The sequence below is a fragment of the Diadema antillarum genome, unplaced genomic scaffold (genome assembly GCF_040938485.1).
Source record: "Diadema antillarum isolate AM-2024a unplaced genomic scaffold, OU_Dant_1.0 seq00001104_RagTag, whole genome shotgun sequence".
Taxonomy (NCBI): domain Eukaryota; kingdom Metazoa; phylum Echinodermata; class Echinoidea; order Diadematoida; family Diadematidae; genus Diadema; species Diadema antillarum.
Window position 1 is genome coordinate 8,859 of NW_027271920.1, and position 144,179 is coordinate 153,037.

The following is a 144,179-nucleotide window of genomic DNA, read 5'->3' on the forward strand; positions in this document are numbered from 1 at the left end:
ATCTTGATGTATCATTTGAAAGCTGAAAGGCTGGAAAACAAAATCAAATCGTGATGTTGATGTCTATATCAGCTCTATCAAGCCATTGTGGTAATGTGTCATGGTCACCAAGTCTGGAGTTTTTATGATTTCATCTGGTGTAAGATCAAATGAGATTTTCTGTGAATAGGTGAGGGATGTTTGGAGAAGATGGGTATAATTTGTGAAAGGTGAATTGATTTTTATGTAGCAAATATCACCAAGTTTACAAATCAAGGAAAAAAAGAAAACTCAAATATGACTACAGGATTTGTATTCTTGATTTTTAGGCAAATTAACACCATAATATATCAATACTATTTTGGTAGTTGGAGTGACATAATTGATATTATTGGATGGTTTATTTTGGGAAATTTTTTAAAGAAATGAGTGCTTCATGTAAAGACCTCTTTGTAAATTGTGTTCCATGAAGCCATTCTTTAAAAAGGAAGCATGTGAAAGTCCCATGTATACTGTATGTAAACTGGATGTTATAAGGGAGAGAAGTAGAAGAACTTTCTCCATTTTTAATTTTTTTTTTTTGTCAGAGTGGTTTTAGACATTGGAGGATATTCCTTTGAAATCGGTGCGAGTACCAGGGTACATAATGTCTTAGTTTTGAGATTGAAAATTGAACACAGAGAGACCAGGAATGACATAGCGAAGTTAAATCAGGATTGACACCTGAGAACAGAAAAAAAAAGAAAGGAAAGATTCACATCTGTCAATGATTAACTGCTGAGATTTATTATTGAAATGCACAGAGCAAGAGCAAAACAATATTTGAGACACTGCATGTGATAAAATTATAGTTTCATTGTGACATTAAAGGGATAGTACAGTATTGGTGGAGATGAGAATTGGGCTTTTAACATTTTGCGAGATACAGTACCAAGAAAACACTTATTACATAGTACAGAGCATACCATTTTATGAGGAATTCAAAGTTTATTTGATGAAAATCGGGTTTGGAATGACTGAAATGTCCAAAAACAATGTAAAACAAAGTGATCATGATAAAGTGGGGGTCCCACACTTTAGTAGAATCGCTCTTTTTTTTGATATCTCAGCCATTTCAAAACCAATTTTCATCAAATAAACGTTGAATTCCTCATAGAATTACATGCTCTTTCATATTTCAGAAGAGGTTTCTGATTATTTCACCAAAAAATGTTAGAAACCTGAAATTAGGTCTCGACCAAAACTATACAATCCCTTTAATGATGCACTGTATGGTACATGCTCTATGATACTGATTTTAAAGGTAGTTATAGGGGTTCAGATTAAATGTTTTAATACCACTTAATCATTTATAATATACTGTTTTTCCAGACTGCATCAGTCTGGTTTCATATCACTTCTTCTCATATTCTCTTTTATAGGAATTTTGATATGTATGAACCATCTCGCACATCTCAAGTGAATGATAATTTCATTAAAAGCATTTAGTTGTGTAAGTAAATGGAAAACACAATGTTATGTGCCATTTGTTCAGAGGAAAGGAGTTATCCCTATTAAAAGAAGAGCATAATGATGAACTGCATTTCTAAAGGCAAGGACTTATGACTTAACAAAAAAAGGATTTGAAATAATTTTGAAATTTGCATCTGATTTTGTTGTTGTTGCAGTAATAGAATAATTCATATGCTCTGCAATATGTGTGGAGTCATGCAATGGATATTATCTGAGCAATTATATCCTTACTGGTGAGGTGTTGGAATATTAAAGTACCTTTAACCTTTTCTCTCTGTTTAGCAAATATAAATATGGTTTTTGTTTCGACCATTTCAAACATCATTAATGTAATTAACGCTGTGTGTCTCTGTTTAAAAGTAATATGGTTGCTGCAAGAATGAATATAAGACATTCTATACATATATTCATATTACAATGTATATTCTCTATATAGAGTGTTAACTTCATTTTTGTAATTTATGGGTCTTTTATCTAACTAGAGAAAATATGAAAGTGAAGTAATGAATATGAGGCTGCATTATATACAAAGTTGATGACTTCTCTCATGCAATTAAGCAGATTTAGAGATATTTTCCTGCTATAATTAGCATAGAATAATCTCGTTGAGTTCAGCTATGTGTACAGATCTCTTTTTATTAAAAGATATTAAAAGATATTTATTTTTTATTAAAAGAAAATGAAAAATGCTGAAAGGTGTTGCACAATACACTTTAGTTTGGTTGTAAAAAATGTGGTCTTGGGTTTTGTTTTGATGAAAAATGTAGTTAGATTTAATAATACATTTGTTGGACCAACACCTCTTTAGGTAGAACCAGAAAACTCACAGTCAAAGAGATAAATCTCCTTTTTCACAATGTGTGCTCAATCCCGCATGGCTCATCATCACACTGCGTTTTGGCCTCCTTTCTTTAGCAATTAATTACACCTTCAGAAGCAACAAGGGACTGTACAGTACTGGTTGAGGTGGGGATTTATGTTTTGAACATTCCTAAGTGAGATAATGAGAAACCTCTTATGAAATATGTAAGAGCTCAGTAATTTTAAGAAGGATTCAATGTTTATTTGATGAAAATTGGTTTTCAAATGGCTGAGATATCCAAAAAAGTGATAATAATAAAAGGCAACAGGCCACGCCTTTTATTAGGATCTCTTTGTTTCACCTTGTTTTAGGATATCTCATCCATTTCAAAACCGATTTTCATCAAACAAACTTTTGATACCCCTTAGAATTGCATGTTCTTTGACATCTTGTAGAGTGGTTTCTGAATATCTCGCAAAACGTTTATAGTTCAAGCTAAATCCACACCTCAACCAGAACTGTACACACCTTTTTAGTATTACACACAGTGTTTGCAAGTTGTGATTTTGTGGATCATTAAATTGTTGCATCATGATTGCAAAATAATGTATGTGTAGGCAGGAAATACATGTATCTACATTTTCTGATATGTAGGCCTACGCCATGAAACTGGTATACTGCTCTGCAGTATGTCCCATCACTTGCTTGTAGATGACGTGGGTTTTAATTCATCTTTGTGTAACATAAAGTGTAATATTAGCAATTGGAATGATGTTTGCATGCATTGGTTGTTAATATGTCAGCCAAACCTCTGGTAAGCTCTCTAGCTGTCATGGACAACCTTTACTTGTCATGAACAAATACGCCAAATTTGAAATGTACAAGCCACCAAACCAGTTGATGGCAGCCGGAGTGGTAGCTATAGGCTATGTTAAGAATTTACATATTGATGACATCTGCATGTGATACCTTGTTGGGAGAATGTGCAGAGACTTTTGAACAAAGTTTGTTTGCCTGTATTAATGGAACATTTTCCCTCAAGGCTGTACGGTACCAATGATCAGTACAATTGCATTTACAGCACTCAAAATCTCTGAACCATCACATTCTGTATGTAAGGCTCTGTGAAGTGTGTTGTCCATGTTCCTCTCCCAACGCAGCACAAAGCCAGCCAAAGTTCTGCTTGGATTCAATTTTGTGATGCATTGATAATGTTCAGGCATTGTGTATGGGATATAATGAAAGCGATTCAAGTGAAAGAGATCAGTACGGCAATTTCATAAATCTATGTGTGTGTGTGTGTGTGTGTACATGCATGCAAGAACTTATCGCTCCCCTTCTGAATGGCTGGGTTTCCATTAATAGTGAATTCTTCATTAGATTTTGTTAAGGAGTTTGTATGAGGTCCAGTTTGAAGAGAGTTGGATTTTATAGTTTGGCGTCAGGCAATACATTTGATTAATCATCATCATGATAACTATCATCATTATTATCATTTTTAGTTATTTATTTATCCATTTATCATCATTATTATCATTATTATTATTATCATCATCATCATTATCTCTATCATCATAATATATCTTTTGGGGATCAATATCATGTCAAGTTCTATCCTGGGACCTTAGACTTCTACTACTTTCCTGAGGATTTTTGGAGTATTACTTGGTTGGGCACACCCACATTGTCCAAGTAATGTTGTAGCTGCTTTGATTCCACAATTAGCAAAGTTTTCTGGCCAGGCCCTAGTACTTTTCTGTCTGTTCCTTCTCCTTTTTGGCTTCCATGCTGTCTCCCGGTATCGTGGCATCAACGATAGTGCACTTCTGTCTAGCCCTTTTCTTCTTCTATTATTATCTATTATTATGTATCTTAATTGTGTTGGGTATATACAATACATTACACAAGTACATCATCATAATTAGTTTCAGCTCAATCTGATAATCCCTTTTTTGTTGTTACTATATATATGGTGTTTTACATCCTGTTTTATCCCATTCACTGCACAACTAGCACGACTTGGTAAGATTAAGTGCTTGATAGACTCTATACTTGAACTTGGAGCATCTTTTCTCAGTTCACACTTTTCTAGAGCGAGTGCTTTCTTTCAAATATTTAGATAGTTAGGAGAGTTCATTTGAATCGAGTTGTATATCATTTTAAAGCTTAAAGTCTGCTCTTTTAGAATTTTTCCTCTATCAAAAAAAAATCCATATCTGGTGACTTTTTGCTGGTTTTGTGATGCAGGGTCACATTTATCTGTGCAATCAGGGACAATACAAAGCATCTATACTCTATTTTTTTCATATTTTAGTGACAGTTTTTGAAACTATTTTTGAAATTTGTATGTTTTTTTTTTTGTGTTTTGTTTCTTGTCCACAGAATCCTCCCATCAGAAACTACAGCTACACAGTCAGGAAATTAAATGGCTGCAAAGGTAATTATGTTTCAGCTTCTTCTTCGTGATGGAAGCAAAACACTCTCCCCTTGAGTGTATGGTATTCCAGCAATACATCATCAACAAAATATGCGATCATACAGTGTATATCATCGGCGGTCATCCAAACCGTTGTATATCCCAATTTTCTTCAGTCATTTCCATAGTGGACATTCCGTTTACATATTGTGAAATTGTCAGTTACTAACTTGATATAATTTTTGTGTAATTATCACTTTTGTAGAGTCATGTAATTTACATTTTGTTAATTTCTCCACATATGCGTGCATGTTTGTTCGATGATACTCTCCAATATACAACGGTTCGGATGACCGCAAACAGTGCACGCAGTCAACAAACCATTGTATATGAGGTGTGTTGACTTTGCGCATAATCTTATAGTGATATACAACGGTTCATTGACTACAAGTACAGTGCGCACGGTCAACAAAACTACCGTATATATTATGGCAAACAACAACGGTCTTTGCCTATAGAAAAAACACACATGTAGATCTCTTACGATTTCTTGAATATTTCAATTTCCACAATACAATTTGACGAGTACATCAAGTGTTAAGGTAAGAATTAAACTCTTCAGCATTACAAAAATTATTGCAAATGCCAGAACATGTAAGTGTATAGCAATCATGATCGAAAAAATGGATAAACTTCAGACATGATTATCTTGAAATGTCATGCTTACAGGAAAATTACATCTATAAGACAGTTCAGATGACCGCCAACGATATTGCAATAGCGAAGACACAAAACAACAATGCGCAATGGTTATGACAGCAGGGAAACACGTAAAGTTTACAATCACAATACAATGATTGATGTTTGTCTGAGCACTTTATGTACATGTGAAAGCATTGTTACATTGTATATGTGGAGCATAGTTTCTGTTTGTTTCTTTTGTGTCGTACAGAAAAGTGAATAATCATTAAAGCTATTGAATTTACTAAAAAATGGTATACTATGCTGGTAAATGCTGACAGGTTAAGGTTGTCAATGAGGCTAATACATAACACTAGCCTATGGAACCAGCCTACATATATAGGATCTCAATGAGTGCTAATATACGATATGTAAATCACATGTGTTTCGTTCAACCTTGGGGGCATCCACCCTCTATCCAAAGTGGAGGTATCTCATGGATTGAATACTGTATACACCATATACCTACACTGTAAAAAAATTTGTTTAGTTTCTAAACACCTAACTAAACACTTTTCTGTGACAGTTTAAAAACACTGCGACGCGTTTATATATTAAACATGTTTAGGAACTAAACACATGCTGTGTTTATTTTCAGCACACCCTAGGTGTTTATCACACACACATGTTTATGTTTTGAACGGTTCTGATGTTTAAAAACTAAACACCTGCTCTGTTTATAGCCTAAACACCAAACGTTTACTCCATAATCACTCACAGTGTTTAAATACTAAACACCGCTCAGTCACATAATCACCCACAATGTTTAAGATCTAAACACTGAACCAAAAAATAAACATGACGCACTGTTTACGATGTAAACACTGCGACATGTTTATTCGCTGTGACAGATTAAAAACACTGTGACATGTTTATTTGCCATTTTACACATGTCTGATTTTTAGATCGATCACAAACTTGCATACACTAAACATGTGACATGTTTACATATTAAACATTGCAATTTCTCAGTATTTATATGATACATGTTTACACCTTATACATGCTGAGTGTTTATATGAGACATGTTTACACATCATAGATGGTAATTTCCACGTGTTTATATGAGACATGTTTCCACATCATACATTCATACATGCTAATTTCTACGTGTCAAATGAGACATATCATCATGCATGTTAATTCCCATGTATTTATCAATGTAAAGTGGATTGTTTCCACTTTCTTTTTTGCATGGAATGAGATAAATGCATAACATTATATAGAATTTACCCAGTATGTACCAAATCATCAGCACACTTACATCGCATAATACCAGGGAAGACCTGGGTTAGCTTTCACAAACATTTTGGCTACAAGAGTCAAAGGCAATTCTCTGAATGCAAGTTATCAAAACATCAGTCAAAGCTTGGGCAATATCTGATGAATAATAAGTTAAAATCCTTTAAAGGGGAAATCGAGTCCAATAAATAAGATACCATGGTAGTCTGATAAAAAAGAGTAAAATCTTACAAGTTTAACAGTAAAAATTTGAATGAAATCGGATGAAAAATAAGGAAGTTATAAAATTGTGAAGTTTTGCTAATTTCTGCAAAGCAGTTAAAAGTGGATATGAATATGCAAATGAGTGAGTTGACCATGCCATAACCTCACAATTTTCCATTGATCGTGTACACAAAAAAAAATGATGAAATTCAATGTTTATGTTAATGAAATGTGAAACATTATGGTATTGCTGGTTGAATAACTTCAGAAAAGTGATCAGTTAGATATATCAGGACTTGAGCCTCGGGAATAATTGCGTTTGAATGAAAAACTTGAAATTAAGTAAGTTGTGAGGGAATGACATGCCCACGTTGCCATTTGCATATTTATATCAACCATTCAAGAACTGTTTCCTAAAAAATTAGCGAAACTTCAAAATGTCATAACTTCCTTATTCTACATCCGATTTCGATCAAAATTTTACCGATGAACTCTTAATATTTTACTCTTTCTTATCAGACTAACTTGTATTTGGACTGGATTTCCCCTTTAAATATTGCCATGTTTTGCTATATGACACAATACTGAGTTATTCCAATGCAAGATACCTGGGAGTCACTTGCCTGTACACGAAGACGTAAATGAAATTCTCTCCCTATACACACAGTAAAGTTTGCATGCAAGAAATGGCACACAACTCATTTTGGAGAAAAAAAAATATTGCATTAACAATTACTTTTCAGTCACATGTAATTCTTGGCCTACTTTCAAGAATTGCCGTCTTTCTACTGTATTCAGAACTAATTCTTAGTATTGTAAAACAAACTAATAAACTTGTTGATTGTGAATTGCAACTCAACGCTTTGGAAGCTTGACATGTATGTTACACCTCCAGGAACATAACTGCAGTCTGTAAACAAATCCATGCCGACCTTGAAGATTGCATCAATTATTGGCAAAGTGCTTTGGGGTGTACCCGAACCAGATTAGGCTCACGGTAAATTATACCATCCACAACACTATGGTCGTATTGGTACTGATCAGGGAATGTAGATGATGCACTCCAGCATAAAGAGACCAAAAAAAAAAAAAAAAAAAATGTTTTCACTGTATTTAGCCTGTGGCGAACATCTGCACTCCCTGATCAGTACCAATAATGGAACTTAAATACATACATGATATTGTTCTTTTCACTGCGATCACTGAAACTACATGTAGGCTAACAGTACTGTATGGATTTTTCACTTTTGCTATTTTGAGAGAAATATTAGAATGTTAGTGGATTTCAAGGGGTGAGTGAGAAAAAACTTCTACCTTGCTAGAACCTTGGAGAAAGAAGTCAAACTCAATGGGTATACATGGATAGTCGATCAGAGTCTAATCAGTCTCATCATACTCCACATAATCATGGTATGGAGGGCTACTTTCAATCTCGACACAGCAGAATTTTTGGTAAAGACAAGAGGATATGAACAAAGAAAAAATAATGCATTGCAACTGGAGGCGGGAGGGTATGCAAGGCTGTCATGAACACGCGATGTGGTCAGCAGACTCCTCCCTTGTCAATTTGTCAGTCAATTGCAAGACTCCTCCCTATTCTCCATACATGTTGTACTACATTTCTAATACCTCTCTCCATGTGACCGATTTCAAGAATATCTCAGAAAGAAAATATTCACTACCAAATACTGCATTTCCTATCAGGTCTGCAAGAAAATTGCAAAGATTTCCAAACAAATGCAACTCCTGGTCTCTTTGCATCCAATATCTCCTGATTGTATTGGAAGCACCTGAGGAAAAAAATGAAATGGCTGATATTTTGATTTGATTTGTTTTGATTTCTATATTTCTTTTTGCACAAGAATATAACAGAAAGCCAATCGAACAAAGTTCTTGAGTAATATCTTAACAGTGAATTACAAGGACATTGGTTGATGAATAAAATAAAGTGAATAAAACTGTTTTTCTTAATAGTGCAAAACGATTTTGAGCAAGTGTCTTTACATTTAAATAAAATTACAGTTTTACGTACCAGCTGTTAAACAAAGACAATTACACATATCTTTGAGCAATAAGAATGCAGGTGACCATTATCGTAAGCACAGAGGACAATAGAATTGCTTTGTTTTGGATATCCCTGCAATTTCAAAACCAATTTTCATCAATTAAGCATTGAATTTCTTTTCGAATTATATAGGCCCCCTACCTTCATATTTCTTTAGAGGTTCGTCATTATGTAATACACACACGCATTCAATTCATTCAATTCATTTATATTTCATTCTTCTTTTTCCAACAAAACATAACGCATAATATATTTGGAATTACATCATAAACATAAACATTCGACTTTGTAAAAGATAAAAGCATACACACACACGGAGAACTGAAGCCCCATCGCATACAAAACCCTATCATCCCCCATACGATTTACTTTATTCTAGTATACAGGTTTAGATGCACACTGTCAGTGAAGAAAAAAAAAACAATAGAAAGGTTGCTCTAACAGGTGGGATATATGCCTCCTAATATAGGTCTGTAGTGCATCATGACGATGTGAGACATCACATGGCTAGCGGGAAAAAGATTATTAGCATTCAAAATTATTATCCATGGTTCATTTCCTTCATATGGCATGTAGGCCTATAGATATACTGTATGCCAGTATATCTTGCGATGTCCTTGTAATCCTCAGATGTTTGCACTTTTTACGGGGTGTATAGAAGTAAGCGCATGCATCATTCATTCTAATCCAGACAGGTTTGGCGTGATCCCTGATCAATTCTTCCATGACGTACTGGTGCTGGTAAAAAGAAATGATTACACAAGGAAAACAAATCAGTTGGCTTTGCAATACAATGGACTTAACTGCTCCCATAGATTCTGAAAATGAATGGATAGCAAAGAAGTTGACTGAATCCATAAGCAAGTTCAAATTAAAAGGAATGGCAGAATCCCTTCATCACATGAGCACTTAGTGTCTTGCGTCAGTTTTTACTTACTTTGCTGAATTTTCTGGAAATAATTCAAGTCTTTTTGTTGAACATTGTTGTTGCTTCTTTCTTATTCATCATAATTATCAAGCAGAGTTACGACCATTACTGTATCCTTTGTCTCTTGGGTGAAGATTTTCACATCGGTAATTTACACTTTCAACAATATTTGCAATAAATCAATTTTCCATATTTATTTTAGCTAATGGATTGGATTCGGAAGTCGGGAGTAGGTAATCCCCCCCCCCAAAAAAAAAAAACAACAACAACAAACAAACAAACAAACAAACAGAACTTAAAGCATCTAAAATCTGCATTTTATAGAAACTCGTTTACATCCCCTTTAAGTACATAATATTCATTGATTTGGCTCTGCAATTTTGAGTACTTACTTGATTTCCACTTTCCACATGGGTAGTATACAGTGATGTACTATCCCCAGTTGATTTACTCTGCGCTGACTGCACCATGCCTCGTTCTGTGCCAGCAGAGGTAATGTCTTGCAGAATTTATACAGTCGTCAGGACATCATCGTCACCCACTTTGGTGCCATCGGCATCCCTTTCCAAGACATCCTAATGGGCTTTACATTCACTTTTCACCACCTGTTGAGTTATGAAGAATTTACAGGGAATGAAACTGAATTTCACTCAAAATATAGTCACTAACCCATCGTCATTCACATGAAAGATACTTCATAACTTCGTAAAATTAAAGATACAGTGAGTTTGCCCGCTAGGCCGAGTTTACCCATAACTACGGTACTGGTAATCTGTAGAGTGTAGGCCTACAGTATTATATCGTTAACAACCCTAACACGTTACAGTTAGAGCGTTCCCCGTTCTAACGTTAGATTTAGAAATAGAAAACTAAAACAAACGAGCAAAATCTTTAAGGGCGTAGCCTATTTCTACGCCTATTACAGTTTTACATTAAACGAGGGCAATTTTGCAATAAATCTTGTTATTCACCGACTTGGCAGACTTAGCAGACTTACCGCTTTCATGCAGGCCGGCCAGGCTAGAACTTTATCGCTTCGATGCCATCTTAGCTAGATCCGCTATGCAGTACAACAGTCAGTGCAGTCGATCGAGTCGTAAGTACAGTGTAGTGGACGATATCAAGCCTAGAACGAATGCGCACGTAGTGTAGGCCTACGCACATCACGCTGCTAGGGCAGCACCAGCCAGCCAATCAGACAGATCCATCCGTACAGGTACGTACGCGCACATCTCCTTTCCCGCCAATTGTCCATTGATTATGGTCACAATTATGCACAGCACGAGTGTGCGCTAGAAGTGCACGCACAGGGCACCACTGCGTGCGTTGTGGCCGCGGCCTGGCCGTCATGTCACATGCGCTGCTGACTTGTAGAGTACGAGTATCACAGTGTTTATGTTAAACATGTGCGGTGTTTAGAACGTGTTTACGAGGCGTTCTAAATGTAAACGCGTCTGTTTACCCTGACAGTAGAAGTGTTTAGGCCTAACCAACAAACATTTAGGTAATGCCCTAAACCATGAGCGAAATCATTAACGAAGACAACTCCCATTTTTTTCTAGCAGTTAAAATATAGGACTGTACATGCGAAACCAAAATATAAATTTATTACAATTGTATTACATATTTTTAGGTTATCCTTTTTCCTTATTGATAAGGCATTTCCATGAAAGGCCTTAAACATGAATTATTTCATAGTGCATCTTGATGTTGTAACAGTTTCCACTTTCTCGTGATAAAAGGAAACTAGAAATTGCAATTTACACACCATTTCCAACACTTCTCCATATATATATGGACATATTGAGATTAACATAGCGTGACCAGAATAAACACTCCAACTAAACGCACCAAGCTAAACACTTTAACTCTCAATACTTTACACGTGCTATACACACCGGGTGTTTAGACGTTAAACAAAGTGTTTAGATTTTTAACACTGTGTTTAGTTCATAAACATGTCACATTTTTTACAGTGTAGCAAATCTAATTTTTCACTGATTTTGGACTTTCCGGACAATTTAACAAGTGGCTAAATTCGTGATCACATCATCGAATACAGCAATGGAGAAATGTTGTATGCATTTCGTATTCATGCCGGGATCAGAATTGATATTTTCATAGTGGGTTTCAAATATGAGAAAGTTGATTAATGAAGCCCAAATGTGAAAATTTCAAGTGTTGATATTACTTGCCTGGCAGGATAGAATTGAATCATTAAGATGGAGTGTAAGGGGTTGAATATTGAAGTTAAATGTCACTCTAGTTTGGTCAGGGGTTTTGTTATAAATCCAGACATCATGACTCTAGCAGAGGAAAGTTTGATGAGAGTATAGTTTAGTGAGAAGATACGTTTGCGGAAATATATATTTCTGTGATGCAAAAAGGTGTTAAGTCAATCTTTATGGTAAACCATCAAAGTCAGTGAACTTCATCCTAGTGTGAATAAAGGGTCAATGCCTGTGGCAGAAAGTAATGATTGCAAAAGAAGGTGGGGGCATTTAGGTCAATAGCATACTGCAGTTCAATACTCTAGTTTCTATGTTGAAAGTTTGGAGTAACTGTCAAACAGGCAATCAACCGTTGGACCTGTTCTGTAAAATGAGTATTCTGCCTTTTATTGCTCTTATGTCACACCTTGGAAGCTAATCATCCATCCATGCCTTTAGGTCAGTGAGAACTGTCCATTAAATCATCTTCTAGCTCCATTTATTTGCTGGTTGGTGACATAAAGATGGAAATCAAATAAAGAGGTCTTATTACTGCTTGATGATTTCTGCCGACACTTTGCTCCAGTTATTATGTTTTGTCATTACAGCTGTGCTTGGAGTATGGAGAAAGAAAAATGATGATGACAGGTATACTCTCAGTAATATGTCACTGCGATATGTGAGTGAAGAAACGATGAGTGAAGAATACAGGAGGCAGAACTGTTGATTGGGGTCCTATGTGATTCATGACAGCTAACATGTAGCAGGAAATATAAAATGGGCTTGAGAATCTCTGCAATCTGATTGGTCAATCATCATGCATTGATTTTTATTGATCCACACTGAGCCATGTGCCCAGTAAAATCTGAACGCACGGCCATGCATTCGGTAAATCCATCTGCTGTTCTTGTGGGTTTAAATTTAACTCATGCATCCAATTTTCACTGATCTATTCTGTCTTCTGCATCATTTGTATTTTGACAGCCAGAGGTGGATCCAGGCGGGGGCACACCAGGCGCGCCCCCTTTTTGTTAAAACAAAAACTAAAAAGAAAAAATGGAGGGGGGCGTGTGTGCCCCCCTCTAATTATATCCCCGCCAAACGAAGTTTGAAGGGGGTATATAGGAATCAGCGGACGGTCGGGCGGTCGGGCGGTCGGGCGGTCGGGCGGGCGGTCGGGCGGTCGGTCGGGCGGTCGGTCGGGCGGTCGGTCCGATGCAAATCTTGCGTCGCGAACTACTTCCTCAGTTTTCAACCGATTCCCATAAAACGTGGCACAGATGTGTGCCTTGGGTTGTAGATGTGCAAGACGTATTTTTTTACTGTACCCAAAAGTACGTTGCCATGGTAACGGCATATTATTGGCAAAAATGGGTACAAATCTTGCGTCGCGAACTCCTCCCACAGTTTTTGATCAATTTTTATGAAATTAGGTACAGATGTTCATCTGAATATGTTAATGTGCAAGACACATATTTCCGCAGTGGCAAAAAGTGCGTTGCCATGGTAACGGCATGTTATTGGTAAAATATAGGGCAAAATGCTTCATGGCAAAACTGCTTCATCAGTGTTCTTCCAATTCTCATGGAATTCATATTGAATGTTTGTCTTAGGATATAGGTCAGCATGACACATTTCTTGACAGTGACAAAAAGTATGTTGCCATGGTAACAGCTCACATATTATGAACCAAAATGATGGAAAATTTTGTGTTGCAAACTACTTCCTCAGTTTTTGCCCAATTTCCATGAACTTGGTACAGATGTGTGCCTTTGGTTGTAGATGTCCAAGACGCATTTTTCGACAGTACCCGAAAGTACGTTGCCATGGTAACGGCATATTAATGGCAGAAGATCAAGGAAAGATCTTGCGGATTTAACTACTTCCTCAGTTTTTTGACCAAAGCTTATGAAATGTTGTTTTGACCAAAGCTTATGAAATGTTGTTTGGCGGGGGTATAACCAGTCGCTGTAGCGACATTTCTAGTTTTGTAATGGTGCCCCACCCCCTCCCCCCTTTCCAGAATTCCAGGATCCACCCCTGACAGTATCTGAAATACTGTGGACCAGAGGCTTTGCAGAAAAGGAGGTGGAGTTGGGTGTGAGGAGTGTGATAAAGAAGGTGGGGTGGAGTAGGTGCTTTGTATGAGTGACAAATACAAAGTGGGGGTCATTATTTGGAGGCTTCGATGGCTGGGGTTGGCAGTTGGGGTAGCCCTTGCTGAAAGTCCCTCATGTTGTAGAGATTTTGTGAGAGGCTAGCAGGGAGTTATCTTGTGAATCATGTTATATGAAGAGTTTGATTGCAAAAGGTGTTAACTCCATTCATGTTAATTTTAGATATTTTTGATTAAAGCTGCTAAAAGACAGAGAAAATAATAAGATATGGGATATTTTAAATCATAACTTCAAGAATATTCCTTTTTATATGTCACAAGTGAGATATTTAATTTCACTTCATTTCATTCATTTCATTTCCAAATATCATTGTAACATTTGAATACACATAATAATATAACAATGTAATGAAAAACAAACTGACCACTGAGATACACTGTTGTAGATTTCACAACAAATACTAAAAGGAAATTGTTGGAAATAGAGGGGACTGTTAAACAGCAGGTCTTTTAGTTTGCAGTCTTGCTCTAATTGATGATCGACTTTTAAATGTGTAGAAATGGTGCTTAACCAGCTCTGCGATCAATCTTTCATATTGTCAAGCCACCAGCAGAGCACCATAGCTGTAAAAGGGCCTTTGGAGGCATGTCCATATTTCTGAACTTACATCTACTAATCACTGAACTTCATTACTTAAGCATTTAATATAAAAAGTCACATCGTATCAGTGGAGCCTTGTTTAAAGAAGCTAATTTCCTGACCCATGGGCAAATCAATACATCCATTCCATTGGTTGAAGCAACTATTTTTATAATTGCTGAATTTAGCAGGAGTGGTGCTATGTGTTGACTTTGTACTGGCTAATGAACACAGTCACACTTGCCAATCTCAAAAGCACCTTGCGTTGACACCCTCGGACTTAATTTGCTGTCTTCGCTCACAACTCTCAATCATGCTGCAAGCAGTGATGGCCTCAATGAAAATAAAAAGGCTACTGCTAGATTGGCTGCCATTTGGGGGAGCTTCATTTAAAGGTGCTACAATAGCAAAAAGCCCATCAGTAAAAGATCAGAGATTTTTTTATGCTAGTAGAGTCAATAGAATAAAAAAAAAAATGTTTCTTAATGTAATGGGTTTCATACTTCATGGGTACAGACTTTGATTTATGAAAAAAAAAAGAAGGAGGAGCATAAGCAGTTCTTTATGATTTTGAGAAGCAAGAGTCAGTTATTCAATGGCAAACTAAAACTTTGAACTCAATTGCATTGCTGTGTTCTGGTGATAACACATTTTGTGAGAAAAGAGGGAGTTCAAAAGTTCGGGCTTCATTCTCCCAGACAGCGGAGACACTGACCTTGACTGACTCAGAAATTTTGGATCTGTGCAAGATATCAGCTCATCATAAACACACAGGTCTGCTAATGACTTTTGAAGATGCTATTTGTATGAAGAGTGTAGGCCACATGCATTAAACATTATGACACTCTTAGTTAGAAAAAAAAAAATAATTTCTGTTGTATGGTACTGTTTGTTGACTGATTTGTTTTGATTTCACTTCTCTCTGTAAGATGTTACGTTCCTCCCACATCAAAGTGATGGCATTTTGATGTGAATGGCAGTTTGTATAAAAACAACAACTACAACTTTACGAGAACTGGGGACTGGGAAGTGAGGTTGACATTTTGTCATTAATTTGTAAGATGCAAGAAAGATAAGATGAAGATGCACTGTACGTGGGATATTAACCCATCGAAGACGAGTCCCGAGAATACTTGGGCAGGTGTCTATGGGAAATTTGTGTTACAGCAAAATCAGTCCATCCTCAAGGGGTTAATGGAAGAGGGAGAAGGGAGAATTTCACCAGCAAATTCAAATTTTAATTGACATGATTGAAAAAGCTCCCATCCTGGCCTCTCAAGAAGAAACAAAAAAATAAATGTCACATTTACTATATATCTGTAAGTTTACCCTTACAACAAGCAAATTCTTTACATTGAACCTTATTAAAGGGACACAGTCCTCACGAAATTTAAAAAAATATGTTGTTGTTGGTACCTCCAATGAACTACTTTCACCAAAAACAAACTTTAAAATCACCAAATAAGCTCGTACATTTTGGTTGAAAAAGTGTGACTCTGCATGGTGAATATGCTAATGAGCAAGTCTTGGCGGAGAGTCATACATCGTCGATGCACAACTCTTCCCAGCCGTGTTCTGCTCGTTATCCGTACGCTCCCTAGTGTACCCGGATGCATGAAGACGTCGGTGGCTACTCCGACTCGTATTTGACATTGTTTCTACGTTGTGTGTGTGTGTGTGTGTGTGTGTGTGTGTTTGTGTGTGTGTGTATGTATTGTGTATTATATTCGCACGTGTGGACGGTACAACTAGATGATAGATCTACGGTAGATACGCGTACGCGCCCCGTACGCGGTTTGCCCTTCGCACTTTTCCAGTCTCAAGCGCAGCTGCAGCCCTACCTGTCGCCGCTCATGCATGTTCTACAGTACGTACAGAGTGTACATATTTGTAGGTAGAAACGATTCTACACAGGCCTGCTAGTACACTACAGGGGCGACCGCATTCAGTGTCGTCTGGTCAGGCTATCTTACATCAGTAGTTTTGCTCGAATCGTGCAGAAAATTTCCCAGGAAAATCCTTTTTTCCGTCCCAGACCAACAAAAGTATCGTGAAAGGTGAGCTGTATGGCTGGGAAATATCGGTACAACGATGCCGAACATAAGAAACTTAGGGCCTACAAAATCTCGAAATCGTGTTGTGACCTACCTGTGCGTGGACAATTTGTGAAGCGATGTTTTTACGTGGACCGGCAGGCTGTGGCCCTCGGTTATAAACCGAGAAAACTCCTGAAACCAGATGCAATCCTGACCATTTGCTCACATGAGTTATAAAACAGAAACACCTCGAGCATCGACTTCAAAGAGAACCGAGGGAAAAAAGCGTAGAGAGGTAAGGAAAGTGGCTAGCTATGTTTAATTTACCGTGGGCCTGCAGCCGGGGTTGGACTGCAGTACAGTGCCACTGAGCTAGCTGCTGCCAGTGCCGACTGGACATGCACGGCAAAGTGGAGCGAAATCATATCCCTACGACCCCCTGTGTTTATCCTTCCCGGCTCACGTCATATTTTTTTTTTCGAGGAAAGGTGATTATCTGACTACTTACAGAAATATTGAGATACAAACAATATTTTCTTAAGAATTCGACTCTCTCATGCACAGGTTATCTTCAGTTTGAATGCCAAAATTGACTGGACGGAGTAGAGTGTACTGTGTATGTATACATTGGTATGGTAAGGATTTGCGCGCGAGAGTGGTTTCTACGCTAAGAAGTATGCAACACGGACGGAAGCTAGAAAACGACCGTGCCTATTTGATGTCAAGTTCATGGTATATTTGGTTTAAAAATACATATAAATTTATGTTTACAATATTAATTTTTCGTAAATCATATATATCTAAGCTTGAAATATTTTGTTTGAAATTATAAAACCACAAACTTTCACATTATATGATAAAATTGCAACTAATCATTTGAACACTTAAATTGGTTTTTAGAGGCACGGCTGTCAACTTGGTGAGTAGGTCATGCACTACATAGCATCTTTTTGCCGGCTCTTTCACGATCGCTTCCAGGAATTATTTTTCAAAAATCGCGTACGGAGACAATTTTTGATGTCCAAGCGTATAAATTGGTGAAAGTTTATATTTTTTACTCTTCTTAATTATCAGTACAGTGAAAATCTCAGGACTGCTTCCCTTTAAGTTTGATTGGAATTATAATTACAGGTAAGGGTCTGACTCTATAAATAAAACAGTATTTAGAGAGACAAGTACAATATAATACTTCTGCTCTGCTCTGTGCACATGGGTTTTTAACTCAAATTTCTGTTTTTGCTGTTGAAGGCATTATGCTGACTGCCACAAACAAACAAACAAACAAACAAACAAACAAATAAAGAACAGTTATGAATTAATTCAAATTCAAGGCATATTCATACTACAAACTACTACATGCAGGAACACACACAAACCATAATCCTGGGGTATGCCCTCTGTATACCTGACTGTACAACAGTTTGTTTTGATCAAACAGCATCCAAAAGTGACAGAATTCAACTTTATCAGTCCTAGCTGTTTGCAAAATGTTTTACATACATATTACATTGCAATAAGATGACAGTCCTTGTAGGGTCAAAAATGATGTGACAGCATTTATCAGTGCATTTGTAAGGACCAAAGCTACTATGAACTGGAATCTAACTGGCAGACAGACAGGAGATATACATTTACCCGTCAAAGACATACAACCGAATAAAGCGTAGGCATTACAGGACGTTTTGGGCATGTTGAATCCACACATGACTGTAACCATGCAACCTTTACGCACACATTAATCTGCAGAATCTTTTGTGTGCCTTGTTTGTACACCAACAAGGGGCATTTCTTATATTTACACTTATGCCAAAATAAGTCTTTAAAACACTCCCACCTGACACATTTTCAGAACCTCACATTACAAAGATTTTTATCACATCATTGAACTTGAAACAATTACTCTTGGAAGATTTTCAAATATGCAAATGAGAATGTAAACATTGCAACCCTAAGAAACAAATGAAGATATATGTAATACAGGGAGCCAGTGTGCCTCATTGACAGTGTTTGAGTAGTAGTTTATGAAAGAAAGCTTTTCAACAAAAAGTATTGTTATTTATTCTTCATTTCCTTTTAATTCTTTTTTTTTGTGTGGCTTTCTTCCCGAGAACAAATTGACTCATTAAGGGTCATTGTCAGTGACCGATTTGACATGATTATAATTGTGATACATTAATAGGCTTGTTTCATACGTGCGGTTCTACTCCGAAGAGTGCACGTCGAAAACGTTCAGTAGCAGTATGTATTTGTTTAACGCAATTAATAGGCCAGTTAAGTTGGAGACTGAGAATCTTTGAAGATGACAGCACAGTTTTGAAGTGGGAAGATCAAGAACTCTGCGTGTCATGTCATCCACACCGAGGACTATACATGTCACTCCATCGTAGAGAAACTGAGAGAGATCATTGATACGATATGCGTATAGAGTGATGTGAGTGTTCAAAGCTAAAAAGACTTTGATTGCATGCACTTTATCATGGCAAGATACAAATATGCAGGGCTCGACACTAACGGTGGCCTGGTGGCCCGGGGCCACCAAAAACGCACGTCAGGCCACCAAAATTTCAAAATGAAGAAGTTGGTGGCCTGATCGGGCCACCAAAAAAGGTCGGATGTTTGCCTTTGGGCCACCAAAAATAAAAGTTAGTGTGGAGCCCTGATTTATGTATTTTTACGTAGTGAACTCATCAGACAAGCGTTAAAGTTAATCTAGAGGCTGTGAAACATAAAATATTAAGGTAGTGTCATTCTGATTATTGGCTTTAAGAGGGGTGTGTACAAAGATGGTATTCATAGACAGGGCAATGTGTAGCTACACTCTGTGGATTCTTTTTCTTCTTTTTTAATCTGCCTCTTTCAATTCAGAAGATTATTGCAGATTGTGTATGAGTATTTAAGGGACTGGACATCACATTATAGAAGTGTCATAATGTAGAGTGCTCATATACATGTACATGTGTTTATATACTGCTATCCCTCAAAGTTGGTAAATTCTAAGCATATCAAGTGTAAGACCTTATCTTGGTTAGATTCTATAGTTTAGCAACTTGAGATCTATCACAACCACTGGAACTAGAGCCCCTTTCAAGATGTCCTGTGAAGGGACCTTATTTTAGTGTTATAAATTACATTTTATTTTTCCAGTGTGACATGTCTGTGTGTTTTTTTGAGTGTACATGTATCTAGCACACTACTGTGACACCAGGGCCCCATTTCATAAAAAGTGAATATGATAGCAACTCTTGCTGGAATAACAATTGTCATAGTAATGACAAAAATCCAGTCTCCTGATTGGCTGTTGCTATTGGAAGTTGCCATTCCAGCAAGAGTTTCGTAGTACTAAACATCTTTTTATGAAATGGGACAGCTAGAGGTTTTCACTATTAGTAGTCAATTTTAAAAAGAAAGTAGAGAATGTTACCATGCATTGATAGTTTGTTGTCCTGCTTGGAATACCTCATGTTGTAGATAACAAAGAGCTGTGAAGACTAACAGATTTTATTCATATATTCCTCACAAACCTGAACTAAAGACTTGGCATGCCATAATCTAACACTATTCTTTGAGTCAACTCAACACCTCTTGCATGTTAGCTAGCTATTACAGAGCAAAATGCTTTACACAGGTTGTCTGTTTTTTTGTTTTGTTTTTTTTTAATTTGCATGTATCTTTACTCACATGGGTTGTGAATACAGGAAAAAAGGAATTACTGTTGATCATCCACCCTGCAATAGTTGGATTGGGTTAGAACCTCTTTCTTATTTAGAGGATCTTTTCATTTTGATCAGTGATTGTGATAATGTGGAGCATTATAGATACCAACACCTGCCTATTATGCATGACTGGGACCTAGGTAGCTTGACTCTATAGAAACCACCGCTAGGATACACAGTACAATGTACTACTGTACAAGTATCTTGTCTACACTTGTCTGATTTACTGAGCTATAATAGTGTTTTTCTCTTGCGGAAGCCTCATTGGAAACTGACCTTGAATGTCAGCCGAGCTGTTCTTGATTCTGAATGCTGTGTCTCAGATATCACTGGATGCATTTCATGACACACTGCATTAACTGTTCTGATACTCAGTATGACATAACAACCTGGTGTCTGACCATCCAGTCGTCTGTAGAAACTTGGTATGCACTTTACAAAGCCTATTAATATTTCAGATTCTTTCATGAATATTGGAAGTAGGTTAATATATTCATAAAAATGGATTATGTCCACCATTATAGACTTCTTTTGCAAAGTTTATATGCCACTGAAAGATTTTGGATATGTAATGACACTCCGAGTTGCTTATAAATGACCTGTAGTATCCCATCAACTCGTTAGGAAACTGGTATGTGCTACTGTGTATACAAAGTCTGGCGGTACTTTGGTTCTTGATATAGGGTTTGTATTCATACAATATGGTGTGTGTCCCCCATTTACATGACCAGTTCAATGCATATGCTATCAAAAGACTATGATACCATAATCACACATAGCTCATATGTGAATGACCTAGTATCCCATGAAACTAATTGCATGTGGGAAAATGGTCAGCATTTTACAAAGGTTATGGGTATATAGGCCCTATATCACATTCTCAAAGAGTATTGATTAATGCATTCATAAGATAATATGGAGAATGCCCGCCAATTTAAGGTGCCTGAACAAGACTGGGAAAATTTCGATGCTACAGATTATTATTACATTCTCAGGTAAATTACATGGTATTTAATCAATACATTGTCTATGGGAATACATCAAGTCTTGTAAATGTACAACTTTTGTCTTGATGTTTAGAACCTCTCTGGATATGGGTGTTCCCAGATTCCAGGCTCTATCAATTGACAAAAATGTTGAGAGATTCACAACCATGCCATTCAATAGCTTAAAAAGAGATAGTAGAGTTTCGGTTAAGATGTGGCTTCAGGTTTCCAAAGTTTTTTATGATGATTTTTTTTTTGAGATAATGAGAAACCTCTAACAAAATATGAAAGAGCATGTCATTCTAAGAGGAATTCAAAGTTTTTATTTGATGAAAATTGGTTTTGAAATTCCTGAGATACTTCCAAAACAAAGCGATCCTAATTTAAGGTGGGACCCTCCTTTTAGTAGGATCGCTTTCTTTTACCTTGTTTTTTGGATATCTCAGTCATTTTAAATCCGATTTTCATCAAATAAACTTTGCATTCCTCTCAGAATTGTATGCGCTGTAGCATTTCATAAAGTGATCTCTAAGTATCTCGCAAAGATTTAAAAGCTGATTCCTCACCTCAGCCAATACTATACCATCCTTTTCAATCTTTTGTGAATACGTGCCAAATGTCAACCGATTGTCTTGATTTTGTCATAGGTCATACATAGAACAGGGGCGGATTAAGAAATTCCATAAAGGGGAGGCGCCTTTACAAAATTAAAGGGGGCGCATGGACCTCTATTCTCAAATGTCTTTTTAGTTCTTTTGTTTTAACTAAAAATAAAGAGGTGGCATGTGCCTGGTGCGCCCCCCCCCCCCCCCTGGATCCGCTACTGATAGAACATAGCATAATGATTCAAACCACCATCTTCTTTGGGGGCAACTGGATGATAACATACATGCCTCATTGTGTAGCACTCATGCCCATGTGTCATGCATAGTTTTCTTTTGAGGCAGCTCCTTTGTTATATCAACCCCCAAAGAGACGAGAAATGACAGACATGAATGTGTTCTTTTTTATGTAAATTGTGCCCACGTGTGGCTTGTGTGCACCATAATTTATAACTGAGTAGAAAAGGATTGGGCTTCAAGAGTAAGAATATGATGTGTTACAGACCACAGAGCATGAAATATGTTTTTTTTTTTTTTTTTTTTTTTTCATGAACCTTGCTATCACTGTCTTATTTTGTCTCACAAATCTTTGCTGTTGTGAAATCTTTTGTCAAAAGTTTCTTGGGCTAAAAGATCTATTTTTTGTTGAACCAGTAGGTGTATGTATATCGCATCTTCATTTGTTATTTATGTGATTATGTATGTTACACATGCTAATGGAACTATGTTGTAAAGAGGTCTGATATAGCAAAATCCTTTTATGATAATAGGATTTTGCAGCTGCGATCTCTTCAATATTTCTTTGTTTTTTATATAAAAAGATAAAATTTGCCATTTGTTAGGTCCTTGTTATCACAAGGTTCCCCTGTATTAATGATGTATAAGTAAATATAATATGCATAAATGTAAAATGTATAGAATATCATTTCAAGTTCATGACTTTCTGGTGAATTACTTTCTTTTGTATATTTGCATTTCTGGTGTCCCTGATTTATCAATGTAAATGTCTACTTTTATCTTTCAGTTCATATCTTCTTGTGATTTCAAAATCAAGTGGGAACAGCCTGTGATAAATAATTGATGGGACATGATGGTATTATTGAGTAACCTTACATGTATAAACATCTTAATATTCTAGGGCATAGTGGAAACCCACACAGAAGCTGTGTGTGTGTGTGTGTGTGTGTGTGTGTGTGTGTGTGTGTGTGTGTGGGCATGCATGTGACTTTTTTTTGTGACTATAAAGTAGCCAACCACGGGTGTACATGATAAAGCTGAATAAGTACTGTGTTAATCCACTGAATATACAAGGTATGAGGTGCATTTATGTTACATGAACTAATGTACCAGTAGTTGGTTCTGAGCTATACGTGGTGTGCTGTTTTCATTTCATCCTTAGATTGGTCACTTTCAGAAATTTGAAATATCTCTTGGATTCAAGACTGCCTATGTATCAGGGCCGGCGGAACGGGGGTGGGGGCACTTTCAGATAGTAAATATTTTCTTTTCTTCGTAACGAATGCCACCATTTCAGTGGTCCGGCTGACCGTTTATTCAGTTAAGTACGAAATGATCCATTCCTGATCTTTCTTTGCCAGTAGGTTGTTATCATTTAAGAACCTTCGCAGATGATTTGCATGAATCTGACTTCAAGGGGTCACAAAATTGTCCTCATGGCACTGCTAATGCACTGTAATGGTCTTTGTGTGGATATCTGTTGCATTGCGACATCTGCATGGTTTAGGGAATTCATTTGACATTTATCTGAGTGCCAGTTTAACAGCATGGCAAATTAGCATACAAGGATGAATGCATTCTATATGAAGGATTAATGAAATAAGTGCTCATTATTGTAACACTTGTAGAGTTGATCATACTGTGATCAATCATTATGCAAGGGTATGTTTGAATTAAGACCATGTACATCACAGTACATACACAATAGTCAGTGTGGGTTCGTTACAGGTGTCATTTTTTTTTTCACTTACACTAGTGTACTTACTTTGTGTGTGTGTGTGGGGGGGGGGGGGGGGACTCTGGAATAGGGTAAGGTGTAAACGCTCATACAGTAGCTGGTTTGTTCACAAGGTCTGAACCTCATTCCTACTCCAACCCCAACCCCCCAACCCCCAAGTGTCTGCAGTGCCTGCAATATCCAGTAGTCCGGAATGTATGTGATCTAGGTTTGAGTAATAGCAAGTTGATTCTTCATTTTCTTTTTTTTTTCTCACTTAATTTGCTTCATAATATTGAGTGTGTGAAAAAAAAAACACTTATAAACTTTCTATCAAAGACAGTGATCAGTAGTATTGCATATATTTGAAACCGTAATAGCAGATGTACTTGGGAATATAATATTTGCATGATGAATTTCCCAAATTTTATGCTAAGTTTATGATCCTTTCATAGACATAATAGACATGGATTCTTCCTTTTTCCCAACAATCATTGCAATGTGAATTCATAGACTTTTACAACTTTTTAAAACTTCACAGTACTTCATAGTATAACCAAGGAGGTATGAGACCGCCTTGGTGTAACTGTCTTAGGGTGGGATTTCACGGAGCATGCGAACGATATGCGAAGGACGCGAATGGCAAAATCTAGCTTTCGTATTTTAGTCTGCAAAAGATCGCAAAATGAACGTGAGGGTTCGGAAGCGTCGTCAATTGTTCGCAAATGTCGTTTTTACTTCGGCGAGAATTTCAAAAAAGTTTGAAATTTTTTGCGAACCTTTTCCGCACACTTGGTCGTGATTTGTTCGTGAATTGTTCTCGAAAGTGTCTTTAAAGCCTCGTAATATGCGCAAGTCCTTCGCAAGACACGCGCGATGTTCGCAAAATGTGCGTGAAACCCCAAACAGACTCCGAAACTTCGGAGAATGTCTCGCGTATGTTACGCGAAATCTGCGAAGTTTTTCCGATCATTTTACGACGTAATCGCAAACTGTTCGCGTACCTTTTGAGACATTCTCGCGAACGTTTAGCGCACGTTTGGGGGATGTATGCCCTATACGTTTTCTACAAATAAAAATCGTAGCATACATCTAAACATCAAACAATTACTAACAACTGTAGTAACAAAAGAAATTAAAGACTAGCAAAGAGAATGAAATGTTTGATATACAAAAAAAAAATCGCAGAATACACTTAGAATTAATCTTAAATATGTACATTTCATTTGAACTATAGAGATTATGTGTTGATGGAACTGCAAAAAAAAAGATCAAATGCTTTATTAGTGGAGATACGTCGTAGGGGGAAAAAATGTAGGCAAACACACGATAGAGAAATGAGAGGAAAAGAAAGGAGAAATACAGGAAAGAAAACAAAAATCAACTCAAGAAAGCTGTTTTGAGTTGATTTTTTTTTCTTGCTTCCACCTCTCCTTGGTACATTTTCTCCCATGATTATTGAAAATTTTTCATTGTTCGCATTTCCGTCGCGTGTTCTTCGTGTACGTAACATGCTGTACTTAAGCAATGATGCACACGACAATCACACGTACGTCGTGGGAACTTCGCACAAATTGCGCAAGAATAGTTTTCGGCTTCATTGTCGGAACACATTCGGAGAAAAACTTTTCCGAATGTTGGATTTTGTCATTCGCGTCCTTCGCAAATCGTTCGCGTGCTCCGTGAAATCCCACCCTTATGAAAACAGATTATTTTGAAGATATTGTATGGTGATTTTTCCCATCAGCCCATTCCCATGGTGGGGGGGGGGGGGGATGGGGGTAAATACTGAAAGCAGAAATATTTCTTGTTTTTTTATTGTCCATCAGGAAAATTGGCAAATTTCTGACATGGTTCATCACCACTTGTACTCACGATTTAATCTTGAGCAGTCAAGTGGAAGCACTGCAGGCAGCAAGTTGGCTAAACTAGTGGGCTTATATTTTCTACATTCACATGGAATGCTGCGGTTGATTAAAACTGGAAATAAAGCGTATCCCTTTTGAAATGTCCGCAAACTTGCTCTGTTATGTTGTGGGAGAACTGGGCATCAAAAGCGGACTGTATCACAAGTTGATTGAGCAGGAAACAAAAGCCAATGAATTCGATTTGATACATGTTCGTTCATCTGTGGAAACAATACAGTAGTGGGTGATTTCTCAAATATCAATGGACTCTGTTCCTGGCCGCAAACTCCACATGCCATTCGGAATGTCCCGCATCAATGGAATCCTGTTCAGTGATCGGTCTACATATATCAGGCCTCGAAATAGGATTTTGGAGGGGCACGGCCATTTAGAAAAGGGCACTTTTTCCAAGAGGCCAGGGCACTTAAGTCAGTCAGAGGGGCACCAAGGCCACTTTGGAAAGGGCATGTTTTGTGTTTATGAAAAAAGAAAGAAGAAAAACAAACCGAGAAAAACAAACAAACACACACACACACACACACACACACAAAGTGCAAAACACAACAAAAGCCTCTTCCCTACAGCTGTAACACATTCCCGATCTCCGCGTTTCTATCAGTGAAACAACATTTTTTTTAAACAGGAATAAAACAACAGCAGGTATTGATTGAAACTCGACACCCTTTCAGGCCAGCCAGGCTGCCATGAAACTTCAAAGCACATTCCGACAGCTGGCTGGCAAAACCACAAGGCAAAGGAATTGGCGTGCGCGTGTAGATTGCTATGATTAGTCTGTGACAGACAGTTCATGACCTCCAAGAATGCGCCAGTACGCCCGGTTTCTTCTGTTGATTGGTCTCTCTCTCTCTCCACCCCTCCCCATTCCCCACTCTGGCACACCTTGGCATCGTGGGATTTTTCTTCTTTTCTTGGTGAACTTGGGAGTTCACTCTTCACTACTCTATCTGAATATGCGCTGCCTAGCTAGTACATACTCGCCGCCGCTGCACTGCGGAGGCAGTCGGGACGGTAAAAGCCGGTCGGGCGTACATGTAGGTACATGCTTTGTACGTACATGTCGTCTCGCATCTCGGAAAGATACTTTGACTGAGTTTGAATCAGATATATCGGGACGCAAGTGAACTGAAGGTATGATATTTGAGATCGGGAAAGTTGTTCAAGCTTATTAAAGAGACTTTGAGAAAGGGCATATCATACGTCATAGATAATAACTTTCATTCTAAAAGGGCACCACGGCCCCAAGAAAAAGGGCACATTTTTTTTTGGCCGTAACTTTGATCAAAAAACAAAAGGCATTGCGGCCAACGAGAGGGGCACCGACGGCCATGGCCGTCGGTGGCCGTCGGTTAATTCGAGGCCTGATATATTGTAGCATCATGTGACCAAATTAAACATTGCTATTGTAGTGGGGGAGGTGGTGTGTCCTCTCGGGGGATTATTGGGTGGTGTGGGTGTATGTGTGTTGAACTGGATGATTTACTAGAAGTGTGATGGGGTGCTAGGTGTGTGAGTACGCCCTACTGGTTCTGTTGCGGGGTTCTTATGGCAATCCAGTGGGTAAGGGGCGAACACGAGGCACCATGAAAGATGACCGAGTGGGAGACGGATCTGCCTGTATAAAACAATGGGAGAGGTCTTTATTAATACGATTGTACGTATGTAATGATAATATCATTACGAACAAACATCTTTGTCCAACACAAATACATGCCTTGAAATGCACTTGAAACACACTAACTCTCGAAACACTGTAGTGTACGATATCATGAAATCCGTACATGCTTAACGCCAAAACCATCTTAGTCATAATAACAACTTATTCATAGTATACACACAGATACGAAGTGAGTTATCATCCTTTAAGCCATGTAAATCCACAGGAGAGTATCAATAATAGTATCATAACTAGTGAAAGCATCTGCCGTCATCAGCTGTATGTGTCATAAAGTTAACTCTCTCTTTCTCTCTGTTGTTTCACTAATCATGACTTTTCAAAACCATTTATAATGCATTAAACAGACTGTAAAGGGCTGAATACAAATACAAGTGTTTTGTGGAACCATCTGATACATTGTAAATGTGTTGCAACAATATCTGCTTTTTGAGACTTGTACATTTTGTATGTTACAACACTGTAATGCCTATTCACATAGAAGGCTCACTCTACGAAATAAAATCATACTCTCCACTCTTCATGACAAGCAGCCAGCGTCATGTCCACTCTGTTAATGTAATGTCAGACTCCATATAACAAGATAAAGGCTTTCTACATATGTGACTACCAGTCCTTGCATATATGATATACAACACATATCTCATTCATCATTATTTGTGAAAAGAATAATACCTGTTTTGTTTCAGAGTCCAACAGAGATCTGACTCAAACTATGCTGTTTTGTTTGAATGATAATAAAAACAAATGAGACAGCAGTTCTCTCTTCACTGATTTAAATCACTGAACAGTTTTGCCCAAACGTAAATGCGTCTATTATTAGCACCTTCACATAACCTTTCTTTAATCACATTTGCTCTTGAATAAAAGTCACGTGATATCATGGATAAATCCTCTCTTCCACCAACCATTCCTAACACATAAAGGTCACTTCGTCACAATCAGATCAACTATTACTTAAAACAATTACAATCACACATCTGATCCATATAAGTCCTACTAGTACTACATCAAATCTGGAATGTCAGCAAGGTAGGATGGGGATATAATAATGCTGAAAAATTACATTATACCAAACTACTGCGGATCATACAACTTTAGATCACAGGGTACACCAACTATGAAAAACACATACAAATCTACACAATGTCTAGCATAACAAACCTTAAATGATGGTAACGGCAGTGCAATACACCTGTATTCTTAACTCCACCATTGTGTGTGTCAAAACTGTTGTGATCAATACTCAGGTAGCTTCTTTAAATCTCTTGCTAGACAACACAATTACAAGATATCCTAATCCCTAGCTCCTATCAATACATAATCTTACTCTATTAGGGGAAGCAAAAGGAATACTATTCCCTCTTACAACTTCAGTGGTATTACATCATAAACCCACAACATTGTACCTACACTGCACCATACATCTCTGACTCTTCCACGTTACCAAGATCATATTACATAGTTGCATTAATTAAGTAACAATAGTCAATAAACACCATCCATTCTTCCTATCACACTATGTTAGGCATTCTTTCTTTTTACTCATAACACACTGACTCACTACGCTCATCCAACGTTTCTTGAATTGATCGTGTACTCCAACCCCACTTAGGCCTACAGTCTTTACGTACTGCAGTATATCATACGTACAAGCCTACGACCGCAGTGACTCAATGCGCCTATACACAACACACATATCCGCAGACTAATTCACACACATTACGACTGTAATATCGACGTGCATACTATACATACTAGGTGTTGCATCAAGCCAAGTGTAAACCATACTCCTAACACCAAATTATCCATCTTTAGAATAACATTATACAATCTAACAATAACACTTCCAAACCTGAAATATGTATGTATAATATGACATAATGGATACTGCATGACATTGTGCCATAAACTGGTATTTCATGAAAAATGACGGAGTTCCACATAACGGACGCACTCACCTGTATAAAACAATGGGAGAGGTGCCCCAACAAAATTATACTAATGATGCACAGGATAGAGTGTGTTAGTGAAGGTGCGGCTCACTCTCGAGTATTGACAACGGTTGCAAACATGCACTCGGCGCGGAACGCCACGAAATAATCCTGTGCATCATTAGTTTTATAAATGGGTCGAAAACTAACAGCATTATTCACGTACCTTTGTGGGTCAATAGCAGTCAGCTACATGTAGCACTCGCTCAAAAGTCAAGATGTCCGAAGATGTTCGTCCCAAACATTTACGCACGTCGCACTCGGAAATCCCGCACACTCACCTAGGTATACTGTACGTACGTATAAGAGTATACGTACGCCACGTACTGTTATGCACAAGAAAGGCCGCCGGCCGGCTGTTGTGGCAGCCCGCGGCCCGAACTAGAAGTTGTTTACAGGATTGACAGCGCGTATAGTAGCGCGTGACGCACTTGTAACAACTGATTGAGTGCGCACTGCTAGTGTAAAACATTGTGACGTACGTCAGGCCAGGGAGGTGGAAGAGAGACTCTTCTTAGTGCTTACCTGAAGAAAATAATGCACGCACACGTGACTCATTTCAGCGCTTCCAATTGGCTACATTCTTGAACCCATTTTACAAAGTTCAATGACAGCATACTGTGATCCATCACACTATGAAGTTGATAATTTCGGAAACATAATGCCAATGGATAAGAATGTGCTTATATGCACCATGAAGATGTTCATTAACAAGTGCACCAATGTACTCTGAATGTCGTCATTATTTTATACATCGCTTATTTGGAGCTGCTAGTAGAATTATTGCTCGCTTAGGAACAAACATTATTCTTGCTATGATATGAGCTAGAACCTCTCATAAGTGGATGATATACTTGTTTGTTATGAGCAAATGGATGCTGTAAATTGAGGAATGTTCGTTTGCATTTAAATTTCGCGAACTTTGCATGAGCCAAGATACACAAAATTAAATGCACACAGAGGCTCTTAACCGCTACTAGTATATGCACTGAATGCCAGAGACACTTCGTGAAAATTTTATGCTGTAAAAAAGGCCATCAGCTCCAATTCGTGAAAATTTCATGCTACGAAAACATCATGTTTTACAGTATATAGCTGCCAATGAGAGAGGTTGATAGGACATCTATTCATATGTCATTGATTATTCATAGAGCATGGGTTGACGGCAATATATTGTCGAGCTTTTTTCGAGAGAGATAAATGATGTCTGTAAACTCTGTTGAGTGAAATCTAATTGATCAACAAGGCGTCTAATACATGAGATACATGCCCCCATACAATGTGTAGATCAATTAATTTGTAAAATACAATATTTCTTAGTCTTGAGAGAGAGAACAAGGTGGGGATGGAAATGATTCTATTTGATAAGAGAAGAAAATGTACAAGACCTCCATCTTGTAAGCCAGCTACTGCTTGATCTTTAAGGAAGTTTCATAGACACGGATGACATACAGTGTGAGGATGTAAACTTCAGAAGAAGAGAAGGAAGAATAGAAAGTAACTCGAGAGTGCATATTGATCGAGTGTTCAGTAAATGTTTTATATCTATGCATCATACAATACTAATACGATACTCAAACAATTTTCATGCACTTTTTTTAGTGTAACACAATCATATATATATATATGGATGTAATTGTTTTTGTATGCATACTCAATTTGTTTGTATACATGCATAGTACAATAAGAATACATGTAGAGGACTGGTAATTTCATTGTAAAGCTACAAGTACGCATCTATGCATTGTAAAATGAGCATCATTTTCCCCATGGTCATTATTTTTAATCTGTCCCAGATTTATGTGAGAGACGCGGAACTCTACAAGATGATCAGCAGCCGGCAGAAAAGCTGCAGGCAGTTAATGTTGGCTACTATGGCATGGTGGCCGCCAATGGTCGCATCATCACCTGCCTCAACATCACCTTTGAAATTAATCGCCGGAGTAAGTTCGACATCCGCCTTTCATCTTGACATCTGATATAGAGTATTAAAAGAGATGAGCTACTCAGTTTCTACACTTTGTTGTTCATTCTCTGTCACAATGTGTTCACTGTTTGTCAGATATTTGTTCCTTTTTGGTTCGGAGACAGCAATGTGGTCAAGCTTTGAAAGGACACTTTGTTTTTTAAATCTATGCAGTGCCTATAACTTTTACTGATTTTAGTTACCATGGGTATGTAATGAACATTATAATTGTAGCAGAGAAAATGCCAAGCTTGCTTTAATAAAAATTAAATGAAAATCTGTGATTGTTTTTCTGTCAAATACCAGTAGCTATGCATTATTGTAGAGATGTAGAGACATGACTTTTGTGCACAAAACAATGATGGAAAATTCACTCCCAAATCCAGTTGGAACAGAACTTGTCGTATAGTCAGTCACCTCATAAAATGTGAGCTATGCGTAGCAGGATTGGAATCGGAAGAAATGCCGACAATGCACTGACATTTGGCAACTTATTGGTCAGTTTGGGAAGGTTTGTGCAATCGAGTAGAATATGCAACTTTGGCACACCATTAAAACTGAGTCGGGCGTGCCAACTTGGCACATAAAAAGTTAATAACAATATTATTAATGCTCCATTCAGGTGGAACGCTACCAACAAGAATAGAATTTTGGCTGCAGCGGACTGGGACACACGAATGTCAGTTCTACTCAATGGAATTCATCACGGATTTAACGTATACAGCTCTTCGTGCCAGAAGTACAAATGTAAGTCATTCTATTATATCAAATGGGTTAGTCAAATACCGGTTAGTGATTGGCTAAACACAGTCACGTGATGGAGGAACATTGATTATGTTCGCCCATGGGAGAACATTTTATAATGTTTTCCCATTGGAAAACATTTTCACATAACAAATGACAGAATTAGAAGGACCCGTGCACAGTGAATTTGGCTGTGGCCGAGCGATCGAGTGAGTTGCATGTGCTGGTTGTTGACACTGACGTATTTGACTAACCCATACACAGTTGAACCTCTCGTATCCGGACAAGTCGGGACCGGGGCTCATCCGGATAAGGGATTTGGCCGGATACGGGAGACTCAATGCTTTATACATGTACATATACATACACATGTACTGATGTAGCCCATTGTAGTACCACATGTAGTAATGTGTATACTGCAACCTTTTCATTGTTACACTCAGTAACAGACCCCAAAATAGAGGTTCGTGTTTGCAAGAATGAAATCATTTTCTTTTATAAATTCTTGGGATGATTTACCTAAATAATTATTAAGAAATGTATCAAGTATATGTAATTCATGTGTGTTTGTGTAGGAGTTCTCAAGGAGTTGGGAATCCCCCTTTCCTCCCGTAATTATTAAAAAAAAGATAAAAAAATCACGGCGAGATTGCGTCCGGATAATAGAGAGATCCGGATAAAGGGAGGCCGGATAATAGAGGTTCAACTGTACATGTAATATAACAGATGATGACTTTTGTTGTCGGGAACATGTACCAAACGTTCCACCCTCAGGGTTTGAAATGCTATTTCGGGAGGCTATAAGTCCCTCGACTTTGTCTCGGGACTTACAACCTCCCCCAATAGCATTTCAAACCCTTCGGGTGGAACATTCGGTATGTTCCCTCCCGCGCCAGTCATCATCTACAGTGTGTCTCTAAAAAAAGTAAACCCAACTTCAACGGCAAATTTTCAGAAAACTATACATGTATATAATGCCGCACTGCTGTAAACTCTCATCACACTTACATGTACGATGCAGGAAAAATCATTTTGACTTCTAGTAAGGCCAAAATGCTGGGGAAAACGATACGCTCAAGTAGGTATGCAAAGTTAATATCCAAAAAATATTGCTGTTTGAATTCTTAAGGGCAGCACTGCTAGAAATCTTTCTTAATTCAACTTTGTATTTCGTATAGATATAAAAATGTGGGCTCTCTCTCTGTACATAATTATATAAAGATTTTATCAAAATAAACCAGTTGCATTTTCAGGTACAGTATTAGTCAGGTCATAGCAAGATGAAGGAAAATTGACAATTGTTAATCACTGTAGCTGTCTTTTAGATGTAAAGTGAAGAATTGTAAGTGACAGTCAAAATGACGCGAATATTGTTTTCATCATTTGCAAGTCTTAAAAAAATTGCTGTTTTCATTGCCTTGTTTTCAATTACTTGAAATAGGCTACATTCTGATTGACATGTGTCTGTTATGTTTGATTCCACAGAAAAGATTTCACTTTGACTGTTTCTGCGATGTGAAACCTCATTTACAATACCTATTGAAAATACGACCATTTCCAGTTCGCATGACAGAGAATTGTGTTTATGATGACGACCAGCTGATGGAAAAGCGAGTACAAACTCCTGGTATGTTTAACATCCTTTGCTGTGTCTTTATTGCCATATTATTTTATTGTCATGAGATCAATGTAAAATGCTATCATTGTTTTATTTTCATCACATACTCTTACAGTATTTATTTGTCCCTTTGCATTGTATTGATTACTTTTTTATTTATCAAATAACCAAAGTTGATATTATTATGATATTGGATCCATGTTTCGTTAAAATTTATGTGATTCAAAGTTCCTTATAATATTATGTACTCATGTAAACATCATGTATATTGCTTTGTATTACTCCATATGGAAATAAAATCATTTGATTTGTATTGAACTGAATTAAATTAAATTGATAAACATCGCAAAAGCCATGTTACTTTACTAAGGGATCAGGCAATTAAATCTCCATGCATTCACAAACTATTCCCAGGGTAAAATACATCATATTTGGTAATCAGCTGTGCAAGGTCTAAGGATCTTAGTCATTTAAGGGCAGGAACCTTGCAAGTTCTCTGAATGAATTTTAGATGTTATGTGAAACAGGTTGATTTACATAGCATATTAAAAGTTGGCTGAAACTCAGGAGAAAATAAAGGAATGAAGCTCCAACCAAAAACATTAGCAGTTTGTGGATTATTGATTATTGATTTTAACCCATTGAGGACGAGTCCCAAGTATACTTGGGCAGGTGTCTATGGGAAATGTGTATTGTATCAAAATCAGCCCGTCCTCAATGAGTTAATATACCAGTTTATCAGTGTATTCAATTTGATGAGAGTTAATAGTTAAATAGTTCAATGACCTTATTTTCACATCTTTATTTATAATTTGTAAATCAAGTTAGACCAGCCACTTGTTCAAGCTATTAAAGTCAATCCATTAAAGACTAGCCCCAAGTGATCTCGGGCTAGGGTAAATGAGAAATGTGTGTAATAGGAAAAGCAGTCCATCTTCAATGAGTGAATGTGGCAGCCTCTGCACTTTCTATTGCTCTTTCTACCAATATACAGTGCACTCGCGTTACAACGAACACGGTTATAACGAAATTTCGTTATAACGAAGTAAATCTTCTGGTCCCAAAATTATCACCATTAAAGTCTATAGTACAAAATTCGCTTATAACGAACACGGTTATAGCGAAATTTCCATTATAACGAAGTCTTTTCTGAGTGCCACAGACAAAGAAAAACAAAAGAAATGTGCTCCGTCATAACGAAATGCAAATGCTTTCGAAAACACGTAGCGGAACAAGCGTATATAGCGTTTCTGCATGGGTAAACGCTTCTCACCACTGTGTGTTCGCTCCTTGTGTCACACACAGTTTCTGAGGGGAACTTGTAATACAGCTATCCCATCACATTTCACATAGCTTTCCAGTGTATGATGAGTTTTCAGCAAACAGAATATGATATATATATATGTGGTTTCCTTGCTTTTGTTATATATTGTATTTGTTCGGTTATAACGAAATTTCGTTATAACGAAAGAAAACTGCCGGTCCCGAGCATTTCGTTATAACGGGAGTGCACTGTATTCCATTATGATGCAAGATGAGTTTTAACCTTTTTAATTGTTCACGTTTTGAGGTACAGTTTATCATTTCTGAACCTCAATACTTTTATTCCTTTTTGTACCTAATGGACTTTATATACCGTATGCATGTTATGAAACTGTAGTTATGAAATATCAACTTACTGTTTTATTTACTGAAATTCCTTCCTGAAATGTGTACATCAGGAAGTCATTCTTTATCCGATGATTATTTTATGACAATAAATGAATAGACACAAAAATTGTCCTAAAATGTATAATATTTGCTTGTCTCTAGATTGTAAAAACAAGAACAGGACCTGGATTGATCACTTTTGCAAACTAGGTAAGAAGGTGTAAGGATCCTTTTAATGTAAACTTTTCTGACTGGAAATATGGTTTTGAAACTAAACCATGTTTTATAGATGGTTTGCAGTTTACTATGAAGTGATTACAAATACAATTTGTAATTTATTGCAAATGAATTTTTATTTCTTTTGTTTTGACAAAAAAAAAAATAAGTGGGTGTTCCCTACTCTGGATCCACCTCTGGGAATGCATTGTGATGTAAATTAGTGATTTGATCAAAACTGTGTTTCACATAGAAAGAAGTTTTGAAAGTCGACAGAAATGCTACTTCAATTTCAAACACAGTTTGAATGAAGTCACATTCGAGTGCCCCATGTTGCCAAATTTGCTGAAGGGACAATTGTGGACAAATTTTGGTATAAACAACAAATTCTACAGAATGACTGAGAAACAAAATCTTCTCATTTTTTGTGTAGTCCATCAAAAAAATCTCATAATAATCTATACAGCTCTCACATTTACAGTCCTTGAAGTAATCAGGAATCAGGAAAAATTTCTAGCTTTGTAGATTTAATTCATGCAGGAGCTGTTTGAACAATGAAGCTTTTTCTGGCTTTGAGTGCTTCTTATTCATTCAAAAAATGCTATCCCCTTCCCCCCCCCCCCCACCCGAAAAGAAGAAAAATCCCCTCTGAAACGTTTTCATATTCCCTTCAATACCTCACTGCATCTTCGCAATCGTAATTGCATTTTCCAGCTGTAGCACACACACACACGCACACAAAAGATGTTTGTTAGTACAGCTATTTTGCAGAGTTAATCACTGTGCAATATTGTGGCACTAAAACCCTATGCCAGTTTGCATGCTGTGAAGTATGTGGAAATCCCCAGGTCGCTAGACCATTTAATGTTCATGAAACACAAGTACCATACCTGGAGATATTGCCTGTAATGAGATGATTGATGTGTTAATAAGTTCTGAGGATCTCCAGCTTCCTTTCCTCCTCTTGATATATCATAAATGTAATTAATTATTCACTTTCATTCAGACAGCAATCAAAGCTCTCATTGGTGTGATGATCAATCACACTTCAAGTTCACTGTGAGAGATACTTACAATGTATGCACTGAATGTGTCATGATAGTTATGCATGCTAATATTGTTGGTTGAGAACCAGAAAGGCATTATTGCAATTTTGAAAGTATTGAATTATTGATATCACACTGTAGAGCTTGATCTCCTCGTCAAGTCTGTATATCATAGTGTTAATTTTAAATCATTTTCATTTTTAGGAAAATATTGAAAAGCAAATCCACAAGGGTACTATTTTAATCAATGTTTGGGAAAATGCTTATATGTCTGCCAACTTTTGATGGAGCTAACTTTTTATCTCATAAAAATTTATTGTTTGTTGTTGTAGATATTAGGATACAATAGCGCCATTCTGATTTTCAGCAGATGATTGTAATTTGTGATGACCAATGCACAAGGATATATGCAACAGGGGCGAAACTAGCTTTTTGTGCATGTGGGGGAAGGGGTGGGCAGTTGACCCAAATGGACAAGCAAAAAAAGAAGAAAAAGTGGTCTGCACATTTTTTGCTGCCTATTCTGGAATCGCCCCAAATCTGCTGACAAGACAGTTTATTAGATGACAGCTTGATGGTGATTTGATGATGACGGTGACAGCTTGAGGAATATATCGGTTCTAAAGTTACAAATGTATCAAGTTGTGGTTGATTCCTTATAGGCAACCAACTATTCTTTCTATTTGGAGATTCTTCAGCAGTTTAGGATGTGATAACTATACCATGATATAAAGAAAATCGAAAGAGAAATTTAAAGGGCTTCATCTTTCATATTTTTCCTTGGCCTTTTACTGAGGTATCAGTTATTATTTTCTTTGCCCTCTGGATGAAATACAATTGTATGTCTAGTTCTGAAATTGTCATCCTACAAATTTGAATATTTAAGCATATCCTTCGTGCATGGGTATTTGGTTATACAAATATTTGTGAACTGTAAGTGTCTTTCATGATGGTTCAAATTAGAAAAAAAAAGGCTGTCCCCATGGCAGTGCTCCACAACCCCATTCATCCCCCTGACTTCTTGTCTTTTCTGTTTGAATTCGCACCCCTGCACAGAACTATGGGAGCCGAGCACAATCACCCTTACTCAGGAATTCCCAGGATTTGATAAACTGCATGTTACCTTCGACATTGCTCCTGTGACTTTCAACTTTGAATTGTACAATGTTTTGCTTTTGTGCAATGGAGAGGATTGTGACTTTAAATCAATTCCTTCACCGGTAAGCAATATTTCACTCACAATTATAAGTAAATGATTTTGAATTGTAATTCTATACTATGTTCCCGTTGTGATTTTGATAAAATGGGCAGATTCAAATTAATAAGTTGGGAGAAGTTTTCATCAAAGTGCATGGACATGGAATCGGAATGTTGTGGAATTATCATTTTCCCACATATTCACCAAATAGAAGTGTCATTTACACACACTTATTGCAAATTAGTTGATGTGATATCATGACCTAACATCTTTCCCATTGGTTGTAAAAAAAAATGTATATATATATATATATTTATATATGTATACAGATTATTTTTTTCTCATCTTGCTGTGATTTAGATTTTTCTTGAACTTGAGGGAATAATTGGTGAAGATTTAGATAACCTGTGTGACCATAGCAAAATTACCTCAACTAATACACAAGACGAGGCTGCGAGAAAAGCATTACTTTTAGGTGAAAATATGTTGATTAAAAATTCTGTGCTTTTCAAATTTTGAATAAGAGTTTAAAAGAAGGCAAAGCCCAAGTGTAAATGGGATTGAGTGAAAGCAGCAATATCAATAAAATACATCAGTGAAAGTTTGAAGAATATTGGAGGATTGATTCAAAATTTTTGAAGTTTTTGAAGTTTTGGTGCTGTCATCGGGAGACTAGTACACTTCAGAATGCCATTATGGACAATAATATTGAAAATTGATATAAAGAGAATTCCACAAAATTCCATTTTTCATGAAAGTACACATTCCGTCGACTTGTTAGTGACAAATGTCAGGGGTATTGCTATTTCCCCTGCTTTCTGAAAGAGGTGAGTCAAGGGCTCTTTTATTATGCTATTTTGAAATGTTCTTTATATTTCCTTTATATTGTTGTTCATAATGATGTCATGAAGTGTAATAGTCTCCTTATCCAGCTATGGTAGCACCAAAAGTTTATAATGTTTGAATCAATTGTCTGATTTTCCTCAAACTTTCACTGATGTGTTATATTAATGTTACTGCATCCACTCAATCCACATTATATTTGGCCTTTGGTTTTCTTTAATGAAACCTCTACCATTCTGTGTTATATGCTTTTACTCAATTTTACAAAATCATCTTGAACATAGTGTAGAATTGCTCTTGAAAGAAATTTAAGTATAGTTCCACAAGTTGCTAAAACACTAGGAAGGAGCCTTCCTCACCCTCACTTTCCTCTTGTGAATTACAGACACTCCAATTATGGTCCCCTATGTAGCAACTTATACCCATGCAACTTTTCCCTGCAGTACTATGTGTGATATTTCAGAAATATATACTCAGAATATGCCCAAGAATAATCTCTTTTTTTTGTCAGGCTGAAGGAAGTTAAGGAGATTGGTGCATAACAGTTTATTATCATGTTGGTCACTCACCATTACAGAAACAAACACAAAAGAGTCGTAAATAGACCTTTCTTTGTATTCAAAGTCTGTGCATTATGCTTTGTTCACAACAGATTGCCTTTAACCTGTTGAGGACAAGCTGATTTTGCTAAAGCATACATTTTCCATGGACGCCTGCCCCCGAGTACTAATATCTGGGACTAATTTTCAACCTGTTAACCATGGCAAAAGCTTGGCAGAAGTTGCCCTACCTATAGTAACAACTGCGTGATGAATCCTATGTGAATTCTTGTCTATTGAAAAGAAAACTTTAAGATAGACAGGAGCAGGTAAACAGAATGGTTTGTTACTGTAACTAGGCTGCAATATAAGAACATCCATGAATCATGATACATTAATACAGAAATGGAGTATGAAATAAATGAACAGAGTATATACTGCAGGTTCAGAGTGCATTTTTTTGATCTTTCTGTAATTTATTGTGAAAACATGGCTTTGATTTTTGTAGATCATACTTTAGAGGCATAACAGCTAGTTGGCTATATAGATAATGTAGAGGCCTATTAAGTGTTAACTCAAAATTTTTGTATAAATTTCCAGGAGAGACAAGACAACACATCTGGAATACTGGCAGCTGACTTTGATCTGAACAATATGATGATAGAAAAGCCACGTCCTGGGAGCAACATTACAGTCCTCGTAAGCTTCTGGTCTCAATTCCGACAATTAACTCTCTATGTGCCTCGCACCGTGTAAACCTCCTTCATTTCAAATTATTCTGAAACTGTAATGCATGAACATTTTTGAAACACATTTGGTTTTTCCAAGTTATGTAACTTTTTTTTATAGAAGTGTTCACATATGCTAAAAACACATTACATCGGAGTCGTAGAGAGAATTGCAAGCTTTGTTGTAATATAAATCTTATGACAGATTTGAGCTATTAGATGCCAATTTTTCTGGCAAATGGTTAGAATTCAAACATAACTGCAAAACAGACTGAAAGATTTTGTTCTTGGTTATGAATATGACACAGGCCCCTATAGTTCTGTGGAGTATGACTTTGTAAAAATGAAACCCCGAAAGAAAATCAGAATTCCTGTGGAACACCACAGTTCTGCTCTAGGTATTGTTGGAGAAATGGAATCATATGTGATGCTTTCTTTGCACTGTGACTTACTGTAAAACCAGATATATTTGTGGCGTGAAATTTTTGCGAAGGCTACTGGCATTCCATACACATACACTGTAGTGTAGACAAAAACTTTCGCCTGCATTTTAACTTTGCTAATCTTGGCTCCTTGTGAAATTCACAAAAATTTCATGCACACGAAAATTTAGGGTTTTACAGTTTTGCGATTTAATGATTGGTTTGTGCATGGTTTAGTGATTGAGTAAAATACAGTGTGTGAATGTGGTATCCTGTCAACTTAGTGGGATGAGTGAAAGTGGTATACAAAATTCATTCTCATCCAGGCAACACTGATTCTTGTTTTTATGGTTCCTTATTTAAAAGTTAAATTTATTGCATTTTGGTCTATAATGCCGAAGCTGATATGACTTGACACATATCTTGAAAACCTACTGCTATCAGTCTATTGTTCTCGCTTGTTTGGGGTTTTTTTTTGCATCAAATCTTGTTAGACTCTTTGTGGGCAAAATAGACCAAAAAACTAAAAAAGGGGAAAAGAGAAGAAAAAAAAAACTTGTTTGCCATGCTATAAATCATTTCCCTCACTGTCAAGACTCCATTAAAGTCAAGATGCATAGATTTGACACGACAATCCATTTTCAAGTTTTCTTTCATGAATAGGGCATAATCAAAGGGATAAACTTGCACAAAATTCATCAAAATCAGACTTCAAGTGTTAAAAAAAATGTTTGGGGCCTTTCTCATGTTTTCATGAATCAGTGATGTTAGTCGCAACAACATGGTGCTGCTTGTTTGATGAAATGATGATGTCATTGCCTTCAAATCTTTGTGAAATTATTATTTTTTTTCTTCAGATTTTCTTAAACATTAGCTGAGATAGAAACACAATGATTTCTTCCATTATTTTGTTTTTGTTTTACAGAAATCTGACAATGCTGGGGGGGGGGGGTAGGAAGGGGTTGTAAATTATCACTTTGCATCTACGCAATAATTATTATTTTTTTCTCCCCAAACTTGTTTCACATCAGTAGCAAAATCATGTCATTGTTTGGTGAAACTAGCATCGTAATATTTTCTTTCTTTTCCTCCTTTACTTTAAGGTTTGAGAGCTCAATGTTTTGAATCAAGGATACAACCTCATAAATCCTTCTGGTCAGTTATACTCATAAACTGCTCCATCAATGAGCTTGTTATCGCTCATAAATGCTGCCAGTCATCCACTTACTACTACTATAGTTTCGTTCAGACGACAAGCCTTATCCTGGAGGTTAAGCTAGTTAGGGACTGTGTAGATGCACTCGTAGTTAGCTAATCTCCAGGTTAGCTCGATGTTAAGAGCCATGGAGATATCTCAGGGTTAGCACTCTAACCACGAGCCGCGGGGGTCCCCACAAAAATTAATGAACTCAAAGGGGCAGGAGCTTAACCTCAAGGTTTCCTAACCTCAAGGTTAGGGCTTGTCGTCTGAACATAACTTTTAACTCTAAAGATAAAGGATTTAACGAAAAAATAAATGCTTGATACCAGCTATCTGCTGAAAAATAACTGCTTTCACAACCTCCCAGCTTTGCCCTATCCGTCCTGTCATTCTCACTTCCTTGTTTTGACCATCCTTCTTCTCAGAAAGGCCATATGCTTTTCTTTGCACATTTGTTTGAATAAACAGAAAGACAAACATCTTGTCTACACAACAGAGAGCTCGGAAAGAAATAGAGCAGAGAGTCCTCCTTTATTTGACCTTTTGAATGAACCAAAATGGTTGCATATTGATAAATTCAATCAGAATGTATGCTTCTATTATTAAAGTTTGGTGCCCCCATTACGTGTATGCTGCATGTCCTTGTTAAAAGGATGGAAGTTTTTTACAAACACCAGCAGCATGAACTATTTTGCTGAGAAACTGGCACAAGGCTATTTCTGGGTATTTCCCTGTTGTTTTTTTTATAGATGTCATTTATTGTAGAAACACCACGCAGTCACTACACATGCATGATCTCACACACTATGTACTTAAGAGGCACAAATCATTCATAGCAGGCTGATGTTTATTCCAGAAGGAATCATAAATGCTGGCATTGGACCCTTATGTGTGGACTATGACGACACTATGTGTTTATGGGCTTCAAAAGCAAGAGCACTTGCAGCTAGCCACTGCTCTCCCAGCCAGTGAGAGAGTTATTGGATATGATGACATCACCATGTTTCATTTGCATTTGTAGCTGAAGCTAAAATCAATATTTCCTAGAAAAAGATAAGCGGAATTTGAGAGTTTCCAATATTTATTATGTTATGTCTGATTTTTGTCAAACCATATCATTCAATTTTTCTAATTTTCCTCCTGTTGATAAAGTTATGTCCTTTTAGTGCTGACATGCTCTAAAAAACTCCAAATCATTTGAGATTTAAATTGGGGTACCAAAAAATTATGTGCTGGATGTATCATGTCATGCACTGCTTCAACTTTGTATGGGGTTTGTGCTGCAATAAAATGGAATGAATTGACTCACTGCTGACAGAAAAATCATGATTTTTACCTCATGACTCAACCATCTGAAAAATGTTCAGCTGTTGATGGGCCTTCAAACAGGTTGTTGTTTATGTCATAATATGTCATAAGTCAAAGTTGTAATGTAGCAGATGCAGATGGATTGTGAAAGGTAAAAAGACTTGTGATATTTTTTGTTTATATGCCATAGACATTGCAATTTTTCATCATGTGAAAATGGAAAGGTCAAAAGTGGTGGTCTACATGGGCCCTACTTAATAGTATTTCAGTGCCCTATGCATACATTTCTTGGTCCCGGTTTGTAGAACTATAGTAGGCCTACTGCTATGGACATGTGACACCATAAATTGTAGAATAAATGTTTATATATGAATTTAGAGTGGTCTTGGTAATGTAAATAGACTGGGACTGTTATAGTGTGTCTATGAATGATTAGAGTATGTTTGTGATCAGATGCAATTGTCACAAATGTACACACTAGTAGTTACTACAGGTATGATGTACTGCATGCATGATTGTTTTAATGTGTATGTACACAGGTTGACCAGATTAATGGAGAATATTCTATATGGTATAGATATAGTACATACAGGCTGACCAGATCAGAGGAGAATTTTCTAGGTGGTATACAATGTAGCTATACAGTACATGCATGTAACAGGAAATACATTATAGCTCACTCAATCTAGAATGATTTCACCCATTCCAGAAAGTTCTGGGAAGTGCTTACATGTTTGGCTGAGGGAGGCACTGTCCCTGTAGCCCAATGTAATTGGTAGTTATTTTTGGTAATGATGTTCTGTACATAGTTAGGCAGTGAGTCATCCAGGTTTCCTGGAACTTGGACTGGCTAGTAGGGTGGAGAGAGTTATAGAATGTGCTAGAAGGGGGTGAATGGATAGTATATAAGCCAGAGAAATTCTGCAGTAGGCAGAGTACCCAACACCTCTGCTCTGAGAGTTACGTCACTTCTGGCTCTGAAGCGACTTGTTATAGTCAGTCCTGTGTTACCTGCTGACCTGTTATGTTTGTGGAGATACTTGGCCTGGGAGACATTTTGCCTGCAGAGAATTAATGTGCCTTCATTGGACTCCATATTTTAATGTCAACGGACATTGCTACGGCAAAGCTGTGACGGGCTGGATTCCTAGCTGGACAATATAAAGTGAATCATCATTCAACGCATCGACTGGACGTGATCGTTGGATTCTGCACATTTCGCTGGGAACATTATACTGTGGATCTATTGTGGACATATACCCTGGAATTATAACGCGGACTATTGTAACCTGTGCCTCTGGATTTACGTCACAGGAATCATTCATCGGTGCATCGCGGATCATTCATTTGTGCATCGAACATCGTATCTGGACACTATCATGGAACTGTAGCGACTTTGTGATAGTTTGGACGGATGTAAGTGATTCCATTACCGATTTGTAATTGTTTCTATTGATCATTGTTGTACTGATATGACGCCGATTACCAGTCTGTACCCACAATATTACTGTTAATAAACCGCCTGAACATTAGTTGATTGTTTCTTTTGTGCGATCATTCTCAGTGTGATTTTGGTCGTAACAAAATTGGGGGCTTGTGTCCGAGAAGTGAATTTAAGCCAAAATTTAGAATTTGGAACGTTCCGGAACTTAGAATATTGGTACAGACATAATACCAGTTGAATTGATTGTTCAATTGTATATTGTGTGTATTACAGTGTGACAATGTCAATCAGTACAATGGATGTTCAGGCATTTGTTCAGAGGACAGATTTGTCCCTCAAAGATTTGCAAAGGTTACGCAAATGTGATTTGACTGCTATTGCACAGCATTTGAATGTTGATGTTCCACAAGGTGTAAGAAAAGCAGAAATTCTTGACTTAGTGGCTGGTCACATGGAGCTCAAAGAAGAAATTGACACTCCAGATCGAGCTCAAATTTCAGATCAAACACGGCTTGAGCTTGCTAAATTGGAAATGAAGGAGAGAGAAAGGGCAAGGGAATTAGAACTGGAGAAAGAGAAGATGAGATTAGAAATGGAAAGGGAGAGGGATAGAGAACGAAGAGAAGTGGAGAAAGAAATTGAAATGAAGAAACTTGAAGTGGAGCAACAACTGAAATTGCGTGAGATGGAATTGACTCATGCACAGACTGTTGGAAATCATGAAAGGGCTCCCTCTGAATTTGATTTGGCCAAGAACATTCGATTGGTGCCAAAGTTTGAGGAAAACAGAGTTGATGCATACTTTGTGTCATTTGAGAAGGTGGCTAACAGTTTGAAATGGCCACAGGAATTTTGGCCCATGCTCCTTCAAAGTGTGTTTGTCGGCAAAGCAGCTGATGTGTACTCATCTCTCTCTGAAGAGCAATCACGTGACTATGCTACAGTCAAGAAAGCAGTGTTGAATGCTTATGAGTTGGTGCCAGAGGCGTACAGACACAGGTTCAGAAATTCGTACCGAAAACCAGGCCAGACACATGTTGAGTTCGCTCGTGAAAAAGAAATGACGTTTGATAGGTGGTACAGATCCCTGAAAGTGGATCAGGACTTTGATAACCTACGTGAGGTTGTTCTCTTGGAAGAATTCAAAAAGAGTGTTGCTTTCAGTGTGAGGTCACATTTGGATGATCACAAAGTGACAAGTTTGCATAAAGCAGCCTTGATGGCTGATGAGTATGAGCTGACCCACAGAAATGAAAACAGACCACCTTTCAGGAATTTCTCTGGAAATAAGAGAGACAAAATTCAGTCGAGCAGTCCAAAGAATGCTGGTTCTGAAAAAGGCACGAGTTCTGAAACTTTATCGGCACCAAAGCCTCAATCTGACAAAGGGTCCAGTACAAGTGCAAATGTCATCAAATGTTTTCACTGTAACAAGACAGGGCATGTAAAGTCACAGTGTTGGAAGTTGCAAAACAAAACAAAGAAGGACTTAGGATTTGTCATGTCAAAAAGTGTCCTACCCGAAAACAGTGTCCCGTTCAGTGAAACACAGGCCATTGAAAGTCAATCTCCCAAATTCAAAGATAGGATGAAGCAGGTGGATGAGAGCTATCATAGCTTTTTGTTTGATGGTGAGGTGACCCCATGTACCTCTGGTGAGGCAGGTAAGCCAGTGGTCATCCTGCGGGATACGGGGGCCTCTCAGTCGTTGATGGTGGATGGTGGTATGATTTTTCCACCAGATAGTGCAGTGAATGCAAAAGTCTTGATTCAGACTGTTGATGGCAGTTATATGTCAGTGCCACTGTATAGAGTGGATTTGAAGTGTGACCTAGTTTCTGGTCCTGTTACTGTTGGAGTTGTTCCTGAGTTGCCTATGGCAGGCATTGATTTTTTGTTGGGGAATGACTTGGCTGGGGACAAGGTGGTTGCGTCTCCAGTTGTTTCGGATAAACCAGTGGTGGTTGCTGAAACTGAGCAGTTGCAGGAGGAGTTTCCTGGGATTTTCCCAGATTGTGTTGTGACTAGGTCTCAGGCTCGTAGAGCTGTTCAAGATGATGCGGATTCTGTTGATGTGGAGGAGAATTCCGGTGTTTGGTTGGCAGAAACCTTTTTCAAGGATTTGAATGATGGGGTTGCTGTATTAGGCTCCGAGGCTAACAGTGATGGGCTGTTTAGCAATTCTTCCTTGGTTGAAGCACAGCAGGCAGACTCTGAGTTGAAAGGCTTGTCTCAGACGGCGTGTTCTGAGGCTGAGGCTGAAAAGGTCCCTGAGTGCTATTATGTCAAAGATGGCATTTTGATGAGGAAGTGGAGACCTCCCCATAGGCCAGCTGATGAGGATTGGACGGTGGTCCGTCAAGTTGTTGTCCCTCCCTGTTACCGCGGTGAGATCTTGAGGATTGCTCACGAGTTACCTGTTGGCGGCCATTTAGGCGTCAGAAAGACAAAGGATCGGATCATGAGGCATTTCTATTGGCCAGGGTTGAATGTGGATGTGGCTGAGTTTTGCAAGACTTGTCACACATGTCAGGTGGCTGGTAAACCACAGCATTCGGTGAAGCCGGCGCCATTGATTCCGATACCTGCGTTTGAAGAACCATTCAGTCGGGTTCTAGTTGACTGTGTTGGACCTTTGCCTAGGACAAGGTCAGGTCACAAGTACCTCTTGACAATCATGGACATGTCTACACGGTTTCCAGAGGCTATCCCATTGAGAAATATCACTGCTAAGACTGTGGTAGATGCTCTAGTGCAGTTTTTCACTAGGTATGGGTTGCCCAAGGAAGTGCAGTCTGACCAAGGGTCAAATTTCATGTCAGGCATATTTCAAGAGGTGATGTATCGTTTGGGTGTGAAGCAGCTGAAGTCATCAGCTTATCATCCCCAATCCCAAGGTGCGTTGGAGCGCTACCACCAGACCCTAAAGACAATGATTAGGGCATTTTGTGAGGAGTATCCCGAGGATTGGGATAAGGGCATCCCTTTCCTGCTGTTTGCAACGAGAGACTCCCCAAATGAGTCGACGGGTTTCAGCCCATTTGAGTTGGTGTACGGTCATGAAGTCAGGGGCCCACTGAAGCTCATCAAAGAGAAATTCATGACTGAGGATGATGAGGTCCACCTACTTGACTATGTGTCAAAGTTTCGTGAAAGGCTTTCAAAGGCTTGTGAGGTAGCTAGGGAACACTTGAAAGTGTCACAAGACTCTATGAAGAGAAAGGCAGACAAAAATGCCAAAGCCCGAACTTTCAACCCAGGTGACAAAGTTCTTGTACTGCTGCCCATACAAGGTGAACCACTGAAAGCCAAGTTCAGTGGCCCGTACTATGTCAAAAAGAAACTCAATGATGTGAACTATGTGATCAGTACGCCAGACAGACGCAAAGATCAGAGGGTGTGTCATGTAAACATGCTGAAAGAGTACTATGAGAGAAAGGCTGGTCAGCCGGTAGGCGTAGCTCAGGTGGTAGAAGAGGAAGTAGAGGAAGAGGGAGAAGCTCAAGATGAGAATGGAAGTGAGCCCTCTAGTGCCAGGTTGTCTAACGCAGAGATGTTAGGGAAAGTAGATGAGGCACTGAACTACCTACCTGAAAATCAGAGGAAAGATGTGACTAGTCTGTTACACGAGTACGAAGAATTGTGTAAGGACAAGCCAGGCTGCACCCCTCTGGCTGTACATGATGTCGATGTAGGAGATGCTGACCCTATCAAGCAAAACCCTTACAGACTAAACCCAAGCAAATTGCAAAAAGTAAGGGAAGAGGTTCAATACATGCTAGACAATGACATAATAGAACCTAGTAAAAGCAGTTGGAGCTCTCCAATCGTCATGGTGCCCAAACCGGATGGGTCTCAAAGATTCTGTATAGATTACAGAAAGGTGAATGCCGTGACGAAAACAGACTCTTTCCCTATTCCCAGACTAGAAGACTGCATTGACAGGGTCGGAAATTCTGCATATGTCAGTAAAATAGACCTTCTAAAGGGATACTGGCAGGTGCCCTTGACCGACAAAGCCAGAGAGATTTCCGCCTTTGCTACACCAGATGGCTTGTTCCAATGCAAAGTAATGCCATTCGGCATGAAAAATGCTCCGGCCACCTTCCAACGGCTGACAAACCAAATCACTGCCGGACTTGACAATTGTGTAGTATACATTGATGACATCCTAGTGTACAGTGACACGTGGGAGGAGCACATTACACACTTGCGGCAACTTTTCGATCGACTCAAGGAGGCCAGATTGGTGATTAATCTGGCAAAGAGTGAATTTGCAAAGGCCAAAGTGGTGTATCTCGGGCATGTAGTCGGTCAGGGACAAGTATTGCCAAGAGAAGCCAAGGTAGAGGCTATACTAGGCTTTCCCATTCCCCAATCCAAGAAGGAGTTGCTCAGATTTCTGGGCATGGCTGGTTTCTACAGGAAATTTGTACCGAATTTCAGCACTGTAGTCACCCCCCTAACAAACCTGCTGAAGGGCAAGGCGAAGTACACGTGGACTGATGAGTGTCAAAGAGCCTTCGAGAAACTAAAGGCAGTCCTTGCTAATGAGCCTGTTTTGGCAGCTCCTGACTTCGCAAAGCCATTCAAGGTGGCAATAGATGCGAGCGATGTAGGAGTGGGAGCGGTTTTGCTCCAAGAAGATGAAGAAGGCACTGAACGACCAGTTAGCTACTTCTCCAAAAAATTGAACACATACCAGAAGAAGTACTCCACAATTGAGAAGGAGGCTCTCAGTCTCATCCTTGCCCTCCAGCAATACGAAGTGTACTTGACAAATAGCAAAGGGGAGATTACGGTCTATACTGACCACAACCCCTTGGTCTTTTTAGACCGGTTCAAAATGAAGAACAACAGGTTGTTCAGATGGAGCATGATGACGCAGCCATATGCACTCAAAATCAAACATGTGGCAGGCAAAAACAATGTAATTGCCGACGCTCTGTCAAGAGTGTAACATGAAGAGAGTATCAAAGGTGAAAAGTTTTCACCGCATATCATTTCCAGTGTATGTGTTAAGCATATTCATTAATGTGTGCAAAACAGTTTGACATGATTGTATAAGCTCCGAGAATCCAAGCAATATCATTGTACATGGTATCCATGAAAAGAGAACATGGAATTAATACAGCTATCCAAAAAGCATGTGATAGTATGTGATTATTGTAGCTTGACTTGGATTTTACCTCACATTCATTGTAAATAATAATGAGAAATTGTGAAGGTAAAAGAAACCCTTGCTACGGTAAGGCTTTCTTTTTCCCATGGGGGATGGTGTCACAAATGTACACACTAGTAGTTACTACAGGTATGATGTACTGCATGCATGATTGTTTTAATGTGTATGTACACAGGTTGACCAGATTAATGGAGAATATTCTATATGGTATAGATATAGTACATACAGGCTGACCAGATCAGAGGAGAATTTTCTAGGTGGTATACAATGTAGCTATACAGTACATGCATGTAACAGGAAATACATTATAGCTCACTCAATCTAGAATGATTTCACCCATTCCAGAAAGTTCTGGGAAGTGCTTACATGTTTGGCTGAGGGAGGCACTGTCCCTGTAGCCCAATGTAATTGGTAGTTATTTTTGGTAATGATGTTCTGTACATAGTTAGGCAGTGAGTCATCCAGGTTTCCTGGAACTTGGACTGGCTAGTAGGGTGGAGAGAGTTATAGAATGTGCTAGAAGGGGGTGAATGGATAGTATATAAGCCAGAGAAATTCTGCAGTAGGCAGAGTACCCAACACCTCTGCTCTGAGAGTTACGTCACTTCTGGCTCTGAAGCGACTTGTTATAGTCAGTCCTGTGTTACCTGCTGACCTGTTATGTTTGTGGAGATACTTGGCCTGGGAGACATTTTGCCTGCAGAGAATTAATGTGCCTTCATTGGACTCCATATTTTAATGTCAACGGACATTGCTACGGCAAAGCTGTGACGGGCTGGATTCCTAGCTGGACAATATAAAGTGAATCATCATTCAACGCATCGACTGGACGTGATCGTTGGATTCTGCACATTTCGCTGGGAACATTATACTGTGGATCTATTGTGGACATATACCCTGGAATTATAACGCGGACTATTGTAACCTGTGCCTCTGGATTTACGTCACAGGAATCATTCATCGGTGCATCGCGGATCATTCATTTGTGCATCGAACATCGTATCTGGACACTATCATGGAACTGTAGCGACTTTGTGATAGTTTGGACGGATGTAAGTGATTCCATTACCGATTTGTAATTGTTTCTATTGATCATTGTTGTACTGATATGACGCCGATTACCAGTCTGTACCCACAATATTACTGTTAATAAACCGCCTGAACATTAGTTGATTGTTTCTTTTGTGCGATCATTCTCAGTGTGATTTTGGTCGTAACAAAATTAACATCTAATAGCTTAATTGTTAAACCTACATGGCCTAATAACATTATGATTCATAATCATTTCTGAAATCACAAAGTTAATGTTTGGTAGGTATAAATGTGTGTGTGTGTGTGTGTGTACAATGTATGTGTGTGTGTGTGTGTTTAAATGCTTGCATGGGCAGTGCACTTTGATGATTAAGCTTTATACCATTGTATGTCGCTTCGCAATGCTTTTATCACTTGCTCGGTGTAAAATACCACATTCAACATTTTGGACTGAATGTCTGTGTCATATCCTGTATATTTGTCTCTTGTTACATACTTGCAATGATTGAGTTTATCTGTGGTACAGACCATAATGAACCTACACATTGTTGTATGATGTGGGGGATTTGCTACATTGGTTTTAATAGCCATTGTGTTTGTGTGCTTTATATATATTCATAGGGGATATGCTTTAACATTGTACCGAACATAGAGAACAACCTTGGAAGATCTTTCAAGCGTCAAAGCCTACATCTGAAATGATTGTTAGTGACAGCAGGTGGCTTTGGAACTTTGAATCTTTGGTGTGGGAGATGTTCACGTGCTATATCTTAATTGTTAAAGGTCATGTTTACCTTTGTGAACAGTGATTTAAAAAATGTTCAAGATATTGCATTTGATGCATATGTGTAGGTCTGTTGCATCACAAAACATCACCATATAAAATTTTCGCAAGACAACCTACAATGTAAAATATTAGGAGATATCAGTATTCTTCTAAATAGTCCATAACTGTAGACGGTTTAGTCTGGAAACACTTTTATTATAGTTATTGTTCACATCAATTATATGGATTAAAATTTTTTATATTGGTTGTTTCTATCCCTAACTCACACTTTAGAACTATTTTAAAGCACTAATGCTGGGTTTTTGTTTCATCTGCAAATGGTAGATTATGCCTTTAATATCGGGAAAATTAGCATGGGTGAGCTTTATACTTTTATTTGGCCTAATCATCATATGCATCCCTGCTTTGTTTGGATAGATTTCAAGATTAGGAGGTTCCACATCTAAACAAGGGCCAGTTCTGCAACTGAAAGGTAAGGCCAAGAGATTGGACAACATACATCCTAGTTACACAGTATTTCTGAAACCTCAGGAGGTTACTGATAAAGAGTAAATGATACATATAAGTATAGGAATTGATCACCATAAGTTCAATTTTACACCAATTTCAAGGTTACTTTGGTTACTGGAGTATATATCGTGAAAACAAAATGATAGAATTAAATCTCATCATGATATGACCCCGAAGAAAGAAAATTATGAAGTCTTAAAGTTTCACATGTTTACATGAATCAGGTATATTCATATCATCCACGTCTTCAACTAAGAGGAGATTATAATGTCGTCACCTCAAGTGATTTACCAGCACCGGTACATGAATATTCACCTAACTTTCTCTTCTTTTATTTTTTGTGGGTGTAAAAGGGGAAAAAAGATTGCATGAGATATTTGGTCCTATACTCACCTATACAGTGACAGTATTAGTAGGGAATTATTATGAAAGGGTTGTATTGCTGAAGAATTGACCCCAAAACTTTCTTTATGTAATGTCAAAGTGGAATGACACTTCTTCCCAACCTATGGATGTTTGTTGTGCTAATACTGATGACCAACTGTTGATCTTCTTCATTTCTGTTTTTGATAACTGAAGCTGTAATTCTATCAACTCACTGCCTTTTTCTAATGAGAGTGAACTGATTATGAGGAAAGTTTTCACTAACAATTGTGTGGTTTTGTTAAAATCTACACCTTTGTGTGGTTTTGTTAAAATCTACACCTACAAGACAAACCAAAACTTCAGAACATGCATAATTCCCAGTGATGTACTGGTGCAACTCCAAAGCACTTGAGGAGACTTTCAAGAGCAATTGCATGGCTGTAGATATGCATGTGCACTATTGCATGTACAAAGGTGGCAGTGGGTATAGGTTAGGTTAATAAATAGTTGACAAGAGATTTACAGCTTTACATCTTTGTAACCTATTACACAGAAAATCCCTGTAAGAAAGCAGACAGGTGCGGAGAGGAGGGCACCTGCATCATTACCAATGAGGGGGACTACACATGCCAGTGCCCTGACTGGATGATGAACGTGAACAACCAGTCATGTATTGGTAAGCTGAAATAATTATTTACTTTGTTATTATTTTTATATTATTATTATTATTATCATCATCATTATTATTATTATTATCATTATTATTGTTGTTATTATTATTATTATTATTATTATTATTATTATTATTATTATTATCATTATCATTATTATTATTGTTATTATTATCATTATCATTATCGTTATTGATGTTGTTGTTGTTGTTATCATGATGATGATGATGATTATTATTATTGTTGGTGGTGGTGTCATTCATAGTTATGAAAAAGTCCTCAGAGACCAACAGTTTTCTTTCATTTTGAAATATGAAACAAACAAAGCATGTACAAACAATCTTGATGATAATTTTGGGCCCTGAATTTTACTTTGTTGTATCCAAAATTTTGTTTTTGCCGTGTTTGTTATAAAGAAAGTGCACTGTACTTGAAGAGAGAGAGAGAGAGAGAGAGAGGTAGATCGAACTCTGAAAGTGATCACAATCAACTGAAACATAATATGAAGGCTTGCTATGATACCCAGCACATTTAAGGTACAGTTAAACCTGTCCTTAATAGTGACCACCTGTCTACAGCGGCCACCTTTCATATAGTACGACCACTGAAAACAATTCCCTCAGAGATAAAAAGCATATTAGAGAATTTGTCTATAGTGGCCGCCTGTCTGTGACAGCCACTTTTTCTTTTTGTCTCGATCCCTTGGGTGGCTGCCATAACAGACAGGTTTGACTGTTAGTGATATCAAGTTGTAATGATTTATATCAAACTATATTTTGCATCCACAGATAGGTATACTATGCTGTGATAATGAAACGACAACAACATACAAACAAACAAACAATTGACATTGTACACTGACAACTGTCCTTTAGGAAAATCATGATTGTCATTGCTTTTGGTTGCCATATCTTCTTTGACAGAGGATCCCTGCAAGGAGACTGATATTTGCGGTCCCAGGGGGAGGTGCATGGTCACATCTGAGGGAGGTTTCGAGTGCCAATGTCCTCCAGGAATGATGAGCGTGAACAATGGATCCTGCATGGGTGTGTTTATAACCTGGCCAGCTTTACTATATATACACCAGTTGCTTTGTTTGCCTTTAAAGCTAATTCATTTTGACAATACTCTATTAAAGCACATTGCACATTGGGCAATAAGATCAATCTTGGAGGTTAACCCCTTGAGGACAAGTCCAGAATATACTGGGGCAGGTGTCAGTGGGAAATGTGTGTTGTAGCAAAATCAGTTGATCCTCAATTGGTTAAGGCTGTCTTATGTAGTCCTATTCCTGATTATGTTACAAACTTTTTTATCTTGGACTTGCATGTTATCAAACTTGCACTAAATGCATGTTAAAAGTTATGTGATGAGAGATACTGTGAAACGAGGAAAGTTCGCATGCATTTTAATTTCTTGAATTTCGTGAGAGCCAAGATTTGCGAAATTAAAATGCATGCAAAATCAAAATGCATACGAAAGTTCTTGTATACACTACAGCTGTATATGCATTGAATGTTAGAGGCAACTTAGGAAAATTTCATGCTGTAATACAGTAATTTTTTGAAAGACAAGATGTGTATTTTATGCATGTATATAGGCTTGCATGCATTCTTATTTCAGGGGCAGTAAAGTACAGTTCAACTCATATACCATACACACATTAGGCTTTGAATATACTGCAAGGCTGATATGGGGTGATATTTTCTATCAGACTTGTATCAATTGCATCTTTCAACATATTTACAAGAGAGTCTGTCATCTAATAAGCAGTCATAGATTGGAACATTCATATTGAAGCCAATGTTAAAGGACAAGTTCACCTTCACAAACATAAGGATTGAGAAAATGCAACAATATTAGTAGAACACATCAGTGAAAGTTTGAGGAAAATTGGACAATCGATACAAAAGTTATGAATTTTTTAAATTTTTGTGTTGGAACCGCTGGATGAGGAGACTACTACAGCTTGTGAGTCATATGCGTACAACAGTATAAAGAAAATATAAAAGAAAATTCAACATATTTTCACTTTTTTTCACATAATAAAAGAGCAATTGACTTGCCTCTTTCTAAAGGCAGGGGGAATAATATTACCCATAACATTTATCGGTAACGAGTCAGGGAAATGTGAACTTTTTTCAAAAGATGGAATTTTGTGAAATTTCTTTATATTTTCCTTATATTGTTGTACGCATGTGACATCTAAGTTATTCATACACTGCAGTAGTCTTCTCATACAGCGGGTACTGCACAAAAACTTCAAAAATTCATAACTTTTGAACGGATTGTCTGATTTTCCTCAAACTTTCAATGATGTGTTCTACTAATATTGCTACATTCTCTCAATCCTTATGTTTATGAAGGTGAACTTGTCCTTTAACTGCAGAAAACAAAAAACAAAAACAAGTGTGTGAGGAATCCTCAGCTTACACAGAGTGAAGCAATTGTAAAATGATAAAACCAAAACAATAAGAGGAAATACAGGTACACGTACGCACGCTTACCATTTTAAAGCTTTTTCACTATCTCTCTGTCGAGGGAAATAATGGGAGGATTGAATGTCACACATTAATGATTGTCATCACTGTTGATGACAACAGCCAAACTTAATTATTCTACTAATTATTTATCATTTCTCCTAAGTTTACTTCATGTGTTTTTATATACCATGAATTCATAAAAATCACATTATTATATATTGATGAATATTGTTTGATAAGATAAAACATAAAACATGCAAAAGGAAATTCTCTATCCTTTATAAAGACTGTTATATCTTTTTTTTTTTAAATAAACAACAATTTTTCCTTGAACTTCACAGACTTTTATATCTTTACCTCTGATGAGAGATATTTTTACATTTGAAGACTTTGTTTGTAAAAACCGATAAGTCCATATTTGTCAAATGGAGATATTTGCGTTTAAAGGTAAAGAAAAATAAAGAGAATAATAAGACAATTTTTGCTTCTTTTGACCATAACTTCAAAAATGTACCTTTATATGTAGTGACCAATATATCATTTAAAAGGTATCATTTTGTACTTTATGACAGAGACCGTACTTCAAAATCTTCAAAAATGGACTTATCATTTGTTTCCATTTTGTATCAGCTCTGTGCTGTAATGACCCTTTTGGATGAAACAGATTGAGACCTGAGTTTAACAGATAGTCAGATGGGATGCAAGTATTCATATTGGTAGCCATTTTGCATGTATGCACCAGTCATGGAACACTTGCATTTCATCACTGCAGCCAGTGCAAGATACAAGTTCTCAATGGGATGTAGGTACTGTATATGCCATATATTTTGCAATTGGGTTTTTTATTTTATTTTTTTTTTCTGGTTCAAATATCATATGGGTCAGGTGCTGTTTGCAAGTTTAACAACACACAAAATTATTAACTAGTGTGATCTTGATATGAGTTTGACATGCTTGTGTACATATCTCCATTCTTTATACACATGGGCATTGCAAATTTAACCACTTGCAAAATAGTTATTGTCAGCAAGACCCAACATGTTAAATATATGATGTAATATATAGTGCCACTTTCTGGTGTTATTATGTTATAATTGCCATTTTGATATACTGGTTTCATATAGCATACTTTAACCGTCTTTTTTTCTCTTTATATCTCTTCTATACCAAGTGTATAATGCAGCACCAGCAGTTTCAACACCTAAAGCTCCAAGTTTACACCCCAGCTTGCTGGTAGTCATCATCATCATCATCTGCATTGCGCTGACTGTCGTTGTTGTCTTCGCCCTCGTGTATCGTTACCGGAAACAAGTCGCAGCCAGATGCTATACCCCAGTGACCATTCCTGAGCCTGTTCCTGATCCTGACATTGGGGAAGAGGAGCAAAATATCAATGGTGACTATAATTGTGCCTGCTCCATGGAGGAGACATGTGTGCCACATTTCAGAATATGTCCTCAAAAATAAGGGAAAAAGATAAATAACCCTTGCCCCAATTTTCTGTTCACTTTTCACAATCAGCAAAGAAACAATAGATCCAATCATTTCCTAGGAGTGGGATTAAGCAAAATGTTTGCCTCTGGACCAGGGCCCCATTTCATAAAAGATATTAGGATAGCTACTTTTGCTGGAATGACAACTTCCAAACTTCCAAGCTTCAAAATAATGACTAGTTGAATATATCAGGATTTGAGACTTTGGCATCAATGAATTGTGAACAACAGCGAAAAATGTGGACACTTCTAGATTACGTTTTCAAATAGGGTCACAAAATGAAGATGACTTCCTTTGAAAAGAGGGAACTTGTTAATCATCAAAGAGGTGTGTATATCGTATGAGAGCTTGTCTCAGATGTTTTGTATATTGTTTTTTCGTTGCAGGACCGACTGAGTGCCTAATCCCACCAGCCAGTAATACCGTACTGTTTGCCTATCCGGAAGACAACCGCGACTTTGTCAAACTTGTGGAGAAGACGGCCTTATTCCTGAAGACGCACGGAGGCGTGGAGCCAATCTTGCCCTCCCAGCAGACTCTGGAGATCGGCAGGAAGGGAGCTGAGAAGTGGGTGGACGACGTTATTCTGGGAGCAAGGAAGATCCTCTGGATTAGCTCCAAATCGGCGAAGAGGCTGTGGAGGGAGGAGAGGGAGAGCCGACAACAGTTGCACTCCGAGCCACCCTACGGCAACATGTTCACCCGGCTCATCACGATGACCAAGGACGAGCGGGAGACGGGGAACAGGGGCAGCAAGCATGCCGTGGCCTTCTTCTCAGCAGAGTCGTCCGGCCGGGACGTCCCGCGAATCTTCAACGAGATGCTGCGCTACGAGCTGCCGGCCGACATGGAGAGCATGTGTCTGTACCTGCTGGGGATGGAGCGCGATGAGGATTCGTTCACGCGGATCATGCCTTACATCTCTGGGAAGATTTCAACCAAGGAGCGGCGGGCAGTGGAAAATGCCCTGGCCCACTGGCCACAACTTTCCCCCGCTGAGTTATATGACTCTGGTTTTTCGGTAGCTCCAGAGATTAGGAAGGAGGAGGTGGTGTTGGGTGATGATGAGTTTGAGGAGGTGGATGGAGGAGGCTTTGACTTCCACCCAGTGAACCACGCTGACGGAGATCTCACACAAAATGCATGGATCAGCCTCAGTATGGTGGAAAATGGCCATGAGGGCGTGAAGGAAGGAGAACTTAGAGACAAAGAGGAAGTTGGAGCTCGTCAAAATCATTCATTAAATGCTGCTGGCTGGAGGGGACTTCAGCACTGTCACATTGGTGCGAGGAACGGCATTATGGACAAACATTCCGCAGACTCCGGTTCCTTTGATACCGCGTATGGCAGTTTGCAAAGTTGCTCTCATCCGGTGTAACCCAAAGTTTAATCCATTTTTCTGATGTTTTGCTGCACGTGACTGATGAAATGAGCATCATACCACCAAATTTTGGGTCTTTCTATTTGAATTGATGCTTAAATATATGCATGGTTCCATATGTAGAGAGTAAGTTAAAGTTTGAAGGCATTCAAAACATATCTTGACAAACAGGGTCTATACTCAAAAAACGTTTAATACTAAACTTGATTTGAAAAATGACCAAATCTTAAAAAAAAAATAAACTAAAGAAAACTTTGATCACAGTGTACTAATAAAATGTTGCAAAAATGTTGATAATATTTTAATGTGTTCCAGAACAGATCTCATTAATTTTAAACTTATTTTTTGCTGAGCTGCCATAATGAATTAAAGGGTGTGTACAGTTCTGGTCGAGGTGAGAATTTAGCTTTTAACGTTTTGCGAGAAACTCAGAAACCACTTTATGAGATTTCAAAGAGCATGCAATTCTAAGGGGTATCAAAAGTTTATTTGATGAAAATTCGGTTTTAAAATGGCTGAGACATCCAAAAAAAAAAGGTGAAACAAAGAGATCCTAGGAAAAGGTGTGGCCTGTTGCCTTTTGTTATTATCACTTTTTTTGATATCTCAGCCATTTGAAAACCAATTTTCGTCAAATAAACGTTGGATCCTTTTTAGAATTACATGCTCTGTCATATTTCAAAAGAGGTTTCTCATTATCTCACTTAGGAATGTTCAACACATTAATTCCCACCTCAACCAGTACTATACACTCCCTTTAACCCATTGAAGACGAGTCCCAAGAATACTCAGGCAGGTGTCTATGGGAAATTTGTGTTATCCTCAATGGGTTGATGAAAGGGAAAGATCCCTTTAAGAGGGATCAGAAGTTATTACGGCATGATATTGACCTTCCATTACAGATTGGATAGATAAACATAGTGGATATACTTTAGCAGCTCAAAGTCTCAGAATTTTGAGAAAACTTGTGCAAGATAATCTGTGGTCACTCTCAAAGAATATGAGCCATTTATTTACTTTAATATAGCACCTCTAAAAGGCCTTACAACTTTGAGGAACTTAAAGTTAACTCACAGCATGAACTGATAAACTCTCTTTCATCCATGTTTGGGAAGGGGAGAGTGTGATGGAAACATTTGTAGTCGCATCCAAAACCATTGAATTCTAATCGTTAAAAAAATGCCCTTAAACTGAAAAATTACCTCTCCCAATCCATACTATGTTCATTAGCTGTTCCATTGAAATCTGCTGTTGCAACTTAATGGTTATTTTGTTGTGCCATGATCACATTTATTTAAAATTGCATCTGAGCGAAGCTTGTGGCCTTCTTGCCAACTTATCTTGGGTGACAGTTTTGTTGTCTGTATTTTTTTAAATCCCCACAGATATCTTAGATACTGTAAAATAGGGAATGTTGGCATGCATCTTAATATAGGGAATTTAAAAATTAAAGTGCACACTAAAGATCTTGTCTACACTATATGCATTCAATGTTAGAGGCAACTTGCGAAATTTCATGCTGCGAATAAGGCTGTCAGCTCCCATTCACGAAAATTTAATGCAGCGAATATATCGTGTTTTACAGTATACTTAGTAAAACTTTATTTTGTATTTTGTGTTTGATAACAGAAACTAAAATTCTGTATCAGCATTATCCACATGGTATAATCAAGCCTCACTGAAGTATTGTATATTTTGCCTCCTTTTCCACCGATTATTCTTTTTCTTTGTCTGTCGCAAGTCATGGACAATACAATTAGAAAAGTAGGCCCTACTTGATAAAAATATGCCAACTTAGTAAAACTTTATTTTGTATTTTGTGTTTGATAACAGAAACTAAAATTCTGTATCAGCATTATCCACATGGTATAATCAAGCCTCACTGAAGTATTGTATATTTTGCCTCCTTTTCCACCGATTATTCTTTTTCTTTGTCTGTCGCAAGTCATGGACAATACAATTAGAAAAGTAGGCCCTACTTGATAAAAATGTGCCAATTGCGTGCTTTCCATATGTGATATACATCATTGATATACGTGTGTGTGAGAGAGAGAGAGAGAGGAAGACATTGAAACCATGTAAACATTAAAGTGTATGTTGTATTTCTGCAATACAATACTTCTTTCTTTTTATCCAGTGCTTAAAATTTGCATAATACTTTTTTTCCTTAATAATCTCGGCATTGCAATATTGAGCTAGATTTTATTACTGTTAACATGATACCAAGTTAGAGCACACAAATTACAATACAAGCACACACACATACAGACAAACAGACAGACACAAACAAACCCAGACATGTTCTATAGCCCAATTAATGTATGCATGTAAAGAGTCATCTTTCCATTCTCCACCAAGCCTCAGGCAAACTTTCTGATTTTCATATAAAACCAAGAAGCATTATTGTTATCAGGGTATCCAAAGCATGCTTGAATGGGAATGAAACCCAAATGTATAAACGGATTGGATGAGTGCAGCAATATTTCATTTCATGTCAATTCATTTCATTTCATTTCATTTCATTTCATTTCATTTATAGAAGAACACATCAGTGAATTTGTTGGAAATGAGACAATCCTTTCAAAAGTTATGAATTTTAACAGTTTTGGTACAATCCTTGTTGGAGAAGATGACTACAATCAAATCTGGAGACAATATCAATTTGCCATATTACACATGGACCATACAATATAGAGAAACATTCTAGCAATTTGGTATTGAAATGTTGAAAATTCATAACTTTTGATGACACAAGCATGTACCAATTGTCTTTCTTTGTTAATGCACATACAGATATTTTTGTATTTGTAAAGGCAGTTTTTTTTACCTGCTTTGTAAGTGTATGAAATTATTTTAACTCTTTATGTGCCACGTTCGCACGCCTGACTCAGTCGATGGCGTGCCAACTTTGCATATTCTGCTCAAACGCACAATCGCCCAAACCTATCGATGAATCTCAAAATGCCACAATACAATGAAAGCATTTCTCGCAAATACATTCCTCTCACATATATTGTAGCTTTACATACTATGTAGTAATTCACTAGCAGGCAGTATTCCCTACTGGATTTGCATGTAAATTTTAAGTTTCCGTCACTGTTTTGTGTGCAAATAATGTCTTTATAATGATGTAACTATTAGGCATTTGAAAGAAAAACAATCAGAGGGTTGTCATACCATCAATGTCAAAGCAAAGCTAGGCATTTTCTCTACAACTTTGCTCACTGCATGTCCAAACAAAACATAAATTTATACAATTTACATCGATTTGAAAAGTAAGAAAAGCATGCCTACGTTGGCATCTCAGAATAATGTGGCACTCAAGGGGTTTACACCACGGCACAAAGAGTTAATAAGAACTTTCACATATGCACATATCATGCTGTGATGTCCATGCTTTATTGGTGCTACTTCTTTGAACATCGTAGAACAAATGCCTGAAGAGCTGGCATTCATAATATCAAACTGTATCTCATTGCTCTTCCCATTCTATTCCACATAGAGGGATAAGCTGGGATTTGGCGCTGAGCTGGCCAAAGTATGCCTCAGACAAATGAAAGACAGAATACTTTGGAACGGATCTTTATCGTACTGTCCTTCACCGTTTTTCCTTGTTAACCCTTTAGCAACTGAAGATTCCGTACATAATGGCCTATTGTCCCCTGGAAGGTACAGCAATGTTACTCTCATTTCGACCACTTTCAAAATTATGCAAAATAGATCACCGTATGTTTATTTTTGTTTGTCATAAGTTTATGTTTATTTGAAAGCCTATTAAGACTTTACTAAGAGACTTAAATGTTTCAAAGAAATGATTCTAACATATTTTTTTGTTTACCTCAGACCTCTTTCAAATTCCATAATAATATGTGACCATGCATCACAAAACGAACAAAAAGTTGTACATACTGATTTTGTGTGAGAACTGAAAATAGGTGAAATGGGTCAACCTAGCTGATCTTGACTTTTTCATATTTTCTGAAAGGGCAAGTCTTCTTCTACATTATGCTAAAATTTGGGATCATAAAACAGGCAGGAAAGTGTGTTTTTAAGCAGTTTATCTCGAACATTTTTTGGTGGAAGAGTGTGATCAGGTGTGTCTTTAGAGTCCCCTTTTCATTTCTTAAAGACCTTACACACACTCTTCACTTTCAACTCTCATACCTTTTGACAGGATAATGGTACTGCTTTGAAACTTGGCATTAACTATGCACAAAATGTGTTAATAAGGCATGCGTAATTTCAGTTTAATCTTATAATCTCTTCATTGTTGACATTCTATTTTTTGTCCCATTCATCGCACAGCCAGCACAGCTTGGTAAAGATGAAGCGCTTGAATAGACACTGTACTTCAGAGCCTCTTTTCTCAGTTCACACTTTTCCTGAGTGTGTGCTTTCTTTCCAATATTTAGATAGGTTAGGAGAGTTCATTTGATTTGAGTTCTACATCATTTTGAAGCTCAAAGTCTGCTCTTTCCGAATATGCTCTTAACTAAATGTTCATGTCTGGCGACTTTTTGTTTCTTTTGTGATGCAGGGTGACATATATGCTATATGAAAACAATGAAAATAATAAAGCATAAAACAAAAACAAAAACAAAAAAAAACCCAAAAATGAATAAATAAAACAAATGGGCATTTTGGGGCATTTTTGGGCATTTTAGGTAGTAATCTGATGGGTGGTTTTGGGCAGTTTAATTACTAATGGGTTGAGTTGAGGGATTCATATCTGACCCTAACCCTTCAGCTCTCTAGCAGCCACTTTTCCTTTTATAAATGATACTTTTTTACCTTGTACCTCTAATAGAGTAGCCCACATTTGTATTTAAGATTTTCTTTTATATTGGCCTCTCTTTTCCAAGTTATGCTTTTGATTTAGTTTCCCCACTTTGGTTCTTTTGACTATAAGTGTTGCAAGTGATGTTATTAGCACATGTATTGTCATTGTTTCAATTATTTTTGCATTAAATAAATAGACAAAATGTTATAGTACATGTATAGTAATAATTGAAATAATCACTGTAACTTAGTTATGTTTGTTTCATAATTTAGTAAACTATATGCGAATGAATCACTTGTTCAATATCTTTCTCACTTGACGTAGGTTATGCGCGAACTTATTTTCTTCTTTTCTGCTTTCAAATGTATTTTGATATGATTTATTTTTTATGGCATTGATTTCTTGCTATTGCTGTATATTATCAAAGAACATTTGTGATTTTTTAGAAATAATTCTGAATTGGAAATTTTCCATGTTTTCTCCTAATTTAAAGATAGGTAGCAGATGAAAGATTAAGAGGGATTGCCAAAAGGCAATTGAGCAAGTGGGCAAAAATTCACTTTCACCGCTTTACATCAAACTTCCTGAACAATCAATTCCTTTGTTCACTTGTGCAAAGTTCTGGACCCCAAACCCTCCTTGTCAAACATTCTCTCTGCAGGAAAGTACAATGCATTCTCTTCCATTTTTGCAATGCAGCATTTGATTTGTAAAGAATTGAACTGCATATATATGCCATCATGTTACAACCATGGATTGTATTGATATGTGTCTTGAACCACCATTCTTTTTTTTTTTTTTGAAGGGGGGGGGGGGGAGGGGTGGGCTTCATAATCGATTGACCTTGTTTCTATGCTTACCAAAAAAGTGAGGAAAAGAAACCTGCAGCTTAACAAAAAGTTTGAATGCAATCTATGTTGTTTATGATGAAGGATCTGATTTCATGTCGGGAAAGAATCCAAACAGTCAAAACTTGCAAAGTTTTTATTTTTTTTATTTTATTTATTTATTTATTTATTTATTTATTTATTTATTTATTTATTTTTATTTTTATTTTTTATTTTTTATGTTTTTTTTTGGGGGGGGGGGGGATCCAGAATCTTAATAGAGAGCAGCCAGAATGACTCGAGACTAGTCTAGATTCCAGGAAAAACTGTTTAATTCTTCAAAGTATGCAGTAACAATAGATTGGCCTCCCTGCTGATGTTGATTCAAAGTAGTTTAAAAAAAAGAGTAAAAAGTTTGCTGTTTAGCTGTAGCTGATTGTGAAAGACTAACTGTGTCGTTGATCGTAAAAAAAGATTTTAACTGTGGCCCTGGGTGCACACAAAGAAATTTTAAAAGAGTAACCATTATTCTATGGACCAAAGAAAGAGATATTGCAAGTTATCAAGGATGTTAATGTCCTCCCCTTGTTTGATATGCATGAAGGAAATTATTCAGTGTGCATTTGCAGTATGGCAGTGATGAATGGAAGTTGCCATGGGTGTTTCTATGCCAGGTCTATGGTGTCAAGTGCACTACATCACCATGTCAGCTTCAAACTGGTGTTGCTCATTTCTCTTGATTCACATGTTTTTGTTTTGTTTTGCTTTTTCTGTTTCTGAAACCTTCCTTTAGGGTGTTGGATCACTTTCGGCACGTAGCTGACTATATTAGTTTTGTAGATGCGTGCCTCGAGATATTTCACGTCCACAGGAAAGAAAGTTTTCCTGTATTTATTCAGCTCCCTTTATGATGATGATTCCTCTGGTGCTGCAGAATGAGGCATCACATCTTGGGTACTAGCTATTATTAGTGTCTGCATTTCTTGCAATAAAAATATTTCAGTGCTTGGTCAAGATTGAATGGAAGACAGAGTACAACGTGTTCTTTGGTAGCAATAACCATGAGAGGCACCAATTATGTTCTTCAGATTTCTACGACTTTGTTTGTGTTGTTTGAATCATTGAAAGGACTTTAAAAACACTTTCTTAATAAATGAATGTCTTTCTATTTGTTCTTTTCTTTCAAACAGGGTGAATGCTTTTCATTGCGCATGGCATCTACAGTGTGTGCTTTTTTTTTTTCCAGGGTGATCTGTTGTGAAAATATGAAAGAAACGTCGCAGATGAGATCAGTAAACTGAAATGGGGAATGTACGCATTTTAATTTTGCAAATTTTGTGAGAGCTTAGATTTGCAAAATTAGATTGCACTTGAAGGCTCTTGTCTACACTATATGTATTGAAAGCCGGAGGCACTTTGCAAAAATTTCATGCTGTGAAAAAGGCCATCTGCTCCAATTCATGAAAATTTCATGCTGCTAAAATTTCATGTTTTACAGTATCTAAAACATGTATACTTGTACTTGTGTCATACATTCCTTTTAGTGAATAAATTTCTTTATAATGTGCATATCAGTTTTGGAAAAAATATGCTGTGTACATTGTACTAAACTTTCAACATCTTTATTTGTTTACACTGTCAATACTGTAAACTCTGTGAAACTATCATTTATACAGCAGCAATTTATGAAGGAAGATATGATCTTCTTTTTTATGGAAAATAGTATTTCATACTGTCACACAGGTATTTATGTGTATGCTGAGTAATTTTTTGTTGGTTTCTCTTCTAATGGTGGTGGTTTTGCCTCTTGATATGAAAGTGATGTGGTGTCGGGACTAAAATGTTTTGTCAAGATGGGCTCTCTTCATGTTTACACGAGTAAGTCAAACGAGAACATGAATGAATGCTACAAAAATTTGATATATATATATATATATATTTTATATATATATATATGAGTATATATATATATATATATATATATATATATATATATATGAGTATACATATATATATATGTATATATATATATATGAGTATATATATATGTATATATATATATATATATATATATATATGAGATTAAAACCTAAAATGGCATTAAAACGCTATATCCTGGCGAGGAAATTAAGCGCATGTTTTAGAAGCAAGACACCAAACAGGTTAGTCATCGCATTCTTCATCAGCGACCAGGATACGATGTGATGTTAGATATATATATATATAACAAAGCTGGTAATCAACCACCATTTTTTGCAGCCATTTTTTTTTGTACAAGGAATTTGTTTGCTATGGGAATGATGTGTAAATTTGCTATTTTTATTAGTGACTAGGATGACTTGGTAATGTACATGCAGTTGTGTAAATCTATGTATGTATATAAATATATGTATATATATATATATATATATATATATATATGCATATATATATATATATATATATATATATATGTATATTCATAAATTATATTTATGTATGTGTACATGAATAAAAGTTACAATCATCTCTCCTAGGAATGAAACAAATCATGGAATTCCCCACTAAAATTTTGTGACACAGAAATTCACCTACAGAAAAAAAAAAATATTCACACGAACTATGATCATATAAACGAGGACATGTAAGGTGCAAAAAGGTTACTCCCTACTGAGAAGGAAATTACAAAGGTGTGATGCAATGAGCCATAAAAAGAAAGGAGTATAGGGGCCTAATGAGACCTTCATTAACTCCAAAGAAAAGATAGTGGACAAAATATATATAACCTGTGAACCCGTGTTTACCTCCCTTTTCACCCCATTCTTCCCCCCCCCCCCAAAAAAAAAAAATGTATGCTGGCCAGAGGGGATAGATAAAACTACTGTAAATGTGGATATTTTTGCATGAAAATTTTCTGCACTTGGCAGGGTTAGAGGGGTTTTGCATGTATTTAATTCCGTGGAATCCAGATATCAACTACTGGAAGGAAAAATAGGAAAAATGGCAAGCAAAAATATTCGCGTGCTTTATATTTCACGCTAGTTTCTGGTTGCACGGAATGTGCGAAAATTTCAACACGGCGAAAATTTCCACTTTTACAGTATGAGATTACGAAGTGTGATGTACTCAGCTTTAAGAAAAAACATGAGGTCTTACAAGAGCTGCAAAGAAGCAATAGTTGAGAAAAGCCGACCTTCAACATATTCTGAAAGGGATTCAAAATTATTCACCCAAATCAGCTCCGCATTCCATTTTTGTTTGTGTCACTGCCAGGAATGATTGTTGGCAAGAAGAAGAATGGTCCTACAATGTACAGTAAGGCCCTGTACAGGCAGCAATAATACTGGGGTAGGGGGTATAAACCATCCACAAAAGATGGTTCAATGTTCAAAAGTTTGATTGTGTTTGCTTTCTTCAGAGATATAGCTGCAGCAGAGTTGGAGGCACATGGGGTGCGGAGCCTTTTCAGGACACAAACAGGATCATGGTGTGCTTTGTGGTGGAGTTACGGTTCACTTCATCTGTTTGTTATGCTTATCCTGTATCAGGGTCTGCAACTTCGCAAATGATCATGCACATATACACACACACAATCAACGGTGCCAAGCATGAAGGGTACCGTACTGTTTACCATTGGGAGCAGTGATTTTAAAAATGTGCAAGGTATCACATTTATTTTGATGCATATGTGTAGGTCAGTTGTATCTAAAAACATCCTACCATATGAAAATTTGGCAATAAAGCATAAAATGTATTAGGATATAACATCATTTTTCTCACTAAACCATAAACTGTAGTCTAGAAACAATTTTGTTCTCATTTTGTATATTTAACAATACTTGACATTGATCATACTGATTAACCTTTTAACACTGGCTTTTTCTATCCTTAACTCACATTTTAGAACTATTTTGAAGCACTAAATCTGGGTTTTTGTTTCATCTGCAAATGGTAAATAATGCCTTTAATGGCTACATTGGAGTATTGTGTGTGTGTGTCTTTGGGAACTCTTCTTATTTTGAAATGATAGCTGTTTTTCTGTTATTTTCAGGCCTAGATTTTGCTAGAGATCTATTCTTTCTTATTTATTCATGTTGTACATGGACTTCTTCATCTATTTCTTGCATGATCACACCATTTTTTTTTTCTGGTTTGAGAATTCATGAGATACCCTGTATAATACATTCATGAATTTCCCAACCCATAAATTGTGGTCACTTATATAGGCTCCTCGAATGGCATGTGGATTACATAATGATAGCAGAAAAGCATAGTTAATTTTTGTATTCATTGAACATCGGCTGTACATCAAAGACATAAAGTGAACTATGGAACATAAGATCGTTCTTTGTGTGTGCATTTTTTTTATTGTTTTTTAGTTTCAATCACTTTCTCACAAATTTACATTCATAAATGAAGCAAATTCTTTCTCACAAGCTACATCACAGTCATTCAGTCATTACACAAACAGTCAAACATGTCAATACCATTCAAACAATTAGACATATTAAGAAATGAAATTGCATTTCATCCTCCTATATATTTCAAAAATGTAACAAGCAAGATTGGAAAATGTCCCTCTGGATTGACAAATGAAATGATTTAAGAAATCATGTCTCTTCAAAAAAAAAATCAATCACAGTAAATCAGCTGCAATTCTGCAGCATGGAGATAAATATATAATTATACATAATCATGTTTTATGTCAATATGAAAGCAGTTGTAATGAGAGATTATCTTTTAATGATATGAACTATACATCAAATATAGTAAAGCACAGACTAAAAGACATAGATAAATTTGTATAACAATGAAAGTGTACATGTGACTCAAAATGTTGTGTGTTTGCATCACTAAGGCATGATACTTGCTCAAGTCATGGCATTTTGCTCATTAAACAGTGGAAAGTAGACACCATACTTGCTCACTTGTACTCCCTCACATTACCTAGCAACATGAGATTTCAAACATCACTTTTTCAGTAGACCGTATATAGGCATAAAGGCTCTGTACGAAGGCACCTAGGATTATAATGCAGCAAGAATAGGGACAAAGTCCCGAAGGAGGCATCTTGGTGGCATAACATTGAGACCTGAGGCAGTTTGTATCTGCGATTACATGTGGCCGTGCATCACAAAACCAACAAAAAGTTGCTCCCCTTGATTTTACGTTAAGGTCTCAAAAAAGAAAACAGAGAAAAAAAAAAAGTTGAAACGGGTCAACCACAGTCAATCGTAAGTTTTTCATGTTTCCTGAAAGAGATATTCTTCTTCTACATTATCCCTAAGTTTAGGATGATAAAACGAATAGGAAGTGTGTTTTCTACAATCCTTTTTTTTTTAAGCAGAGTAGTGTGATCAGGTATGTCTTAGAGGCCCCTTTTCATATCTTGAAAATCTTTTGCACACTCTACGCTTTCAACTCTAATAAATTTTGAAAGGATATTGCTCCAGCTTTGAAAGTTGGCATGAATTGTGGACAGAATGTGTTAATAGAGCATGCCCAATTTCAGTTTCATCTGGTAATCTCTTCAGTGTTGTAGCTCCGGTGGTTTCCATCACATTTCTTTTTGTCCCATTCACAGCTAGCACAGCTTGGTAAAGATTAAGTGCTTGAATAGACCCTGTACTTCAGAGCTTTTTTCTCAGTTCACACTTTTCCAGAGTATGTGCTTTCTTTACAATATTTAGACAGGTTAGGAGAGTCAATTTGAATTGAGTTATTCTTCATTTTAAAGCTTGGAGTCTGGTCTTGCAGAATCTGCCCCTAACTAAAAATCCGTTTGGCAACTTTTTGTTGGCTTTGCGATGCAGGGTTCCATATCAGAATATGCTTCTCCAGTGACCAAAGAGTGATTTGAATCATTGCTGACCGACCAAAAACCATGCCCAGTGTGTAATCCCTGATGTAAAGTTTGCCACTGGTGAGCATCACATTGCAGAAAACAAATATTTTGCATCTGATCTAATATGCAATTTATGAGTGCATCTCACCATAATTTCCTAGTTGCCATGCCAGCAGCTGCAGGGGAACGACCAATCAACTGTAAACAGTCTTCGTTCCTTGCCAGTGTAGACTAAGTTTTTTTGTTTTTTTTGGAGAAATGAAAGTTATCACAAATATGTTCTTAAAAATAGACTTAAGGGCATGCTAGCTGCATAGTGGTGTGAATACTGGTGCCAAGTTTCCTATCCATGCCTGAAGCGATTTAACATTTTTTGTCTGGATATAGACGAGTAGCCATTCTTCACAGTTGCTGAGTAATTCAGACAACCATTAGGGTCTACGTCATCTGTATTATGCATTTGCTGAGTATTTAAGTTGGACAGTCAGTACAAACTCCTGAAGCAACTGCAAAATCTGAGAAACTGCTGAATTCACATATAAAATGTTTAAACTGGAATGTGAACATGTTTTTTTTTCTTTTCTTCAAAACTTTAATGTACTATCTGCAATAGAATATTACACACAAACTCAGTATTTATTCAGACAGGACTAAGAATCATGCCTGCAAAATAAGCTTCACAAGTATGACCAATTTTTTAGAATGCTTTAAAGTTAAATATACAAACACACACACACTCACACACACATATCTGTTCACTGAAAAACACTGATGATGTCAAACTATCAAGATGACACGTTTTGTTGTGCTGTGGCAAGAAATAAGACTTAAATCATGCTCTGATCATTTGAGTTAAGAGACATTTCATACCTTCATAACCTCTCCCAACCTCACTTTATACTGGCACAATTAGCCAAACACAGAAACTTTCACGAGATGTACTATACTTATACGAGAAACTGCTTCACCTGCATCATGATTAGGTTCAATTATTACTAACTGCCAGAATATGGAAAGACACAAGAGGCTTTTCATTTATCATACCAGTTGATTTTTTTACATATCTATTCACAAATTGCCTTTTGATCACTGTATTTCTCAAGCAAACTTTCAAATACCTACAAAGTTATGCAAAGTGGCAAAGGATTGTACACAGTAAGTCCTATGCTAGTTTGGTGTTGGTACACACCGTGAAACCCTGTGGGAGAAGGTATTAAAGGTTGCTACAAATCAAAATTGTCTATCAGACAGGCATTATCAGAATGACCAGACAAGGGACAGATCAAAGAGAAGCATTTTGTGTGATAAAATCAATCCAGCTAAAAATGTTGTGGCATCATGTTTTGTACACATCTTGCTACACCCAAGACTAGAATATGCATAATCACAAGAGTGAAAAAATAAATAAACTGCTTATTTTGTAATAAACATAATTTTTTTTTTTTGTCAACTGTATAATCACAGTTTCCACTTATACAGCATAATGATTGCTTTGAATTGATTGGTGATTCAATAGGACTTCTTTTGTGGGGCAATTGCAGTTGCATCATATTTATTCATTCATTTATTTATTTATTTATTCAGTTTTCTTTACCCAGGGTAGCCCCATCAGTGGTTTACACACTGTTATCCTAGGGGGCCCTGCAACAGAATGACAAAATATAACAGTTCAACAAACACAAAATAACAAATCAAGGACAAAAATAAAACAGTAAATGTCAGTAGGTTTGAGACCAACACTTATAAGTTGATAATAACACAGCAGTACTGACAGGTTTTCTGTGAGTAAATCAAATGCACTGATCATATTCCACATGAGATATACAGTATTCAACCAGTTTATATACTATGGTGTCCCATATCATGACTCTCGAGAGTTTGCCATACAACTACTGTATACGCCATATATTTCGCGAGTCTAAATTTTCGTGAATCGTGAATCTCCGACGATTTCGCGGGTGGTTAAAATCGTGGAGTCCTGTACTGAATGGAGAAATGTACATTGCGTACGTCACATCCACATCAGGATCAGAGTCAATATTTTCGCGTGTCTTTAATTTTGCGAACGGCACCTGACTCGCAAAATTCACGAAAATAAAAATCTCGCGAAATACTTGCCGTATACAGTATGTACCTATGTCCCTGCCATTGGTGCAAAATTGACAAACAGATATGGAAGCATACCAACCAGCAGTTTCTTTCATATTTTGTGCACTACATGTATATACCTAAAATTAGCCAACACAAGTATATCAAGGCTCACAGACCTCAGCTCATTTCATATCTAAGCCACACAGACAGAGTATTCACACAATGTTTAATATCGCGGACAGAGAGAATCTTCATCTGATTGCCGAGATCCTTTCGTATCATGTCCCTATCTATGGCTTTTCGTGAAGACAAGACCTACGATGGTTATACTTGTGCGTGATGAAGTGCTGAATGGCCCATGCGTAACGTTCATGGCGTGATTATTCGTGCGAGCATCCGGTGCTTGTGCAGACTGCCACGTGATGAACAATGGTCAGAAGGGTTCGGAGAATATACCTCAACTACCCTTCTGATAATCCAAGTGCCATTCTAGAGGCGGTCAACGCCACCCAGAACTACGTGCTCTCTGTTGTTGGAGTCTGATGTGCGTGGCTGCCGTGGCTGGGCTCCACCACTGGGACCAAAAGGACGTATGTACCTGGCAGACCTGAAATCACACACAGCCCTATCCATTGGCACAACCCTTGTCAACCGCTATCATAGCAATTGTCCTTGCTACTGGAGATCTCACTGCTACTGGAGATCTCGCTGCTACTGGAGATCACGCTCTTCCGCGATTCTGGTCTCATCTTGGCTGATTCTTCCCGTGTACCATCCCATGGCCCGTAGTCGTTCCTCGCTCCAGACCAAATCCCACTCTCTAAGTTCTCGTCACTTATTTGCTGTATGCAAAAAAAAAGTGTAAAAAAAGGCTGTCAGCCATACTTAACAGGGGACAGCTGTCTTCTTCAATACATTGTTACATGGTTTACAAACTTGAGGCTTGTGCCAATTGTCTCAAATATCACTTTAGTTCTTTCCATCTTTCTCTATTTATCAAGATTGTGCATTTTTCTTCAGCAAATTTGCCTTGACATGACTACAACAGTATTTCTTTCATGAAAATACATTCATTAGGGCAGAAATATCGCAGGACAAAACAAGAGGTGGTCAATGTTGCAATGAAACTACCCAGAGTATGTTTACGATTAACCCGTTGAAGACAAGTTCCGAGAATACTCAGGCAGGTGTCAATGAGAAATAAGTAATGCAGCAAAATCAGTCCGTCCTCAAAAGGTTAAGAATGAGTGGTTGCAAGATCAGTCAAAGTATGTTGTCTCTTCACTGCTATCCATACTTTACTACCTGGCAGACTTTTCAGGGTGGTCCACAACTTGTAACCTCTGAATGTGAGAATATTGTGGAAATTGTATGTGCGAGAAGTGCACATCACGAGCGTGTACAGTGTGCAATATTTTGTGACTTATTTCCTATTGTGCTGTCCATGCTCAATGTTCTGTCTCATGTATTGTGCACAAATTTTCCAAGTAGTTTGACGTTTGCGCATGTTTTTCACATGTTGAAGGCATTCTATTTTGATGTTGCAGTGACATGCTCAAATTCCTTTGTGGACCACCCGTTTTTGTTGACATAACATGATCCTTCATCTATAAAGAAGTATCCTGTCACCTTTGTGCCTCATAAAGATACCAATTTGGTATCAATATATCCTCCAGACTCATAGATTCCAAATGAAACTAGAAATGTCGCTACAGCGACTGGTTATACCCCCGCCAAACAACATTTCATAAGCTTTGGTCAAAACAACATTTGATAAGCTTTGGTCAAAAAACTGAGGAAGTAGTTAAATCCGCAAGATCTTTCCTTGATCTTCTGCCATTAATATGCCGTTACCATGGCAACGTACTTTCGGGTACTGTCGAAAAATGCGTCTTGCACATCTACAACCAAAGGCACACATCTGTACCAAGTTTCATGGAAATTGGGCAAAAACTGAGGAAGTAGTTTGCAACACAAAATTTTCCATCATTTTGGCTCATAATATGTGAGCTGTTACCATGGCAACATACTTTTTGTCACTGTCAAGAAATGTGTCATGCTGACCTATATCCTAAGACAAACATTCAATATGAATTCCATGAGAATTGGAAGAACACTGATGAAGCAGTTTTGCCATGAAGCATTTTGCCCTATATTTTACCAATAACATGCCGTTACCATGGCAATGCACTTTTTGCCACGGCGGAAATATGTGTCTTGCACATTAACATATTCAGATGAACATCTGTACCTAATTTCATAAAAATTGATCAAAAACTGTGGGAGGAGTTCGCGACGCAAGAATTGTACCCATTTTTGCCCATAATATGCCGTTACCATGGCAATGTACTTTTGGGTACTGTCAAAAAATACGTCTCGGTTGAAAACTGAGGAAGTAGTTCGCGACGCAAGATTTGTACCCATTTTTGCCCATAATATGCCGTTACCATGGCAACGTACTTTTGGGTACTGTCAAAAAATATGTCTTGCACATCTACAACCCAAGGCACACATCTGTGCCAAGTTTTATGGGAATCGGTTGAAAACTGAGGAAGTAGTTCGCGACGCAAGATTTGCAACGGACCGACCGCCCGACCGCCCGATCGCCCGACCGCCCGACCGACCGCCCGACCGACCGTCCACTGATTCCTATATACCCCCTTCAAACTTCGTTTGGCGGGGGTATAATTATTTGTCAAAACTTTATTCTGGGGATCCTTCCACAGAAACCCACAAAAGAAACCAAGAAAGGAAATTTTCAATTTTAATCAATTTCTGCAACTTTTTTCAAGAATGCTTTATGCAAATGAAAATACAACAATGACAAAATAAAGATTTTGTTAGAATGATATTTTCCAAGAAAAATTGAGTTTTACAAGCATTCAGTGAAACATTAACATGCAAAATTAAGTAGATTATTGCATTTATTCTTTCATTACAAAGCTGAAAATGGTTGCAGTGGCCATCAGGATAAACATGCATAATGATGCTTCATGAGATGACAGCGTTTTCCTAATAACACAACAACTAAAATTGTTATCAAGGATTTACACACACACACACACACACACACACATACAAAGAAAAAGTAAGGGGAAAGGGCACACAAATAGCCTGTTTTGATTTCATCTAAGAGGAAAATAATTGCTAATCAACATGGCTATGTTAAAGTTAAAAATGCCCCCTGCCTTCTGAAAGAGAGAAGTCGAGTGTTCTTTTGTTATGCGAGAAAAATGGAAATATGTTGAATTTTCTTTATTCTTTCTTTATATCGTTGTACTCATGTGACATCACAAGCTATAGTAGTCTTTTCATCCAGCCGTGACTGAGCGTAATCTTCAAAAATTCATAACTTTTTAACGGATTCTCCGATTTTGCTCAAACTCTCACTAATGTGTTCTACTAATATTGCTGCATTCACTCAACCCACATGTCTATGAAGGTGAACTTGTCCTTTAATACAATGTTTCTAAGCGCAAATACCAGTAACATGTTTATTGATGTCTGAGTAAGTGTCAATAATTTACAAATTGACCACTTAATATACACAAAACAGCTTAAGAAAACCCGAATTAGATAGCTCAAACATGAATTTGCTCTCAAATTTGCAGGATATTCATTATATGAACATGATGTGTCTAATGAATGCATGTTAGTAAATGCTTCTGTGCAAAAAAAAAAAAACACAAAAAAACAATCTACTGAAGTTCAAAGTATTTTTCACCCTGAAATTTGTGCGGGAGATGAAATTGTGATAAAACTGTTGGTTTTTGGAACAGAGAACAAATTTATTTTGCTTACACCTAGATCAAATTCTATTTGTAGTTTCCTGGCTGTTATTTTCATAAGTTTATCAGGTTATTGTGGTGACAAATCACAAACAAGCCTTTTACATCTTTTACATCTTTACTGAGATGATTGTTTGATACTGAGGTGAAGGCATGTTAGCAAGAGGTTATTGCAGCAAATTTGGTGCCATGGAAAGATGAAATGTCTCAGATACAAGCTGCTATTTCCCCACATTTATTAATAGTATATATAAATATATATGAATAATCTGAAACTCATGGCTGTATTGGTGGATTCAGCAGCACAACTTCGCAGTACCAGGAGAAACAATTACATGTCATCTATGGTAGATGTGGACCTCACGCATTACATGTATTCAATTAATTCAAAGAGTCCCGTTTCTAATTCTTGATATGGCATAAACTTGTCACTGCTCTTACTTAGTGCTGTCTACAAACATACATACATACACACACACACACACACACATGCACACATACATGAAACATATAAAGATGCACGTATACATATATGTACAATGTATGTGTATACAGTATACAAGGGCCATATACATGGATGATATACATGTATATTTACAATATGTCTATATATTATACAAATAATGAATGTTTATGAGTGCAATGGACATAATATTTCATGAGGTGAAAGATGAAAATGATCCTTTCAACAAGACGCAGCTGAGTTGAATGGATTAAAGATTTTATCTTTCACCTTATGAAAGATTTTATCTTTCACTTTATGAAATGTTCTGTCCATTGCACGAATGAAAAACATTTATTATTTGTTTTACATAGCACCCAAAATAGGTCCTTGTCATTTGATGTTTTATCAATTCAGAAACGAGAGAATCTGAGATCGCGAGAGTGCTCACTGAGCGCTTTAGGCTAGCGCACTGTCGCATACACACACGGCATGCAAATGCGTAGTGTGCCAAATGGTGGGCTCTGGGTGTGCGTGCAATGGAGCAAATTGTATGGATCCAAAACTGCATGTTAAATGGAGCCAAAATTGCATGGATGATGACGTCATAGTGAAACGCGGTGAATGATCAATGTCAAACAGCTAATCAAATGCCGGTATTTACCCTAATAGGCATTACATAAATATCTATATACATATATTTATGATACAATACAGCATATTTCATATATCTAACTCCCTATTAAACTCCTCAGTATATTACACAAATGCACACACGCACACACACACACACACACACACACAAACACATATACAATGTACGTGTTACATACTCATGAATGTTATGCAGGGCATGATATTGCATTAACAATGTGCGTTTGACAAGCTCAACCTGTTGAGGATGGTTTGATTTTACTACAACAAGCATTTCCCGTAGACGCTTGCCAGAGTATACTCGGGACTCATCCTAAATGGGTTAAGGGGTGGTGGTTTTACCGACTTCCTCAAATAAGCTAAACAAGAAGCGGAACAAGGGAAATTTCTCACATGGCTTGGGATATGCGCCTGGTGTTGGTATCCTCCTCCTCCTCCTCCTCCTTCTCTTTCTCCTCCTCTTCTCCATCCTCCATCACCTCCTCCTCCTCCTCCTCCCCCTCCTCTTTCTCCTCCATCTGTCCAATTGTCATCCACATTGGGACTGCTTCTTATTAACTGCATGGGATTAGGGGTGATTCTGTAGTAGCTAGCCCCGGGGTAAGGACTCCATACGCTCTCGAAGCTCGGTGCCCTTTCCAGTTCCGGTATTCCACCAGGTTGCCAAGACGAAACAGACTTTAGGTCTAAGTCAGGCGGCGGAGTGTTTCCTTCCCTTGCTCTGCTTCCTATGTCATGAAATCAAAGAATGAAATTTCATGCAAAAATTGGGATCACATTGTTTAACAAAATTATGCATATATTCATATGTATATATATATATATATGTATGTTGAATTTTGAAAGAAATAATGCACTGCTTTTACATCACCACCGCAGCTGCGTCTTCAGAGGAATTACTTCTGTATCAGTCGTGCCAAGTTTTTTTATATATGCTTTATACTCATTGTCATTTCATTGTGACGTAACATTGCACTGTTGCCAGGATGTGTGCTGGGTGTTAAGGATGCCTAGCATTGATGCGTTAAAGCGCGCATCCTTGGTAACACGATTGCAATATATTGTTATGGCTTAATTTTGTTATTGTTCTCTCAGTATCAACACTTTATAAAGGGCGGTGAGACGCTCGAAAATTTGTGTGAAGAAATAAACCGTTGGTGAATACAGCATGAACTTTGTTGCAGTTTTGTTACTTATCTTTTTATCTTGCCAACATGTGGACTACCTTATCAACACATATATATATATATATATATATATATATATATATATGAATATATATATATATATATATATATGTATATATATATATATATATATATATATGATATACACACACACATGTATATTCATACAGGGTTTAATAGAGACCCTGTGAGACAAATCCTGAAAAAAAGTGCTATAGAGTTTATTCCATAAAACACATAAAAATATGGTGACTTCTCTGATGCAGGGTCATATCTTTATATATTTCAATCGATTTCCTTGATTTTGATTTTTTTAAATATGTTTGAAGTTTGATTTCAACAACTGCTTTCAGCCCCATGGTACTAAACGGCCCTTTTTAGGGGTGATATTTCTTATTATAAAGGTTTGTTACTACGAAAATGAAATAAGGTTTACTGTTCCAAAATGCACAAATTCCCTATACCTAGAGGTTCTTTAATCTGAAAAGGAAAAGGGGTTTGTTAATTTGAACATTTGTGGCGTGATTAAGGTTTGCTATTCCAAAGGTTTGTTAGTCCCAAAACGAAATATGGGTCGTTATTCCCAAGATTCCGTATTCTGAAGGTTCGGTAATCTGAAAACGAAATGAGGCTTCTTAATATTATGAAGGTTCATTAATCTGACAATGTAATAAGGGTCATCTATAACAATGCAGATTATGTTTGTTTTCCATTAAGTCAGTAAGTATGTGTATCGTGTGTTTATGTGTGTATTTATACATGTCTCGCATGTATGTGTCATGAAAATGTGTGTGTCTTCATTGTGTAATACCCTCCCATTTTTGTCATGATAATGACATATTTTGTCACTAAATGAGGTTTATTTCATTCTTGGATTAACAGAACCTTTGGAATAATTAACCTTGTTACATTTCAGGTCAATGAACATTATTTGATTTACAGATGAACATGACCATCGGAATGATGAATCTTATTTTAGTTCAGATTAATGCACCTTCTTTCATGTGAAGAACTATGAACTTCGAGAATCACAAACCTTTGGAATAATGAACTGTAACCTCTTTTGGTTCATAGCGGTACATATCATGGGCATGTACTGTAAATGCTTTGATTCCGTATGGAGAGAGGCAATCCTTGTCCTATGTGATTCCATGCAAACATCTATGACAGCACAGATGTGTGAATTGACTAGTACAATTGTGATTGAAAAAGTAAAAATTCATAAATTTTTATTTGGTTTATAAAACAGATATGGCATGAGGGTGACAGCATACAGTTGAGATGCTTTTGGCAATAACTGCAAGCATGCTCTGAAAATACAAACATCAGTTCATATCTGTTTATAGGATTTACCATGGGAGTGTGGTAAAAATAATATTACATATATGTGAAGAGCTCTTCTATTGCAGGAGCTTGGATGTGATAAGAGTCCGACCATACCTTTACAAGTCCTGATGATGATCTGAGTGCACTGCTTGCCGGCGCTGGGATACTTGACGCAGATGAAGCAGGAGAAGAGGAAGGCAACCAGACAGGCTCCCGTGACGCAGCCGACAACCACCGCGCTGAAGAGTGGAATCTGTTCTGGCTCTGAGAGTCAATGTATTGTGAGGCTGGAGTTACATATTTTCATTGTGCCTTGGAGAAACTGTCATTTAGGCTAACTTTACAGAATATATATAATTACTTTGAACGGTTACGTTGTGTAGTACAGTCGGAAACCACCACACTGAAGAGTTGAATCTGTTCTGGCTCTGAGAGTCAAGGTACTGTGAGGCTTGAGTTTCATATTTTCATTTTGCCGAAGAGAAACTGCCATTTAAGCTAACTTTACAGAACAGTTATATATACTTACTTTGTACAGTTACTTTGTGTAGCACTGTCAGAAACTAGTACTGACTCCAAACATGATGAAATGATAAGAATTATGTCTTCTTCCTTTTTTTTCCAAATAGCCCTGATGAGCTCCATTTCCAAGACAGACATAACTTTAGACTCCCATGATATTGATAACCCAACAAAAAATGTTGATATTAAGTGCATAATATTGGGAAAAGATGCCCACTTCCCTATGTAATCATGATGGTCAGTGCATGACAATATTGTGCAACAGAGCAAAATAATTTAGTGTTATCTTATCACAACCAATTCTTATGAGTCACTGTTCACTAGTTAACAAAGGTTAAATGTCACTTTCTTCTTTAGTCAATGTAAGTAAATAATTCCTAATACCTACAAAATTGACAGTGAAACATAAACCTGAAATATAGACATTCACTAGGAATAAACTTGAATGCCAAGGAAACCTGTTGATTTCCTTCCCTCTCTCATGGAGTTTTGTCCAGTATCTTAAAGTTTTGGTATGTACTTTTCAGTGCTATATTCTGGCAAATAATATATGCACTCTGATGTGCCATGATTACCTTCTCCCACGACACTGTCTGGTCTTGGAGGGCTTGCGCCTTGTTTGGCTGTGGTGAAGTCAAGTTCTGTAATAGCATATAAAAGAGCAATAATTATTCATTAGTCAAATGTAAACTCTGAAATGATAATGGTTTATAAGTCAGAAGAACGATATCTTGGGAAGGTATGCATCACTGCATCTAAAGAGAGATGAGATTTTGATCACAAATAATCCCATCAAATTATATACGTAGGAATTCCATGGTGACACAAATAGTTGTGGAGAACCTTCATGGAACTCATGCAGGCCTACATCAAATAAAGGCAAAAACAAACTTAGCTTGAAATAAAAGAAATTTTGGCTCGATGAATTATCAGGTGTGAGTTTCTTCAATTTCGTCTCCCTCTACAAATCAGATTGAAGATCCTAACTGCTGATCTGCAAATTAACAACATTGTTTCCCTCTACAAATTTAATTTGTAGAGAGAGACAAACTGAAGAAATTCACACCTTAACCTTCACCCCTCTGAATAATATCTTTCTTTCATTTAATATGCCTTGTCCACCTTGGACTACTTAACATTTTATAACAATGTCAGAATTTTGAAGCTTGGGTATTTGTTCCTAGTTCATCGTGTCACTGCCCGCAACCAGGGACAGCCTGGTGGTAGTGTCGCTGCTCGGAAAGCAGTAGGTGACAGGTTTGAGTCCCACTGGTTCCTTTTTCCAACATGTCTGTTAATTTACAGATCAGCAGTTCACACCTGATCCTTCACCCCTCTGAATAATATTTTTCTTTCATGATTGATTACAATTCCAAATATTTACATATCATGTCCTAGAATATGGCATACAAGTTCTTAGAGAGATACTGTACACAACATAATTATTTAATGGGGTGTTTACTTTTTCGAATTTCACAAGTCAGGTGCTATTCATCAATTAAACAGCACGAAAAAGTATAATAACACTGATCCCAACATGAATGACATGTACACACCTGCAGATACAGTGTACTGCTGCGTCGTACACAGTACATTACAAAGATGCATGAAAACACTGCACTCAATGATCACAAAGTTGACCACTTCAGCAATTAACCTGTTTCAAACAAGATTATGAAATCACCACATAATTATATTTTGTACATGATTCCCCGAGTTTATGCAGCTGATGGATTAATTACCTGGTCTTGCTCCACGTGAGGATTTTTCAGTGGTCACTCGGTGGTCAGCAGATGGCACTTTAGTGGTTTGCACAGCTGAGGATGGGAAGCATTTTTCAAGGACCAAATAATTACAAGTGACAAGTAAATACTGTCTGTCTCTCATGGACAATGAATAATGTAAACAAGAGGGGTGGTTATATTGTTAATCCTTCCCCCCCGCCCACTTGAACTGGCATAGATATTGCAAACTTTGTGATACGGACTGCAACCATATATTCTCATCTGCCAATTGTGTGATAAATGACAGACATTAACCTAAAAGAACAGAAATCACACCACATATTATATACAAAATGGTATGCATCCTTTTGTTTTACAGTTCATAGATCCTAAGAGAAGATGGAAAGACACATGAGACATTTATAAAGCAGATTTTTTTTTGTATGTGGAATAAATCAATATTTCAATTGAATTGAAATTACGAACAACAATCATTTAGAGCATCTTTACATCCCTAACAGCCCCTCACATAATAAATTAAAGGTATATGTATATGAATATGAATGCGTATTGTACACTCATATAAAATATTGTATATACAAAATATATAGATATACTTGTAGATATATTTATGTTCATATGTGCATACACATATAAAAGCTTGAAGAATTTGAATTCCTTCATTTTATCAATGAACAGCAGTTGCAATAAATATCAGGAAAATGTGATTATAGGCCTATACACAAACAAAGGTAGTAAAATTATGAAGTGTACGATACACAGTGAAACTGATTAAAGTTTGGTACGAAATTGTGATAATTTGGCAAACTAGGTATACAGTTTAAGCTGTTGCCAGCCAGTGTTTTTGCCATTATCATTTGATCACACTGAGAATATCAATATTTCCCTTTAAAAAAATCTTATTCATAGTTTGCTTTACAAATGCATAGATAGTATGTTTAGGGGTATCAACATTTTAATTAGAAAAATATCATGTGACAGAGAAAAAAAATCAATACCAGACAAGAGCAAATAATGCTAGTTTACTTTCATAACAACTCATAATTACAGAGCATCTGCTAATATCAACTTATAAACATACGCATGAATTACAATTTTACTGGCATTTTATGCTACTGTAAAATAGTGTCAGGGTTCATCATCCATGCATGCATCCATCCATTAATCAATTTATCAATCAATCAATCAATCACTGAATTCATTATAATGTAATGAATTAGTCATCATAATCCTTGCACAGCTGCGTGCAGCCACCAGCTGTTTGAAGCACCTCCTCAATTCCCTCCTCTGTTTCCTTGGTCAGCTGTAGGCATTCTCTCTTTTTTTTTTCTTTTTTTTTCTTTTTCTCTTTCTTTCTTTCTTTTTTCTTTCCTTCCATTCTTTCCATCTATTCTGTCAAGTCGTGTCATTTTGTTGTGTCTCTCCTGTTTTATTTCATCTTGTCCTAAATTATATTTGTGCCAAGTATTTGCAAACAAGTATTTCATAAGATTTTTCTTTGAGTGGTTCACAATGTACAAGCTTGCTTCTTAGAGGACCTCTAAATTCTTTTCTTTTTTTCTCAACTGAAGCATAACTTTGTATTTTTTGCCAGTATGCATGCACATCTTTATCTATATCATTTATCCTTTGCTAAGTCTAATGTATATGTTTATGATATAAATTCTGATTTATTCTGTGTTATCTTTTGTCGGAAAAAGAATGAAAATGAATGAATTGACTTGAATTGAATATCATCCCTTGTAATACAAAAAAAAAAGTATGTTTCAAATCATCACTGCATGAATCCTTATCAACCTGTAATGCCCTGAGATTTTTACCTTTTGTGATGTTTACATGGAAGCGGCAGACTGCCACGGCACTGTCGTACCACCAGAACATGTAGACCACCTCGGCGCTTTCTGTGAATTCGTGCTGCGGCCTATGTGTCTGATTCCATTGCAGCCTGGGCATATTGTTGCACGACGAGGTAACAGCCCTTGGCTCTTCCCAGTTGAGAACGGCAGCCCCGCTGTCGCTGACTTCTGCATGCAGAGGCCCAGTGGGACAGCCCTCGATGCTCGGCTTGCCAGCTGACAACATTTTATGTGTGGGTGAACACAATCAGTCAATGAAACTATTCACCTATGTCCTTAATGCTGAAATTATTACTTTTCTGAAGGGACTGAGTATACAGTTTATGTTAAATACACACATTCGTGTACAAATATCACAGAGACAGACAGACAAACAGACAGACAGACAAAACAGAGACAAACAGAGGTGCACTCAAAAAGAGAATGTCAGCATTGAAACACTAGAATTTTTGCATCTCAACACACTTTAGATTATGACTAAGAAGTGGGTATAATATCAACATTTTTGATTTTCACAAATTTAGATTTCTGTATCTGTTATCATAGTCATCGTATTTGACAGGCGGTGGTGAAGTTTTAAAACTTTCAAATGATTTATTAGATGGTTGGCAATATCATTTGAGGTTTCAAACACCATAGCATACCAGTTCATCTTACCATTAACAGTGATGACATGCAGCGATGGTATGCATAATTCACATGGTCTGGCATCAATCTAGTGATGAAAGAAGTATACAAAATATTTGAATGAGGATACAAAAAAAAAAGTAATGAATTTATTCATACGACACAAAGTGTCCAGTCTATACCATCGGAAAACTGTATCAATCATCCTTTGCAAAGTCGAATGTCTACGTTTATGATATGATTCCTGATTTATTTTGTGTTATGTTTTGTTGGAAAAAGAAGACTGAAAATTAATGAATTGAAATGAATTGAATTCCATTTATTTATGATGAACCACCAGGGATCTGAACTATTTGCCAGCTCTTTGTGTGAAAAATGGACCGCACCATTCGGTTTTCAATGGCTGTGCTCTGATCAAGCAAATGTGCGAGTGGGATCATCAAAGTGTGCACGTCATATTTTATGTTTGATGATTCTCAGAGACACAGTGGTTCCTCTCTTGTTAAGTTAGAAGGGGACAACCTGATAAGACTGTTACAATTTGTTGTTCTGCAGGTTTGTTGACCTGAAAATAAAATAAAATTTGTTATTCTGATAGTTCATCCATCAAAAAATGAAATAAAGTTCACTATTCCCAAGGTTTATCAATAAAAAATAAAATAGGATTTGGTTTTGATGTGGTGGGTCACATATGAGACTAGCTAAAAACTGTCCTTTACAAAACCTTATCAAAGCAGCCATTTTGTCAATGATTTTGGACACACTCATCACCATAAGGACACATACAAAGCATATACCCCATACTATGAAGTCACACACTCAGCCACCTACTCTATTGGCAAGTGCTCAAACAATTAACTGGTTCTGGTAATGCAAACAAGAATGCTTAGCCAAGGACAGATATGCAACATTTACTTTGTTTTAAAAAAAATCTCAAAACCTCAGACAGATGCACACACACACACACACACACGCATACACACACATTATAATTTGATTACCTGTGGTATTTGAAAGCAAATACCCCATTTCATTTTTGGATTGATGAACAAAGGGCAAGACATTATGAATACACTCGAAAGAATGTGTAAACATTCAGATTCTTGAGTGGGTTGTAGCTGACAAAGTGGCACATTCAGTTCCACAAAATACACCATGTTATTGATAACATCAAATAGATGCACAATACAGCCTTTCTCAGTCATATTCTATGTCTTTATTTATGCTAAGATTATTAAAGATAGAGAAAAAATATAACTTGCAGACAAACTAGAGACAGCAAGGACTTGAAGTGAGTGTTTACATGAGGAATATTTGGGCTCTGGCATGGGTTCTGTATATCTGGTGATATGTTCTGACAATTAACATACATTGTATGATACACAGCAATATTTTGGTCAGTGTGAAATCATTAATTTTACTAGATTGGCAACATAGCATACGGCCATTGAAACCCATCAAACACCTTAAACTTGTGACCTATTACTGCATCGGCCTGATAAAGTTGCAGAATTTTCAAGCAGACATAAGTGCAAAATACAGAGATTTGAGTGAAATATGAGAATTGTGATATTCGTTAAAGTTAAAAGTATTTGATATCTCAATGCCCTGATATTTACGGTACAATGGTTCAATATGTCTTTAAATCTAAGTTTTTGCAGCACATAGTTACTCTTGCTTTCTGAACTGTTTCAGCAATTAATCACCTGCAGCATTTCATTATGGATTAGGATTATCTCGTGCATATTTGAACAAAGTGTTATTATCTTGTGGTATCTTACACTTTGTTTCTATGATAGCCCTCACTAAAATGTATTTATCAAGAAACAATTAAAAAAAAGAATAAAAAACCCTGAGAATCTGGAAATTTCAGATATATACAATGAACCCAAAAATTTCTACCGGCAAAACTTTTGCAAATTTCACAAGCCAATATTTGAAAGGTAAATTGCACGCATAAGTTTTTGTCTACACAATAGATTGAATGCCAGTTACTGATACATGGAAGTTTTATGCTGGAAACCCCCCCCCCCCAAAAAAAAAAAAAAAACACAAACAAACAAAAACAAACAAACAAACAAACAAACAACAAAAAAAAAACACACACACACAACCCCCCCCCAAAAAAAAAAAAAACAACAACAACAACAACAACAACAACAACAACCAAAAAAACAAAAAACCACACACACAACATCAGCTCCAATTTTCCTGCCACAAGGGCTTCTGGGTTTACAGGAACAAACTTATAAAAAGTATTAAATGTTAAAAAACAAATCAATGGTCCGTAGCTTTAGAAGGCTCTTGTGAAGACAAATCACATGTAAATCAACTGTACAATCTAGAATTACAAGATTAGAAAAACACAGTGAAATTAACAACTAGATGCTTGAGACAAAAAAAAAGAAGCTGAATGGGAATAGCTACAACTGCAGGGAGCTTCTTTTTCAGTTTTAGTGTTTCTCTTTTTTTCAAGTAGTAGTTTATAGCACTTCATGGTAAACCTACTACTCACAACTATCTGCTTATACCATCAGTTTTGACTTCAAAAAAGTTCTTATGAATGGACAGGATGATTGTCTATCTAAGCCATAAACATGTCTTCATGAAAATTCAGAAGTGCCGCTTGTAAATTTGATTTCTAAAATTCAAGAATTCCATTATTCACAAACAAACACACTCAAAAACATTTATAAAATGGGAGTATGTGGGCACACAATAGCCATATTATCTTCATTGGAGCATTTCACAAATGTGATTGGGTCTAGAGCCACTTTGGATATACCTTGATATCTTTGTCCTAGATTTCTATATTGACTGACATCATAATTGAACTATACTTTCTTCAATTACTGGATGTTCAATAACAACTTTTAAAACATTTTCCCAGGTCCATCTAAGAGAGCATTTTAGAATATTGGTGTTATGATCCTTTCCATGGCAAATATAATAAACATAAAGGAAATATTTGATGAGATACATTACACATGAATGAGGGCACAGTGATAATGCCTTACCGGTACAAGCAGAATTAGGATTAGCAATATGAGTAATATCAGTAGTAAGGACATGTTTCAAATACTCTCAGGAATTTCATACCTGTATTTCATATCTTCCAGGCTCCATGCAGGTCCAGGCAATGTTGGTGAAGACAGGTTCTGTGACTGGTTTACTAACTTTATTCTGTGAGTAGGGGGAGGAGGAAATGGATTCCATATAGACTGTGTATAGATGAGGGCTCATAATACTATGGCCAATTAGAAAAGAGAGAGTAGTTTCTCATCCTTGTGCAAATTTGAGTAAAGCACCACATCATTTGTTTGTTCATTTCTTAAACTATTTACTATATTTCTACACTTGTGATATTTTTTTTTTTTCACTTTTGGACCACTGAAAAACACACTGGAAATTTCTGTATCAATCATGATGCCATCCCCTGTAGTAATGATAAAGTGGCTATTGAGAATTGCCATGCGGGGCAAGAATGTGATGACCTACAAACTGCCCACTGTACTGTGGGCATGGATGAGGACTGCTGTTGTTGGCTAGGTTACAAAAGATATATGTGACCGTGCATCACAAAACCAACAAAAAGTCGCACACCATGATTTTATATGAGGACTCATAATATGTGAAATGGGTCGAACTAGTCAATCATACGCTTTATTATCTTCTAAAAGAGGAATTTTCTTCTACATTGTTCTCCTATATTAGGGGATCAATTATTAAAGGAATTGAAGTTCTTTTTTTCTTTTGCAATTTTTCTAGAACACTTTTTAAAAAAAAGAATATCATGATAATATAAACCGTTCGGCCTCTTCTCAATTCTTTAAAAAAGCTTTCAAACACTCTTCACTTTCAATTCTAGTAACTTTTGAAAGGATGTTGTTTCTGCATTCAAAGTTGGGATGAGTCATGAATAGAATGTGCTAAATAGAATGTACACAATTTCAGCTTATCTGATAGTCCCTTTATTGTGGTTGTTATGAAGTTTTACTTCATGTTATTTCCCTCATTCACTGCACAGAGCATGCATGGTGCACTGTTATAGGCACTTGAACAGACCCTAAAGCTGTGTTTACACCATGTTAATTCCTGGCAGCAACATGGCAGCCCCATTTGCCCGAAACATAGTGCGCTGTGGGTAGATCAAACTTTCTCCTGTTTTCCCCCCTATGCATTCTAGTCTTGTTCATTCCAATCCAATTTGTCAATTAATTAACTCACTTGACTACAACAAAAGCACCCAAAGACATTTTTATGTGAAATCAACATGCATAATTCAATGAAATGGGACCAGCTGCATGTAAACTACTGTAAAACATGATATTTTCACGGCATGAAATTGTTGCGAGTTGCCTCTAACATTCAATGCATATAGTCTAGACAAGATATTTACCCAAAATTTATTTTCTTTTTATTTAAAATTGAAATGCATGCAAACATTCCGTTTTAAAGTATAGCCTATCTTGAATAGAATATTCTTTATACATGTTCTAGATTCTGATAAAATTATGAACTACTTTTTTCTCATTTCATTTCTGACAGATTAAACTATTTTTATTTCATTTGAAATCTAACTATATGTAAGATAGGTGCATGGTTAGAAAAATAACATGAACAGATCAAATACTTAACAAAGACACTGAGAAATTGAAAGACTGGTTATCTATCAGAATTGATATCAATGAAATCACACTCATATTCTCATAATTTACGAAGTACACAGGATAAGTTGCTTCTAAAGCAATCTCACTTAAAAACGAAAGTAACTTTGGGGGATTGTGCCTTCAGCTGTGCTGCTCCAAAACTTTGGAATAAATTACCTGAGAAACTGAGGAAGGCATCATCACTTGTTGTCTTCAAATCTTTATTGAAGACTTATCTTTTTTCAGAAGCCTTTGATTAATTTGTTATTTATTTTCGTGTGTCTAATCAGTGACAGGAGCTCTGCATACATCACAGCGCAGTAGAGTATATTTACATAGTAGCTGCGCTATACAAATTTGTCTAATTATTAACTACAAAAGTTAAAACATGTGAAATAAGGGATGCAATTTCATTCAAGGTTCATGAGTCAACTTACAGGGATTCTTTCCTCATAAATTGCCTCATTGGAGCAGGAATTTTTGCAAAGGTAGATGAGATATTCTGATATATAACCAGAATACTCCTTATATTCTCCGACGTCTAGCTCCAGCGAAATGTTGACGGCAAACGGAACATCATAGTCTATGATATTTGCATTCCAACCTGTTGCGTAAAGAGAATGATAAAAATGTACTTCAAACAGGGGATTCAACTTCGGTATTAAATGAAAAGACTACACATCACATCTTTAGGCAGCAATGCCACTATCTCTATAAGGTTATCATTGTGGCATATCCCAGATATGATGAATCATCTGACATAATATATGCACGAATATATCACAAGAGTAGACATTTTTAAGACACATATCTAAAACAAACCCACTGTCACACACAAACACACACACACATGCATAATATACATACATATTCATATGTCAACACTTTAAGTTGTGCTGGCATGTATAAAATGTCAAATCTCACACTTTCATTACTATCACCACGAGTAGCTGTGTCATCAAACAAGTACTTTGTACCGGTGTCATTGTTATACGACAAATTCCTGAAAAAGGACAGTCTGTAAACATCATTACGAGCTTTGACATGATCTGATCTCTGAGTACTAAACAATCAAGTCTTAACTCTCCACAGGCACTATACAAGTGACTTCCATGTAACTCATTCAAATATTTTCTTTTATCAAGTGTGGTACAGTGGCAACATGAATAATAATCTCACTTTCTATAAAGTAGGATTGAAGACAAACTGTTTGGAGTTACAAAAATTTCATTTTGAATACTAAATGAAAATTCACAGCTTATAGAATGAACAGTTCTGAGAAAAAAGATCAGATAAACATATTATGAAGAACTACCCTGGAAAAATCAGCGGGTTGACACAATTACTCTACAGCTTGATAAAAACAACATGTTCGTAGAATAACGCAACTCAAGGCCAATACTTCTCACCACATCTTAAATTACATAATTTTAACCTTTTCTCATTCATGTTCATCTCATTTTTTTTCCTTCATTTCTTACAAACATTCTCACTTTACACACGTTGTGCCATATTCTACATTTACATCACATAGCATCTTCCTTGAAGCCATTTCAGCTCAATGAAATTTCAAACATTTCGCTTCATCGAATAACTCGTCAACTGGCACTGGAATTCAGCTTATAAGGATTTCATTCCCTTCAAGAAATAAATTGTAAAAAGGGCATATACGATATACATCAATATAGCACCACAAAGAGACCATCCTTTGTTCTGTGTGGTATAAACAATAGATTAAACTGACCACTGCATTTAATCTTCTCTATATTCTCATACTGACATGCAATCCTTGAGAAATCCCCCTTTTCATTTCGAAAGGGTCTGCTTGCAAACCGAGTGAACATCCCACTTTTCTTCTGCTCTTTATGTATCATATATTTTAAGAACGTTGACCACATATATGCATTTATTCTTGTCAGCCACATTTCAACGGAAAAATATACTCACTTATCACTCATTAGATGAGATCCCTCAAAAATGTATCTGCTTATCACCATTAAAATGGCAAAAGATTGCTTTGACAAAATACCATCACAAAGGGCCAATGCGAGTAATCTTGAGCCATAAAGAGATAATGCAAATACAATTTACCTCCCACTTTACTGATGGGTATGGTATGTACATAGAGAAGGTGTAATCAGCACAGTGTAGTTCCCCTTAATCGAGTTTGGGCTCTGTCTTAAATGTACACATTTACAACGTGATTACTATTGGCACACACACACACACACACACACACACACACACACACACACAATACACAGTTGCAGCATGGAGGTGTGTTGTATAGTTGCATAACTGCAAACACATTTTGCACAGGCCTTCACACCGTTTACTGAGTGTATGTGTCTGATGTGTGTGTGTGTATGTGTGAGTGTGTGTATGTGTGCCTAGTGTGCCCAGCACAATACCCAATGATACAAAAACAACAACAAATCTGCCCCCAAAACGGGCTTGTTGTTGAAGGTAATGCGTCTACAAAAGGCCCACAATGATGTAACAATCTTCAGGCACTTAGTAATCATCCAGAATGGTATTTGCCAACTCATTCACATTCATTTTATTGTCTTTGTTACACTCATATCAGACGGAAACAACGGGTGAATCTGCTGCAAGAGATGTAGTATGCGTGTCCCAGAGCCTGTACCATATTTGCGCAGAAATTGAACAATCATCTTGGAAGTATTTGACCAAAGGTCAAAACAGCAACCTATGTTGATGACGCACACAATCTGAAAAAGCATGTCATTCATTTTAATGCATTCTAATTACTGCTCAAATACGAGAGGGATGATTTTTTTTTTCCAACCCACCTGCCAAAAGTTTCCGGCCGATCTCTGGTTGGGCTTTTGTGGAATTAAGGGATAAAAATGATTTACGAATTACATTTTTGATAAAAAAAAAAAAGATAGAGAGAACAAAGAGCTATATCTGAGAGGAGTCATATGTGTCAAGTTAAAGGTGCATGGTCCCGGTGTTTTAGTCAAATGCGTACGAGGGTTCACAGCGCAAGTTTCCTATAGAGACCATTGCTATCGACTCCTCTTTGGTGCTTACGCTGTGGCCCACTTCCCCGAGTCCGAAGAAGTCCGATTCACTGTAGTCAGTGGTCCGATCACAGTTCGGCTCATGATTCGGCTGAGGGGGATGACAGCTTTAGCAAACTTCTTTTGTGATGTCATAATAAGAAGCACATATGCACGCACCCTGGCATTACTACAGACTGCGGCGATGCGCAGAGAAGACAACGAAGGCAACGTTTCTTAGCAACATCTACGCACTTTACTCTTGATGACAGCTCAACTTCGGTAATCTTCGTAACAATGCTAACGGTGATCGGCAGTATCATCAACAGCACCCTCTACACTAGCGGGACTATGCACCTTTAAATTGGACTTCATAGCTTCGCAGTGTAAACATATTTTCACATCTCTACCAGTTCCAAAGGAAGATTTCTCACTCACTCCCTCTCTCTCTTTCTCCCCCTATATTTTTGTTCTTTCTCTCTAAAAACATTTTTTCCCTCCGCTATATCTTTATTCTTTATCTCTAAAAAGAGAGTTTTTTGTCCCCTATATTTTTTTTTCTGTGTCTCTAAAAACAAGAGGGTTTTCCTTTTTTACCATATTTCTTTTATTCTCTCTCTCTCTCTAAAATCAAGAGTTTGATATCAATAAAGTTGGTTATTTTCCCATGAAATCTGGCATCATAATTAATGTTCCTTGATGGTTTAGATTCTAGGTTTGATGGGTTCAAAGGGAGATAGTATACTAAGCAGGGTACATTTGGCGATGTCTTTATTTTTTGCAAATTTCATGAGTGCACTCATATATGCAAAATGAACAAGTCACAAATATACTGCTACCCATACCACCCCCCCCCCCCGAACCTGTTTTTTGACTTGGAAGTGGAAAATCACAAACTATTCTTCAAAAAAGGAATAATAAGAAATGTCTAATTTCATCAATGCACTTCTCGCTTGTGAGTTCAACCATGCATCAAATTATCTCACAATTCTCGGGTAGTAGAATGTTATACTCACAAGATATGTTGCACCTACATTAGAACTTTACAACTGAATGTCCCCCAGTTCATTATTCAGTGAAAATGAAGTGATGTAGCTAGATCTATACATGCACATAACAGTATGAAAAATGATCAAGCGACCAAAACACCACTGCAATTGATAATACTGTCTCAGGTAGTTGTAGGAAATGTCTTGCAGGCAATACAGCCTTTTAAAAGGAATGGCTTGGATTTTAGGAGGCTCTGATGTAAATTCGTTGTAAATGCTTAGATTGAATTGATGATCTTCAATATTATGAAACAATGGTGCAAAACCTATATACACATGATCCAAACTCCTATACTTTAATTAACATCAATTATATTGATTGTTATCCTATGATGAGAAATTAACACTATGACATTCTGAGGGGCAAGAGTATATACATCTGCATGGAAACAAAACTAATGACAATAGTTGCATTATAGGGGAATGTCTTAAATGTGACTAAATCAATGCATTCATGTCAAAATTATATAAGAAATGTGTGCATTACACCTTACCTTTTGGTCAGAGGTGATGATGTTGTTGACAAGTATTATTGTAATTGTATTAAGAGATGTGGTCATGAATATACATAAATATATACATACATAAATACTTTGATTGGGTTCGTGATGTATTCAATGAAAAAATGGAGGAAAATGTCAAGACCTGGGGGGTCATTGGCCTTTGCACTCTTGTCATCCTCATCACATGTGGCGAAATGAGCTGAAATAAACAAAAGAGGCAAAACTGTTGGAGGCCAAGAGCTAAGATTGCATGACTGAAGAAAATAGAAAAAGAAATACTGAGAAGATAAAGATATATATATATATATATATATATATATATATATATATAGAGAGAGAGAGAGAGAGAGAGAGAGAGAGAGAGAAAGCAATATAATACATGCATAATTTTGATAATTTCTTCAGAAAAGGAAAAGGAAGTAGTTGGATTGATTTGAGGAAAAGAAAATAGTTGCATTTACATAATTATTACAAATAGTTGTTTGAGAAAGTAGCATATAATAGTTTATGACACTACAGAGCACTCCCATTATAACGAAATGTTTGTTACAATGAATTAAATATTCAGGTCCCAAAATTATCGTTTGTATATATCTTTATACACTATCCTGTGCAGTTATAATGAAATTTTGCTACACCAAAAGAAAACCTCAGTCCGAGGACTTTGTTATAATGGGAGTACATTGTAGAAAGAGTAAATTGATGGAAAATTTATGCCATAGAGAAAGTTGTTACAACTAAAGATGAGTTATGCTATAGCACCGTGTTACTAAAGTGTTCAGCAATAATGTTCAAATAATCAGGAATCTTTACACAATATATCCAAATGAATTACAACCAGCATCAAATTGGCCCTCTGGTAGTCTTTTCTATATTGCTCACAGAGATATCTTTAATTCAATTTGAACTCAAAGATCTCCCCACAATTCATTGAAGGATATTGTTTAATTGGGAACAGTCTGATACCTCTGATGATTGAAATATAATATGGAGAAGTTTAAATGCAAAAAGCTGATATATCTACTTCTATCAATCCAAGATATTTAAGATTGAAGCTCCTGAAAGGAAATCAATCAAAATAGATGTGATAATTTTGATATTGTGTTCTGAAATAATTATGTAATGAGAGCTGTAACACTGAAAAGAATAAAATTGCATTCATCTGTTTTTGCATTAAATCTCTTCAAAATGAAATACATCGACATCACTGAAGTTTCCTTTTCATGAATAGTTATTCACAGGTAGCCACTGCAAGAAAAGATGTGTACATATTGTTGAAATTATCAATAACACAGGCATTCCATTTAAACTGCCTGTAAATAAATTCCATTGTCTCTCTCTCTGGTGTAAATTTCCCTTTCAATGACATAAAGGCCCAAATTCACGAAGGTGGTACAACTGAAACCATGGTTTAAACCATGGACAAAGACTATTTTTGTATGGGGTGCCAAGTTTCACATGGCCTATTTTGTTATGAAATGTTAACATTTCGTTAACAAAATGGTCATTTCATTGACAAAATGACTGATTTCGTAATGAAATAGGTCATGCGACACTTGGCACCCCATACAAAACAATGGTCTGTGTCCATGGTTTCAATTTTACCAGCTTCGTGAATTTGGGCAAAAGAAACTAAAACTATCTAGCTGATAGCAAAGCTAAATCTATCAGAGCAAGTATCAGAAAGAGTAAACTTGATCATGCAGTTTGAGTTCACAGTGCAGATACAGGTTTTGTGCAGAGTCAGTAGATATTTGTACTTGACAAGCAATAAAAAAAGAATGCAAGTTTGTTAAAGGCAAGCTTTCAGAGATGAAATCACAGGGATACAAGCATTAATCATTGTGATGATGATGATGATGATGATGACCCAAGACTTTGAGAGGGCAAGGCTTCATTACATGCAGGGCAGTGACATGTGAGAGTTGATGCTGAGTTTAATAACAAAATGTGATACATTCGACAAACCAGGTATGTGTTGACGGATTGATTAAGAAGATATTTATGTGCACCTTGAGTGAGGAATACATAGGTCCTGATGATGAAGGAACTTACGAACACTACTTGTTAAATATACACCTTTTGTTAAGCAAATATAGTCCACAGTTACTGAATATATCTCAATGTGATGCCCAGAACGAGTTGGCGATGATTTTTTTCAATGAGCCATTTCACAGTGCATTCAGGCAAGCATTTGTGTTAGTTTGATTAATTGAGAATAGGCTGATTTTGCTATATCATGTATTTCCCATGGACCGTATCCGGGCAATTACCCCCAGAGGGCAACTACCCCCGGGCTAAATACTGGTTCAATAGTTGTAAGGTTAGAGTAAAGATTAGGGTTAGGGTAATAGGTTTAGGGTTAGGAGTTTGGGTTAGGGTTAAGATTAGGTTCAGGATTAGGATTGGGATTAGTGCCAGGGGAAGGGTCCGGGGTAACTGCCCAGGGGGTAATTGCCCTACAGACCCCCCATGGACACCTGTCCGAGTTAACTCAAGGACTAGTCAACAATGGGTTATTAAAGCTTCCTGTGCCCTATGATAACTTGTGATTATAAATGCTTGCATTTAGCTGAATGTACCTTGAACATATTCTAACATCATATTACTAGTACCAGTAACGGCATTTATCCCATTGTTATTCAATAGTGTTTTTTTTTTTTAATGTTGATTGGAATAGTAATAACCAAGTGTATTTCTATGAACACAGCACTCATTTCATCTGCAATGTCCACTGAAAGAATAGAAAGCAATTATGGGGCATGACAAGAAGCACTTATTCTTTGTTTAGAATATTTCATATAATTATAGTAGGACAAATGATATCTACTATAGTTCCAGCAATTAACCTTGTACATTTGTATCCATTCCATAGTGTGCAAATTTTTTGAGCCCCATCTCCAGCCACTGAGAAAATTTTGCAATCGCTGTTATGTTGTCTTCAACAAATCACCTGCACAAATTGACAAATTAACAACTTCCCATATTTTTTTTTTTTTTGGGGGGGGAGCATAGATTATAAATAAAACAAAGAGCATTTCTTTAAAAAAAAGGTAAACAAAGAGCATTTCTTTAAAAAAAAAAGGCAATCACAGTTACACAGAGGTTGGGGTGCCCATATTATGATTCCTTTCTTTTCTTGCTTTTCAATTTGAAAACCTCCGTCTTCCCTTATTATGGTAGGATTGCCTATTCATCCAAACAAATATTTGGCTTTGAGTCTATTATAAATGAGAATGAAAGCCTGCATGTGCGATGTGTGATGTCCAAGTATATGACTGACAGCGCACAAAGCGTATTCTGTCAGCCAGTTAGGCGGCTGCCGCCGATCCCGTGCAACACACGGCTGGACAAAGGGGGAAGGAAAAGTTTCCTTGAAACAACAAGTTACCTATAGAGGCTAAAACCAGTGACTTTCTCATCGCCTTGTGGCCTGAGGTGATATATTGGTGCAGCTGCTGCTTTGCTACACTGAGTACTGGGTCACCCTTGGAAGCCCCCCACCCCACTGGGACTGCTTCATCATCTTTGGCTTTCAAACCTCAAATGCTTTTCACACCTATCAAACTTTCACAAATTTGTACAAATGTGTTCTGACTATATCACAACCTGTTTCACTGTGAATATTTGCACATATGATATAAATATATATACTTTATATTTCATTTAGATGGGAGATAGATAGATATTGATATACTCATATGTTTACTAACAAAGAGTGATGTGAGACATGGCCTTGAAAATAGTGGTAGGGCCTACAAGTAGTTGAGATTTTTCTTTTTTACTGGGAGAACTTTGAAAAGTTAGAACAGTAATGGGTGGTAATGTTGAAGACTTGTAGCTGAGATGGGAAATGTGAGGAAAACCATACCCCTAATTCCTTATACTGATCTACGCTGATTTAATTTCACGCAGGGTGGGTACTTCTTCCTCCTCTTTTTCTTTTTTTTTCAATGTAAGAACATGCAATATGTGGACAAGAACCAGTTTCACATACTGCAAGCTTGTACTAGCAGGGTTCTTCCTCATTCAAAAATGTCAACCTTTCAGAAACACACCTTGGTATGTAGGATGATGACTTGTGCACACTCAGTTTGACATAACTCTTTTTCTGATATCACTTCATGGATTTGTGTCCTTTAAGCATGACATAATAGTGTATCAGTGTTCAAAGGAATCCACAAAGTTGAGATAAACAGATTCCAATACAAAAAAAGAAGGTGCAAAATTCCTAAAATGGTTGGAAACATGGTTAACTGGAGACCAGGTTTGAGAAACACCTAGATTAAGCACGGTTTGTTAATATTTTTTTTTTCACCGACGACACTCATTTACATAAATATACAATGAGAAGCACACACAACAATGATCACACACTCGCGTTGCAATATTTGGTACTTTTCTGTGGTGGACATATAAGATCAAAGCCAACACGTACCACAATTACAGTGAATGTGAAGATATTGCACCAGATACCCCTGAGATGAAGGTCTTTCATATCTGTGATTTTTAAGACACAACATTTTCAGCTGAGCAAGGAGAAAGCTGATGGGGAAGCTCCACAAACATTAGTCAGCCATTAGTAACCATATCAGCTGGCATTCAAATGAAGATGAAGAGCATTCAGACGAAACAAAAACATTCCACCAGTAAACGTCTCCTTTTGTGACAAGAAATTTTGTAGCTTGTTCTTGCCTGCACTTCGACAAACAGCACACAAGTGAGATTGTGAATGTGGGCATGTTGAGAACTAATCCCCAAGTATCTTCAAGCTGGAGTCGACAGAGACTTTGGGTTGAAGCAATAATTTGGTTTTCCATCACCACGGAAACACAGATTAGCACACAACACAAATAGACACGTCACAGCATCAATTGACAATCATGAGTACCTGAGTATACCTTTTGTGAATTAGGATATCACCCTTTGATAACAGACACCTGAACATGTCTTCATGATTATTCATGTCATATATTGTCCCATTATGTGCTAAATCACTGTAGATAAAGCATTATATTTATTTTCACTATACTCAGTCTTGTAACAATGAGTTCTATGTGTATGTACATAACCCTCTTAAAACATGCACTTCGTTCCTTTGTAGTGACTTTGCTCTTATTCAAGAATTATTTCAATATTGACATAACACTTTTGTTACCTCGGAACATGTGCAAATACAATGGAATATATCTTCAAAGCATCAGTTTGGGGTTTTTTTGGTCAAATCTTGGCATAAGTTCATTTAAATTTTTTTGTTTTGTTTAATCCATCAGTTTGGTAAACATGCATATTTCAAATCATTTGCTCATTTGATAATTTTGCACGGATCATTGTTCAAACAACATTCAAATGTCTTTGTCTCAGTTTGATGTGAACATATCATGCCTTTCAAATCCATATACTCTCCCTTTAAAGCATGAAATATCATACTGCATGTTTAAACAGGCAAATTGTGGTGCAAAAGGGCAGCAACACACCAATCTGCTCAATTTGTGTTAATGTTTCTGCCACCCTTTGGAATGAAAGCATTGAAAGAATTGATATACACCAGTTCGTGGATAGGACGGTTACAGACAGCTGAAATACCATACACATGAAATATTCCTTGGAGTGGAAATTTTTGCAAATTTTGTACAAAGTGACATCAGAGTATATAATATATTCCATCCACAATAAGATATTAGAGCAATGAATATCCAAAACTATTGTGGAAAGCTGAGTTTTGTCTAGAATGGCTTTTCCCTCTTTAGAGTTATTTGAAGTTTGGCTTGGCTCACTTTCCATAAAATCGTTTGAGGAATTTGCTAAATCAGCTCTAGTCTCAATAGATCACACGTGGCTTGCGAGCCTTTAGAAATCCGATTTAATAATTTGGGATGGTGTTTGCTTTAATAGTTATAGATGAAAGTGAGTATTTTTTTTCGTTCCTCGTTTACACTGAATAAAAGACATGGAACGTACTTCTGTGTGTCCACTGCTCATTATTTGAGTGACCACCAACAACCTACAACACTATTGTACACAACTTGCAAACTAGATTCTGTAGACACAAATTTATGCTTTGACTTGTTTGTCTAGATTGACTGACAGCCATCAAAATTACAAACCGCAATTTATTTATTTTTTTGTCACACTTGACTGATCTTGCCAAAATTTCCACATTTAATAGCAACATATAAAAAAAGTCCTTTACACCAAACTTCAAGTCCAGGGAGTATACATATCACAATTGCTCAATATATATATATATATATATATATATATATATATATATATATATATATATATATATATATATATATATACATATACATATATATACATATACATATATATATATACATATATATATATATATATATATATATATATATATATATATATATATATATATATATACATATACATATATATACATATACATATATATATATACATATATATATATATATATATATATATATATATATATATATATATTTATTTATATAATGGTTGCTGTGAACATTTTTTATTATATTTTGAACAGTAGCACAGAGAGAAAGACAGATCTTATAACCACACCTAAACTGATTTACGATGTAGAATTGTAAACATTAATGCCACCAAGACATGGAAAGATAAAATGCACCCAAGTGTTTACCAATGCTCCTCATAACACACAAATCAAACAACATTTTTCCTCAGCGGGTATTATTCTGGTGGCAGTTTGAAAGAGGTAGAGTGCTTACTCTTCAAACATAGTTTCTAGGCTAACGATGTTCTTGCTCCCAACAGGCGGCAATATATCGTTGGGGGAAATATGCTCCATGGATTTAAACAATGAAACTTGCACAACTACTGCAGCTGGTCATTCGAGGGAGATTGTGTATTTCAACATCGACTATTCTAAACATATGAAGAGTTTGTTCACAAAAACCGATAAGTCCATATTTGCCAAATGGAGACATTTGCGATTAAAGGTCAAGAAAAATAAAGAGAATTATGAGAAAAGTTTTGCTTCTTTTGACCATAACTTCAAAAATGTACCTTTATATGTAGTGACCAATATATCATTTAAGGAGGTATTATTTTGTACTTTTTGACAGAGACCGTACTTCAAAATCTTCAAAAATGGACTTATCGGTTTTTGCGAAACAAACTCTTCACATTATTGAACATCTCACTTCTCCCCTTTACATTAAATTGTGGACAAGTATGTCTTAATCTGAGACAACAGAGACTGAAGCAGTACAGAACACTACAAAGGCAGTCTGGATTGATATGAAACAGGATAAAAGAGGGCACAAAACAGAACGATACCAATGAAAAAAAGTACTCGTAACATAGACAGTTTGTAAATGGAGACAACAATTGCCTATTACACAAATAAGCATGGGTTGTGAGTAATGATGGCAGACATTGCAAGAAAATGCATTCCAGGATTTTTTTGTTATATATATTTTAACAATTTCTTCCTTTTTTCAGGATTGTACGTAGCTCATAGCACTACATTTTTCCGAGTCATGGTTATTTACAACATGCAGTTATAATTATCCTTACAGCCCTTAAAAGATTAGCAAATCAATTTAACAGGCATTGATTAGGTTGATATGAGTCTCTTTCATTTGCTTAGTATATTCTTCGCAAATATACTTTGTGTCTCTTATGGGTTACATAATTTCATGCAAATATTAGACCAAACAATGCTTCTAGTATTTACATTTTTGACTACAGGACTTTTGGCCCATTGGATAATGTCATGACTGAAAAGTATTCATTTCAAACAGTAAGAAGTAGTGAAGTAGGGAGGAAAATTTTTCATTTTAAGATAAAAATAATCATGTGATATCAGACTTGTCACTGTACACCTATGATTCAGAATCCTTAAATTGTACAGACTTTTACAAAAAATCAATCAATTAGTATTTCAAAATGATTCAAGACCATTTGAATGTAGAATGTGAAAATCACAAAACAATCTCAAATGACATGAAAGAGCGCTTTGTCTGGACGATATAAACATTTGTCTTTGTTCTTTTACATGGCTCATTTCAGATAAAGAAGGTAAATTGTTTGCTTTAAAAAATTGATAAAAGAGGGGTCATACATGCCTTTTTAATTTGTTCAAAGACAAATACATTGTCTTCCTTTTTCTGTGAGATTTTCTTCAGTAAGTCATTACGGTCCAAAACATAAAAAATTTGTGATTATTATTTGTGAAGTTATTGCGAACATTCTCCATCAGGTTGTGAAACTTCCATAATGTATGTCTATCCAGAGTAGTCCAATATTTCCATAATCTTTTTTTTTCTTTTTTTTTAAAGAGAACTAAAAAATAGAGAAAAAGTGCATCAGTGTAGGAAAACTTACATTGATATGGTACCCTGATCCGCTTACGCATGACGTTCACTTGACCATTACCCGCAGTTGGGAGAGAACGAACACGAACCTCGTATATAGCCCCCGGTGTCAAGCCGATGAAGCCATCATAGAAGAAAGTGTGCTGAAAGAGAAATGTGTAAAAGTCATTACAAGCGATGCCAAGGTAATAAAACTTTTCAACGCCATGGGGTTTTCTGCGCCAATATGCCCTCAAAGCGTAGAAATGGCTCCAGTCATTGTCGCAGAAAACTTGCTAAATGGAGACAAACAAAATCAATAACAAATATGTGGTTGTATTCTCCAATATAAAGTTTGTGAACATATGTGACAACATTCTTGAAAAAAAAAAATGGCCAAAAGACAGCAAAAGCATCAAAAGTGTATGAATCATTAATGTGTGTTTATTCATATTCACATAGATAAGCATCAATACCCATCCAGCGAATGTTATTGCCAAGAAATTACTACAAGGGCCTGTATATAACAACCACATTTTGTGTTTCTTTTGGGCAGTCACTGAAGATGTGTATAATCACATATTACAAATCGTACGTCCTGTGGAAACTCAAATATAAAGATTTATATGAGGCCAATTACAGCCCCCCCCCCCAAAAAAAAAAAAAAAAACTAGCAATGTCGCTATGGCGACTGGTATGCCTCCGCCATAATGCATGATTCTCCTAATAGGTCTATAGTACATGTGGACAATGTGTGATTACATTTTCACAAAATTGGCAAAATATTAAAATGACATGTTTGTCACAAATGTATTGAATGTTTACCTTCCTTGACCTATGTTTAATTGGATGAATAGGAGAGCATGTATTTGGGGATTTAAGAACTTTAACTTGACTTTGACCATTTCATAAGTTTATGCACTGAGTAATTTTCAAGGTACATTGTATGGAGAAAAAAAGCGCAATTTCTGTATTGAACAGTAAATTGTTATCATTTTCATCTGGCCTTTGATTTATAAGAGAATCACTGTCAGGCAGAACACACATAAATTCAGCATGTACTAAGTTTCAAGATAACTTGAGCCACTTCCGAGATATGGAGAAAGAATTAAGTTCAGCACTTTCACTTGATCTTTGACCTTTTGAACTTTGACCTTCTTGGCAAAAAAAAAAATCCCAGAGAATCTCTATTGGGTTATACATGCATACATCAAGTTTAAAAAAAATTTCCTGCTGGCATTGCATAAATATAAGGAAAATAGTAAAATTTTGAAGTATTGCCCTTGACCTTTGACCCCTGACCTTTGACCCCATGAACCCTAAATTCCCTAGATAACCAATGCCAGTCAGTAGATGCATATATATACTATGTTCCATGAAGATACCTTGAACAAGTTCCATGAAGATACCTTGAACAATTTCCAAGATACAGAGAAAAAAGTGAAAATTTAACATTTTACTTGACCTTTTGACCTTTGACCTTTTGACCTCATGACCCCAAACTTTCACCAGAGAATCTTAATTGGGTAGTACATGTATACACTAAGTTTCAAGAAAATATCTTCAGGCATTGCATAGATATGGGGAAAATAGTAAAATTTTAAGCATTTGACCTTGACCTTTTGACCTTTGACCTTGAGCATGTGCACCCAAAAGTTGATAGGCACAACTTCACCCCCTAATACACATACATGCCAAGTTTCATTAGGATACCTCAAAAGGTTTTGGTAGTTACCCTGTCCACAAAATTCATTACGGACGGACGGAAGGATGGACGGACGGACGGACGGACGGAAAGACGGACGGACGGACGGACAACCCGAAAACATAATGCCTCCGGCACCACTTCGTGGCGGAGGCATAAAAAAACACTTAAAAATGCGATTATAAGGACTATTACATACCACAAAGCATATCATGTAACCAATTGTTGTGCATCCATTTACAGATAAACATGATGTTACATTCAAACTTAGATATATATTACGAATGATGCTGTCTGACAGTTATGAATTCTGATTTAAAAAGACAAATTTATTGAATGAATTTGTGTTTTCTCTGCACACTTCCACTTTCATACAGATATACCAACTTTACTCCACATCTTGGAAATTCCTACCTATTTTCTGAAAGAAAAAGCCATGTTTGTTAGGAATTACTGAAAAATATGGTTCATGCACCACAAAAATGAGAGACTCCAGCCACTACAGTTTACTCCAGTTATAATGAACAAGGTTGTGACAAAATTCTCATGACAAGAATTAAACAAAATTCAGATGGCAAAAATTATCATCGACATAACTATGTTTATATTCTTTATTGTTCGGCTAAATAACAAAATTTCACCAAAACAAACAAAAACCACTGGTCCAAAAGACTTCATTATAGCAGGAGCACACTGTATTTTGTGTCTTCTTCTTTTTTTTTTTGCTTCACTCACCTCAACAGCGATGCTGTATTTGATGTCGCTGCCAGAGAAGTCGAATTTGGCACAAAAGTCCATTAACCCATGCGAACTGTCTAGGCCATAGAGACTCAGCTCAACAGCAGTTAGTTTGCTGGCGGCTACAGAAAAAAAAATACAAGAGTGAAAGAGGGGTGGACGATAAATTAAAGAAGAGATATATGAGGGAGAAAGATTACAAGATGGAATAATTCAGGAACAAGGTATATGTAAGAAGGGGAGAAAAAGGCCATGATATTGAGATACAGTGTGATAAAAGCTATAAGCCAGCTATATATCAATGACAGATCCACATGAGATTCACAACACAAAGAAATCAGTGTAGTGATGTGCAAATCTTAGTTGTATCTTATACAATAATATGAACATTAGAAACATGTTTTCATCTGCGTCAAATGAGCTTTTTAGCACAACAATTTAGTATCATATATTGAAATACCTCTGTGCATCTGAATGTAACAATTACTGTAAAAGTGGATATTTTCGCATGACTAATTTTTCGTGCTTGGCCACGTTAAAAGAGTTTTGCGTGTTTTCAATTCCATGGAATTAAGACATCAACTACTGGAATATATGGCATGCAAAAATGTTCGCGTGTCTTTATTTTCGCGCTAGTTTCTGGTTGCGCAAAATGCGTGAAAATTTCCACTTTTACAATCGTATTAAGAAAGTGCAGACTAAACAGAAATTAGCATTTCTGTGCAAAGTGTTTTATCTGCACAATTGAACTGATATACCACTCTTCCATACAAACATGAATCTCTCACAAAGGCTCACGAGCAAAATCTTTCATAAAACTTGTCATACATACAAGAGGTATTATTTAAACTTGACCAATCTCCAATGTGTATAAGATTGATAGACATTGAAGAAGGAAAGATAAAGTTTTTTTTTATCAAATCAGAAGATTGTATCTGATGTGAAAGAGACGCAAACAATAAATTGTCAAGGGTAAAAGAGACCTCAGTTTAGATTTGACAATCTGTAAGCAAATGTATAGATTCAAGATTCGAATTTCTTTTCATTTGCATCAAATAAACAGAAAAATTATATATGATGTATATGCAGGACATATTTGTAATAATTGCAAAAAAAGAGTAAATCAATGAAGTACATGTGAAAATGAGTAACAAAAGAAAACATACAAATCTGTTTTTTTTTTTGGTATTTTTTCAAGATATACATATGCATATACTACAAGTTAATTAAGGATGGGAATGGAAATGGAGGGTCCCACTAACAAGCAGAGCTTGTATGATACTGGACCCTCAGAAAATACATAAGACAGTGAATAATGAATTAACGAAGCTACAAACCGATATAAAATAAAATAAAACAAACCAATATCAACTGACATGAAATCAAATTGGGAAGGAAAAAAAGATGAAGAAGAAGAAGAAGAAGAAGAAGAAGAAGAAGAAAGTACAGCACGTGTCATCGTGGACATATAACAGCAGTCAACAATACGTTTTCTTTAAAGGACAAGTTCACCTTCATTAACATAAGGACTGAGAGAATGTAGCAATATTAGTAGAACACATCAGTGAAAGTTTGAGGAAGATCGGACAATCCGTTCAAAAGTTATGAATTTTTGAAGTTTTTGTGCAGTCACCGCTGGATGAGAAGACTACTGCAGTGTATGATGTCACATGCGTACAACAATATAAGGAAAATATAAAGAGAATTTCACAAAATTTCATCTTTTGAAAAAAGTACACATTCCCTTGACTCGTTACTGATATATGTTATGGGTAATATTATTCCCATTGCCTTCAAAAAGAGGCAAGTCAAGTGCTTTTTTATCATGTGAAAAAAGTGAAAATATGTTGAATTTTATTTTCATTTTCTTTATACTGTTATACTCATATGACATCACGAGCCGTAGTAGTCTCCTCATCCAGCGGTTCCACCACAAAAATTTTTATAATTCATAACTTTTGCATCGATTGTCCAATTTTCCTCAAACTTTCACCAATGTGTTCTACTAATATTGCTGCATTCTCTCAATCCTTATGTTTATGAAGGTGAACTTGTCCTTTAAAGCAAGGTATTAGGATATGACCATTGACTGTCAGCCCAAGAGAGAAGTCACTTTACTTGGAACCATAGAACAATTTCTGTATTTATGGAAAAATATCTTTCACAGGTTGTTTGCATACAGCACATCCAACTTACAATGCTTTTCAATCTGAAAAGTGATGTTCACGCCCACGTGGAAAATGCCAGACCTGTCCGGGCAGCTGGTTTTGCACACTTCCCGGACCCTCTTGGCTTCGGGAAGCGAGGGGGCGCAGGAGGTGATGAACAGCTCGGCACCAAGCGACGAAACCCTTGCAGGAAGGACATCCATGTCGTTGGTATAGTCCGAGTCAGAGAAGCAAGGCATACCACCTGATGGGAGAAAATGGCAAAATTATATACACACCATACCAGACAATATATTTCCATCAAATTGAATCCTAAATCCTAATGCTGGTTGCAATGAAAATCAATATTTTGCATCACCAGTGGTAAAAAGTTGTGTCATGAACACTTTAAGATAAAAATTAACATCAAGAGTACTGAAAGTAGTTTAATAAATCAGTCAAGAACAAACAAAAATTTAGCAAATTATTCACTGAGTATGATATTATCTTTCCATATGTGACTCTGCACCTCAAAACAAACAAAAAGTCGCCAGACATAAATTTTTAGTTAAGACCATATTCTAAAAGAGCAGACTTTAAGCTTTAAAATGATGTATAACTCAAATCAAATGGACTCTCCTAACCTATCTAAATATTGGAAAGAAAGCACAAACTCAGGAAAAGTGTGAACTGAGAAAAGAGGCTCTGAAGTACAGTGTCTATTCAAGCGCTTAATCTTTACCAAACCGTGCTGGCTGTGCGATGAATGGGACAAAAAACAGGAAGTAAACCACCAGAGTTACAACAATGAAGGGATTATCAGATTAAACTGAAATTAAGCATGCCTCATTGACATATTCTGTCCATAATTAATGCCAACTTTCAAAGCGGTAGCACTATCCTTTCAAAAGTTATTAGAGTTGAAAGTGAAGAGTGTGGACAAGGTTTTTCAGAAATGAAAAAGGGATTCAATAGACACACCTTATCACACTATTCTACCAAAAATGTTCGAGGTAAACTGCTTAAAAAGCACACTTTCCTGCCCGTTTTACGATACCAAATTTAGCATAATGTAAAAGAAGACCCGCTCTTTCAGAAAATATGAAAAAGTCAAGTTCGGCTAGGTTGACCCATTTCACTCATTTTCCGTCCTCATGCAAAATCAGTGTGTGCGACTTTATGTTCGTTTTGAGGTGCACGGTCACATATTATGTCAATGCACTCATCAACTATAACTTGTCAACCTTTATCATTAGCATTAAAATAATCCCCCCAAAACTTGACCTAATTGTAAGTTAGCAAAAAAATGTGCCACTGTCCAGCAGTCTTATTCATTGTAGGTAATTAATGTATACGCTGTTATTTTTGTGTAGAGATATTTTCGCGAATGTGGAGGTCGAGCACATTTTTGCAAGATGTTGTTTTTGCGAATTGACACTGTGAGGCCTTCATAAGTGCACTATGACCTGAGCGCATGGTGACATTTTTGCGTGTTGTTATATTCGCGGTCCAACTGTGATTTGCGAAATTGGCGAAAATTAAACCCTCACGAAAATAACAGCTTATATACACAGTAGTTTCCAGACATTTGTGCCAATCCGCAAACACAGTGTAGGAAGGGTTATACTAATGATAGCCAAATGTATGTCACATAGTGTCAAAATATGTAAAAGACATTTAACATGTAACTGATACACTTCGAAAAGGGCAAGGGGCATTTTGTGTGTGTGTGTGTGTGTGTGTGTGTGCTACCCACTCCACTTACAGAATGTAGGTGCCATGTAAACACAGCCCTGTCACAGTCTTAATATCAAAGTAAGCCTTATCAAATAGTAAATCTTTCTCTGAAAAGCACTGCCATGTTTGCACAAAGACGCCATTAAATTGATGCTGTGTTGAGACTCATCTAAATGCCAGGCTGCATAGCTCACAGATGAGGTTCATTACAGGCAGGTTCCCTTCAGGACAATGCTGAAATTTTCATCATTTGATGTTGGCCTTTAATAGAAAATGATGTAACTTATGACCACACAGCAACCAAGCAAATGTTTTTGATGTGCAGCTTCAGATACGTTCTTGTCTGGGTTTTTGACTTTGTCATAAAGTTCTTATCCAACCAGTCTATACAAATAATTGCCTCATTTAGCAAATTTGGTCCTAATCTCAAAGGCAAATCTCCTCCTTGGATGCTGGAGTCAAAAATTAATGACAAGAGTTATAAACTGCTTCTTAAACATGGTGCATTCTGCTTGTTGACATTGGTTGTCAACTTTTTACAGCTATGTCACCAAGGGATGAATGAGAAGGGATAATTGCTAAATGTCCATCAAGCACTACCATGTCTTTGATTTTCATGAGAAAATCAGGATTAGCCACATGCAAGGGACCCACAATACAGCTTATCGTTGGTGGGGTGACAAAACCTCGTATCTCAAAAATGTCAAATGTTCAGGAGAGCTAAAAAACATGGCTGCCATAACATGTAAGTCAATGGAAACAGCCAACTTTTATTTATCATTTGTGACCTTATTTTTGCAGATGGGCATATAAGGATTGGGAATTACATAGTAATGGTTCCTAGCTTCAATATAATGAAGAAAACTCATTTTCACCAACTATTGAGATACGAGGTTTTGTCACCCCACCAACGTTATATCGATCTGCTGCCCTGTGTCAACCCATTGATGACTAGTCCAGAGTAGACTCAGAGTATACTCAAGCAGGTGTCTATTTAAAACGCATGTTATAGAAAAATCAGTTCATCCTCAACAGGTTAATATCCCTTTGGTAAAGAAGAAAACGAAGTTCTACACTACAATTGGCTTTGATATTATATCTCTTTACTTTGAACTATGAATTGTTTTCATTTTCATATCTGGCTGATCTGTCTGTTTGCTAAATGACTCAAACAATTATGAACAGATTTGGATGAAACTTACAGGAAATTTTGATAATAACACAAGAAGCAGATGATTACATTATTGGTAGCAATCTAGATCACCATATGGATCCAGGCTTTTATTTTTATTTTTGTTTGAAGATATCACTTGCAAATCGGGCCAACAAACAAGGGAGTTCAAGCTGCATGTATTTGAGGCGTGCATACTTAGAATGAAGGCGCACTCTAGCCGCAGCATGCAGTGAGCTAATGTGGTAGACTCTGAGACACTGACTTCTCTATCACTGGGAGATTTAAAGGGCAATCTTCAGCATGAATGTATGGATGATAATTATATCTGAGAGGCAGCAAGTTAATGAACTGTCATTTCAAACTATGACCCCAAAGAAACTTACCCCCTTGGAAGGTTGTCAGATGGCACAAGATGTCCTTGCCCTGTGGACAAAATAAAAATGCACAAAGTAAACATTAATAAATAAAAACATCACGCATTCAATTTTCAAATACTGTCAAATGTTTTCAAATTCAGGATTTCCATTTTCTAGTTTGTTACAATTGCATTCATTTTGTTGACATTTTGATTTTGTTTTTCTCAAGTGATGACACATTGATATCACAAAACGAATAAACACTCAAATAATTGTACATATTGTACATGAAAGTAAATGGTCAGTATTGGGTCTATTTCTCGTACTGGTGGACACATGAAATAATCTATGATGGAGCCTGCATAAAGATGAGGTTGGTTATCTAGCTGTTCTGTTTACCTTGCTACTGAGCATAGCTTGCACTGGACTTCAAACCCTATATCTCAAAGATACATGACTTAACTAGAAATGTCACTACAGCGACTGGTTATACCCCCGCCAAACAACATTTCATAAGCTTTGGTCAAAACAACATTTCATAAGCTTTGGTCAAAAAACTGAGGAAGTAGTTAAATCCGCAAGATCTTTCTTTGATCTTCTGCCATTAATATGCCGTTACCATGGCAACGTACTTTCGGGTACTGTCAAAAAATGCGTCTTGCACATCTACAACCAAAGGCACACATCTGTACCAAGTTTCATGGAAATTGGGCAAAAACTGAGGAAGTAGTTTGCAACACAAAATTTTCCATCATTTTGGCTCATAATATGTGAGCTGTTACCATGGCAACATACTTTTTGTCACTGTCAAGAAATGTGTCATGCTGACCTATATCCTAAGACAAACATTCAATATGAATTCCATGAGAATTGGAAGAACACTGATGAAGCAGTTTTGCCATGAAGCATTTTGCCCTATATTTTACCAATAACATGCCGTTACCATGGCAACGCACTTTTTGCCACTGCGGAAATATGTGTCTTGCACATTAACATATTCAGATGAACATCTGTACCTAATTTCATAAAAATTGATCAAAAACTGTGGGAGGAGTTCGCGACGCAAGATTTGTACCCATTTTTGCCCATAATATGCCGTTACCATGGCAACGTACTTTTGGGTACTGTCAAAAAATACGTCTTGCACATCTACAACCCAAGGCACACATCTGTGCCAAGTTTTATGGGAATCGGTTGAAAACTGAGGAAGTAGTTCGCGACGCAAGATTTGCAACGGACCGACCGCCCGACCGCCCCACCGACCGCCCGACCGACCGACCGCCCGACCGACCGCCCGACCGCCCGACCGTCCGCTGATTCCTATATACCCCCTTCAAACTTCGTTTGGCGGGGGTATAAAAATATCTTTAACCTGTCATAAAAAACACTGACCTATCTGACCTATAAAGACATGCACCATCAGTCAAGATAATAATCTAAATGCTATACAGTGACATGATTAGAACAATCTATAATTATGAAAAATTAGCTGAAAATGCCATCTGCCAAAATATGCTGAAATTAGAAAAGTTGTAGTGCAAGAGTTTTGCTTTGTTTTGTTTTTTGTTTTTTGTTTTTATTTGTTTTGCAAGAGGTATATCTTCCACTTTTATTAAATGAAGATACTGCAATATACTGTATATGTATATATATATATATATATATATATATATATATATATATACATAAATATATCAGAGAATTCTTTTTTGTTACTATGTCACTGCCTGTCATAATACAAATGTGTGGCAAAATGAATGGATTCAAAATAGAGAGATCAATTGCTGGTTATGGTGGTTCAACTTTGCCAAGTGAAAAAAAAACCAACAACAAAAACAACCTGTAAATGTATACGGAAATCTTTTAATAGGAAACAAAAAAGGATGCCACACAATGAAAATTATGAGTTGCCCTAAAAATTTCCACTGGGCAAGTAGCAGGCATGTACCTTATAATTCAAGAAAATATAATTTCACTGACTTTCTTAGGGAAATTTTCAGCAATCTGTCACTTTTTGGTTAAAATGTGATGCAGCACACTGTACTTTACGGGTGCTTCTCGTAAAAATGTCATATGCAGCATTATTGGAAGATATTTTCCAAACATGCATCATTACACTTAGAAACACTGCACCAAAACACTGACTGGTACATAAAGCTTATGACTATGAATGATTATTTTCTGACAGAATTAGATGGGATGTTAGAAATTGTTGCATGAACCACAGCCAAATATTGCACAAGTTGAATATAATTATAGTTACACTTGTACATTTATATTTCAAGAAATGAGGAAGTTCAGTATACATATCATTGATCAAATATAATTGTATTCCTTTGAAATTCATTCTATTCTTTGTTAGCGAAAAAAAAAAAATTGTGCCCTGCGTGCGGCTGCCACATTCAGTACACAAAACAAAATACACAAAGTCTATAATGCGCACATCATGCCATGAAGCTGCAGATCCATTCTACTTTATACTCTATGGAAAATAACTCCATCTTTGATCTCATCATTCAACAGATGACAAGTGACTATTATGATAAGCTTATTACTTTTGTGTATGCTCACTTGAAACTATGCTGTTCCAAATTTGATGCTGAATTAGTCCAGTGTGTGGTGTATGTGAGAACAACATTGTCTGTACAGCACAAACTGGAAACACTTTCATATCACGCACGGAAAGGGAATTCATAATTATAAATTGTATATGTGCACTTGCATAGTTAAATGTACTGCATAACAATGTGTCAGGTACAAAAGAAAAAAAAAAGACTGAGCTGTCTGGTCATATACATTGTATATGCTAGTAAAGACTTTGACATTGTAAAATCGAGAACCTCTGAAAATTAAACATGGAGGTGTGAAATAAGGTTACAGTCAGTTGTTCCAAAGGTTCATTATTCCGGATTTTCACTGTTTTAAATGTTCATTATTTTAAAGTTTTGTTATTCTGCAAATTGAATAAGGTTCATTATTGCAAAGGTCCTTTAATCCTGAAATGAAATGAGGTTGGTTATTCTGAAGGTTCATTAATCCCAAAATGACATGAAACTCAAAGTTATTAACATTGATTTGATTTGAATTTATTGCCACTTCATGGGGTGGAACACCCTGATCAGCAGAGCTGGTTTCAATAGGGGGTCCACGTTCTTTTCATCTTTACACACCTTCTTTCTATTTTTGGATAAATGAACTTTGGAATACTAAACCTTACTTTTAGACTAATGAACATTTGGAATAATGCCAAAAAGTGTTTAAATTAAGAGAGCAGTAGTTTGGTGTTGCAATGTCATAATTCCCAGACCTCCATAGTAAGCATCCAAGAATGTACACTTGAAAGTGTGTATGCATGTTTATCAATATAAGCTTTGCCAAGAAAAAACATAAGAAACAATATAAAATAAATTGAAACAACTGACTATAAAACAGAATGACGATATAAAAAATGAAATTAATGCTGATACATAATTGTGCATTCTGCTTATTAGGTATGAAGGACTTATAAATACTTGGTTGATACTCATGCATAGTACTTCAAAACTACAGCATATGTGTGCAACCCATTGTTCAATGTTGACCTTCAGTCTGATAGTTTAAACTTGGGGAATAAAAGATACCTGACAAACAAAAATGAAGATAGCAGCATTGTCCTTATTCATACGTAGTTGGGTGTGTGTGCGCATGAATCAAATATATGCATGAATATTGCTATCACGGGGCAAAGTCTAACGAAGTGCAAAAAGGCATTCCTATAATGCTGGCAAATGTTTAAAGGAGACAGGGACTTTTTGATGGTCTCTTGGAATTCATGGAATTTCCCAGTTGCAGTATGAAGTAAAATCGCATGATAATAACCTTTTTGATTCATTTTGATGCCATATTTGTTTCACTTTGTCAATGCCTTTAAATCTTTCTGGTCACATCTGCATGGTCTTATACTTTTTTTACTGGTCATTTCTTCCTGTTAGCAATATTCAATTGTCAGTGGGCAACACATGGGGTGCGCTGATCAACTCACTTCTGGCATAGAATTAAGGTTTCCAAACAACTTCTGGGAGATTTCAGCAGTTGATATATTCACAGCTGTTTTGATTAAGGGGTTAGAAATACCTTTCTGAAATGCAGAAAAAAGGCAATTGCAAATGCATTTCAGCCAGAAAGCATTTCTATGAAGAAGATAAATGCAGGGTGGTTTTGAAACACATTTATAGCTCAGACCTGCCCACGTCTTTGCTCCTCAGGTCAAACTGTGCAATTGGAGCTGTGCAATGACAAGTTCTCCATCTCAACTCATGATAAATATGATAAATGCAACAACTCCAAAAATGTGATCAAAAATATCTTTGCAAACACATTTTGATGGTAGTGGGTATTGAAAAGTGTTTAAAACATGGGAGAGTTGATAAATGCGGCCATTGAATGCTAAGCTGCACAGACCCATGTCAAAAAACATCTTGATTTCTTAAATAAAGACACATCTAACAGCAAAGTAAATTCACAAAACACAGCTTCCTCTTTGTTGAATTGCAGATTTTTGTGGCTCGTGTAATAAACTCTACAAAAATGTGTGATGAGCTGATTCATGACTCTGTAAACAAGACAAATGCTTTTTACACACACTGTACATTATATACTCCCAAAATGTATTCGTTCAATTGACATTCAAGTGAAAAAGAAGGATGGCTTTAAAGGAACTGTACAGTACTGGTTGAGATGAGGATTCAGCTTGTAACGTTTTGCAAGATATTTTGAAACCACACTATGAAATGTTAAAGATCATACAATTTTGAGGGGAATCAAAAGTCTATTTGGTAAAAATTGGTTTTGAAATGACTGAAATATCTAGAAACAAGGAAAAACAAAGAGATCCTAATAAAAGTCGTGGTTTTGGATATCTCAGCAATTTCAAGGCCAATTTTCATCAAATAAATGTTGAATCCTTCTTGAAATTACATGCTCTTTCATATTTCATAAGAGTTTCTCATTAACCCATCAAAAAATGTTATGAACCTGAATCCTCACCTCAACTAGTAGGCCTACTGTACGGTACCTTTAATCCCTGTATGCATGGTATGCTAAGACAAAGTGCATTGATCAAATTTCACAGTTTTGTGGAGGCTCACTAACAGAAGAAAGCTGGAGATACTTAAAAAGTCCTTTGATTTTATTGACTTCAACCAGGAAAGTGAATAAACAGTAATGAAACATAGTCAAACTATAAAACTGATTATACACATAGCACCAACTAAGCTCTATTACTTCTGGTTCTTGAGAAGAAGAATTGTAAAGATTTCTTAATCTAGGGGGTTTCAGGCTGGGGGACGGGGTGGGGGTGGGTGGATAAGGTGCCCATTTGAGTAAATTAAGATCCTTTCATCCTACTATGGATGCTACCTGCCAAGTTTGGTGAAAAATCTGTCAAGGGGTTTCCAAAAAGAATATGAAAATTTAATAGGCAACAGGCTATTCCTCCAACTGCTGGTGAGTTAAAATCAAATTGAGCTTCATCAGTAATGGAGTGTATGTACATAATTAAAATCACAAATTCTTTCATACTTCACGTATCATTTTCTTGAAAGGGGGAAGTTAGTAGGGTAGCAGGCCATGCTAGTTATTTGTTATTGCCTTCACACAGGTGATGTTAAAGGGATTGTACAGTTTTGGTTGAGACCTAATTTTGGGTTTCTAATATTTTTAATGAGATAATGAGAAACCTCGTATGAAATATGAAAGAGCATTTAATTCCATGAGGAATTCAAAGTTTATTTGATGAAAATTGGTTTTGAAATGGCTGAGATATCCTAAACAGAGCAAGTCTAATAAAGTGTGGGACCCACATCTTTTATGATTGCTTTGTTTTCCTCTGTTTTTTTGATGTTTCAGTCATTCCAAACCCAATTTTCATCAAATAAACTTTGTATACCTCTTAAAGTGGTATGCTCTGTACCATTTCATATGTGTTTTCATGGTATCTTGCAAAAAGTTAAAAGCCCAATTTTCATCTCCACCAATAGGTGCCTACTGTATCATCCCTTTAACAAACACAATAGTTCTGATATTGAAATCTGCTATGTGAAGGGAGCAAAAGATGGAGACAACAACAAGGCTCATTCTAAGCATTTTTTTTTTCCAAATCATGTTTTGGTTGATGGAATCCATTCACCAGCAAAGCATATAATGCACCAAATTTCTGAAGTCAAATGCACTGAGCTCTTAACTCATGAATACCTCAATATAGTTTGTTGAGCCATTTAAATTCAATGCAACCATCGACACAAAGTACCGAACAATGATCAATGCCCAAAGACCATCCCACCACATGCTGACTATAATATTTTCTTATTCCATTCATTGGAGTTGCCAAATATATGTATATATTTTTCTTAAATGGGAGGGGGAGGAAAATCTCTTCTTCTCAATTTCACATACTTTAATGATTGTCTTTTCATCCATGTTTTTTTCTCAAACAAGGAATGTTGTTGGTATCAATTCTGTTTGAATAGTTGCACTTTTCCCAATCATCTATCATTGCACTGTATCAAAACCTCATTAGACACTCAAAATATAAGAAATACCTGTCCCATTTTGAAATCTTTCTGCACAACAACAGTCACCCTGTAGAGAAAAATTCTCTCCCCCCCCCCCCCCCCCCCCCCCCCCCCCCCCCCCCCCCCCCCCCCGCACTGGGTAGGGTATTGTGGCATAGAGCCTTTTGCAATGCAAAGTATTGTTGCGCTTGAACACCCTCAGGATATTTTCCTCTTCTTTTTTTTTTTTAAATTCAACCCCTACTGATATCAAGTGGATTGATATATTCACGGCTGCCTGGGCACAAAGGCAAGAAGTGCAGAATATGGATGATACAACATTGCCCTCCTTATTTGATGAACTTTGTTTATTCTTCTTGTAGCTTTTTTGCTTCCACAAAAGAAGTCTCAGCCAATGGCGGATCCCACACATACATCTGTATTGACTACGTGGGCACATATCTGTATATATTATCCTTCAAACTAGGACAGGTCATGATCACGTATACAATGACACACTACCAAAATGAATGTGGATAAAGCCACAGTGCAAATAGTCACTACCAATCTGTATTCAATCAATGCAGATTTCTTTCAAGGCAGTCACAATACATTTTTTTCCTCTCTTTTCAGATGGTAAAGCAATCATTTCGGCATCAGCGATATCACACTTACATCAAGTCCATGCTGTCCTTCAAACTTTGTAACAGACAAAGAGTTCAAAGGTCAGAACCATGTCTTGATGAGAGCAGATCATCATTTTACCATCCTTGTACTAGGAAAAATTGCTGTCGGTCTCCCCCATGGACTATATAATACATGTTTTCCCTTTTATTTGATGCAGGACTACAACCATCTTGATACTGAGTTTAATATTGATCAAGAGATCCACTGTAACCCAAGCCTAAACACGTGGATTGAGTGAAGGCAGCAATATTAGCAGAACACATCAGTGAAAGTTTGAGGAAAATCACACAACTGATTAAATAAATTATGAATTTTCAAAGTGTCAGTGCTGCCATATCACTGGCTAAGAAGTCTATAATTCCAGTTCATGATTTCATTCTGACAAAGCAAAGTTACAGGGGCAGAGATTTATTGTACACAAAGCCCACAGAATATCCCCCTGAGTTGAAAGGAAAAAAATGTCAAATGCGATTTTACCATGATCGTAACATTACATGACGGTTGTGTTTTATTGAATGCTGTGTATCATATTATTTTTATAATCAAATAAAAAAATTAACAAGATCATTAATTTTATCAGTGCTCTATTGAATCGTGTATATCAAAGTATTTTTTCCAAACTCATAAACAATATTAACATGATTTATAACATTACATTATTGAATCCTATGTATATTATTTTTCCAATCACATACAAAAATTAACATTATCATTAATTTTATCAGTACTTAATTGAATGTGTAACAAATTGTTTTTCCAAAGTCATAAACAAGATTTTACATCATCATAATATCACAAGTGTTTTATTGAATGCTGTGTATCACATTATTTTTCCAAACTCACAAACAAGATTTTACATGAGCATATGGATAATTATAAGTGTTTTATTGGATCTTGTATAACAAATCATTTTTCTGGTCGCATGTCTAACTTATTTATACAGCAGAATCAGATGACATGGAAGCAGGAGCTATGCCACAAGTTCTCTTTCCAGTCAATGATAATGATAAAGTCTGGTGAGGAATAATGCATATATATATATATATATATATATATATATATATATATTATATATATATACATATATATCATATATATATATATATAATTGCTGAAAATAGTTTACTTTTACTGATAAATCAGTGTGCATGTATCTTTTATCTCTAAAAAATAGTGATTGTGATATTAGATGAAAGAGCAATTATATTCTTCATTCAATACAATAGTCAGTCCAGAGTTATTTTTTGTTCTCTCTTTTTTTCCTTCTAATCAGCTTAACAAGTGATTTAATGATTCAACAGTAAATTACAAAATGTGTGTAGATATACAAAATGTGAACATAATCAAATGAATCTACTTGCTGCCTTTAGCAATGGTACAAAATTATTATACTCCTGTTTCTATACAGGTATATTAACCTTTTGAAGATGATACCCGAGTACACTTAGGCAAGAGTCTATGGGAAATGCATGTTGTAGCAAAATTAGCCCATCCTCAATGGGTTATTACAAGAAATAAAAGGAGAAATTTAAAAAAAAAAGAAATGATAGGGAGAGTAGGGGGAGGGGAAGATAGAAATTGTGACAAATGAGCCCAAAAGACAAAACATACTAAACGATACACAACAGAGGTGAATCATCTTTTTCTATTTTGTAGCAATGTAGCAATATATATATCCACAGACATATGTATTATTGTATTAATGTATGCATAGTATATATATATATATATATATATATATATATATAATGTCCATGTGTGGACTTTAAATATCTATATGCACCCATATTTCCACAAATTTCTTCCACCAAAATCCTGCATACAAACTGCTGGCATCACAAGTATACATCTACCATAGATTACTGCAATCATAAGATATGCCCCCCCCAAAAAAAAAAAATTCTACCAATTTGACACTGAATAGTGTAATATCTTTCTTACCCACTTGAAATATACATGTATAAGTTCTGAAATAAGTCAGAAACATATCTAGCTAGTTTATAAAAAGAAATAAAAGTAAATTGTGATCATGTTTAGGCTTAAATTTAAGCTTGAGGCTACCTTGGAGATTATTGAAGTCTATTTTGTGTCTTCTGAAGTATGTGCAATGGAAGGTAGTTTGGAGTTAACTGCAACCAGCAGCCCCATACGCATAGCGTATGGGGCTGCTGGTCGCAGTTAGTTTGGACTCTGATTTCCCCCATAAAGACAGTATGATGTCATGCTTTCATAATTTATGCTGATTTCCTTTGCTATTGAAACCATAAAGTTTAATTTTATGTCATATACTTCTGTATACTGATACATTAAGACTGTGCTTTATCTAACACCATTCATCAAACCAATGAAATATGACACAATTAGCGTTTATATAATCTATTATGATGTTCCTCCGCTTTGAAGCTTTTGTCAGTGCTTAGAAATCAATATTTGGCTTACCTGGGATGGGGAATAGAAGGAACAATTAGTAATCGGCGTCGGTTCTTCTTGACAACATTCTTGGGCCGAAGTTCGATTGTAAAGAGATAATGTGATTAGCGTTGAGTGGATCATCAGTAGAGCCAGCCATCTCCAGGTCGCCATCCCAGGAGTTTGCCGGCTTCTCAGCGGCTCGCTAGCTACCAGTCAAGTGGAAAAGCCAAACGACGCGGATGGTACCGGCAGTCTACAGCTTTTAGATCCTTCGACCGGGAGTGAGCCGCCCTTTCTGAAGAATGATCATTTTCATCTGAGAAAGATCCGTGGCCAACGAAAACTTCTGATCAGCATCATCCGTCTCCAGCTACTCAAAGGTGGCGACTCTTTGAAAAGCTGTGGTCACTTTGGCGCATGCTTGTTGACTGCCACCAGAGCGCAGTTCGGCCGATCGTGAGCTCCGCGAATGCACGTCAGTGGAATGGACTGAAGATAAAGGCGCAGGCGTTCAAAGTTCTTGCTTAGCGACTACAGTATACAAACTCACTTTGCCTCTACGACTGTCACGTAGTTCATGGTACATCGTAATTTGCGCATGTGTAGTAAAGACAAGCAAAGTTTACGCAAATACAGCAGCAACAAGAAGAATGTCTATTACTCTCGAAGTGTGTGTGTCAGTGCAGTTATCATGCGATGAGTCCATGTTATAAAGCTATTCAGAAAAGTACACAGATGAGCAAGCTCTATTTCCTTTCGTTTGTTAATGTACCCTAGATCACCCTGTTGTTGACCATGAATTAAGTGGTTGTGATATTATTTTCAGAGAAAAGAATGCGTAATATTAAAAATTATGTTATGAAATATTTAAACAGAGTGAACAATGCAAATTCCCTATCCACACGAAATGATTAATCTCAAAGTTTTTGTACGTCGTGTGAAATGTTAGTGACGGGTTTCTTACGAAAACACGAGGTCAGTAAAACAAAACTGATGTCGACATTCGCTTTCCTATTGGTCGAATCTTTAATGGTAGGTGCTCATCAAATATTAACGATTCCCCCTCCAAAGGAATCGGTCAATAGGCATAACACTATAATGAGCAACAGGTATAATGGCGGTTAGATCGTCACCGTATGAATAATTATAATGGTTACACTTTACTGCGTCATAAGAAATGTATGTTTGCGCTGTTGCACGCAGGGGGTATAATCAGGCTTCTGCATTGGTACAATAAGGTCTCATTAATAACCTATTTGACACGTGTTCTTGCTCCTTGTAATATCTCCGGTGGGGCCACAGTATATTTGCTATAAGTCAAGCCCTGTATAGATAGCGTCCTCTTGTCTGTTTTATATTTTTTTATTTTGTCTCTTACTTTTTTTCTTCCATTTCTTCCTCCTTTTCTGTTTCTTTACTCTTATGTCCTTTGAACTGAGTTCCATGTTATCATACAGTTTTGTTTTGTTTTGCAGGAGAGACGTTGCCGTTGAAATTCAATGAAATAAAATGTATTCATATTCCACAATGTGGACATTATAAACATAAAGTATATCGTGACATTTTTGTATAATTACAAATGTAGAGAAGACCTGTCCTAAGAAGCAGTGCTTTAGAAATGTAGACCCCCTGCGGAATATAGACAAAAATACAGTTTAACAGTTTTGAAAGAAAAAGCAAAGTGCTAACGTAACACTATAAATACATAATTATGTACAAGGGCTTAATTATGAGCCCTGTATGTAGGCCCTATATACCTATAAGGTTACATGATAGCAAGGATGGTGTATATGGTGCTTATGATAACACATATAATTAACATTAAAATAATGAATGAAAAGAATATCATCTGAGTATACGTTATTTTCAAAATAATAGAATAAAATTTAAATCCCTTAAGTGTATCCTTTTACTTCAATATAAAGTCTATTCTTGCCATTAGTAATAAACTATAACGACTAATTTAGTTTATGATACTCTTTGACATGGAATTCCAATGAATTAAAACGTTCCCAGCTTTCTATATCAGTGTATATCAATTCTTTATCCAAGCTGTTCGTTTTACCTTTACATCAGTGCTAGTTAATGACGTCACTGTATGCATCTTACAGAGCTCTCGATAGTCTTCCGGACTTTTAGGCGTGACAAAGATAACTGAACATAATGATTGGACAAATCCTCCAAAGCTCAATACAAAATTCCAACGAATAGCAGGGAATAACGCACGGACTGTTCAATTATTCCTGCCCAGCGAGGCCCTCTGGTAAACAAAGGACATTGCAGCATTTACCAGGAAACAGGGGATTGCCCTAACCGCAGCAGCGACCCCATACGGACAAATACGTACCGTAAAGGGGTCGCACAGCAAACCTATACCTGTCACGGAAGCACCTGATATGGCTAAGCATTTACGTGACCATAGACCAAAATACAGGGTTTTATACTGAAATTAGTAGCCTTACTCTTAGATAAGATACTTACAATCACGGCAGGCGAAGTCGATTTACAATATGATCTGTTTTGAGAGCCCTGTGAAAGAGTTTATCCGAGGTTTTTATAGTCCTACCGCATTTCGTATTGTAGTACGACTTACACAGCGCATGCGCTAATGTGGATAAAACGTAGCACATACTGTTGTATGCGTATGTGTATGTATGCGTGTGGAAAAAAAAACGGAAAGCTCGCTGAGAACGGAAATGAATATTCATGAGACGTAACAAATAGAATGCATGCTGGGCGATGATTTACTATCGGGCCTACCGGCACTTATTTATTTCGTTTTTTAAGCACATTTCGAATGTGTAGTTCATTATTTATTTGCAATAAAGGAAGTGCACACATAATGAACATCTGGAGATGTGAAGGATTAAGAAAATAACAGGTGATTTTCATGATAGAGGGTATGTTTTGGTTTTTTTTTTTTTGATTTTTTTTCCCCAGTCTGCAGAGGCAATGCCCCAGAAGTCTCATCTATAGATCAAGTTTCCTATCACACTGTACATTATAGTTTTAATGTTGTACATTCACAATGGGCTCCACTCACAAGCTCTGCTTCTTGGGGACTCATATTCATTTTTGCTTCATGTTTATTTTCTACTGTGATTTGAATTGAATACACTTCAGTTACATACATGTTTTGTTTATTTCCAATAGTTGAGAATTGTTTGATTATTTATTGAGAGACCTTTTTTTTTTTCCAAAGACTTACTACCGCATGAGAGGAGATCCTTCCTGTCTTTCTTTTTCTGTCAGGCTTGTCACTTTCTGTTTGATTGTGTGTATGTGTGTGTGTGTGTCCGCGTGCGTGTGTGTTTCATAATTATTGTGTGTAACAAGTTGGAAGAATTGGAAGCTAAATTTCTATGTACTGTGACATACAGATCAATAAAATTGACTCTTGAGTATTCATTCATTTCATTCATTCATTCATTCATTCATTCATAGCAATGGGACAAGAAGTGTCTTCTGAAAATTTTTGAAATTTCAAATGTCATAACTTCCTTATTTTTTATCCGATTTTATCATTTTCGCACTGTTCTGCTGGATTTTTTTTTATCATTGTCGTGAAATTGATAAAATTTTAGATTGGCTTTCATCTTAAAGGCATAATGGATTGGTTAATGAAAAACTAGAAATTAACCCTTTCAGATCCATCCACATGGTCATTGGGATTGTATTCCATTGCTCCCCATGGCTTTTTTTTTTTTTTTTTTTGATGTTGTCTTGCTTGATCAATACCCTTTTAAGCCTTATACATACGTGTATGTACAATACTACTGAAATGCATGCCGGTATTCCCCAACGCGTTTACATCGTTCGTTTGCTTGCGATCGGCGGTCATGCCATCAGACAAGGAATATGTATTCGTAGAGGCGCACGCATTTCTGTGGTCATTTCACTCATGCCTTTTTTTAACCCATGATCCGATCCCGGCTTTGTAGCAGCGTGGCAGATGACATGTTAGAACGAGTTTACTTGTGCAGATTTTTAGAAAAATTGAAAAAATTACAGCAGTATAAAGATCTGATTGCGTTTGTTTTCATTTCATTCCTTCAGAATGGTCTCATAATGAAGATAGGCACAAAAGGGATAACAAAATTTGTCCTGTTGTGTACCTTTCAAGAACGCATGCACAAAATGGGACGAGAAAAAAATTTTGAGAAAAAAAATCATAAAATCATCGCAGTCCCGTTGAAATTTACGGAAACAGTAGGCGCGAAAAGGATCTTGAATTCGGTCCTTCATGCCATGTTGGTTATCAAAAACGCATGCACAAATGTGAAGAAATTATCGGGGAAAAAAACTACTTTCAATCCTTCTTGTGCGTGCATCACAACAGATTACAGCCGAAAGAATTCACGAAATCATCGCAATCCTGCCGATATCTGAGTTATAGAAATAGGCGCAAAAAAAATCGTGATATTCGAATAGTGCGAAGAGATTATAGGGGGAAAAATAAAAGACACATTTTCAACCCCTTCTGGTGGTGCATCATCAAGATTACAGCCGAATATCAAATCATGGCAATCCCGTTGAAATTTGAGGAAACGATAGGCGCAAGAAGGATATCGAATTCGGCCCTGAATACTGTCTTTCAAAAAACGCATGAATAATTCCGAAGAGATTTTCGGGAGAAAAATAAAGAATGTTTTTTCAACCCTTCTGGTGTGTGCATCACTAAAGATTAGAGCCGAAATAATTCATAAAATCACCGCGATGCCGTTAAAGTTTGAGGAGACAATAGGCGCAAAACGAATCATAAATTCGGCCGTGAATACCTTCTAATCCGAGAAGACGCGCATTTACGAAATGTGGGAGAGATTATCTGTAAAAAGTATAAAAGGACACATTTTCAACCCCTTTTGGTGTGTGCAAAGTAAAAGATTACAGCCGTAGGAATTCATGAAATCGTCACAATCCCGCTGATATTAAATTGATAGGCGCAAACAGGATCATGAATTCGGCCGTGTTATATGATCTTTCAAGAACGCATTTACGAAATTCGAAGATTTTATCGGGGAAAAATAAAGAACACATTTTCAACCCCTCTTGGCATGTGAATCATTAAGATTATAGCCGAATAATAATCCATGAAATCATGGCAATCCCGTTGAAATTTGAGGAAACAATAGGCGCAAAAAGGATCGTGAATTTGGCCCTGCATGCTGTGTATCTTTCAAAAACGCATACCGCATGCACAAATTCGGGAGAAAAATAGGACACATTTTAAACCTCTTTTGGCGCGTGCATTATAAAAATTACAGCCAAAATGATTCATGAAATCATCACAATCCCGTTGAAGTTTGAGGAGAACAAGAGGTGCAAAAAGAATCATGAATTCGGCCGTATCATTTCTTCTAATCCGAGAGGACGCATTTACGAAATGCGAAAAGATTATCGGAGCAAAATAAAGGGCGCATTGTCAACCATTCTGGTGTGTTCATCACAACAGATTACATCCGAACAGTGATCCGAAGTAAAGTTCATGAAATCGTCACAATCCCGCTGATATCACGAGGTAGAAATAAGCGCAAAAAGGATCGTGAATTCGACCCTGATGCCGTATGCTGCCGTATATACCTTTCAAGAGCGCATGCACAAATGCGAAAAGATTATCGGGAGAAAAATAAAGAACCCCTTCTGGCACGTGCATCAGAAAATACTATACAGCAAAAATAATTCATGTAATCATTACAATCCAGCTGAGCACCAAAAATGTGAAAAGCGCAGCAACTTAAGTAACGCGTGTTACTCTACGTGCGCTGATGTTGACAAAAAGTCACAAACGCATTTGATACAATCTGATTTTGTTCATAATCATTTAACACTTTAATTCACAAACATTCAATTCTTTTAAAATGGTTCTATACACGAAGAAGAGATAGGAGTACAAAGCATCACAAATTCGACCTTGCAGTGTACTTTCAAGAACGCATACTTGTAAGATACGGGAAGAAATTTTCGGAGGAAAGTTAAAAACCGCATTTCAGTCCCTTCTTTTTTTTTCACTTCCTTTTCGTATCAACAAAACAATTCACAAATGATTCCTTTTTGTTCCTTCTCAAGGAAATGATCCATAAACAAGGCACTTGAGTTTACAAAATATTTATTTGCAAAATGTATTTTTTTTTGGGGGGGGGGGGGGAAGGTAATATTATTGTCGACAAAAACATGAAAATAAATTTGCAAGCCAGTTAATGCTTTTTCAGGTTGTTGTTGACCAGTAAATTTTCTGTTCCGACCAGTACAAAAATGGGGAGGAAAAATGGATATTTACTGATCCGACAGAGACAGGTTGGACCGGCAGAAAAAAAAATGGGTTAGTGTGCAGCCCTGCTTTATCCAACTTCCAAGATTTGGTGATGAAACCAAAGCAAGCACTCTTGCCAAACTCAGTTGGCAACATTAGGAAGGTGTCATTCTGTTTCACTGCGTTCTCGATAATTTCTGTTTGCTCCACTTTGAACTTAATTCTTTTTGCATCCTCCTCTACTTCACTTAGAGCATTTTTGAACTCCATGATACCTATGGTATTGGTACGAACAGGTGTCCTTTATTAAATGAGACCGAGAACCAAATACGAGCAACATTGTACATATGGCAGATGACGTAAAATATGCATATTCATTTGCGCATGCGCAGATCAGTATATTTACGTGATACGTTCAAAACGTTGAACGGACAGTATCTCGAGTAGACGGTCTCAAAGATGACTATTTATCCTGTTTTCGGAGGTAATGGTGAGAAATACATAGTCGTTTCTATTGTTCAACAATATTGGTCTTATATTATGTGGCTTTTCGTTGCGAATCCAAGTGTCCTTTTGAGCGGTGAGTTGTTTACGTGTTGCAGTGCATTTGAGTGCTTCCTAAAATTGCATGGGTTGCTTCGGGGCGCTGTTACTGTGTTACAGCGCCCCGCGACGGGGTTAGGGATTGCCCATGACCGAACCATGTACACTCTATAGAAAAAAAAAGGCTCAACTTAGCACTTTAAAAGTGCGGTCAACTTGCACCTTTAAGGGTGTATACCAACGTCGCTTTTCATACCGAAAAGGTGCAAAGTTATATTTGGGATTGCGAGTAAGCTCGGATGACTACAAATTTTGTTGATCACATGATTGTTACTTTATTTAGCATTGATACTTTAAGTTTAATCATGAACATGTAATATTTTGTACATTCCGTAAACTTTGTTACATTCTAAACATACATATTCTTGCATGTTTCGTAATTTTTTGTTATTGACATTATACTAAATATGATATAACTTATGAGCCTACATCCTACAAGCCCTGCTTTTTAGTAGGTTCCATATATTGCTTGAAATTATCATTTATATGTCCGTACAACTCCGTATACAATAAATTTTGTGTAGTTTTATCTCAAATTGACTATTTTCAAACTTTTTTTTCAAAATCAAAATTTATGGAATGTAGAATTCTGTACGGAAATGTGTAATATGGAAAAAAAAGTCAACAAACTTGAAAATATATTTATTTGTTTGTTAATGCTGTTTAATCGATTTTACTCACACAAAAAACAACAAAATGATTTACCCTCAATCTAACTGCAGCACTGAGGGAAAGAGAGCAAAGTGATGTAAAAATAGCTGTCACAATAATCATCCTCAATTCATGCCTCCGTCTATCTTTGTTTCTCTCTTCCTCTATCTATCTGTCTATCTATCTATCTATCTATCTATCTATCTATCTATCTATCTTTTCTATCTATCTCACTCCGTGACTGATGACGGCTTCTTGCTCGTTGTCGCGATGACATAAAGGTTGCATTTTTATTCAAGGATTGAAGAGGTGATAAAGGGAATAAATCAAAGGTCTTGTATATAGGCAATGTCAGAGAGGAATTTTTTGGATTCTGAAATAAGTATTTACAGGAAAATTAAGTTGGCCATTAAAAATTAAGCCCTAAAAATTTTGTGGTTGGTTTTCATTAAAAAAAAAAAATAAATCTATTTTAAAAAGTAATAGCTGGAATTTCATTAGAAGTCAGCATAAGAAAGCAAAATAATGCAAGTGTAACGTCTTTTTATTTTTCCTGACCAGGTAAAAAAAACAACTATATTAGGTGATGATCTACTGGTGCTATTGGTCCAGCAGTGACCCGCCAGACATCCCCATTCTAATTCACGTATATTTTTTTTTAAATATCCAACGGTATTTTTCTATTCAATGTTATACACTTTTTGTTTGTCTTTGTTAATGAATGGGTGCTTCATCGAAGAATAACAAACAAGAGGGGGGGGGGAGGGGAATTGATATATATTTCTTTTTGTTATTGGGTTGACAATATTTTATGAAACGACATCATAAGGCGGAAACGCGACTCCTGGTCGATTGGTGATGAACACAGAAGTGTCAATTGAGTACAATACAAAACAACGCTCTTTGTAACCGCGGCCAGACTAGCAAAAAGATCTTAACGATATCGATTTTTAGACCACTGGGCCCTCTGGTAGAGCAGTGGCAACACTGAAGAGGATACCCTGGATAAAGAGGGCCTTATTATTTTCATTAAATCATTGTCATTATTATCATCATCATCATCGTCGTCGTCGTCATAACCATTTGAATAATTAAAGAAAAACAGCTTTAGTGCTTCAAAATAGTTCTAAAATTTGAGTTAGAGATAGAAACAACCCCTGTAAAAATTTTAATGAATAAATAATAATCAATGTTAAATTGTGTATAGTCATGCAAGATGTGAACAATGGTTTCATTAAAACTGTTTCTTGAATAAACCATGTACAGTTATGGTATATTGAGAAAATGAATGATATATCCTTATATTTGTGGCTTTATCGCAAAATGTTTATGTGGTAAGATACATGGTTTGTGATACAACTAAATGGGTGCTGTTCGTTATTCCGAAGGTTCGTTAATCCGAAACACACAAATTTCCTATACCTAGAGGTTCGTTAATCCGAACATTTGTGGCGTTATTCCGAAGGTTCGTTATTCCGAAGATTCAATATTCCGAAGGTTCGTTAATCCGAAAATGAAATAGGGTTCGTTATTTTGAAGGTTCATTAATCCGAAAATGAAATGAGGTTCGTTATTCCGAAGGTTCGTTAATCCGAAAATGAAACAGAGCTCGTTGTTCCGAAGGTTCGTATACGGACCCTATATCACTTCGGATCAACGAACCTTCGGAATGACGAGCCCTATTTCATTTTCGGATTGACGAACCTTCGTAATAACGAACCCTATTTCATTTTCGGATAAACGAGCCTTCGGAATAGCGAACCCTATTTCATTTTCGGATTAACGAACCTTCGGAATAACGAACCTTCGGACTAAAGAACCTTCGGAATAACAAACCTTCGGAATAACGAGCTGTAACCCAACTAAATTATACATATATTATGCATCAAATGTGAAAACTAGAACATTTTTTTATATCAACTGCTCCCATAAATATAGTAAACACTTGCTTTAAACTTTTCGATCTTTTGACAGAGTGACCGGGGCTGAAGTGTCACGCTGCGGCATAAAAAACAACCACAACAACACCATAAACTTGATTATTCCCATATGGGAATAATCAGGTTGATGGTGTTGGGGTCGTTGTTGTTGTTTTAGCTGCATCGTATCGCGTCGTCGATCTGGTCACAGAGTTAGAAACTTGAATTTTCAGGGGCTGTCAGGCAGCTTGGTCCGAAACCCACATTTTGCTTATGTAGGAGACCAGTGTTTGTATTTCCATTTGAGTAAATACGCCGACCGTATAATGATTGACTGTTTGGCCAAGGAGGTACTAGGCAATGCCTAGTACCTCCTTGGTTTGGCTTAAATGGGAGCCCTGCGATAGCTATTGAAACTTTGCTTTTAATATGCGTCTATATAATGTGATATAACTCGTGACCATTTCAAGTCTATTCTATAGAGGTGAATTAAGGAAAACAAGTTCAGTGTGTTCTTTCAGATCATCCTGTGGTGGCCGAATGTTGCAAATTTCATGATTAATACACCTTAACACAAGAGAGGCTGCTAAGGAATTGGCCACCATCCAGAAAAGACATTATCAAAACAGAAAGGGATTATCTCTCTAATGGGAGAGATCTCTCTTTTTGGTTGCTCAAAATATTTATAAAAAGGATTAACTGTTCAGATAATCAGATTGACTGGTATAAGACAAAGCTGGTACATAGACCCTATAGTAAAGCAATGTTGCATGTTTTAGATGGACTGAATTCCTAATGTTGTCGAACTTTGTCATACCCAGCTATAGATTTGATATAAATATTGGTTTTCCCGGCCAATTTCGCACTTTTGTCAATCCAATTCCTTATTGCTGTCTTAAATCTGATGATCTCTTCATTCAAATTCATTTTGGAGCATTCAAATTGCTTTTGACCTCATTCTAATTACCACTTTTTCAACTTCAATTCGTAAGTAAATTCGCTATTCGTTCATTCAGTTTGAAATGATATAGTCACGTGATCACGTAATACATGCTGAGCTCGTTCATTTGAATTCATTTTTGGGCATCCTATATACATGTTCAGTTCAGTTCAGTTCAGTTCAGTTCAGTTCAGTTCAGTTTTTTATTTCTGCATTTCAAAATCAATACAAATCAACAAAATACTTACATAGTCATTTACAGAGCTAATATTCGTAACGTTTGGATCATACATACATTTTCTTTTTTCAAGAACGAATATCATATATGAAAGGAAGCAATAGGAAATGATAAAAATGAAATGCAGGGGACCATCATCATAAGCTAAGCTTGACGAGGAAGATGGCCCCAGGTAAAGAGATACATAAAGAAAATCTTGCCACTCACTGAGTGGGGGGGGGGGGGGGGGGTAATTGTGCGAAGGGCACAATAAAGAGATACATAGAGAAAATCTTGCCACTCACTGAGTGGGAAGTAATTGTGCGAAGGACGTGCGGTGCAGTGCGGTGTGCATTGTGTTGGGATGAATCTTGGTTTGTACGTTGAGTGTTATTTTGTGTATCAGTGTGATGAGGTGAATGTTACTTCAGTTATGGCCGTGAACTCATTGTTTAGGGTGTTTGTTGACCAGGTGGTATGAATATTTATGTGTCAGAAGTATACTGGATTATGAGGGTGTTTTTTAGTTCTCGTTTGAAAATGTTCAACGACGTACATTGTTTTAAATTAGGGGGTAAAGAACTCCAAATGTCTGGTCCATTATGTTTTAATGATTTTTGAGCTAAAATGACTCTGGGGTTTTCGAGATGGTAATCGGACGACTGACGTGTTGGATATGAATGAACGGTGGAATTTGGAGTGAAGAAGCCATCAAAAATTTTTGGAAGACAATTAAATGTATATTTATACATAAAAACAGCAGTTTGAAAGGTGTGAAGATCCTCAATTTTCAATGTTTTTAGTCGACGAAATAGGTCAAATGTTTTTAGTTGACGAAATAGTTGACGAAATGTATTTAACATCTTCTGCTGTCATTTTAGCACACACGTTCATGCTTTGGTTTTTCCCTTATTTTCTTTCATCATGGTTATTGTTTTGTAACCATCATCACATTTCAAATTTTCTTATTCATTTTAGAGATTCTGGCAACAGTTTGTGTGTGTGTGTGTGTGTGTGTGTGTGTGTGTGTGTGTGTGTGTGTGTGTGTGTGTGTGTGTGTGTTCATTGAGTCTCCCAGTCCGAAGATGTGGATGTGGCCACAACTTATTTGGCCGCTGTGCGCTTTATTCCGTGTTGTTGGCCAGTTCTATACAGGAAGTCATGGTTATGATCTTCAAATGTTTCTGTAATTTTTCTCTGTCTTCTTGAGATATACAACTGTATCTAACTTGTGCTATCAATACTGTAAGGCGATGAAGTTAATTTGTAGTACTGGTACGTGTATGCCTGTAATGACATGTATGAAAGAAAAGGGCCATTACAGAATAACAAACTCGAGTTATTTGGGGTAAAAAAAATATATACTTTTACTGCTTAACAGTGTGTGGATGAAATTCGCGAAATTGAATGACTAAAAAATCCTTCTCGGCGAGTGATGGCAAATTTGAATGAACGTAGAGTACCTGCCAATCTGAATGCCTTTTAATTCGAAAGCCACAATGTGCAAATTGCATTGATCGGAATGCTAAATTGATTGCGCAAGTTGCAATTCTGAAGGACAGACTGCGATAACGAGGGGTTTTGCTATATTGAATGAACCTTCTGACAAAAGTGCGAAATTGGCCGGGAAAACCTATATCAAGCTACTAGTATCCATGAACAAAAGATATCGTGCTCTGTCGAGCACTACCTCAAACCATCTCATAATATCACAATCACAGACAGATGGAAGGGAATTATTGGCAATATTCACTGTATTGTACTGGTTAACCTGGAAGAACCATGATACAACGTTAGACGTATAGACAGCATGCACTGCATTGACATTTACAATATTATCAGTATATTCACCATGTAATGAATTGTTTACTTAATCATTCTTCTTTTTCAATTCAATCATAGTTTATTTCCAATCAACGAAAATCAAAACATAGTACAAAGTATACATGTCATGAAATGATATTGTTCAAACATTTGCAGAAGATCCATGTAATATACAAGATAAGTTATATAACAACAACAATAATTAGGAGAAACAATGCATATATACTTCGTGGGCATGCGGAAAATGAATTCGATTATGGAAAATAGTGATCCACTAAAAAGCAAAGCTTGTGGGACGTGGATCGCTAGATAATTAATAAATAAACAATATATTATTCAAAATTCTTTATAACTATTGTATCTAATATAGATTATTCTAAGTTATCTGTAGAAATATACATATAGTTATTTTAAGATACGCAGGTCGGAAAAAAAAAAATAATAAAGTATCAATGCTAATGCCCGTAACTGTTCATTGAACCGCGTGTACCGGGAAAATAATATGACAAGAACAACACACTCGTACACACATTCAATTACCCACAAATATGTAAGACGCGAGACAGTACCGAGAAGAGGGAAGACGATAACAATACAAGTCTACGAAGAACAAAGGACAGGAAAGGAAGAGGAGAGAAGAAAGAAAGAAGAGAGGTCTGCATACAGAACACGCCAAGTGCTGCGACATCAGGACAGATGAAAGCTGAAGCATGAATTAATGCAATTTGGATTATCTAGAATTATAAATAGAGAGTAGGTATTGTCTGAATTTGTATTTAAATGTGACGAATTTGGGGGAATCTTTTAAAGTATTATCTAGATTATTCCAAAGTCTGGGTCCAGTATAAAGGAATGTATTTTGGGCATGTGCGGTTCTCGTTAATGGAAGATGGAATTCATCGGATCGTCGGGTGGGATAGTTATGTACATGACTGTTTTGATGAAATGAGTCGTGAAATATTTTGGGTAAGAAGTTGCTGTTATAATTAAACATGAACTGGCCAAGTTGAAACACATACAAATCTTTTATTTTTAATATTTTATGGTAAAAAAACAAAGCATCTGTATGTTCTCGGGTATAGGTTAAACACAATTCTGAGCGCTTTCTTTTGCAATAAAAAAAGTTTATCAAGTAATGTCTGATATGATTGTATTACCCCAAGCAAGGGTCCCGTAGTTTAAATAAAGGTATAGTATCAAACTAGAATAAAAAGTTAATAATGCAGATGAAGAAAGATAATATTTTAATCTGTTCATACACCAATGTTACGTGACATAGTTTTATATACAGGTATGTTATCAATATGGTTCCTCCATGAAAGCTTGTTATCAACACAAACACCAAGAAATTTAAAAGAAGAAACTTCTTCTAGAGGAGTAGTATCAAATGTTATACTCCCTGGGAGGCTATCTAAAGAGTTACTAAAAAGCATAAATTTTGTTTTTTTAATATTTAATGACAATTTATTTGCGTGTATCCATTGTATAACCTTTTTCAATTCTTCGTTTACTGTTCTTGTTAAGATATTTGGGTCAGGGTGGGAAAAGAAAAGGTTAGAGTCATCCGCGAATAATATGAATGATAGTTTCTCCGAGGATCTATGAAAATCATTGATATAAATAATGAATAACAATGGGCCTAGTAAGCTCCCTTGTGGAACACCACATGTAATTGTTTTATTTTGAGAGTCAAAGCCGTTGACATGTACAAATTGGGATCTATTTGATAAGTAACTCGTGAACCACTCCAAGGCCTTTACACGTATGCCATAATGGGATAATTTAGCGAGAAGAATTCCATGGTTAATCGAGTCAAAAGCCTTGGAGAAGTCCAAGAAGATACCTATTGTGTGTGAAAATGTGTCGAGTGCGTATGTGACTTTGTCGATGAGGGCGAGTAGTGCGTGTGTTGTGCTGTGATTTTCCCTGAATCCAAATTGAACATTTGAAAATATGTCGCAGGTTTTAAGAAAACGTTCTGTCCTGATGTAAACTATTCTTTCGAGAATCTTTAGAAATAGAAGATAATAAAGACATGGGTCTATAGTTATTGACATCATCCTTCTCCCCTTTCTTATAAGTAGGAATACTTTCGCAATTTTCATGCTATTTGGCACATGGCCAGTTGTAAGCAATGAGTTGATAATGTGTATTATAAAATGGGTTCAAGAATGTAGCCAATAGGAAGCGCTGAAATGAGACACACCTCCTTCCTTTACTTCAGTACAATTGCACTGCCTGTAATCCTATGGTAGATTGCCGATCGTCTGTGCGCGCGGCGGCTCCTTTGATGAATTGCATGCATACGCGTACGCGCTGTCAATCCTGTAAACAACTTCTAGTTCGGGCTGCCGGCCGGCCGGCCTGTCTTCCCTTGTGCATAACATAGGCCTATGTGGCGTACGTACGTACTGTACCGTACTATACGTACACTTTGTACAGTACAGTAGACCAAGCGTTATGGGACCGGACGCGTACATGGAGTCACTTTGAAGAGCAAATCCAACGATTTAGCAGGTTAATTCTCACGCCGTTTTCAGAGTATGTTGTCTAGTAGGCCTATATGAGGAGTCTATATCAAGTCTTTAAGGTAAAGGGTGCATATTCTATGTAAAATAAGTAAGTTTTCATGCGGGTGTCCGGAAACCCAACCCCCCATTATACTTATACTGTATGTGCGGGACTTCCGCGAGTGCGACGTGCGTAAAAGTTTGGGACGAACATCTTCGGACGTCTTGACCCACAAAGGTACGTGAAAAACGCTGAAAAATGATGTTAGTTTTCGAATTTTCGACCCATTTTATAAAACAAATGATGCACAGGATTATTTCGTGGCGTTAGTGTAGGCGTAGCTTACTCTATACACTAACGCACTCTATCCTGTGCATCATTTGTATACTAAGGGATCCACTATTTGGGGAATTATGTTTTTTATCAAGTGATTGTCCATTCCGTCGTGGCCAGGACTTTTTCCCTCTTTCAAATTAACAACAATCTTTATCATTTCTTCTTTATATGTAGGGTCAAAAAATATAGTTTTGGAGTTAGGTGTATCTAAAAAATCGCTAAAAGATTTACTAGAAAGAGGAATATTTTGAGATAAATTTTTTCCAATTGAGGAGAAGAAATCATTGAAAATTTCGGCCATGCCAGCGGGAGTGTTGCTGGAGGCATTGCCCCATCGAACTTCAGAAAATCTGATGAGTTGTTAGGTGTATTCATAGCATTTTTTAGTGTTTTCCATGTGTTTTTTATATAATTTTTATATTTGCTTATCTGATTTACGTAGAAATTTTTCTTCTGCGTACGTAATAATTTGGTGAGTGTGTTTTTGTATGAAACATGTTTTTTCTTATTTTTTCAGTGGGGTTGCATCTGTAATTATTAAACAAATTATTTTTCCTGTTTATAGATCGTAATATAGACTGGGTTATCCACGGGAGTCTTGGAATTTGCTTATATCTATTCTCTATATTACGCAGGGGAATATGGTTATCAATTTCGGAGGTAATAGTAGGTATGAAGTAGTCATAAGACAAGTTGACATCGGTAGTGTTGTATACAGAAGAACAGTCGATTTCATTTAAGCTGTTTTGAAGACTTGTAAGATTATCTGCAGTAATCTTACGTCGCTTATAATAGTTATTTTGTTTAGTCAATTTAATTGAAACCTGGGCAAATATAGGATAATGGTCGGTGATGTCTGAGAGGACGATACCAGACTCGGGAAGTGGAAGAACGTTACAAAAAATGTTGTCTATGAGGGTATAGCTGATTGGCTGGCGACACGGGTAGGCTGGAAATTAATGGTAAAATTAGCACTATTTGTTATGATATCTTATTGATAACATACTTCTCACAGTATAACCACGATAACACATTACTGCACAGTTAAAAAAAAATCTTAAAAATGCTTTGTAATTGTCTGAACTTCAAGAGGTCAGACTCGACTTGCATTCCTATTTTCTGGTTCCTTCCATTATGCTTGTTTTTTTTTTCATGTGACTGCATAGTTGTTAACATATGATATTGCATTGAATAAAAAAATTCAGATTCATTCAATTCACGAAAATGAACCATTAACCATGCCATGTAAAATGAGTCCTCCCCATTTGTTTATTTTAACTCACTGGGAAATGTAAAAAGTCGAGGAGGCCACCATGAACTTGGTAGAGATCTCTGACACGAAATATTATTATCATCTTTTGTCCATGCAAGTATACACACCATGTAAATGTTTGAAGGTAGGTATAGAACAAGTTGATAAGACTATCGCTAATCAAAGACATATAGACCTTTATCTCAAATCAAGTCGAGAAGACTGCCCCACAACAACGCAATGCACGATGCCCGAATCAATGTTAGCTCCGCATGCTCTTTCCGCATTCATTCCAGCTGATGTTCATATAGAGGGACCTAAATTTTACAGGTAATGCTTTCAGTATAAGCCCTCAAATTTGAGTGTATACTTTTCTTCAGAGCATGATTATGTATTTACATTTGTAATTAAAGACATTTCTTTATTCTCTCGATTTGCAGAGCTGTCAAGCCCTTCGAAACTAGAACACGCGACCACATACAACTTGGTTAATGATTTGTTGACACTTAGCTCCCTAAACAGTTGACTGGAAATATTTTCTTGTCAGACGTTATACTCCTCTCAGAATGCACTTCTCATACAGTTGCTCACGAAGTTAATTCAAAAGTTTAAACCAATCGGATTATGGTTGTTTCTTCTTTTTCTTCCAATCCTTGCCATGGTATTGCCTCATGGTATTAAAAGCTGTAAAAAGAATTATGCTCACTTTTGGTCAAACGATGTTTCCGCTGTTCGTGTAGGCCTGCTCAACAAAATGTTGCTCTTTTCTCTTTGATCCCACAGTGTTACGAATTCGCTACCATATTCTTATATCATTCTTGTATTATCTTTTGATGTCGGAACTAGTTATATAATCATGATTACGTGTATTTCTCTTTCATTTACATGTTGCATGTTTATTTTACGTGTATGGTCAAAATGTATATTTCTTTTTTTTTTAAGGAATAAGAGAAATTTACAATGAAAGTGGAAAAAATATTTAGAATTATTTAGAAATGAGTTAGAAGTTCATGATTATGAATACCGACGGAAGTATACAGCTCTATTATATCATTTCCTGACAGATTTTAAAAAAGTGACGCGATAAAGTTGTCCGTCCTGCAAGGCATAGGCCTATTATTGACCGATGTTTGTATAAATCAATCAACATAAACCAATCACGACATCATTGCTCCTCTTGATGCTTTTCTTTTAAAATAACATAATGTGTATAATACACGGCAAAACAAACAGAATGTTAATGGTTTACCAGAATTTGATCTAAAAATTGATAAGAAACATTTAACAGCAGAGAGAATGAAAATAAAAGTCACGGAAAGTGGTACACTTATACACACACACGCACACACACACACACACACATATATATATATATATATATATATATATATATATATATATTATTCGTCCTCGCGCGTGTTTAGGTGTGTAGTTATATAGACAAACAGAGACGGAAAGAAACAGCCACAAAAAAAGAAAAAAAATCACACTTCTTTTTTTTCTCTCAAATGACTTCCGCCTATTCTAGGGCCAATTATGCACAGTTCTATTTTTTTAATTCATCTAATTCCTCATCTTGAAAGTCGAGACTTTTCCTCTCTTTATCTCCTTCAATTAATAGATATTTGAACACCTGCCTTTGTGATACCAAGTTGACGAAACTGAAACCAGAGCATCCACCGCTTCGAGAGTTGACAAAGGAAACGTTCCTTCTCTATATACGTTTGTAGTAGGAAACTTAACTAATCATTTTCTAATCGACGTGCTGCCCCGTTAAGTGCATTTGCCCATCAGAGCAATCTATTACGATGAGAACAAAGAAACCCACATGTTTATGGTTTTGAAAAGTCAGAGCATGCTATGTATGCACCCCTCTCCCCCCCCCCCCCCCCCCCCCCCTATGAAATAACAGATTGACTCTTCATGTGAACTGCCGCCGTTAAAGGCCAGCTACCTTCATCCGAAAACCCTGGCTTAGTTTGTGTCTATTCATCAAGGGCTTAAAATACAGCCGTCTTCTATTGATATACTTGTAGTACTGTGTATCAACTCGCCGTCGGTCAGAGCGGGTCCACTGAGGCGGGTTCCTTATGACATCATTATGTTGACCACTATAATTAGGACGGATAAGATGTTAAGCACAAACTTCATCCATTTCCGTCAGGAGTATACCTAAGACAACGTTAACGATGATGATGATAATGATGATGATGATGATGATGATGACGATGATGATGATGATGATGATGATACTATTGTTGTAGTGAGGGTGACGATGTTGATGATGATGATAATACTATTGTTGTATAGTGATAATGATAATAATGATGATGATGAGTATGATGGTTATCACTACTACGACTACTACTATTACTAATGATGTTGATGATAATATAGGAATAACGATCCTGATAATTTTCATGATGGTTATTATCCTGACCGAAACTTCAGCAAATAATCAATCATAGCTCATAATAAGCCTGGTGCGATACTTTCTTTCTTTTATATCCTCCTTACTATTGTGACACTACTTTTTTTTTAATCATTGCATGTATAATGATGTGTACTGAACGATACCTAATTGATTACATTCCTCGACCTTTTAGAGCCAGTTGAGTTTTCCCAAAGTGCGTCGAAAGCTATTAACGCGCCAGAGTTTCAATGTCACCAAAATATCTGATGTAACCATGAAATTTATTATCACGTTTTATCTGCGCTCATTTACTGTAAGTCGCATTCGAGTTAGTCTGGTTTCCAGACCCTTTGCCAACTGGACTCCGCGAAGTCGCCGCCTTTGCCACCTAAACCTGGTCCAGTTTTAGACGTTGAGGGCGTCAATATCCTGTATAGCAAAATAGTACCAGCAGAGGGTCTGAAAGCCAGAATACATTCGAGTTGAGTTCTCCCATCACAAAGTGCGTCAAAAGCTAAACGTCAGCGTTTCAATGTCACCAAAATATCTGATGTTCGTTACTATAAGATCTATATTATCACGTTTAATCTGCACCCATCATTAAAGTCGAATTCCTTCCAAATGCATCTTCAGGACTTTGGTCTATCTCACCGGATGAGATGTCGCGACGAGGCCCGTGCGCCTTGGAAGTCTTGCCCTTTCACCAAATTATTATAGGTGACTCCAGGGGACCGTTTCATTAAAGTTGTCAGCCCTGACAAGATGTCAGTCTCCGACAGTTACCATAGTAACAATCAGTGAGCAGAGCTTCACAGCCAGTCAAAACCAAGGATTTTACTGAAACTGTCGGAGACTGACAACTTTCATGAAACGGTCCCCAGGGCGACGTCAAAACAAGATGTTGACAATTATTCCCGGAAAGTCGCCACGTCTCTGAGAGTGAGACGTCTCCTCAGTCGCGGAGACGTCTTCACCAGGCGCGCCGGAAGCAGTTTTGGATTGGGGGGGGGGGGGGGGGGGCAAACATTGGAGGGGGCTCAAGATTAGACCATGCATATGTTACACAATATACACATACACACACACACACACACACACACGCACACACATCTATTATATATATATATATATATATATATATATATATATATATGTAAAGTGGCGAACGGTGGGTCGAAACATGGGGGGAACCATAAAGTAATTTTGACGGTCTGTATGCTTGTGCGTGTGTGCGTGAGCAATAATTGGACTACAATACATTACGGAATGTGATACATTCAACAACGCGGTCATTGAGGAACATTGTAAGTTTTCCTTACATGGATTATGGAATGACGGTGTGAAACGATCGACAAATTATATACTGTCAGGAACATAAGGTGAATGGCATAACAATAAAATGCGAGCGAGCGAAGCGAGCGAGCTTGAAAATTTTGATATTCTACAGTTCCAAAACTGGAGTTTTAATTGTAGCTACATATTTCGCTTTGAAATAAATGGGGGCGCATCGGGCGCAACTGCTAGCAATTATTGGCAGCAACATTAGGAGAATGGCATAACGATTCAATGCGAGCGAGCGAAGCGAGCGAGCTTGAAAATTTTGACATTCTACAGTCCCAAAACTGGGGTTTGTAGCTTTATCTTTCACTTTGGAAATTAATGGGGCGACGCATCGGGCGCAACTGCTGGCAATTACTGGCAGCAACATTAGGAGAATGGCATAACGATTCAATGCGAGCGAGCAAAAGCGAGCGAGCTTGAGAATTTTGACATTTTACAGTCCCAAAATTCCCGTTTGTATAGCTATATCTTTCGCTTTGGAAATTAAGGGGGGGGGGCATCGGACGCAACTGCTGGCAATTACTGGCAGCAACATTAGGAGAATGGCATAACGATTCAATGCGAGCGAGCGAAGCGAGCGAGCTTGAAAATTTTGACATTCTACAGTCCCAAAACTGGGGTTTGTAGCTTTATCTTTCACTTTGGAAATTAATGGGGCGACGCATCGGGCGCAACTGCTGGCAATTACTGGCAGCAACATTAGGAGAATGGCATAACGATTCAATGCGAGCGAGCAAAAGCGAGCGAGCTTGAGAATTTTGACATTTTACAGTCCAAAAACTCCCGTTTGTAGCTATATCTTTCGCTTTGGAAATTAAGGGGGGGCATCGGACGCTACTGCTGGCAATTACTGGCAGCAACATTAGGAGAGTGGCATGACGATTCAATGCGAGCGAGCGAAGCGAGCGAGCTTGACAATTTTGACATTAATTTTACAGTCCCAAAACTCCCGTTTGTAGCTATATTTATCTTTCGCTTTGGAAATTAAGGGGTGGGGGCATCGGGCGCAACTACTGGCAAATACTGTCAGCAACATTAGGAGAATGGCATAACGATTCAATGCGAGCGAGCGAAGCGAGCGAGCTTGAAAATTTTGACATTCTAGAGTCCAACAACTGCCGTCGTAGCTATGTTTTTCGCTTTAGAAATTAAGGGGGAGGAGCACCGGGCTCAACTGCTGGATGCGAGCGAGCGAAGCGAGCGAGCTTGAAAATTTTGACATTAACCAACAGTCCAAAAGCTGCCGTTTGTAGCCATATTTTTTCCCTTTTATTCATATATATACATATTTATTTTATTTTCTTTGTTTATTCATTTATTTTTATTATCATTATTATTTTTATTATTATTATTTTTTTTTTTTTTTTGGGGGGGGGCTTTTTGGGGGGGCAAAAATGCGTTTTGCCCCCCCCCCCCCCCCACTTCCGGCGCCTATGGTCTTCACGACGTCTCCACGTCGTCATCGGTAGGTCGCCATAGTTTTCCCGCAAAGTTGTGTAGACGTCTCGGGCAAAAGAAGTTTCCGCGAAGTGGCCGCAATAGAGAAGACGTCATGGAGACATCTCCAAGACCACCATGGAGACTGGAAAAAGTCTCCGAAAACAAATAAACAAACAAACGAACATGTTCGATTCTCTCGCGACTCCCCGGAGACCTGGCTACGTCGCGGAGACGTCTCCGCGACCAGGGAGACTCGAGTCGCCACCTATAGTTTTCAAGCCAATGAGAAACTTCATTTTGTTTTGTTTTTTTTTTTTTGTTTTTTTTTGTATTTGTTTTTTAATAGAAGACGCTGGGTTTTCCTGAACCCGCTTTGCCACACTTTTATACGTTCACAAGAAAACCCGATTGCCCACGTGCGACACGGGCAAATATTAACCCCTCTATATTATGCACTTGAATAATTTCTGTTCATATAGAAGAAAGGCAAAGGGGGGGGGGGACTTGTTAGAAGAGAAGGGTCCACATTGAAGCGTACAATATTCATGTAGATTCCGTGATTGTAGGAAAATGATTTCAATACTCTGCGAAAGTTTGAGGAACATGGGACTATCATGTTCAAAAGTCATGCATCTTTAATTAATCCTCTCAGGCCCACAAACTCAATAATGTCATTGGCAATGACTTGTATACGCAAACAAGTTGCCCACTGGATTTTGATGGTATAGATAGCTTGTTTTTAGTAGCAGTATCAACGAGATTTGGTAGTATCTAAAGGAGGCACTAGAGAAGGCACTAGAAAGAAAATGGCAAAAAACAAACAAACAAACAACAAATATTTACCTTTTATTGCAAATGAAATGATAATGCAAGACTTTTTTTTATTCATGTTCCATACTCCACATTTCGTACAAGTTTTATATTCCATTTGATTTGAAGCAGAAATGTTTTTTCATACAAAGGTCAGTTTGAACCAATAATGCACAAATGTATAAGGACATATAATTAACGTGTAATATGAGGAACCCACTAAAAAGCAAAGCTTGAAGGATGTGGGCTCCAAAAATATAACATAGGGTTTTAGTACAGTATATCAATGTCAGAAGTGACGTAACATGCAAAATTCAAGATATCGAGAATATTACAAAGTTTACGGGATGTACAAAGTATAGTGTTTATGATTTACTTATGGTATAAATGCTAAGAAAAGTAGCAAGTTAATCAAACTGGTGAGGTCATCCGAGCGAGGCATCATTTGAGTATATGCAAAAAAAAAAAAATTCAAGCGATTACGGCAAAATAATTAAACATAGGATTTTAGAAAATTGGCTTTAAGATTTTTCTTAAAGGAGCTTAAAGAACTTGAGTGCAACCGAACCGAATCAAACTCATATCAGAAAGAAGGGCCGGTAGGTGTAATTATCTTAAGGGCTAAAACTGTACGAACAGGGGAAAAATGATAGGATTCACTGTGTCTTGTATAGGATAAGTATGAATATCACTGTTTTTCACAAACATTGAGGAAAATATACTAGGAAGGTCACCAGTATTCAACTAATACATGAACATTCCAACATGATATAAATTCAAATCATAATTTTTTAACGATTTACTTGAAACAAACAATTCATCAGTGTGATCAAAAAATTGTGCTCGATTTATAATCCGCAAGGCCTTTTTCTGAACCAAAAATAACGAATCGATTTTAGTCTGTGAGCAATTCCCCCAGGCTAATATTCCGTAATTCAAGTAAGGTAATAATAAAGCTGTATAAACAGAATGCAATATTGGCTTTGGGAAGAGATATTTCAGTTTGTGAATAATTCCAACATTCTTGCACAACAATTTACATAAGTAATCAACATGTACCTTCCATGAAAGGTTACTGTCAATATATAAATACCTAAAAATTTTGTTGAATCTATTTGATTTAACTGTAAACCGTTCATTAAAACTAAACCTGGAAGAGATTTTATTGTGTTACTGAAAACCATATAATTGGTCTTATTTACGTTAAGCGACAATTTATTGGCCTGAATCCACTCAAACACCAACTTAAGTTCATTATTCAAAGAATCGAGCAAAACATAAGGATCTGAGTGAGAATAAAAGAGACTTGTATCATCTGCGAACAGAAGAAAAGACAGCAGAGAGGATGAGTTACGGAAGTCATTGATGTATAAAATGAATAAAAGAGGACCTAAGAGGGAGCCCTGTGGAACACCACAGCAAATCGAGTTTATATCAGATTCATGATTATTTACGGAGACAAATTGAGATCGACCGATAAGATAACTTCTGAACCACTCCAAGGCCTTTCCACGAATGCCGTAATGATTTAGTTTATACAAAAGAATTTCGTGATCTATTGTGTCAAAGGCCTTGGAGTAGTCCAGAAACAGACCGACTGTATGCGACTTTGTGTCTAAAGCTCTTACAACTTTCTCAACCAGTAGTAATATAGCATGGGTGGTTGCATGTTTTTTCCGGAAACCGAATTGATTATCAGCTAAAATATCACAATCACTTTAACGACAGATGGCGCTGTAACATTCCTGTCACACGGGAGCTTGGGATACTGGCAAGTTTGCGGATTTTTCATGACGAGGGGTAAACCTTGAGTGGTGAAAATTACAATGTACGTCTCAATGGCCCCCGGTTTCGGCTGCAGTAAGCAAAACAAACGAACAACCACAGCAAAACAAACAAAGAAACAAACAAACAAAAGGCAATCAGTTCAAAGGGTATTATACAGCAGGGGGAGGGTTGGGTTCGAATACCTTAAAGGACAAGTTCACCTTCATGAACATAAGGATTGAGAGAATGCAACAATATTAGTAGAACACATTAGTGAAAGTTTGAGGAAAATTGGACAATCGATGCAAAAGTTATGAATTTTTAAAATTTGTGTGTTGGAACCGCTGGATGAGGAGACTACTACAGCTTGTGAGTCATATGCGTACAACAGTATAAAGAAAATGTAAAGAAAATTCAAGATATTTTCACTTTTTTCGCATGATAAAAGAACCTTGACTTGCCTCTTTCTAAAGGCAAGGGGAATAATATTACCCATAACATTTGTCGGTAACGAGTCGGGGAAACGTGTACTTTTTTCAAAAGATGAAATTTTGTGAAATTCTCTTTATATTTTCCTTATATTGTTGTACGCATGAGTGACATCTAAGTTATTCACACACTGCAGTAGTCTTC

At 36.8% G+C, this 144,179-nt stretch overlaps 1 protein-coding gene and 1 long non-coding RNA gene across 2 annotated transcripts; one reads left to right on the forward strand and one right to left on the reverse strand.

Annotated features, from left to right (window-relative positions):
* Window positions 1-40,201: 40,201 nt before the first annotated feature.
* Window positions 40,202-53,154, forward strand: LOC139743732 (uncharacterized). Its single transcript, XR_011711782.1, has 3 exons — window positions 40,202-40,259; window positions 52,082-52,136; window positions 53,094-53,154. It is a non-coding gene; the product is annotated as an uncharacterized lncRNA (long non-coding RNA).
* Window positions 53,155-72,738: 19,584 nt separating this feature from the next.
* LOC139743727 (uncharacterized) lies at window positions 72,739-119,738 on the reverse strand. Its single transcript, XM_071654178.1, has 16 exons — window positions 119,300-119,738; window positions 109,671-109,710; window positions 106,426-106,641; window positions 104,227-104,351; window positions 101,818-101,950; window positions 93,608-93,664; window positions 91,701-91,733; window positions 89,325-89,491; window positions 87,338-87,421; window positions 84,269-84,326; window positions 83,576-83,827; window positions 81,753-81,827; window positions 80,586-80,651; window positions 79,603-79,752; window positions 77,591-77,703; window positions 72,739-72,933 (listed from the first exon to the last, which is right to left on the reverse strand). The coding sequence occupies exons 1-16, from the start codon at window positions 119,441-119,443 to the stop codon at window positions 72,739-72,741; spliced, it is 1,908 nt and encodes a 635-aa protein (XP_071510279.1). The 5' UTR covers window positions 119,444-119,738.
* Between the last annotated feature and the right edge of the window lie 24,441 nt (window positions 119,739-144,179).

Excerpts from the sequence above, each read along its gene's own strand:
- LOC139743727 (XM_071654178.1), bottom strand. The coding sequence starts at position 119,443 with ATGGCGACCTGGAGATGGCTGGCTCTACTGATGATCCACTCAACGCTA. Across the intron at positions 104,352-106,425 it reads TTTTCAGATTGAAAAGCATT|CCGCCAGCAAACTAACTGCT; the intron begins GTAAGTTGGATG and ends TTTTTTCTGTAG. Across the intron at positions 101,951-104,226 it reads AATACAGCATCGCTGTTGAG|CACACTTTCTTCTATGATGG; the intron begins GTGAGTGAAGCA and ends TTTCTCTTTCAG.